Source organism: Urocampus carinirostris, chromosome 3 (genome assembly GCF_059441175.1).
Source record: "Urocampus carinirostris isolate Australia breed hairy pipefish chromosome 3, RoL_Ucar_1.0, whole genome shotgun sequence".
Taxonomy (NCBI): Eukaryota; Metazoa; Chordata; class Actinopteri; order Syngnathiformes; family Syngnathidae; genus Urocampus; species Urocampus carinirostris.
The window spans coordinates 21,716,513-21,845,124 of NC_142351.1; the positions used below are offsets into that span (position 1 = coordinate 21,716,513).

At 40.1% G+C, this 128,612-nt stretch overlaps 6 protein-coding genes and 1 pseudogene across 9 annotated transcripts; 5 read left to right on the plus strand and 2 right to left on the minus strand.

Moving 5' to 3' along the window:
* Positions 1 to 3,961: 3,961 nt before the first annotated feature.
* Positions 3,962 to 33,961, plus strand: kcnd1 (potassium voltage-gated channel, Shal-related subfamily, member 1). Of its 2 annotated transcripts, none has more exons than XM_088331027.1 (9): positions 3,962 to 4,142; positions 7,234 to 7,845; positions 10,715 to 10,960; positions 12,742 to 13,454; positions 26,099 to 26,261; positions 27,614 to 27,697; positions 27,792 to 27,887; positions 29,506 to 29,753; positions 31,241 to 33,961. In XM_088331027.1, exons 2-9 carry the CDS (start codon positions 7,690 to 7,692, stop codon positions 31,446 to 31,448), a joined length of 1,914 nt encoding a protein of 637 aa, XP_088187153.1. In that variant the 5' UTR covers positions 3,962 to 4,142; positions 7,234 to 7,689; the 3' UTR covers positions 31,449 to 33,961. The 2 variants fall into 2 exon arrangements, with proteins under 2 accessions (XP_088187153.1, XP_088187154.1); XM_088331028.1 differs by lacking the exon at positions 3,962 to 4,142 and adding an exon at positions 6,058 to 6,144.
* Positions 33,962 to 37,008: 3,047 nt separating this feature from the next.
* LOC148369105 (suppressor of tumorigenicity 14 protein homolog) lies at positions 37,009 to 65,492 on the plus strand. The gene is made up of 18 exons (XM_088331029.1): positions 37,009 to 37,335; positions 40,947 to 41,109; positions 42,161 to 42,291; positions 42,355 to 42,425; positions 43,497 to 43,684; positions 43,765 to 43,800; positions 45,883 to 46,111; positions 47,664 to 47,800; positions 47,872 to 47,969; positions 49,963 to 50,063; positions 52,229 to 52,362; positions 52,538 to 52,642; positions 54,925 to 55,041; positions 55,185 to 55,310; positions 57,530 to 57,713; positions 59,890 to 60,161; positions 60,232 to 60,368; positions 62,225 to 65,492. The coding sequence occupies exons 1-18, from the start codon at positions 37,294 to 37,296 to the stop codon at positions 62,384 to 62,386; spliced, it is 2,433 nt and encodes an 810-aa protein (XP_088187155.1). The 5' UTR covers positions 37,009 to 37,293; the 3' UTR covers positions 62,387 to 65,492.
* Positions 61,684 to 66,087, minus strand: rad51c (RAD51 paralog C). Its single transcript, XM_088331030.1, has 4 exons — positions 65,694 to 66,087; positions 65,002 to 65,233; positions 64,712 to 64,928; positions 61,684 to 63,793 (listed from the first exon to the last, which is right to left on the minus strand). Exons 1-4 carry the CDS (start codon positions 65,809 to 65,811, stop codon positions 63,323 to 63,325), a joined length of 1,038 nt encoding a protein of 345 aa, XP_088187156.1. The 5' UTR covers positions 65,812 to 66,087; the 3' UTR covers positions 61,684 to 63,322.
* On the plus strand, positions 65,728 to 72,090 carry abt1 (activator of basal transcription 1). Of its 2 annotated transcripts, none has more exons than XM_088331033.1 (5): positions 65,728 to 65,814; positions 66,741 to 67,122; positions 70,230 to 70,405; positions 70,472 to 70,663; positions 71,687 to 72,090. In XM_088331033.1, exons 2-5 carry the CDS (start codon positions 66,741 to 66,743, stop codon positions 71,879 to 71,881), a joined length of 945 nt encoding a protein of 314 aa, XP_088187159.1. In that variant the 5' UTR covers positions 65,728 to 65,814; the 3' UTR covers positions 71,882 to 72,090. The 2 variants fall into 2 exon arrangements, with proteins under 2 accessions (XP_088187159.1, XP_088187158.1); XM_088331032.1 differs by lacking the exon at positions 65,728 to 65,814 and adding an exon at positions 66,217 to 66,318.
* Positions 67,754 to 67,892, minus strand: LOC148369108 (5.8S ribosomal RNA; annotated as a pseudogene).
* A 2,566-nt stretch (positions 72,091 to 74,656) lies between the features above and the next one.
* Positions 74,657 to 97,692, plus strand: cdk16 (cyclin dependent kinase 16). Of its 2 annotated transcripts, none has more exons than XM_088331035.1 (17): positions 74,657 to 74,793; positions 78,473 to 78,679; positions 80,036 to 80,182; positions 80,702 to 80,820; positions 80,896 to 81,024; positions 82,741 to 82,797; positions 82,878 to 82,992; positions 84,217 to 84,311; positions 84,400 to 84,462; positions 84,535 to 84,658; positions 86,621 to 86,741; positions 86,825 to 86,922; positions 87,011 to 87,116; positions 88,183 to 88,225; positions 88,317 to 88,407; positions 88,977 to 89,042; positions 96,568 to 97,692. In XM_088331035.1, the coding sequence occupies exons 2-17, from the start codon at positions 78,562 to 78,564 to the stop codon at positions 96,666 to 96,668; spliced, it is 1,593 nt and encodes a 530-aa protein (XP_088187161.1). In that variant the 5' UTR covers positions 74,657 to 74,793; positions 78,473 to 78,561; the 3' UTR covers positions 96,669 to 97,692. The 2 variants fall into 2 exon arrangements, with proteins under 2 accessions (XP_088187161.1, XP_088187162.1); XM_088331036.1 differs by lacking the exon at positions 96,568 to 97,692 and adding an exon at positions 90,601 to 93,518.
* Positions 97,693 to 99,421: 1,729 nt separating this feature from the next.
* On the plus strand, positions 99,422 to 127,239 carry grm6a (glutamate receptor, metabotropic 6a). Its single transcript, XM_088331034.1, has 15 exons — positions 99,422 to 99,573; positions 103,277 to 103,796; positions 111,036 to 111,252; positions 116,149 to 116,284; positions 116,355 to 116,509; positions 116,600 to 116,740; positions 118,212 to 118,418; positions 118,529 to 118,668; positions 120,902 to 121,024; positions 121,086 to 121,350; positions 121,501 to 121,736; positions 123,534 to 123,695; positions 123,759 to 123,908; positions 126,811 to 126,951; positions 127,028 to 127,239. Exons 2-15 carry the CDS (start codon positions 103,320 to 103,322, stop codon positions 127,115 to 127,117), a joined length of 2,640 nt encoding a protein of 879 aa, XP_088187160.1. The 5' UTR covers positions 99,422 to 99,573; positions 103,277 to 103,319; the 3' UTR covers positions 127,118 to 127,239.
* Positions 127,240 to 128,612: the final 1,373 nt, after the last annotated feature.

Sequence of the window (128,612 nt, forward strand, 5' to 3'; positions counted from 1 at the left end):
TTGCTGTCGGTCTCCCCTCTTGAGGGATATGACCAAAGTAGATAGATAGATAGATAGATAGATAGATAGATAGATTATTTTCTTCTTTTTATATACTAATTACCTACTTATGAAGTGGTACAGTGAAATATTTGACAAAAGCTTCATTTTCAAACACTTTCGACGGACGGTGTGCTTTTTTATGAATACAATTGTAGTTCAAAAAGGGTTGAAAAACACTGCTATAGACACACAAATACAATGTAAATAGAAAAAAAAGAAAAGTCGTGAGAAAAAAGTGAGGCCACTGGCTGCAATCCAGGCCTGTAGCCCAAATTCTTTTGTGAATGCTACAACTAGTTAAGATAAATTAATTTGGTAAGAAGGTTTACCATTTTGTATTGATAGTGAATTCCGTTTAATATGCTGCAGGTTGATTTGCAAATGATTTGAAAATCATTGTATTTGGTTTGCTGCACGGTGAATGAGTGGTTATCGCGTCCGCGACACAGTTCTGAGGTAATGGGATAGAATCCTTCTGTGCGGAGTTTGATTGTTCTCCCCGTGCTTGCGTGGGTTTCCTCAGGGCGGATCGATCCAAGTATCAATATTACTGATACTACGCAAGTACTTGGTTTGGATCAATACTATTGTCCTTGGATCAATACTTCACTCCTCCACCAGTTTCGTTAAAGCACCGCTACTCGATGTAATGAGCTTAGCCTTTCTTTCTCTCGTACACTCTTTAAATGTATGTCTGAGTGTGACTGACAGGCACACTTTTAGCACCTCTCCCTGCCTGCTTGCCAGGCAGAACAGAATCTATGCGACCAACACTACCAGAAACTAAAAATGATAGAAACAAATAGGAAGTGCAGAGCAGTGTGGAACTTTTTTCCCCTCGCTACAAAAACGTACAATGCCAGGTGTCGTTTTTGTGTTAAAATAGTCTGTACCGTGGCAACACCAAAAACTTCCATAGACACCTGGAAAAAAGCTCACACTGCAGAGAGCAAAGCGCTGCAACAAAAATGTAAACGTGTTACTGTTCCTGAACAAAAACCTGTAAATCTGTTGACACTGTAGCAACAGAGCCGGTGAGAGACAATTGATACTTGCTCTGCACCACTGACTCAATTTTAAAATATTTTGCCATGGCTTACTTTAGTTGCATTGTCGACATTGTTATGAATCATTTGTATTTTCATTACATTGCCGCAATTTTGGATTGACTCTCTTGAGTCTTGACTCTGTCAAAAACCAGAACAGGATCAGGACCCAAAGCGTGACGTTCTCACACAAGCCTTTTATTTTACGGGAAATGGGGAGTCATGCACGTTAGGCAGCAGTCTGGCGTGAAATGATAGCAAGCCAGAGGCCGACGAGATAGATACCAATTGCCCGAGTAGATATCGGACAGATGGGGTCGATACCGGAAGGACGGACGGACAGGATAGATAATGAAACAGGATATCGAAATAAAACATGACAAACTAGACGGGAACGAAAACTGGAGAGAATGCTAAACAGGACAAAAATAGACGGAAACAAAACTGGAAACTGGTATTAAACAGGACAAAAATAAAAGGGAACAATTCCGAACAGGAAATACCAACAGGAAACAGGGCCAAGTCAAAACCCACGTCTTGCGGGGCAGTGTCGTGTCCAGCATGGTCGCCGAATGAGTTCATTCTTCCTGCCTCCTGCCTTCGTTCTGGTCCGGTCTCGTGACAGAATGAACCAGCCAAGATTTGAACTCAGCGGACGATCCCATCCGACTCCCGTGCCTGCCTGTCCGACTCCCGTGCCTGCCTGTCCGACTCCCGTGCCTGCCAGTCTGACTCCCGTGCCTGCCAGTCCTACTCCCGTGCCTGCCAGTCCGACTCCCGTGCCTGCCAGTCCGACTCCCCTGCCTGCCAGTCCGACTCTCCTGCCTGCCAGTCCGACTCCCCTGCCTGCCAGTCCGACTCCCCGGCCTGCCAGTCCGACTCCCCTGCCTGCCAGTCTGACTCCTTTGCCTGCCAGTCCGACTCCCTTGCCTGCCAGTCCGACTCCCTTGCTTGCCAGTCCGACTCCCTTGCTTGCCAGTCCGACTCCCTTGCTTGCCAGTCCGACTCCCTTGCTTGCCTGTCTGATTCGCCTGTCCTGTTTGCCTGTCTGATTCGCCTGTCCTGTTTGCCTATCTGATTCGCCTGTCTTGTTTGCCTGTCTGATTCGCCTGTCCTGTTTGCCTGTCTGATTCGCCTGTCTTGTTCGGCTGTCTGATTCGCCTGTCTTGTTCGCCTGTCTTGTTTGCCTGTCTTGTTCGCATGTCCTGCTCGCCTGTCCTGATTCGCCTGTCCTGATTCGCCTGTCCTATTTGCCTGTCTGATTCGCCTGTCCTGTTTGCCTGTCTGATTCGCCTGTCCTGTTTGCCTGTCTGATTCGCCTGTCCTGTTTCCCTGTCTGATTCGCCTGTCCTGTTTGCCTGTCTGATTCGCCTGTCCTGTTTTCCTGTCTGATTAGCCTGTCCTGTTTGCCTGTCTGAATATCTTGTCCTGTTCGTCTCTTTGATTCCCTTGCTTCCTGTCTGACTCCTGTTTACCTGTCTGACTCTTGCTTACCTGTCTGACTCCCCTGCTGATTGCCCGCTGGACTTCCCTGCTGATTGCTCGCCGGACTCCCCTGCTGATCGCCCGCCGGACTCCCCTGCTGATCGTCCGTCGGACTCCCCTGCTGATGCCCGTCGGACCCCCCCTGCCAAGCGCCGAGTACGATCGTCCAACGCCGATGGCGCCTGCCTCTCCCGGTTCCTGCGTGTTCGGAGGAGGGAGCGGGGTTGCCCCAATCGAGAGCGGCGACCCATTCTGACTCCGCTGCCGATCGCCTGTCCGACCCCCCCTGCCGAGCGCTGAGTCCGATCGTCTGACGCCGATGGCGCCTGCCTCTCCCCGTTCCTGCGTGTTCGGAGGAGGGGGCGGGGTTGCCCCAATCGAGAGCGTCGACCCTTTCCGGGGTGCGAGGTAATTATTTTCTTTTTGGGACCTCAGGAGCTGTCCCTTAAAGGGGGGGCTCTGTCGTGTCCAGCATGGTCGTCGTGGCGACTGGCTGGCCCGGCCCCCTGGGCACTGGCTGTAGTAGATCGGCTAATTTGCGTGTGTGCTTCTTAAGGGTGAGTTGTGGGTATTGCGGGTGCTGGTTCATTGCGTTTTCTGTTCTGCATTATTCTGTTCTGTCTGTCTTGATGAAACCTGTGTTTGCACGTTTTGAGTTAAAACCTGTTTTGTGAGTATTCTTAGTCTGAGTTCCTGTTTGCCTGTAAAGCCTGTTTTTGTTTGTTTTGCCCCTGAGTGTTGGACGACTTTTATTTTGCTTAATAAAAGTACTGATCGTTAGCACGAATGAGTTCATCCTTCCTGCCTCCTGCCTCCGTTCTGGTCCGGTCTCGTGACAGGCAGAGGTTCGTTGATGGGCTGACAATGGAAAAATGAGGGCACTGAGCTTAAATAGACAGAAAGCCAATCTGTCAATGAGCAGCTGGTGCCAGATGGGCGGGGCCAAATGGGCGCCATGGCAACCGTGACAGACTCTTTCTTTTTTGTTCCCAAACAGTTGTGATGCAAAATTTTTTGTAAACTTATAAAGTTTGTAATGCAGTTTTTAGAGTCCTTAGATCTTTGTGCTGTGTAAATTGGAAATATAATCTAACTCAAGTGGGTAAGGGTTCAATTATTCATTCTAATGAAATTTCTAAGCGAATGGTATCAGTATGGGATCGGTTTCATCGATATTACCCTGTGTTTACTTAGATCAGATCGATACCAAAATTTCCAGTATCGCTCACCCTTAGTGCATGCACGCTGAGAAGTGAAAGTGAGAAATGATCATTTCTAGAAAGAGAGCGACAGAGAAGAAAAGGGTTGAGCGAGACAGTGGAGGTGGAGCCACATTGTAAGTATGTGGTGTGTGTGTGTGTGTTGAACTGAGTCCGAGAGAGAGAGAATGACAGCAGATGTGCTTGTTGCGGCGGCGGCAAAGCACGACAATCGGAGAATGTAAAAGAAGAATCATCTTTCATCATATTTTCGTCATAACTCTTTTCACCCGGAAACTTCTGCTTCATTTTCCTCCTCCTCATCTTCATCGTACTCCTCCTCCTCTTCCTGGTGTCCGAAGCAGCAAAGGTAAGTAGGATGAGATGTGCTCCACATTCACTGCTTCCCAGAATAGAAGGGGATGGGATAGAATAGAAGTTGAGCAGGAGGATGGTGGACGGTATCGTGGAAACAAATTAAACTGAATAGAACACCTTCCTGTATGACATAATCCAAGTGGTATGAATTAGTCATGAACTTTGGTGTATCTACATTTATGGTTCTTTGTACGTGCACACACATGCATACCCACACATTATTAATATGAATATTTCATGAACACTCACACACACTTGCCTCCATAGTTCCCACAAGGCTGAAAATTACTTTTTTTTAAAGATCATTCAGTTGTAACACCCTCCTATTGACAAATGGTGAGTCAATATCAAGTCCTGTGTGTTTCTGACTTGTTTTACTGAGTTCATAAAAAACAAAGTCTGCAGATAGCTTTTTGGTCAGAATCTAGGGAATTTAGGGCAGCTAAGTCCGCAGCACAGTTCTGAGGTCATGGGATCGAACCTTCCTGTGTGGAGTTTGCATGTTCTCCCTGTGCTTGCGTGGGTTTCCTCCGGCGACTCCGGTTTCCTCCCACATTCCAAAAACATGCATGTCAGATTGATCGGCCGGTCCAAATTGTCCCTAGGTGTGAATGAGCAAGCAAATTGTCTGTCCCTATATGCCCTGCAACTGGCTGGCAACCAGTTCAGGGTGTCCCCTGCCCACTGCCCGGAGATAGCAGAGATGGGCTCCAGCTCCCCCGCGACCCTACTGAGGATAAGCAGTGCTGATAATGGATGGATGGATGGGAAAAAAGATGGATGCAAAAATAACGGAAGACGAGTGGTGGAATAGTTGGAAAACACAGTGCACATCCACTAGCTCCCGGATTATGAGGGACTTCAACTGGAACAAAGCCGTCAGATTTTTCATCACCTCCCAAACTAGATGTTTTTCCAATGTTTAACCACCATGCTGGAGCACATGTGGAGAGGTAAACATTGACTACATGCATTTATTTTGGCTTTGCCTAAGCAATACAAGATTACAAATGTAGATTTACAGAAATGTAGTTTGTTTTAAAGAAAATATTGGGATGTCATCTAAAACATTCAAGGTGCCTTTTTGGGCCATCTAACACAATAGATTTACAGAGAAAGGATGAGTACCTGGTAAAAGAAATACTGACAGCTAGCAAAAAAGTAATGACAAGATTATAGTAGAAACAAAATTTCCACTGTGGAGCAGTGGATGTGCACTGTGGAGGAAATATTTGTAATTTTGTATTAAGAATACAGGAGACCCAATTCATGGACAAATGGGAAAAATGGATAGATTATAGGGAAAATAAGGACACTGTCACGACCAGAACGGAATTAGGACCCAATTGCATAACGTTTACCACAAGTTTTATTGAAAGAAAGAGGAAGGGCTCTTGCAATCGGATTGTGATCCGAATACGTAAGTGGATCTTCCGTAGCGGGCAATGGCGGTGTCAGGGATGGAAAAACAGGACAGGAGAGCAAAAACGTGGTTGGGGTCAGAAACGGTTCATAAGCTGGGACAACAGAGCAGACGTAGTCGGGAACAAAAAGGGGTCGTACGCCGGGACGGGAGAGCAGACTTGGTCGGGATCAAAACAGGTCATAGTCGGAGACAAACGGGGAGATCAGGAACGGGCAGGTAGAAAAACGGGTGCAAAAATGGGACAGACGGGAGTCAGGGTCAAAAAGGCTTGCCTTGTATCAACATAGGTTCGCAGACGGACTGACAAAAGGAGAGTGACAGGACCGGGCTTAAAAAGGGACAGAGAGCCAATCAGATAGCCCGCAGCGACTGGCGCCAAATGAGCGGGCACAGGTGATTCAAATCGGTAATCATGACAGACACCAATTACTAACAATGAAGACTGGACTTTGAAGAATGACTTGAATATGGAAGATATTCCCCAACACTGCAATGTTGTTTGAAAAGCACAATAAAAATTAACTTACAAAAAAATAATGCTAAAATAAGACTAAAACTACTGACAAAGGTAACAACTATCTGTAAGTGAAACAATAGATTATTTTTCGCCTCCGATGATGTAATAGCGAGTGCAAGGTTGGATCCTTTTTAGTGGTGCTGAGTCTTTACAATTCACTGTGAGTCAATATAAGTCAGTAGTAATCAATCATCATTTTTGATGGGTCATGAGGGGCTTGCACAAATTATTCAACATTTGTTTAAGGATCAGCTTGTGTGAGCCAATAGGAAACGGTTCTATTCCATGCAAGTCAGTTTGTATGAATGTGTTTAAAGAGTTTATTGTTTTTATGGTAATATCTTTACTTTGTTGTGTGTTATTTCCATATGAGTATTAGTATGTAGCCGCGCTATTGCGTATCTTCTTGGGCAAATATGGACGTATGTCTGTTAAAAAAATGGTACTTTTATGAGTGATGTCTGAGTAATTTTGTGTCCTTACAAGTTGACCCTACACATGTTTCTTGTTCTACAGTCCCCTTTTTCTAAAGAGCATGTTTTCTTGCATCAACTTTGTTCTGCATCTGCTTTATACATGCTCATGTTGACATTCTTCTGTTTTATTCATGAAAATGTCTTTATGATCCTGTGCATGTTTATCTCTTCCACCTGCTTCTAGCTTCATGCGTCATTCTTTTCCTAGATTCAGCGTTCACTGTTGTTTTTATTGCATGTTTCACTTTTCTCTGTATGTTTTTGGCATCACACTTGGTCTTCTACAATATTCCGAGTGTGACAGTCTTCTGCATGTTTTTGTCATCAAGCTTCAGTCTTTGCCAGATTTCAGTATATCCGTTATAGTCGTTTATGTCGTTTATGTCTTCATGCTCCTGTTTGGCTGAGGTTAGAGTTTCAAGTCTCCCTCCCCAACACAGAGCACAAGTCAAAAGTGTGTTCATAAATTATGAATCAAACTTTCAGCTTGACTCGACTCTTCTGACTAGCTGCTCTCACGTGCATGTGCACGCACGCACACACACACTCACTGTAATCAGATTACTGTAGATTTTTTGAGAGCTTTTCTGCTGAGGCCTCGATCCTTTTTTTCCATGTCTCTGCTCCTTCTCACTATGTCCTTTTTTTCCCCTCCATCTGACAGAACATCCAAACATGGACGGGGAGCCTCTCAGCCAATGCGAGCGGTGAGCAGCAACAGGAAGTTAGGACAAGCGAGAAAGAGGGTGGTGGCGACGAGGATCTGCAGATGAAGCCGAGAAACACTTAGAGGAGTAGCAGGAGGGGATTGTGTTGAGCTTGCAAGTTCACCACCATCATCACAATTTAATAAGACTGCAGCGTGGCATCAAGCACGAGCGCGCACACACTAAAATTCGTTTGGCTCCAAACAACAACTTTTAAGTTGTTGTTCTTCTTCACACTGAGTGTTGACTATGCTTCCTGCAAATGTTTTCATGACATGAAACCCAGCAGTGATTGGTCCCCTTCCCTCCCTCTGCCCCTCCCCCTCTTCAACATGTCAAGCCACCGCCTCAACAGGAAGTCAGGGCAGGGTCAGTGACGTACCCCCTCATAGACTGTGTGGGTTTGATGCAAGATGGCGGCCGGCGTGGCAACATGGCTGCCGTTTGCGCGGGCGGCGGCTGTGGGCTGGCTACCGCTGGCCAAAAAGACCATGCCCAAACCTCCCATAGACAACTCATCCAGATCAGACGAAATCCTCTATGTCAATGTCAGCGGCGTCCGCTTTCAGGTTAGTGTCTAGCGAAGTGATATCTAGCCAAAAATATGACCGCAAATGTTCAAATAATAAACCTGCCTCGAAATCCAAAAGCTTTCTTTTAAAGGTGTGGTTGTATTGTTTCTGGTGTCCTTAAAAACAAGTTAAATATTTTCTCTATTAAGTATATTTGAACAAACCCTGAGTTCAAAGAGGCCTTATGCGTTTTTTCCACCGTGCCTAATTGCTTTTATCCTACTTTTAGCAAAGCTGTTTGGTGCAGAACACAAATGGGGGGAGTTGTGGTGATTGACACAATAGGTTTCCCCACGTTTTTTTTGTTTTTATTTGGGGGATTTCCTCATGTCCAGTGCCTTCTCACAGTTTCTTTATTTTCCTCATGTTGAGGTTTTTGAGTTTTGCCTCATTTAGGTTTTAGATCAGGGGATGGTGTAATAATAGTCAGTGGTTTGCAATAATCTTTGGTTTGTGCAGCCCTTTGAGACTCCTTGTGATTAAGGGCTATACAAATTAACATGACTTGACTTCATTCGAGCGTGTTCAAGAAATGTACGTACTCGTACGCGCAACATGACACAAATCAGGGATGGCGGATGCAAGTAAATAGCTCAAATTACGCCCAGCTTCTTTAACCCTAAACTGCAGGTGGGGGGAATCATTGTTATTTAATTGGTAGATTTTTCTCTTCATTTTAGTGTATATTGAAGATATATTGTTTGTCTAATAAAATGAGAAAAAACATGAGCAAAATTATATTTGGTAGCAGGTGGTAGATAATTATCTTAGATCAGGTTTCCAAACTCTGTCAGGAACCAGGAACGGAGACGGGAACCCAATTGCGTTAGTTTCTTAGTTTTATTTGAAAAGAGATGTAAGCTGGCACCCATGATCCAGTGATCGTTGATTGTGGGGAGCAGGTCGCTCGTGACGCGAAAGTGGCACTTCTCTTAGCGGGAGCTGAAGGTTCACAGCAATTGGACGGACGGCAGTCCCGTGACAGGTAGGCTGAATCAATACGTCTTAGCGGGCAGGTCGATGGCCAGGGCAGGAGAGTAGCTTGTAAACGCGGGGCAGAAACAGGTCGGAACCGAAGGCAGGAATCAAAACAGGAGAGTAGTCCTTGGTACTTGCTAATCTGGCGAAACACACAGGAACACGGGAGTACGATCGGACGTCCTTGTCTGGACGCTGACCGCTTAAGAAGTGAACGTCAGCAAATCAGAGAGCGCGCTCCGGCGCGCCAAACGATTGCCACAGGTGTCTTCACTTCGGCAATCATGACAAACTCAGTTTACTCAGGGGCCTTTTGAACTCGGGTCTGGCTGAGGTGATAAAAGGAGTCCAGTCTTCTCAAATATATTTTAATTATTTTATAAGAAATAAGATATTAATATAAAAAAACATTAAGAATCTGAAAACCAATCATTAATAACTATGATTATTCTCGTAGCACTTACAGTACGTTTAACTTTTGTGTAAAGTCACAGGCCTCACACTGCCCTCGGGCCAGGGGTTTGAAACCCCTGTCTTAGATAGTAGATGGCAGATTTTTCTCAGTTCAAGTATTTCCCACCAAAATTAAAACACAATGAAAAGAAAAATTACAATAACCTTCCATTTGCTAAATGTGACAAGTTTACATATTTATGTGTACATTTTCTCATTCTAAGAGAAAAACAAGGTAAAATACCTTAAAATGAGAAAAAAATACACCTAAAATGGGGTGAGATTTTCCTTTTTTAACCGCACGTTTCAAAAACATTTGTTTAGGGTTAATCAGAGACAAATATTGGCAACTTCCATTTAACGTTAAGTTAATCATAAGCGATTGATTATGAACAAATATTCATGCAGAAAGACCACATTTCAAAACAGGCCAAATAAATGAAATTTTCTCAGAATGTAAAGGAACATAGATATTTAGATAAGTGATAGATAGGACTATGAATGAGTAATGAGAGAAAATCAAGGCAAATTGATTCAATATTGATTAAAAAAAGTTTAAGTACAGACCTATTTATTTAAGTTCTTTATTGTCCATCCTAAAAATGAAAAATAAATGAATGAAAGAATGAATGTATATACAAATCAACAAATACACACACAAAGAAATAAAGAAATATATAAATACAATTGGATTTAGCAGCACGACGAATGAGTGGTTAGCGCGTCTGCGACACAGTTCTGAGGTCATGAGCTCGAACCTTCCTGTGTGGAGTTTGCATGTTCTCCCCGTGCTTGCGTGGGTTTACTCAGGGCACTCCGGTTTCCTCCCACATTCCAAAAACATGCATATCAGGTTAATTGGGCGGTTCAAATTGTCCCTAGGTGTGAATGAGCGAGTGAATTGTGTGTCTCTATGTGCCCCACGACTGACTGTTGTCCCCTGCCCACTGCCCGAGGACAGCAGGGATGGGCACCCCTGCGACCGTACTGAGGATAAGCGGTGCAAATAATGAATGGTTGAATGTGTGGATTTATACCACATGTCACTTTTTCATAGCAATACTTTGTAAATATTTTTGCCTATTTCTCTTTAAATCCTTTTTATCTCATTTTCTTCTTTTAAGTCTTTAAGCATGTCCCTACAGTATACACATGTAATAATCTCATTGAAAACATTGTACACTCTGTTGTTTACAATGACAATAAAGTCTATTCTATTCTATTCTATTCTATTCTATTCTATAAACATGGAGATAGCAACTTAGCCTGCTAGCCAGCTGGATAAATAAATGAAAATATATATACTGGATATATATATATATATATATATATATATATATATATATATATATATATATATATATATATATATATATATGACAATATCCTCATCTTCAAAACTCATAAAATATACTCACTGTGTTTCTCTATTTAGACATGGAAGAATACGCTGGACCGTTACCCCGACACGCTGCTAGGCTCCTCAGAAAAGGAGTTCTTCTACAACGACGATACTCAGGAGTACTTCTTTGACAGGGACCCCGAAATGTTCCGCCACATCCTCAATTTTTACCGCACCGGAAAGCTGCACTACCCGCGACATGAATGCATCCAGGCCTTTGACGAGGAGTTGGCCTTTTATGGAATTGTGCCCGAAATTATCGGCGACTGCTGCATGGAGGTAAGCAAACTGCGTACCTATTTGATTTACAAGAACAGATTCCATATCAGGCCGATACTTGGCCATGCTTCGATGTATTATGGTTGATTGAAACTCGTATCATCCATGGCTCTTGTAGCATTTAACGAAGAATTAAAGTCATATCTGGCTGACACAAGTCTGTCAAGATTCTTTAATTCACTCTATTGCGTGATCTTAACAAAATATTACTTTTATACACCGTAGTGATATTTGGGTGGTCAATAAATTAATTAAACAAATAGTAATCGTGGGGCGGCACGGCGGCTAGGTGGTTAGCGCGCAGCGACACGACGCAGAAGTTCAGAGTTCAAGTCCAACTACTGCAGCCTCCCCGTGTGGAGTTTGCATGTTCTCCCCGTGCCTGCGTGGGTTTTCTTTGGGCACTCCGGTTTCCTTCCACATTCCAAAAACATACATGTCAGGTTAATTGGCCGGTTTAAATCCTCCCTAGGTGCGAATGAGCGAGTGAATGGTTGTCTGTCTTTGTGTGCCCTGGGATTGGCTGGCAACCAGTTAAGGGTGTCCTCTGCCCACAGCCCAAAGATAGCTGGGATGGGCTCCAGCACCCCCGTGACCCTACTGAGGATAAGCGGCGCAGATAATGGATGGATGGATAATCAACCAATGATATTAAAGAGTCAAGTTTATTCTTTTCAAAACTAGTTTAATTTTTTGGGGAGCACTACATGTGTTTTTAGATCATTATTTGAGGAAAACCGGATGGAAAACCTTTATAGTTATTCTGAAAGGTGTCAACACACAACTTTAAGTGAATTTATTTTACCGTCTTTGAGTTGAATATACTTTAATCTAGCCACACACACACTCTTGGATATATGGAGTTATCTTTTAGTAATCATTGACAGAAGAAACTTGAATGGAATACAATCAAACCAAGAACAAGGTGGGTGGAGGCTTTCTTTGAGGTTGCTGGCCGGGTCCCACCGGTTTGGCCCATGGCTCGATCAGGCTTGGATGCTGTCTAAGCAAGATTCTCTGGTTGCTTGTTGGGCTTGGACTTGGTTAAAGCAATTTTAGTTGCTTTCGGGCCAGGATATGGTCTTGTGCTGCTTGTTTGGCTGGATCCTGGCTCGCTGGCTTCAGAGAACTCTTTTGGCCTCTTTTGAGATAGACCTGTTGCCTCTTTGCTGGCTCAAAAAGAACCACTGTGTGAAGTCTGCTGTGATGGGCTTCAGCTAACCCGTGACCCTGGTGAGGACAGGCAATTGGAAAATAAATGAATGAATATGAAACTTTTTGCTCAATATTGCAAAGTAGTTGATCCTTGGTATTATTATTAGTGGGTAGAGAAGATATGAGTACTCATAGTGGTCCGAAAAAAAATCACAATTGAACATACTTAATTTGAATTCCCGGGAATATTTAAACAAAAGTAGTGCTTTGCCACCATTTCCTGTCATGTGTGCGGTATTCTGGGGGCAGAGTGGTATTCTCTGCCGTCTTGAGGACATTGAACTTAACTGCTGTCTTCTGGGATCTCCGTTCCTATAAACTATTGAAGTGAAAAGATGTCAAAAGCAAGCTAAGGCATGTTCTCAGAATTGTGGTGCCTAAGGGACGATGCTTAAATGAGCCGAGAAGCTACATTTATACAAAAGTAAAAAATTATTACGTGGGACATCTCTGAGCCAAAGTTTAATTTTGAAGTAAGTTGAGGAGATTCACTTCATTGCTTCACTTCTACACTTTTCTTGCAGTGACATCAATTTGTCAATAACTTTCCGTCCTCTGGTCCCTAGGAATATCGAGACCGGAAAAAGGAGAACCAGGAGCGCCTGGCCGAGGACACAGAAGCTAACGAGGCAATGGATGCTCCGTTGCCCCCACACAGTACCCCCAGAGAGCGCCTGTGGCGAGCATTTGAGAACCCGCACACATCCACCATGGCGCTGGTCTTCTACTACGTGACGGGTTTCTTCATCGCCGTGTCGGTCATCGCCAATGTGGTAGAGACGGTACCGTGCCGGCCCCCGAAAGGGAGCGTTAGGGACCTCCCATGCGGCGAGAAGTACCAGCTGGCTTTCTTCTGCATGGACACGGCGTGTGTGCTCATCTTCACCTTTGAGTACCTGATGCGTCTGTTTGCTGCTCCCAGCCGATGCAAGTTCATGCGCTCGGTCATGTCAGTCATCGACGTGGTGGCCATCATGCCCTACTACATCGGCTTGGTCATGCCAGAGAATGAGGACGTGAGCGGGGCCTTCGTGACGCTGAGGGTCTTCCGAGTCTTCCGGATCTTCAAGTTTTCACGTCACTCACAGGGTCTGAGGATTCTGGGCTATACGCTCAAAAGTTGTGCCTCAGAGCTGGGTTTCCTACTCTTCTCGCTCACCATGGCCATCATTATCTTCGCTACCGTCATGTTCTACGCCGAGAAGGGGACCAAGGGCTCCACCTTTACATCCATCCCGGCCTCTTTCTGGTACACCATCGTCACCATGACGACATTGGGGTGAGTCTCTCCTCTTTTTTCCTCGTCGCCATGGCGACATGCAAGCGTTTGTCTCACATTAGCACCTTCTGCTGAATATACCACCCACGCCGTGCTGCTCGAGCTCAGCGACCAATCCTCATCCTGCTGCGACCCACACGTATACAATACATGTAACAATGGTCACGGTGTCTTACCAATGCGTGTTGTCGTAAAAGCCAAACACACATTTCCGCACTTCAGGTATTTGTGAGTCATAACAAGTAGTCATGAACCGTTACGAATCGTATTTCATCAAAGTGTCTTGTTGTAGTAACTTAAAACCTGTGGTTGTCTTTGTTTTATGATACCACAAGGAATAATATTATAGTCTTGGTGAATGACATAGTGAATTTAAATCGGAAAACAACAAATTTTCCTCTAATGATTTTGGATCTAGGATCAGTATTGTCACACAAACCCCGCTGCCCGTCATTGCCAAGGTCCGGGACATCCCTGAAGAGCGGCAAGGCGCTTTTCTCCAAAAAACAATGATAACCAGATGATGATGGTGCTGTATCTGAGTCAGATCATGAAGCTTCTCCTGCTACTGGTAACAATGGATACCAGTACCTTCGGTTTCATGTAGGTGGAGGAAACCCCTACCCAAAAAACCCGGCCAGGAGAGGGCCTGGCGCCGCCAGGCTTTACTTTCCCAAGACCAGTGTTGGGCACATTACTTTAAAAAAGTAATTAGTTATATTTACTCACTACTCACTACTTCTTCCAAAAAAGTAACTGAGTTAGGAACTGAATTACTCTATAGTTAAAGTAAATAGTTACCAGGAAAACTAACTCTTTCAATTACTTTAAAAGTAAGTTGAATTTACCATTTTAGAAGCTGTATTTGAGTCAGTAAAATAGAGAAGAAAAGAAAGGTAGTTGAATTCTAGGACCTTGTAATAAATGCACCTATCCAGCAACAGATTTATCCTACACTCGAAGTGCAACAAATAGAAAACAGTAAACAATATAAAGTGTGTTTGATAAATTAATGGAAAAAACTAAAATAAACAATGGACAAATGCAATAAAGAAAGAAAAGAGAGAGATAATAGAAGAAAAAAGAATAAACGGTTGAAGGGATTTGTGAACCCTGAAGTCTTTTGTATCTTGGTGCCATATATCTATGATGATGAAACTTTTCTGACAAAAAGTAGTGCTTTGCCACCATAACGTGGTGCTTCAGTGCCAAATAACCTTTTATTTTTTTCTGGTGTCATTTTTGGTTTCTAGGAACAACAACAAAGTGAGTTAAGGAGTTCAATTTAGACAAAAGTAATGCTTTGCGACTATCTTTGCCCTGAAAAAATGTTGAAGTAATTTAGGAGCTTTCATTCTCAAAAAAGGAGTACTTTGCCACATTTCTCAGTCAAATTCTGCGGGTCACGTTATCTAGTGATCAAGAATGGTGTTGTGAGTCAATGTGAGTGGAAGTATTTTTATTGCCTTTCAGAGTGTCCATCCATCCATTATCTGCACCACTTATCCTCAGCAGGTATCTGTGGGCATGGGTCAAGGGACACCCTGAACTGCTTGTCAGCAAGCCTTTCAGAGTGTGTATTTGATAATTAGTGAGTCGAATGTTTTTCTGTCAAAATGAGACAAAATGTGACTCAAATGGTGTTGTTTTATGTGCTTTTTATGTTTAGGATTTATTCATTTGGAATGTGTAGAATAAAATGGAGTCTTAAGAGCTGAAGCAAGAAACTAAGTGTCTGCTGTTGTGTGTCAAAAAACATGCAGGTCATGGTGTTTAGCATTGTTTTTCACAGGGTTTCTTTGACGTTTTTCAATAAGTCTCCTAAAAGGTGTTTTTAAAAAGGTTCCATAATACAGTTCAAAGCAACTCCTGGAAATTTACTTGTCAAGACGGAATCACAGAATTGTCTTATTCTCCAAGACTTATTTATGCCTTTTGTTTGCTAGCTTTGTTGTAACAGCAGCTCGACATCAGCTCACTATTTTTCTTATTATCATCTCACTTTTTTATTGCTTTGCTTCCCTGGCCACTGCCGCCACAACGAGAGACATGATGACAATTTATAGTTTTGCAGCATCAGCAGCAACAACAAAACTATGACTGTCCTCTGACAGTCAGGCAGATAGACGGAAAGACGGACAGACTTTCAACAAAACTCGTTGCTTTGCGTCCCCGGCCTCCACTGCTAAAACGGCAAACATGATGAAAATAGACGGTTTTGTAAATCAGCAGCAACAACAAAACTTTGACTATCCACAGACAGACAGACATGTTAGTGTTGCTGTGCACATAAGTATGTCATTGTTAAATGAAAGATACAAGCGTGACTACGGTTCTATGAGTTCCATACAACTGCTTCAAGCACAGAATTTCACCTTCACGAATGCGCAGTTCGAGAAATGCATACGAAAAATCAGTCACTCTCTCACACCTCTGTCATTAGGAATGTCTATAAAGTCCATTCTCAATCTCAATCTTCTTGTGTGAACACGAGGATTCCAAGTGACAAGATGCTCTGGCGGTCGCACGGGCCTCATAGGACTGTAGTTACATTCGTAACTTTTGTTCTATTTCGTCCTTTCAAGCACGGAAAGACAAATACCAGGGCCAGTAAGACAGGACTGTCCGTGGAAAAGGTGGGCAGACGTCCAAAAAAGGGCGTGAGCCGCACCTGCTGTGGGCGCGGGAGACAGCCCCCGGCAGGGCGACACTGCGGGGAAAGGTCAGGGAAGCGAGGACTCCTAGCCCCGTCCGGAATCAGTGACCCACCCAGCGGGGGCGACCTGCATGGCAGGAAAAAAAAACATCGGACCTGGGCAACTTAACTTGCAGAGGCAACACACCTGGCCATATCCCAGGGAGAGCCCCTTCCTCAAGGCCCCCATCAAGGGCAGCTGATCCCAAAAGCAAACAGTGTCTGTATTTGCTGCTTCGACAGCGCGGGGCCAGCCAAAATCAGACCCGGTAGCGCCAATGCTAACTGAAAGCTATGCCGGACAAAAGTCAAGTCATGTTTAAAGGCCACACCCGCCAACCCCAAGGGGCGCGAAGGCAAGCCGGAAAGCAAGCCGTCACGGCGTCAGTTAAACAAACCCTATGCAGCCTTCCATGAGAGTGAAAAAACACGCAACTCAGTCAAAAACCGTCACAAGTCTCATCGCAGTAGGCACGGCAAAAACGCCAATTATTTCAAGCAGAAGATAGCGATATGCATCCGCCAGACGAGAAGACGAAAAGGTGACACACCTGTGATAAGAATTCAATTCATAGACATTCCTAATTATACATTTGCGATGGTGTGACTAATTTTTGGTATGCATTTCTTGAACTGCGAAGGCGTGAAGGTGAAAATCCAAGCTTAAAGCACCTCCTTGGGCGTTTGGTAGGGATTGAATAGAACTTCGTTTTATCAGTGAGACAGTCATACTATTCCAGTTAATAGTGTGTACTACTGCAAACAACTTTTTCATTAACTATTACTGACTACATCTACTGTAATGAATGTCACTTTAACCAATGTTATTGTTTACCAGTGTATGTACTCATGGATAATACTGTTATATGAGCGTGTGCTACTCTGTGCTTATTTTTGGAAGTAAACAATACTGTTGCCATTTTCAGCTCGGTGGCCTTGGGGGTATGGCGCCCGCCCCGAGACTGGGAGATTGTGGTTCAAGCCTCGGCCAAGTCATACCTAAGACTTAAACATTGGTACCCGTTGCCTCCCTGCTTGGCGTTCAGCATTAGGGGTTGGAATTGGGGGGTTTGGTCACCTAATGACTCCCAACACCTCAGTTGGGTTGAGCGAGGGGGCTGGGAATCCCCTCCTCTGAATCAATCTCCCAAAAAGAGTCAGAAATGACTCTAGCCACCTCCCACTAGGGGGATATGGCTGTGGTCAATGTTCCCTCTAATTTTTCACGGGTCTGAGCGTTCACACAAAGTCGGTGAGCAACGCTTGAAACTACAGTGAGCAACCATAATCCCAAGTGTGGCAAGATAATTAATTATCAAACATGTCCAAAACTTGACATCAAGTTACATTTTGCTGAGTTTCTGGCAATGCTAAATTATTTTTCTCTTTTGAATGAATTGACTCATGTACTATTGCAAAGGTTGTACGGCCTACATACGTCGTTTGTTCTTACAATTCTTTCACAACATATCCATTTCTTTTTATTTCCTGATATATTTGGTTGCATATTTTGTTATTATTAACAACTTATTTAGTCGGTTGGCAATGTTGGCAACAAGATTCAGTTTTTATTTACACGGCTCCGCCCAATATCTATTTATCGAAATGAGAATTGGAAATTATTTGAATGACACACAAACTTTTCATCCTTTTTTCTGTTTTTTTCTACTTTTTTAAAAAATTCCTTTAAAAAAATCTCATTGTGTTTATTTTTTCCGAGCTGTTACTTTTTTCATTTTGTTCTCTATTTTTTCCTACATTTCTTTCTTTTCTTTTTTTCTGGCTTTTTTCTAAAATTGTCCTTCTTTTTTTCTCTTCCTTTTGTTTCTTTTTTTCTCAGCTTTTCCATTTTGGTATTTTTTAATTTTTTGTTTCCTTTCCCCCCTTCCTTTAAGTCATTTTGTGGATAATTTTACTTAATATTTGGTCATGTTGGGATTAAAGAATCAAAAACAACCTGAAGAGCCGTTTAGGACCCGAAAGAGCCTGTTCCTTTTAGTGAGCCGAGCCGAAGAAGCCAGTTCTTGACATACTCTACTAACTTTACTCAACTTTGTTCGACTTCAAAATACCGCATTTAGGACACAACGTCAGGGGGACCCGTGTATTTTTACCTTCATGCACTGTAACTTTGACTTAAGTCGCTTCTTAATAAGTAATTTTGAGCCCTCATTTTTGTGCGCTGGCTAGATTTTCTTGTGCGCCGAGAATGTGCGAGCAGTGTGCAATTGCACTGACTGTGATATATATATATATATATATATATATATATATATGTATATATATATATATATATATATATATATATATATATATAAACAATACTCTTAGTATGTTGTCGAGTACTTGTGCAGCTCGTGAGTGTTGTGCATACAAGTGTGTTACAGTGTACTTGTGTCTCAGTTGTGACAGCAGCTGCAAACTTGTGTGTGTAGCAGTAGGCTAAGTACACTTAAAGTATGTGCACTACTCTATCTGACAAGCATAGCATTATGAAAAGTATTTTTTTTCCATTCAGTAGCTATCTACTAAAGTCTATTGGACAAAATATGTTATTACAGAGTGTGGCACAATAAGATAACGTTAACATGAAGTACACTCAAATGCTAAAGAAAGAGTTCTATCTTCAGCAGATGGGATGAAAACATGGAACCAGCATCCTTCCTCTTGCAACTTTCATCATTGCATTATCAATTAAACATGGCTGCCCAAGAGGCGGGAGTATATCTCAAAGAGGACGAAAGACGAGCAGGATGAGGAAGGACTCCGGCAACCTTTGAGCAAAAACTCGATACTGAAGTCCGTACAAGGCAACACTGGAGCTTTGGCCACAAAAAGAACGAGTACATATTACCCTTCTCGTAGCACCAGAGTGAACTGTGGCTGTTGTCTAAAATGTCACTTGACCCAAGGCATAACTAGAAAGCCAACTGAAAACCTTTTTACTCTGCACTTAGCTAAACATTGATAAACCCATTTGCTGCATAACTTTTAAATAGGGAGGAACGTGTTTTATTTTTGTTCTGTGGTGAGTCTTTGGCCAACTCTCTGCAGGATGCTGTTAAAATGCTCCCATTTTGAAATATTTCACAATGCCCTTTCAGTGCAAGCATAGCTCACAAATAAGATCAAACTCTCCAATTTCCTGAGAATAGATTTTTATGGGATGCACACATATTATAGTTTCATTAATCTGTTATGCTGCACACAGAATAAATCAGGTGCAGACTTTAAATACTTGTGAATGCTTTCAAATACGTATTTTTCTTAAAATTCTTGATACAGGTTTCAATAATTGCTTAAAGGACACATACTTTGTGATATCAGGTCACTTACTTAACTGGTGTCATTTACAATCGTATATTTTACTTTCACATTAAGGATTTTCACCTGAACACAAGGATGCCTTGTTGATGAAATCAATGCCTCTCCCCGGCAAAGCACACTCTGCTGAACTTGCGGCGTGTTCAAATAATCAAAGTAAAAGCTCTGATGTCTGAATATGTGTTTTTCAGGTATTTTCCAGATGTTTAAGTACGTCTTCTAGATAAGGTTTTTGAAATGAACTTGACTTGATAAACGCTAAATGTATCAGTGTACTGTGAGCAGGGATGAAAAAAGCAAAGTTAAATATTCCACAGTTACCTGTATACTTACTCAAGATGGGAAGGAGTGCAGGTAGAGGTGCTGGAATCTTCAGAAACAGGTGGTTAATGGAAAACAACACGTTGGCACTGTTTTGTTTTAGTGAGGAATTGGCGTTTTAATATGAAAAACGTTGATTCAGCTTGTTGTTGCCTCTTATTGTTTCTAAACACCGGCGCTCATTCCCGGACCCGTATACCATCTTTTACATTTCCCTTTAAGAGAGTGAAGTGGGCATAGGTGGGTGGTCTGTTTAGATCTGTGGAGACCCACCCTTTTTATTGGATTGTTGAGGAGCAAGAAGCTAAGGAGGGAGATTTGAGTTTTGTATTCTGCAACTACAATGAGATAGCAAACTCAGCTGTTATCCCCTGTATAAATGAGGAGGGTTTTAGTGTTTTGAACATTCTGGGAGAGGAAGAACTCCAGTAACAGCTTTAAAGAGTCATTTGTGAGAAGGGTCAGAATAAACAAGTAACTGGCACCGCATGCCATGTTCATGTTCAAGAGAATGTACAATTTGTCATCCAAGACATGGCTTGTGTTAACGTTAACTTGATTTGAGAGTTGTAGAACCAAAACGGAAGGTAAAATTAAGCCGCCTACTTCTTGTTGGGTGCCTGTTGTGCACTAGAAGAATAAAGCAGGCCATCTGGTGCCAGACTAGTTGTGTGTAGAGGTGCAACATCGAACTGGAATTGCAGAAAAGAGGCTCTTTTGAATCTTTTTCGTTTTAATTTGTTTTGAAATGCTTTTCTAGCCTTAAATGATTTGAATATACATTCTTTCAGTATTTTTTTCTTGGTTTTTTTTGTTTTTGTTTTTTGTTTGAATGTTGTTTACGGTTATGTTTGTTAATGCTTGTAGGCGATGCTTGCTTGACGAAAGCACATTGTTCTTGACGTTTAATTCTTTTCTCTTTGTACATCCAGAAGAAAGCTTACAATGAATTCAAAGTCCACAACTTCACAACAAAATCAGTATGACAACCAGTGTTCCCTCTAAGCTGCACGCGTGCGCAATTGCGCACTGCTCGCACACTCTCAGCGCACAAGAAAATCTAGCCAGCGCACAAAAATGACGGCTCAAAATTACTAATTAAGAAGCGACTTAAGTCAAAGTTACAGTCCATGAAGGTAAAAATACACGGGTTCCCCTGACGTTGTGTCCTAAATGCGGTATTTTGAAGTCGAGTCGAAGTAGAACGAAGTTGAGTAAAGTTGGTAGAGAACCGGCTTCTCCGGCTCGGCTCACTAAAAGGAACCTCGGGTCCTAAACGTCTCTTCAGGTTGTTTTTGCTTCTTTAATCCCAACATGACCAAATATTATGTAAAATTATGCACAACATGACTTAAAGGAAGGAGGGAATAGAGCAAAAAAGAAAAAAATACCAAAATGAAAAAGTAGTGAAAAGCTGAGGAAAAAAAGAAACAAAGAAAAAAAAGAAGGAAGAAATTTAAAAAAAAAGCCAGAAAAAAAGAAAAGAAAGAAATGTAGGAAAAAAGTAAATAGAGAGCAAAAAAAGTAACAAAAAAGTAGAAAAAAATACGGAAAAAAGAAGAAAAAGTTTGTGTTGCTTTCAAATAATTTCCAATTATATCAAGTCAATCTTGTTGCCAACATTGTACTTCCACTAAAAAATTTGATTAAGTACAGTTCTGTATCTTACAACCGACTAAATAGGCCCCCAAAATGTTAATATTATGCAACAAAATATATAAGGAAATAAAAAGAAATGGATATCTTGTGAAAGAATTGTAAGAACAAACGACGTTTGTAGGCCGTACAACCTTTGCAATAGTACATAAGTCAATTCATTCAAAAAGAGAAAAATATTTTTGCATTGCTGGAAACTCAGCAAAATGTAACTTGATGTCAAGTTTTTGACATGATTGATAATTAATCATCTTGCCACACTTGGGATTATGGTTGCTCACTGTTGTTTCAAGTGTTGCTCACCGACTTTGTGTAAACGCTCAGACCCATGGAAAATTAGAGGGAACATTGATGACAACAGAAAGACAATGAAAGGCTGAAGGGAAAAAGCTGGAGCTTATGCTTGTTCCATCCCCTTAACTATTTTTACACTTTTCACAATAATATATTTAGTTTCTTTGTGTATTTAATGTGCCATAGAAACAAAATATATTTTCTTACTTTGTTTACTTCCTGGCACACTACTACGTCAGCATTTCTTGGCTTACCAGGGGTACCACCGAGCCACTGAACCGTTGACACTGAACAAGTGTTGCGTGAAAAGACCATAAGGCGTGAGGGCCAAGGAGGTCAACTGCAATATAGGATCTCAGAGTCAACCACGGATCCAGGATGAGAGTAGTCAACTGTGACGATATTACAACAGTCGTTACCACCTCAGACCTCGGGTCTAAGGTTACTTGGTACCAAGAGGAGCAGCCACTAACCTCACAACCCTTAATGAACATTTTAAATCAGAACATAATCTATTTTGTATGTCCATTATTGATGTATGAGCAACAAATCTGCATCACGCCACCCCCGCAGTAACAGATGCGTGTCAGTCTTTGAGAACTCGGTTGGATCAGAAACAAGTTGAGGTGGGGAAAAAAACCTTGGGGGCTGTTGCATGGGAGCTGAGAGTCATTTACCACAAAAGAGCCGACAGTCCACCAAGACCTGTAAGCCTAAGGACTTGCCAGTTGAGACGATTAAACACAGCACTTTAGAGTCAACAATGATGAGATCCTTGAAGTATACCGTAACTGCAGTAATTGATAAGGTAAACTAGACTGCTATCAAGCTGGTGACTCAACCATGGCATGTAATCCCAGATTCAAGTGTGACATGAGAACTAAGAGTCAAATCCCAAGTAAGTGCCCTGAGACCCAACACCCGGATGATGGCCCTGCAAAGTAAACTACAATATTATAAATTAGGGTAATTTAGGAAATAAAACCCAGGATTGCCTTGAATAGAACATTGACAAGAAAGTTTAGTCAAATACAAAGTGAGCCACTGTGACATGTGAATTTCATGGATAAAAAAGAACAATAAACGTGATGAGTGGAATCTGACTCCTATTCATAAAAAAGTGACAAATCGGGTTTACCACGGGTTTTATTTAAAATGAGAGTCTAGCCAATAAAAATTGTAGGCGTCACAGTGTATGTCGATAACAAACTGCAAAAAAGATGGATGGATTAACGGAATAAGAAAAATACATGAACTATCATATGATGTAGACTTTTTTCAATTATCCGTAGGTCAAGAAATTTGTATGCGTTTTACATAACATGAGGCTAACTTAGTGGAACATGATTGTCTGCCATTGTACTGCTAGAGGTATTACTCCTTGTGCTTTGTAGGACTAGTCTTTGGTTGCACTACACCAGGGCTTGGCAACCCAAAATGTTGAAAGAGCCACATAGGACAAACATATTAAAAATCAACGACACATATTTGGAGGCGCCAAAAATGTGAAACTTTGTATAAGCCTTATAAAGAAGGCAACACATACTCCATGAATATACTGAGTATCAGGAGTGGGATGATATGCTTCGGTCATGATTCGATTGTATTACAATACTAAGGGGACGATTCGATTTTTATTAAGATACTCGAGAATTGCGATTCTGCAAGCATTGCAGTTCGATATGAGTGATGATTGTGATTTAATTTTCTTTCCTATAAAGCAAGCCTTTTATGGGCACTGGGCTTAGGTCTCGTTGATTGCTTTCTACCTCTTTTCCACTTCTGTTGCTTTCATACATTTTAAGTACCGTACATGACGTCACAAAAATCAATTCTGCGGAGAAACGTTAATTTTAAAAATTGCAAAAATTGAATCACGATATATACATGAATTGATTTTTTGTCCTGCCCCTACTGTATATATACTCATTGGATAACATTAAGAGTTTTTGTGTCATGTTTGTACTCTTACAGAAACCATATTATTTTCCATAATCAAACATTTTTGAAAATGCATGTGGGAGCCACTTGCATGTGCCAAAGAGCCACATACGGCTCCAGAACTGCTTGTTGCTGACCCCCGCACTACACATTACAGCGACAACTAGAGTTCATATAGTACATAGTGTCCCTTTAAATACAAAAAAAAAACATTCTGCACAAGGATCAACCTTAAAACTTTTCTAAAAATCCAGTCAGTTGTTATTGACCCCATGAAACTGTTAATTATTGTCAAAAAAAAAACTTTTCAATAAAGGATTTTTTTTAAAGGAGGCAGAGGTGCCAGAACTCTGCCACGACATGGTCTGTATATATGACTAACTAACAACATTCTTATAGTATATAAAGAGTCAAATATCGAATAAGAATCAATAATGAAATGCAGTCCCCGGTGACAATGAAGCGCTTTAAGCTGATTCTTCTCAAGTACACAAAGGAGACTTCATCGCCACATACCACAACACAGTCCAGTCGACCTACATGAAAAATCGCCCACAGAGGACGCTGTCTCCATCACCCTGCACAACACCCTCACCCATCCGCAGCAGCTTAACACATATGCCAGATTGCTGTTTGTAGACGTTAGCTCGGCCTTCAACACTGTCATCCCAGACAAGCTGGTTCTCAAGCTACACACAGGGGGTCTGTCTATGCCTCTGGGTCAGGGACTTTCTCACCAACAGGCCCTAGGCGGCCCAAATTGGGAGGACTGCAATCATCCCCCCTGGCCCTCAGCACGGGCACGGCACAGTGGTGTGTGCTCAGCCCAACACTTTTCACTCCAATCACTCACGACTGTGCTGCCATCAATCCCACCAATACAGTCGCCACTTTCACGGACGACACTACAGTGGTGGGTCTCATCTCAGGCAACAGTGAGGCCCAATCCAGCTCCCACGGTGGTGTTCAGCCATCAACCTGGTGCTGAATACTAAAAAGACCGAGGTCATCGTGGACTACAGGAAGTCTAGAAAGACTGACCAAGGCCCCCCTTCTCCTGGATGCAGAAGTAGTGGAGCTGGTGGACGACTTTAAGTTCCTGGTTATATCAGACCTCCTGTGGTCTACCAACACTTGCTGCCAGGTAAAAAAGGCTCAGCATAGAATCTTCTCAGGAAACAAACAGGCTGGTCTCTCCTCTCGGCTGCTCCTTAACCTTTACAGAGCACAATCGAGAGCATCCTCAGCCTTAACGTGACCGTGTGGTATGACAGCTGCATGGCCCAGGAGAGGAAACAACTAGTGCAGGTGGTTAGTACTGCACCGGGCATAGTGGCCCGTCCCTTCCATGACTTGGAATACATATTTGCGGGCCGAGTCAAGAGGAGACCAAAGGCCATCGCCTTGGATCCCAGCCACCCGGGCCACAGACTGATTGTACCGCTGACATCAGGAAAGCGGTAAAGGAACATCCTGACGGAGTAAGAGACACTTTTACCCAGAGCTGTAACGTATTGAATGAGTGCCAACTTCAAAATAAAAACAGAGTGAAATGTGAAATCAATTCCTTGATCATCAACTTCGACGTGAGTGGTCAGAGAATCTCGAGTGTGTGAACTATTAAGAGCCGACACAAGGCAGCATGACAAGGCTTAGAAGTGGAGTCTGCTTTTCCAAGACGGCCTGCAGCCTGCAGCTGACATGAGGACTTTTTGCTTCCTCTGAGTGGAGTGAACCATAAATGAATTATCATTGGCTGTTCGTGCCGAGTCACGATTGGCCAATAAGCATCAAGGCTTGATGGTTCGCCACTAATGGAGAATTTTTATTTATTTATTTATTTTACCGGGTTAGATCTGGAGTCAGCGTGTTTACTTTCAGGTCCATTTCAAGACTTTCCATCTATTTCATTCATTTTTTACTATCACTACCACTTTGTGATAAACATTTTCTACCAGATGGTTGTCTCTTTAGGTTCATGAGGCGGTTTATCTGTTGGTTGTCATGGTGACCATTCAACTCTACATCTTTTTTTCTTTGTGGGTGTTGTTGCTGCTCTTCTAGAAGATTTCCTTCTCAGAGTTTCCCTCCATGACGAGCACAGATGACATAATCTGTAATGAAATATTTAAACAGTAGAACTGGGATGACCCAGCCCTTGAGGGACCTCCCACTCCTGCAAAATCTTTATCTGTTCTGACCAACCAGAAACCCTTTCTTCTCTGCCGGATGTTTTTGTGCTTGTGGCATAATTTTAACACAAGGATGATGTTACAGGAGTTAGCCGAAATGGCAATGTTGCATCATGTAACATAATACAACGAGCTGCATCAAGATGTCATGACATGGCAAAATTATGAAAATTTGTCAGATTTCATTGCCACAACCTAATGTCAACCATCATTTTCCACAGATATGGTGACATGGTTCCGAACACTATCGCGGGAAAGATTTTTGGCTCCATCTGTTCACTGAGCGGCGTGCTGGTCATTGCCCTCCCTGTACCCGTCATTGTGTCCAACTTCAGTCGTATCTACCACCAGAACCAGCGAGCGGACAAGATGCGAGCACAGCAGGTCAGGTCACCGCAAACCCATGTTATAAATATATGCAGAATTAACATAATAATAGATATGTGTACTTTTTCGAAAATGTCAAACTTGACCTACTTTTAAAATGATAAAATAGATTAATATAAATTGTCATCTTTATGTTTAAATACAACATTGTGATTATCATTATAATCGATTTAAGCAGCAAAATCTGTTTTAATTTATCTGAGGGGACAACCATTCCGTGACTTGACTAAAAAAGGTTATCACGGTTACCCAGACTTCAGGCAATGATCAATTAGGACTGAGCTCCCGAAAAAGTGATTCGTCGTGATTGGTTAACCTGAGAAATCATGATGTCATTTTAGTCAAAGGCAAGTGGTAAAGTGGCCACCGCCCTCTGATGGAAAGAAAAGCTGGATTTAGCTATCACAAACATATTCACCATAATCAATATGATATATTATTAAAACAACGTTTGACTTCCCATTTAAATTATTCAGTCTAAACCCTGCAGAAATTACCCTAATCTACCATTTTTGCTACACCCCACTACTTTTTCCATACTAATTACGCAAGTTAACTCACTAAATGCAGCTCTCTAACGATACTACTCTCGAGTCGTTGCATCGGTTAAGAGCACCAAGATGACGAAATACAGTACCAGTATTTGTTACCACATTGTACTAAAAACTATGCTTTCAGTAAAGTAATATGACTATACTCTACTGACAATGCTTGTCACTCAAACTATAGTGCATATTTTTTATACACCAATATACTACACTGACCTCACTTTACTACTGTAACTTTTGCACTTTAACAAGTACACTACATCAACAGTACTCTGTACTACTCTGATTATATGACTGACTTCACAACACAATGCTCATAGCAACTCTGATTTCATTTGACTACACTAAATGAATGTCACTACATAACTCTGTCTACTCTAGAGGATTAAGGTAAAAAACACTGTCACTTTAACTTTAACTGCACTACATTAATAACTATTATTCAATTAAATATATTTTCTAACTACATTACTCTAAAGCTAAATCACTGATTATGGTGTCATTGTCAGTACTCTTACATATACAGTAACTTAAATTGGGCTAATTTGATTGCACTACCCTCATACTCTACTGCCATCACCAGAAATAGTATTCTAATTCTACTTCAGATATAAATTTTATACACAACTCAGATGACCTGCCCTAAATATATGTACACAGTTCCAACTTCACAACATTAAAGTGCACCATTTGAATTCCTGAAGTTTTACCAACAAACCCACCCTATTGTGACTTTTCACTAACAATACCTTTACCAAACAACCGTAGCACAAATCTGTTAACATCGAATCTATGTTACAGAAAGTGCGGTTAGCACGAATCCGTATGTCAAAGAAAGGTACAACGAACGCCTTCCTGCAGTACAAAGAAGATCGAGCCCTTGGGGTGAGACATTCGTTACCTTTAAAATGTACAAACCGCAGCTTATTACAATTTTGCTCATGTGTTTTTGTGCGTTTTTGTGTCTGTGAATGAACAGGACCGGGATAGCAATAGTAGTGCTCTGTGTGTGAGGAACAAGTCGGCATTTGAACATCAACATCATCACCTTCTTCACTGTTTGGAGAAGACCACGGTCAGTGGATTATGCTTAGTTGGTGTCATCGATCATTAAAATAATCACATTGGGCAGTGGTGTGAACAGATAGACACTGGGTGGTGTAAGACCATCAACCCATCTGCCCTTTCTCCCAAAAAGGAATCATTTGAATAATTTTGCATTAAGTTTTTATAAATAATTAGTGTACTGGAGTTAATAATGACTGAGGATCTTTGAGAAAATCTTAAGAATGTCCATTTTTGGTTCAAATATAGGGATAAACATACTTGCCAACACTGCCGATTTACGCGTTAGACGTCCTGTTTCGCCCCTCAGAAACGCTTACTGCTTTAAAAGATAAATAAAGATGAATAAAGGAAAAAATCTTGACTTGAGACTAGTATTTAGTCTTTGGCTGCTTTATATTTATGCTAACTAAGTCTTTGTGCGTGGACAAATTGCTTCAACAATTGCATTTGATTTCTGTTTTAGTACAATTTTACCTCAACTGGTTTTAAACAATTGCATGTTTTTAATTAATCCACAGACTGAGTTTTACGCTTAACCATAGAGTGCGATAACATCTGCTTATTAATGTTAAAAGGTTGTCAATTATGGCTAAACATGAAAAAAAACACCAGGGAGCTTAACAATTTTTGGGTTGTATCAGAGTGGTTTAAAATCGCACCATGATGTCAATTTTGAAAAAAAAAATTATATTTGGGAGCAAGGTTAGTCAAAGAACTAAAGCAGGAAACCCAGAATTTTGTGGCACAATTGTCATGAACAGGAACAGGATCAGGACCCCAATGCGTGACGTTTCTCACACAAGCCTTTTATTTTACGCGAAATGAGGAGTCATGCACGTTAGGCACCAGTCTGGCGTGGAATGATAGGAAGCCAAAGGCCGACAAGATCGATACCAATTGCCCGAGCAGATATCGGACGGATTGGGTCGATACTGCACAGGACGGGACAGACAGGATTGATATCAAAACAGGATATCGAAATTAAACAGGACAAACTAGACGAAAACGAAACTGGAAACCGATATTAAACAACGGAACAGACGGGATTGATGTAAAAACAGGGTATCGAAATTAAACGGGACAAACTAGACGGAAACGAAACTGGAAACCGATATCAAACTGGACAGGAAATACCAAAACCCACGGGCAGAGGTTCATTGACGGACTGACAAAGGGAGAGTGAGAGCACTGAGCTTAAATAGACTGAAAGCCAATCTGTCAACAAGCCGCAGGTGGAGCCACACGGGCGGGGCCAACTGGGTGCCATGGCAACCGTGACACCAATTCCCGTCAGAATTCACAACTATTGAGCCGTGGTAAACCTGATGATTGAAAAAAACTTTAAGGATCATTTTACTCATAAAAATCTGGTATAGGGAAATACATAAGGGTGTAAAAGTGGCCATGGTGATGCCCACTAAACAAGAAATACAAGCACACTGAGCCACGAAGGCCTGGGATGCTTCTGTGTAGCGTGTGGGTGCTTGATTCATGGAAACAAAACTGCAGTCTCACAGTTTGGGGAGAAAATTCTTACATTTATAAAAGATAGGGAAATACTTTTAGGGGAATGGTTGAAACAAAGATTATCAGGTCAAACAATAATTGCCCTGCATCCCTGACAGAACCACGAGTTTACCGACGAGCTCAACTACAGTGAGCTGTGCATTACCGAGTCGGTGGGCTACCGGACCAGTCGCAGCACTTCAATGTCCAGCCAGCAGGGGGGGACAAATCACTCAAGCTGCTGCCCCCGCCGTGTCCGGAGGAGAGCGGCAATGCGGCTGGCCAATTCTACCGTGTCAGTGAGCCGAGGAAGTGTGCAGGAGCTCGACACGCTGCACGGCAAGGGGACGCCTGGACCACCACAGACGTAAACCAACGTGCATCAACACGAATGTTATGAATATAAAGGGCATTTTGGGGTGTGTCATTTGAGGTGATCTTAAAAAGTAAAAGTAGATTGCTTTCTATATTAAGTATGTGTTATAAATGACCAACAGAGTTCAAAGAGCCCTTATGTTTTATTTTCCACCGTGCCTACCTGCTTTTATTTTACTATACGGTTTTCATTGATTCTAGGATGAAAATAATGAATGTCAGAAAAGGACTATTTCAGACACAATCCAAATGATAAACCAAACCCACAAAATGATAAAAAAAAGACGGTTTATTTGAGCGTGTCTAAGAACAACAAAAAGGTGCATGCGAAGCACAAGCAGCTTGACAGAGGCTTCAATGAGGATTTCAGCCAGAAGATGGCGTCAGCAAGTAGACTGTTGCAGACACCACCTTTAACCTTTTCTGAACTATTTATCCACTTCCCAAATTACATTTTATTGCATCCCTCGCTCTAAAAAATATATAATAATTAAATAATTCCCGCGCAGCACGGCGGTGCAGTGGTTAGAGTGTGTGCGGCACAGTTCTGAGGTCATGAGATTGAACCTCCTGTGTGGAGTTTGCATGTTCTCCCCGTGCTTGCGTGGGTTTCCTCCGGGCACTCCTGTTTCCTCCCATATTCCAAAAACATGCATGTCAGGTTAATTGGCCGATCCAAATTGTTCCTAGGTGTGAATGAGCGAGTGAGTTGTCTGTCCCTGTGTGCCCTGCGACTAGCTGGCAACCAGTTCAGGGTGTTCCCTGCATGTTTTTTGGAATGTGGGAGGAAACCAGAGTGCCCGGAGGAAACCCACACAAGCACGGGGAGAACATGCAAACTCCACACAGGAAGGTTCGATCTCATGACCTCAGAACTGTGACGCATATTCGATAACCACTGCGCTTCCGTGCTGCCCCTTATTCAGATTAAAATTTCCCAAATCGATGTGTAATATTTGGCTACTAGATGTTGCTGTATTGTGTAGTTCAGGGATCACCAACGTTTTTGAAGCTAAGGGCTACTTTTTGGCATGAAGGGCTTCCATTTTGATATGGGTGGGTGGGTGTTGTATGGGTGTATCCCCTAGCCACTGCGGTCGTGCGCACACCATTTCCTGTGGTATGTCTTGGGCAAGTATCACCTGGTGGTGCCCATCCCTCTGCAGGCCAACACATGTTTTCACCTGGTCTCGAACAGGGGACATGTCGCTTGCTAGGCTAATGCGCTAACTACTAGTTAACCCATTTTGGCATACATTTCTAAAATAACAAGTTATGTCATTACTATGTTGTAACCAGGTTGTAACTATTAGAAGTTAAGTCAACCTCTAAAACATCTTTTCATCCAGAAATCATATTTACTGAGAAATCTTGCTTGGTCGGACTTTAATGCCCGCGGCCCCGGGTGGGATAAATCTTTTAGGCCAGGTCTTACCTCTAACTATTAAATACTCTTATTGAGTTCTGTTTGCGTTTCAGTCGTTCCAGCCTCAATGCTCAGATCAGCCTCAAGCTGAACTGTGGCGAGCAAGACTTCAGTGCCGCCATCATTAGCATTCCCACGCCGCCTGCCAACACGCCCGACGAGAGCTTGCCGCCCTCGCCCGCCGCCATCCCGGGGGGCATCCTACGAAACACACGCGCCACCGCTTACACTTCTGACTCCATCAAGATCTCCTCCTTGTAACTTCTGCTGGGGCTGCCACCTCTTGCCTGCCTGCCTGATGCCCAGCGCTACTGACAGTCTGCAGCTGCCCGATGGTTGTGGGTAGAATACTGTACATTAAAAAAGGCATTGTCCTCAGATAATGATGAAAGTGGACATCAAAATATGCAAAGTGGGAAGTCATCGCAAAGTTGGAAGGAATTAGTAATCAACGATGGGATGACATGTTTGTGGGTTGCGTGTTCGACATAAGCTCAACTAGAGCAAAAAAATCAGAGGTCAGGATTCTTCCATCGTGCAATAGAGCTATTTATTAGAAAAAAAATTACAAGGGGAACTACATCTTTTTCATCTGTAGCAATGTTGAGTTGGAAATGTTTATATATATTAGCTCACTTACCTGCTGGCTAGTACATTGCCCTCGCCGTTTCCGGATTTAAATCTTGGCTCTGGTCTTCCTGCTTGGTTTTCAGAATGACGCTGTGGTTAATGTTTTTTTCTTCCACATTCCTAAAACATTTTAGCTTAATTGAAAACCAAGAATTTGTCCCTGCGTGTGAACGTAAATACAAGTGCTTGTTTTGGTATATAAACAAGTAGACTGGGGACAATCTTTATAACAGGGGTGTTCAAACTACGACTGAAAACGATACTTTGATTTTTATTTTTTTAATTCTATGCAACTTTTATAATACCCAAAGAGGCAAATAAAGTATTTTCCACTTTTAAAGTAACATTTTACCCCAAAGATTTAGAGATGTTTGACACCACTTTTTCAAAACTCATATGAGTACTCAACTCTTCAGTACTGACTTGTACAAAGTGCCAATACCATATGTAGTTTTATGAACTTGCATAAATATTTCCCCCCAAACATACACTATTCATCTGAACTCGGTAAAATTCCTTTCAATTGTATGAAATTAATCCTATTTTCTTCAAAACACCCCAAATTTTGATGGGCTATCAGTGTATCAAGACATTTCAAGTAACAGTACGTTGAAAAATGGTCATGAATTGGCCTGGCACGAATCTGTCCTTCACATCTGTCCTTCCTGTATATTTTGGTTTTTATTTAAAAAAAAAAAAAAAACACATTTTGGTGTGCTTTGTAAATTACAGTAAAAATAAGATAAAAACAACAGCAAACAAGGTGCCCTTTTATTTCTTCATTTCTTTTGTGGTCCTTAAAAGGAAAAGTTTGAACACCTCCGCTTTAAAAAGAATTGTTTCTCTATAGTTTCCAGAAAATTTGGCTGGTAATCAATGAACGTTTACACCAAAAATGGGTCGGTTGCGAGTGTGATTTAATTGTATTTAATTGACACCTTTAAAATGCCATCATACAAACGTTTACGCAAGTTTGCTTTCGCAATGGAAGAAAGCTGATGCTAGACATGACCACCTGCAAGCCTGAAAATGAGTGCTGCTTGTGCACGTGGCCTCCTTGACATTCTTAGGTTTCCTTCCAGGCACTTGGAACCAAGCGTGTTTGAGTGTGTGACCAAGCACAAATTGTAACATATTTTGTAACATAAACGTTTACCTGCACCTGTCAATCGACCTTTCTATCTTCCCACAAAAAAAAGGAGAAAAAAATAAGCCTGGACAGTACCACCAGGTCCATGCATGAACCTCGGCTTTGGCCAGCATTAAAAAAAGAAAAGAAAAATATAATGTGGGGGTAAGTGTCCTTTCTGTTTTAGCATGTTGAATTTCTTTTGATTTTTGTTTTGATTCAACCACAGAGACGCAGCATAATTCAGGAATGATCCTGGGCAGGGATGCTGACAGACGTCACTACTATGCATGGATACCGTTGTAGGTATTTGATCTCTTTGATCTCAACACACTCTTTGTTCACTGGACTCCTTCTAAAAGGACCATATAAAAATAATGTTGGTGCTTTTAATTTGGTAGTAGAATAGTTGTACCTCAATCAGTTTTCTGACTGCTAGCTTGTTATGTATTCTGTGATTACGCTTTTCACAATATGTTGTACGACTACTGAAGGTTGCTATCCAGGACACATCTGCTCAAATACTGCTGATATATATAAAAAAAATTGCATCTCCAAAACATTTTTGAAGTCAGCTAAGGTGCATATTTTCACGAGTTTTTGCTATAATTTTTGTGCTACACTCGTGAAGTTCTCGAGGCGTTCTAGAAAATACCAATAACTTAATAACAAAAATTAGTGCCAAAACATTATCATCTTAGAAATCAAATAACAAGAGCATCCAATAATGCCATGACAACAACATTTATCATTACTACCAGTGCTTTTTTATATCATAATTTGTGCTTCACACAGCAAGTAATGCGATAATTTAAAGCCTTTACAACAATATTGAGTACCCTTTTGATATTGTAATGCTAACTCAAACTAACATTAGCATGAATAGTTTGATAAAAACAAGTTGACGAGGGGGTTCAGTGAACAAAACAACAATGACTAAATGATAAAGACATGATTAAAGCACAGACATGTATATTCAACATGACACAAATAAATAACATAATGAAAAAAACAACTGTCTCATTTTTTTTGTGTTACCTTTCAGTAATTATTTAACTTCTGCCAGCTCACAAACCGAGTTATGTATCACTTACTTATAATATAGTTTAATTAACATAAAAGAAAAGAAAAGAACTAAAGAAATGGGTTTTCATCTCCTGTTTCACATTTTCCCCGGCCAACAGTGACGTGCAGTCAGGAGAGGCAGACAAGGCTTTATTGAATGGTTTGATCTATTCAGTATTAAAGTTCTTTATCATTTAACGTCACAAATCATGGATTTTCTTTTTGAAAACTGTTGAATTTTCATTTTACGTTATAAACATTATTAATACAATTAGTATGTAACATATTGCTGTGCATCTGGCAAATGAGTGAGGCACGCAACTCGCTTGCCTCATGGCAGAGGGAGATAGTGAGACCAAAAATTATAATTTAGGCGCACACCTCAGGTTTAATGAATGGAATTAGTGATCGTATTAGCGAGCTAACAGCGGGTCAAACCATCCAATATTTTTTTCTCATTGCGAGGACTTTTTTTCATAATGGAAAATTAATTATTTCATTAAAAATGAGCGGTGTTGGGCACATTAATTTAAAATACAAATTAGTTATATTTACCCATTTCTTCTTCCAAAAAGTAATTGAGTTAGTAACTGAGCCACTCTATAGTTAAAGTAACTGGTACAAGGGAAAAGTAACTATTTCCTTTATTTTAAAAATAAGTTGTTGTCAAAGAATTTGACATTTTCTGAGCAGTATTTGAATCAGTTGAATTGAAAAGAACAGGTATTTGTGGTAAAGAACTTTGTAATATTTGTTGCACATCACTAGCAACAGATAAATCATACACTTGAAGTGCAACAAAAATAAACAATAAAGAATATAATAAAATACCAATCATATAAACAATATAAAGTGAGTTTAATGATTTAAATCTAACTGTAATGGTCTGTTGTAGAGATTGGAATTCTGACTCTTTTTAAGAGAACCAACTTTTTTGGGCTTCACTAAAAAGAGCAGGCTTTTTCGCCTACCACATTGTTTTGTTGTTTAATCCATATTTAATCCATATACTGTATTACCGCTTATTATGTATTATTATGAATATCTTAAAAAGGGGGAAAATAAAGCAAAATCATCACTTCAATATTCACACTTAAAAACACAGGAAACATTATTAAAATATTTAGAAATCTAAAAAGAAATAGATGAAATACAAGACAATTTGAACATTTTTCATACTTAAATAGTTCAATGTCAACAGCACAACACCCCTGAAAAAAAAAGTATTTTGAACAATTTTGGGAGAAAAAAGACGTTGGTGATCTGCAGCCAAAGAACTGCACCGCTTTTGACCGGCAGTAACGATAACGGCGGAAAAAATCATGAGTTATATTAACCCGTTATCTTAAAAGTAAATGGGTTATTTCTAACGCTTTTATTCCTGACACTAAAAACGAGCAGGCATCACTTTCATTTACATGTAATAGTAAGACAGTAAAACATGTTTTTCCATGATACAGTTAATATATTGCTTTCTTGCTTTCCCATCAAATTATGAAGAAGATGTCGGTTCATATATTTATAAATCTGACTGTGCCTCAGCAGATCGGAACAACACTGCAAGTCACTGAATCTTTCTGTAATTATTTAAATTCTCGAGACCTTTAGTTCATAGGTGTCAAAACCCACGGCCCGCGGGCCAAATCCCGCCCATGAAATCATTTTATATGCCTCTACTATAATGGCCCGGAGAATAACTCTCAAACTACAGGTCCCATAATGCAGCGCTTCAGCTGCCTTGCCGATGCAAGACTTTTTGGAAACATTACCGCATCAATCGAGTTAGCTGAAGCCTGACGAACGCAGCCGCTTTTAAAACCATCTACTGACAAACAACACGTCGGCCAGGAGAAAAACAAAACTGACAAGTGCATTAATATTGAGTCTTTAGTGTCAGGAAGCGGAGACGTGACGTCAGGGGACGAGCTTCTGTCTATCACGATGTAACGGAAGGCTAAACGGAGAAAAGCAGGGTGACATTTCGGTTGCGGTCCAATACGCGGATGCTAAACCCTCTCAAAGGCCAAGAGAAAAATTGATTCTGAAAACAAAAGCCTTTCATAACCGATGGGAGGCTGAATATATGTACTGACATTGCTGGTAAATATAAGTGTTAATGTGGCCTTAATTAATACAATTTAAAACAGCAATACGAGACAAAACATCAGGATCAGATGAAAAACCTGAAGCGTTAAAGAAGATTATGAACATCCAGCATATATTTTTCACCAAACAAAATCCCAAAGTAAAAAGGACAAATTAGATTTATATTTCCATTTTTTTTATGTTTTGAATTTGATCGTTTTGACAGATTTTTTTTTTATGGAGAGCAAAATATTTTAGGTTTTAAATTTTTAAGTTTGGGTTCAAATCCAGCTCCCGGCCTTACTGTGCGGAGTTTGTATGTTCTCCCCGTGCTTGCGTGGGTTTCCTCCGGGCACTCCGGTTTCCTCCCACATTCCAAAAACATGAATTTCAGGTGAATTGGCCGGTCCAAATTGTCCCTAGGTGTGAATGAGCGAATGAGTTGTCTGTCCCTGTGTGCCCTGCGATTGGCTGGTAACCAGTTCAGGATGTCCCCTGCCCACTGCCCGGAGATGGCTGGGATGGGCTCCAGCCCCCCCGCGACCCTACTGAGGATAAGCGGTGCAGCTGATGAGATGAGATGAGATGTTTAAGTTTGTTTAATTCTGAAATAATATTCCTGTCTTTTTTAATTTAAATTTATGTTTATAACAAAAGGTCAAGTTTTAGTTTATCCACCCGCGACCAACGCTGTGGTTTGATTTTTGGCACTCTGTGCAATTGACACCCCTACTTTAGTTTAATCAGCCTAAAGGGAAAAAAACGAAATACTGTAACCCGTTGTTCATCTTCATTTTCTCATTTTTACCTGCTGAAAAATTGTAGCCTAATCTATGAGAGCATTTTTAAGGCCAAGGCCACGCCCCTTACTATTTTACGGAAGCCACGCCTGGCACAGGTGAGGGAGCCTCGCAATGCATTGTGGTAGGAGATCCGCTCCTCGGTGTCTCACTTCTCGCATCCATGATTTTTTTTTTTTTATAAGAATGCGGTGGACGAAAATCCCGCGCGTTACATTGTGAAAGCTAACTAAGGCCATACTTTCACATTTTCGGAAACGGTGTGACTCTTTTGACACCCTTTTAGCGCGCACACGCGCACATTTTATGTTGGTTTGGGATGTAAGAGCGCGCGCATGAGATTGAGAAGAGTGAATCGACTGGATTGAGAAACTGCAACAAGAAGAGGGAGGTCATCATGGACCCCCTGGAATCGGGACAGAGGTTTAGCCTGAGAAAAGTGAGTAGAGTGACGTCACTACTGGGCCAACTGGTTTGACATGTGTACGCTGCACAGTTGACATGAATATAATTTAGTATAGTTTTACGACTGGTGCTTCTTGTGTATACAAATCGTGGTAATATACAAGCTGCGTTGGGCACGTTAATGACAAATAGTTATTAGTTACAGTTAATAGCAATCTTCCCTCTAATTTTCCACGGGTCTGAGCGTTCACACAATGTCGGTGAGCAGCGCTGGAAACAACAGTGAGCAACAGCAATCCCAAGTGTGGCAACTAAGTCATTATCAAACATGTCCAAAACTTGACATCACGTTACATTTTGCTGAGTTTTCGGCAATGCTAAATTATTTTTCTCTTTTGAGTGAATTGACTCATGTCCTATTGCAAAGGTTGTACGGCCTACAAACGTCGTTTGTTCTTACAATTCTTTCGCAAGATATCCATTTCTTTTTGTTCCCTGATATATTTTGTCGCATAATATTAACTTTTTTGGGCACTTATTTAGTCGGTTGTATGATACAGAACTATACTCAATCACATTTTTTAGTGGAAGTACAATGTTGGCAACAAGATTCACTTGATATAATTGGAAATTATTTGAATGCAACATAAACTTTTCCTTCTTTTTTCCGTGTTTTTTTTCCACTTTTTTAAAAATTCCTTTAAAAAAAAATCTAATTTGTTTATTTTTTCCAAGCTGTTACTTTTTCTTTTTGTTCTCTATTTACTGTTTTCCTACATTTCTTTCTTTTCTTTTTTTCTGTCTTTTTTTCTAAATTTTTCCTTTTTTCTCTTCCTTTTGTTTCTTTTTTTCTCAGCTTTTCACTACTTTTTCATTTTGGTATTTTTTTCTTTTTGTTCTATTCCCCCCTTCCTTTAAGTCATTTTGTGCATAATTTTTCATAATATTTGGTCATGTTGGGATTAAAGGAGCAAAAACAATCCGAAGAGCCGGTTCTTTTTAGTGAGGCGAGCCGAAGAAGCCGGTTCCCCGGCAAACTCTTCTAACTTTACTCAACTTCGTTCTCCTTCGACTCGACTTCAAAATACCGCATTTAGGACACAACGTCAGGGGAACCCATGTATTTTTACCTTCATGCACTGTAACTTTGACTTGAGTCACTTCTCAATCAGTAATTTTGAGCCCTCATTTTTGTGCGCTGGCTAGATTTTCTCGTGCGCTGAGAATGTGAGAGCAGTGCGCAATTGCGCATGCGCGTAGCTCAGAGGGAACACTGGTTACTAGTTACTTCATATAAAAAGTAATTGTGGTAACACTACCCCGCCCTTCTCCAGATAACTGACACCAAAAAGTAGCGTGTTCCTCCGAAAGTAACTATAGAGTTAAAAATTACAGTACACACTCACATAGAAGCTGACCCCCTCAAACTGCTTGAATAGCCACATAATGAAGTAGAAGAAAACATGTAAACCAAGGGTCTCCAAAGTGGTGCCCGTGGGCAGCAAACTGCCCACTGAGGACAGCTGAGGTGGCCGGGGACCTGGTCTGAAAATATCTCACCAGAGTATTTTGATTTTATTGTATTTTTTTCATGTGGTTGACAGAATCTATTCAACCCGAATTAACCTGGTAGTACAATAGTACCAACATAGTAATACCGGGATAAGATCCTATTTTAGAACATCATATCAAACTGGGTGTCTTTTGCTTAGTGACAAAAAAAAGGGTTGGGGACCCCTGATGTAAACCATTCTGTGGAAGCATTGATCCATTCCTATTTCTTGGCTTCTGCAATGTATTGGCTTTCAAATGAACACTTAGTCAAAACACCACGTATCTGCTTAGTTTCCGGGCTTTAAAGATTTCCTTCTCCATTTCCGGTTACTGTCCAAGACTTTTTCTTTTTTACTCCAGACATTGTGTATTGCAAAAATAATTTTACAAATAAAAAGACAAATATTCAGCACACGGTTACCATAAATATGCATTGATATCCTTTCAATTTTGTTGTTCCTGTATTACCCACGCCACCTTCCTCACACGCCGCCCACCATTTGCTACTGGGGACAACAAACCAAATATGCGCATATAAGCCATATGCGAGTAAATGTGGTAGTGAAAATCTCCATTAGGAAAAACCCTGCGTGCTTTTACTCTTGAACTTGCATGAGATGACACAACCACAAATGTATCCAATTGTACTCAGAAGAAAAATATAAACATGCCCACCTTCAGGTTGTGTGGTTGGCAAATAAGTGGTTGTATGTGATAGTGTAAGGGACATAAGTCTTTTCCCTATACAGTGGACACGGTGATTATTGATCTGCAAATAATAGTAATGACAGTTGAGTTAATAAAATTTATTAATGACACGTTACAGCAGGGGTGTCAAACTCAATTTACCTCGGGGGCCACAGGATAGAACAAACATTCCCTCGGGGGCCGGACTAGTAGATTAGAGAGAAAGAAAGAGAGAAAGAAATAAGACAAAGCGAAAGAGAGAAAAAGAGGGTGGGACAAAGAAAGAGAGAAAGGGAGAGAGAGAGAGAAAAAAAGAAAAAAGAGAGAGAGAACGTGAAACGTGAGAAACAAGAGATAAAGACAAATAATGAGAGAGGGGGAAAGAAAGAGAGAGAAAGAAAAATATCCAAAGAGAAATAGAAAGAGAGGAGAGAAAAAAGAAGGAGAGAAAGAGAGAATGGGAGAAGGAGAGAATGGGAAAGCAAGAGAGAGAGAAAGAGAGACAAGAGAGAGAGAGAAGGAAGAATGGAAGAGAGAGCAAAATAAGGTAAAAAGACAAAGAGAGAGAGAAAGAGACAAAGAGAAACAAAGAAAGAGACAAAGAGAGACACAGAAAGTGAAAGAGAGAGACAGCGAGAGAGAGAAAAAGGGAAGGGAAAAAGAGAGAGAGAGAGAGAGAGAGAGAAATACAAGTCCACCGTCTTTGTTCGAGGCACCTGGCTTTGGCAACATCAAGTGGACATATTTCAACCTACAGCTCGTTTTTCTCGTGCGCTTCACTGAGCGTTGTCTCGCGGGCCGGATTCAATCCCTTAGCGGGCCTGATCTGGCCCCCGGGCCGCATGTTTGACACCCCTGCGTTACAGTAATTGTTACAGAGAATAGTATTTGTGTTCCAGGAATGTGTTCCTACGCATTAGTCCCAACACTGTTTCTATACTAATATAATTTATACAATTTATCATACTATTGGTTGGAACTGTTTAATCTAGGCTTGAAACACACGTACAGTGTAGTCTACATCTTATGAACGACCTATATTTTGTTTTGACAATATCTGCATATTATGTTATTGCATTTTCCATTGCAGCCTGGTCATCATGGAAGGGGGATTACTTCATGTGCGGTACATTCTGAAAGTTTCCTCATGTTGAGGTTTTTGAGTTTTTCCTTGCCCTCATGTAGGTTTTAGAACAGGATGTGGTGTAATAATAGTCTGTGGTTTGCAATAATCTGTGGTTTGTGCAGCCCTTTGAGACACCTTGTGATTAAGGGCTATACAAATAAACATGACTTGACCTTACTTGACTACTTGTCGTTACAAAGAATAACAATGCATTAACAAAAAAAGTCTTTTGAACCGCAATTTTATCTGACTGCATCACCATGGCAACCTCCCAACAGGATCTTGACCTGGACGCAAACCTTCAGTTTCTGCCTGCCCCAGATGCCAAAAAGCTGGAAAAGAGGCCAAGGCGCCACAGGAAGCTTTTCATCGGACTCGGCCTTGTGGCGACTGCCGCCGCTCTTTCTCTGCTGACCGGAATGCTTGTGTGGCGCTTTCACCGTAAGCTACCTCTTATTGTCACTATTCCCAAAAAGAATGAGGCTAGGGTGAGGGGGATGGGAGAACATTACAGTATTAAAATTGCTGAATTGGCTCCCATTGCGTTTTTGTATCAATTTTAAGGTGGTTTTACTAGTTTTTAAATGTATTAAAAGTCTTGGGCCATTTTATGTGTCTGATTTGCTTTTATTATATCAGCCCTCTCAATCCCTGAGGTCCTCTGGCAGCGGCTTGTTGACAGTTTATCGGGTAAGTACCAAAACCTATGGTGAAGCAGCATTCAGCCACTTTGGTCCTCGCCTCTGGAACAGTCTGCCGGAGGACATCAGGTCTGCAAGGACCCTTGACATTTTTAAGAGTAGGCTTCATACCATCTTTTTTTAATATGGCTTTTATTTGATTTTTTTTATTTAGTTTGATTTGTTTTACTTCTGATCTCTTACCGTCTTATATTTTACTATCTATTTCACATTTTTATGTCTTAGTTCTGTATTTGTTTTTCAATAATTGCAGTCTCTCTTCATGTGGGACTGAGAGGCCTCTGCACTGGTAGGGTGTGGATTGATGGCTGAAAATCTCTTCCATCAGCTCCAATCCCCATCAGTGTGGATGAGCCTTCCTCAGGTCCCTTTCCTTACATGTTTAGTCTGTGCCTTGCCTTAATGGTATTTATTTTATTATTTTATTTTTATCTTTTGTCTTAATTTTGTTTTAACCCATGTCTTTGTGTTTGTGTATTTGGTGTTTTGGGTTATTGGGTGTCAGAAAAAGGAGGATTTGAAAAAAAAAAGGGGATTTATTTCTTATTGTACGCATAATGTTTTTATACAGCACTGGGATTTTAATTCATTGCCGGTAAAGTGCCTCACAAATAAAGCTTGATTTGCAATTTGATAATATTATAATAATAAGAAGAATAATTATTATTATAGTTATTTCAGCTGGGATTAACTTCAGCGCCCCCGTGTCAAGTGATTGAATGAATTTTCCACAAAAGACAAACCCAAGATTTATTATAAGCCTAACAATGCATTCATTTTTATGCCGCCAGTACATCGTGATGCGGCTGTGCCGCGTATCTATGTGGGTTCCATGTCCATAGCCAACCAACGCTTCCTTCCGGCCTATGAGGACCCTGAAAGCAAGGCCTTTGTCAAGATGGCTTCTCTTGTCAGCCATCAGGTGAGTGGCCATTAAGCATCATGAAGAGGTTAGCTTCAGCTAACACTAAGGTTTATTTCCCAGCTCAAAGTGATCTACAATGCGAACGCCACGCTGCGCAAATATTTTCAGCGCTCATCTGTGGATGCCTTCAGGTGAGTCACATGAAAATGTGTTTTCTGTTCAATGGACAGTGTATATTATTTGACCACTAGGTGTTGCTGTATGGTATAGTGCAGAATTCGGGAACTTTTTTTAACCCAAATATATGGATTTTTGTTTTTATTTTTTGTTTTTTAGAGAGAGCCGCACCATATATATTAAACAAAATTCAACAAAACCGCACAACCCGGACGAAAGCTCATTTTTTATTTCACTGTGTGAAGTTTAAGGATTTGATCAAATTTATGAAATAATAATATAGACAGCCTGTGTCCAATAAAAAAAAACATACCACTTCAAACTTGTCACCCTCCCGCTCTTACTTAAGACCTTTGAGGCTCATTTTAACTGTATTTTTTTTTTGTCAATAATGGTTTCAAAACCAGGTGTGAGCATTTCTTTTGTAAAATTGTCGCAAAATACTACAAAGGAAAAGTTTATGGATATGTTTCCATTCAGCGCAGAGGGCGCATGCGAGAGCGAGGGGAGAGAGCTTTGTGTGCAGCGATCCACCTAACCCTACCGCTCACCCAATCCTTTTGGTTGATTACAGTTTGTTCAGTGGGTTTTAATCATAAAGTGTCTTAACAGTGAACATAGATATCTTAATGATATTCCATATAAAGGATTCATTAGAGACGTACAGCAAAAACAGGGTATGTTAGTGTAACACAGTGACTGTAAACTGGATTTAATACTGTCCCATAAATATATACTGGACCGATCCTTTAATGGCCTGCGGTGCGCCGTCTTTGAATATAATAAAATAGAATCACTTTTGTGACATATTATCTCCGAGCCATATGTACTCATAAAAAGTGCCATATCTGGCTTACAGGCCATAAGTAGTGCACCCAAAGAGGATTTTTTAAAAGCACAAGGAATAACACAAAATTCAGAGACTCAAATCGGCTAAACCTCACCTTTTATCTTCTCATTTTTCCCCAGCTTTTTGCTAAGTTTTTGTTTTTCGGGTACCTGTAGCAGAAAGATGGCAGCTATGTCAGCACCTTCTAGGTGAGGTCCATGTTATGTAAAATAATAACAATCTTTGTCCTGCACAGCGATGGCGGTGGTGATTCCTTGACTGCGTACTACAGATCTGAGTTCGGCGTCCCCGCGCCCAAGCAGGCGTCCCTAGACATCGCCATCCAGTCACTACAAACTGCGAAGGAAAGTCATCAAAGTCGGCGGGGGAGGCTGCTACTCAGGCCCCAGCAAGCACTCGACTTGAACACCATCGTCACGCGAGGTCCGCTCTTACGCACTGCTGGAGACATACAACCTAAAAGCTGAGACGTCCACATTAAACATTATCCTCTTTTTGTGCAGTTATTGATCCACGAATGACATTATCATCCTTAGTGGGTAAGAATTTGTATGTATATCCATATACAGTGACTTCTTTACATACAAGCTGCTCTAGTTACGAGGAAGTGCTGAGACCGCTCACTGCCAGCATCAGCTTTTCCCAGTTAGCTCATGCCTTTCTCACCATACAGACCCTATCCCGAGCTCTTGTGTGCTTACGTATCATTAAAAGTTTCTAATGCTCCCTCACTCCTCCACCACCATGAATCCACCTGTGTTAGCAACTGCCTTCCATTGTAAATGCTTATGATAAACGTGCATTCTATTTTGTTAATATCATTTTTTTATCTTGTATGAAGCCTCCTCTTAAAAATGTCAAGGGTCCTTGCAGACTTGATGTCCTCCGGCAGACTGTTCCAGAGGCGAGGACCAAAGTGGCTGAACTCTGCTTCACCATAAGTTTTGGTCCTCACCCTAGAATGTGTTTTTAGTGATCAGGAAGTTCGGACCGATTAATTGGTTTTCAGTTATTTCAATCCATCCGTCTATTATCTGCGCAGCATATACTCACTAGGGTCGCGGGGTGCTGGAGCCCATCCCAGCTATCTTCAGTTAGCAGGGGACTGCCTGAACTGTTTGCCTGCCAGTCGCAGGGCACATGAAGACACACAATTCACTCGCTCATTCACACCTTGAGAGAATTTGGGCTGGCCAATTAACCTGCCATGCATGTTTTTGGAATGTGTGAGGAAACCAGAGTGCCTCGAGGCAACCCACGCTGACACGGGCAGAACATGCAAACTCTGCACAGCGAGGCCGCAGTAGCTGGAATTAAACCCTGTAGCTCCGCACCGTGGGCCTGCGCGCTAACCACCCTGCCCTGTTTTTAAGTTATTTCTTATGGGGTAAATTAGTTTGAGTAGAAACTTAGATACAGTTTGTCACAAAAGTGAGTACACCCATCCCATTTCTGAAGAGACTCAGTTATAAGATTTAATGGAACAACACTGAAGAAACATCGTATGGCACAATGAAAAAAGGGTCTGTGTAAAGCTTTTATAGCAGAGTAAATTTATTTTTCTCCCTAAAAAACTCAAAATATAGCCATCAATAACTTGACCCCTGGCAACACAAGTACACCCCAAATGCACTACACCCCTATTGGTCCAAACAAAGCACTGCTTGTCATTTTCCCTCCAAAATACCATGTGACTTGTTACTCTTGCTCGGTCTCAGGTATGAATAGGGAGCAAGTGTGTTCAGTGGCAGTAGCTCATCAGGTAAAAGCGCTCGTCTTGGGATTGACAGGTTCAATTCCTGGCCCTCCATGTTATATGTCTTTGGGCAAGACACTGAATCTCTAATGCCCCAATGAGCAGGTAGTTACCTTGCATGGCTGATGATCCTATTGGTTTGTTAGTTTGTGTAAAAGGGAAAGTGTAAAGCACATTGTAAAGCAATCGGAGGTCTTCAATGACTTGAAAAGCGCTATAGAAATGCAGACCATCATCAATTTGAAGTACACTCTGAAACTCCCAACATGGCACACCATGGCAAGCAACTCTCAGGGGACCTTAAAAAATAAAATAGTGGCACTATGTAAGTCTGCCCAGGGCTACAAGATGACCGCTAATACCCCGAAGTTGAGTTGCAGTACAATGGCCAAGATCATCCAGCGTATTAAAAAATCAGGATACACTCACATCAGGGCTTGTGTTGGATTTCCAAAGAAGCTGAGTGAACATGCACAGCGTCACATCCAAATGCTATCTAGTGCATAGATTGAAGAAGGTGGGCGTCAGCCTGGAAGTACTCAGTACTTCAGGGTGTTTTCACTTTTTTTGCAAAGGGGTTTAGTTATTGTCCGCTATGAGTTTTTTGACTTTTAAAATAAATTCACCCTGCTATTATAGCTGTACACAGACCTTTCATTGTGTCAAAGCAATGTTTCTTTCAGTGTTGTTCTACTAAACACTTGAATTAAATCTCTGCAGAAATATGAGGGGTGGACTCACTTTTCTGACCTACTGTATCAGCTTGACCTGGGAACAATTAATCGTATGTAGATGCGCCACTGTATACATAATTGAACTGACAAATTTGATGTAAATAACAAAATACAAACCTGCTGCTTTACAGTCAAAAAGTCCTATAACGTGCATGTTGGAGAGGGTGGAATCATTCACTCTCCTGGCTTCCCTGATTCTTCGTACCCGTCCAACGCTTACCTGCAATGGCGTTTGCGAGCTGACCCTGCCCACCGCGTGCGACTAGATTTCCAAAAGATGATCCTGGAGGAGGACTGCCAACGCGACTTTGTCAAGATTTATGATTCGCTTGCACCCATCGAGAAGAACGCCATGGCAGAGTGAGGCTTTGCATCGCAAATGTCAATGTCAAGGCCCACAAGCGAGATGTGGCCTTTGTTAAGGTTTTCTGTGCCCCCTGAAATAATTTCTATGTTATTGTATCATTCACTAAGAAATCATTGCATTTTTTTTCACTGTACAAAACGTTTGAATGGTTAATTGATTTTTGCACTTTATTGCTTTTCAATCCAATATTATAATAACGATAGAAAATGGCTATTATTTTTTTATCTCTCTTTGGTAAAAAATAAACCTTTGGCTACTGATGGTTCCTGAATAATAGCAGCTAGTGTCACTGAAGCCGCTGCTAGCATCAATCTTCTCAAAAAAATAAAAAAAATAAAAACATTTAAAATGAAGGTATACAATAAACAGCAAAAATAATTATTTTAAGTCGTAAGAACATATTTAGGTATAGTGTTTCACTGTTAGCTTTAGTATCTGTGCTGTCATCACTTTAGGGGTCACTAGGTGCAATCAGCACAATATAAACAACTATCAGCTGACATCACAGGCACTGTCACTATCTGGATTAGCATTAGCATTGACATTGCTCAATTTAAACATTGAAAAATTGAAAATTAATACAGTGTGAAAAAATTCCTCAAAAAACATTTTAAGTATTATTTTTCTTTAATTTTTAGCTATCGTAGGCCTGAACTGAGCACATATTTTGCTTTAGCAGTTAGCTGTTAGCGTTAATATTGCTTAATCAAATTCCTTTTTTTCTAAAGCACTATTCTGACAAAAAATTGACACTCAAAGTACTTAAAAACATTCAGAGTACAATAAGATAACAAAATCCCCTCCTTTATTCCAGCACAAGAACCCAAAACATGTAACACACACAGACACACACAATACTTAAAAATACAATAAAAACAAACAAAAAATCATTATCTGCACCGCTTATCCTCAGTAGGGTCGCGGAGAGCTGTAGATATAAAATAGGATTATGGTAAGGCACATACTAACCATGTGAAGAAAGGGACCTGAGGGAGGCTTATCCACGCTGATAGGGATGGCAGCAGATGGATTCAGAATTTTCAGCCATTGAACCCCACCCTACCAGTGTGACCTCCCACTCCCCAAACGGGGAAACACTAAAAAAATACAAATAAAAAAACAACTGCAGAAAAAAAACACATTAATGTGAAGTGAAAAGTCAAGAATGTTTCAGTAAAATGTCAGATGTTAAACAAGTCACACTAAATAAAAGTGATCAATTAAAACCCATATTAAAAGATTGGTCTCTAAACTCCTCTTAAAAATATCAAAAGTTCCCACACATCTAATGTCTTCCGGCAGACTGTTCCGTTGGCTTTGGTCCTCACCCAAGGAACAGCTATCTCTGGTTAAGAGGTCACTAGCTGTGACAAGCACGTTTGCAACTATCATTAGCAACTTATTTTATTTTCAAGAATCAATTAGTCCGGCCCTCGGCTTGTCATCAAATTCTTTATTTGGCCCTTCATCCATAAGCACTGATCTACATCTTCACCTGGTCCTATTTTTCTGCCTGAACACGGAGTGTTTGTATTTTGTTTCCAGACATTGCGGCATAGCTCACCGTCAACTGTCTTTTGTGTCATCGGGCAATGTCATGTTGTTGACGTTGGTCACCGACCAGGAGAAGAACTTTCCGGGCTTTGTAGCCAACTTTTCGCAGGTCTCTCAGGTGCCTCCTGGTGAGTACAAGATAGTATTTTCTTCTGTTCGGTATAATTGGAATTACATTTAACAGCCATGCCGTTATCAGAATGTGGAGGAACTCTGAGGGGTGACAAGGGAGTCTTTTACTCGCCGTATTTCCCTTCCAGCTATCCACCTCAGATTTCCTGTGTGTGGAACATCCAGGCCAGTATTTAATTTGTTTTCAGTTTCACTCATTTATTTATTCCTTTCAGACAATTACATTCCTTGTGAGCAAATGTAAATATAACACCAATCATAACAGAATGCCTGAAAGGGAAAGAAAGGCAGAACACTTATTAAATCCTACTCCTTACCTCATACACACAAAAGCCAAAGCAATTTTCTGCAACCCCCGTAACACTAACATTCACAGCATGTGCGAAACGAGCTGTACAGTTCAAAATCAATTCATAGACAAGAAATAATGATTGTAACAAAGGTTGTAACAAAGAAACAAAATCCCAACTGATACTACAAGTAACAGACGTATAATAAACATATATATATATATATATATGTGTGTGTGTGTGTGTGTGTAATTTCACCAGGAATTCAATTACAACATGGCAAGAGAACAGAAATACATTAGAGACACCATTAGAACCCTTGCTGTGCATATTGAGACCAGACCCATTGTTTGTACAGTAGTTTAAACCTGTGAATATTTTTCAATTGTTTAAGTTGTAGACTCTGTTCGAGAGTTTCACACCATGTACAGACAGGCTCGGGAGGCAGGTCCAACTCAGCCACCGGCTTTACGCGGGAAACGCGGAACGTCGGATGAAACCTCAGCCACAGACAGCAGCTAGGTTGACCATGCGCTCCACCTCGTAGGGTATTCACAAACTGAGGCACCAGCTTCTTGTCCTCCACCTGGATCAGGAGGTCCTTGGTCGATAACCAGACCCGCTGCCCAGGCTAGTAGCGCAGTGCGGGAGCACAGCGGCGGTCTGCTTGCTGATAGGAGCGTACAGATGGACAAAGAGGGACGCACTTCCCTGTCGCCAGACGCTCCGGCATCACCACAGATGGACACACACAGATGGCATTGCCACTTCCGTCTCCTGGTAGTCAATGAACTAGGGCTGGAATCCAATGGCTGACAAGAAAGGAGAAACCCCCGTCAACGAGCTCGGGATACTCCACCCAGGGGAGAAAGGTGCATCAGGTGGAGGGATGACGTGCAGCCACACAGCAGAGGGCATTTCCAAAGGTCTGCTTCATCCTCTCTGTTTGCCTGAGTAGTATTCTGAAAATAGGCTCATGGAGGGTCCAAGGGCTGCGCAAAAACGCTCGCCAGACTTTTGATGTGAACTTCGGTCCCGTGTCTAAAACAGTGTCTATCAAGATCCCGTGAAGTTGGAACACGTGTCAAACCAGGAGGTCCCCTGTCTCTGCGGCCGAAGGGAGTTTCTGGTGGGGGACAAAGTCGACCGACCAGGAGAACCGGTAGATAATGGTCAGTTTGGCGTTGTTACCCTCCGAAGGCGAAAGTCCTGTCACAAAGTCCGAGGCGATATGGGACCAGGGCCACCAGTGGACAGGTCTAGACCAAAAACGGAACTGCTGCTCCTCCTAACGATGGCGCCTCTTCTGGAGGGCTGACAGAAGTTACCAGTTGCGTACGTTGTAATTTACTTCTGCAGGAGACAGGCGTCTGCTGAAGTTAGCGAAAGGGGTGGTAGTTTTAATTCACAATTTTTACTGAGTTTTAACCAGTTCTCCATACAAAAATAAAATAAAAATCCCCCCCCCAAACAAACCAAAAGACAGACAGGCAAAAGAACAGTTCATCATGTGGTAAAAAATAAAGAAAAGAAGAAACCATACACTTAAAAAGGGTTGTGGTGTTATGCACTTACAGGTTGTGGATATGTTCTCTGCCTCTTCCCATGTTCCCATGACCCCTTTGATTCTGGGTGCAGCTCTGATCAGTGTGTACATATGTACATACATACATCTATATATATATATATATATATATATATATATATATACCCCGCGACCCTACCGAGGATAAGTGGTGCAGCTGATGAGATGTGATATATGTGCGTGTATTTATCTGTATTTAAGATAATTTTTTAGAAACATGTCTGCCAAATAAATCGTGTTTGAATTGGTTTACATGAAAATCTTAATTGTGATTTTTCTCCAGGTGTCAAAGGGCAAGTTAGTCAAAGTCAAATTCAGCAAGTTCTACGTTGGAAATGACTCCAACGACTGTTCACAGGATTATGTGGAAGTCAACAACCGCAGGTTTTTTGCTTTTTGTCATTGTCCAGTCTATATAGTATATATAATATCCAGTATACATGTCACATATAACCTCTAAATCAGTCTTTCTTCCTTTTTTGAGCCAAGGCACACGTTTTTTCATTTCAAAAATCTAAAAAGACACCTTTCTTTGAAAATGTTTAAAAATAATTCCCTGCAAGAGTTATGTGTTTTTTAAAAGCTTAAATGATCATTTTGTTTTCATTTACAGTATTCTGTTTTCTTATAATTTGCTGTCATGGTGGCAGATGAGGTTAAACAGGTTCTTTATTTTGGTTTATGTAATTTAGGATTTTACAATATTTTAAAGCCTTTTTGGAGTTTGACATTATTTTTATCCCGTTTTTTTTTAAATAATAACAAAAGCAATACTTTACATTAGAAAAAATGATTTGCCAGAGAAACAATGTTTTTTTTTAAACAATGTTATAACTTTTACTGTTTTTTTTTGTTCAAATAGTTTCATTTTCTCTTAACTCCAGTAAATCAAGCAAGACAGAGGACTTACATTGAACAAGTTGGAAACATTGGGGTTTCCATTGAAATATATTATGCACATATGCCATTACCTACCCAAACAACACACTCAGCCACACATTCACTACATCCAGAAAATGTACAAGAAACAAGAAATGGGGGTTAGAGGTTAAGTAATAACATGTCAATTCAATAAGTAATAACAGTGATCCTCAATTTCATAATGATAATAGTAATGACAAGAAAAATAAGAAAAAATATATCTATATTAATAATGAAATAAGAAAAAAAGGGGATACTGATCTTTTTGATCAAACTGCTGGGTATCTATGTGTGATAAAAAGGGTTGTCAGGTCTGGTAGAAGCCCTGTAGGTAACTTTTAAAAGGGAATCGGATTTTCTCAAGCAATATCTTCTTCTGTGGTATGTTGGAGGGGATGTATGCGTCCATTTAAAGAGGATGAGTCTCCTCGCATGTAGGTTTAAATGGTAATTATAGTTTGCGATGGTTCAGAATGGTGTGGCGGTGGCGGGTTTCTGAAAAGGGCAATGAGTGTATTTGGGTCAATTGATAAATTGAACACCTTACTCAATCATTTACAAAATTGAAAACCAAAAACCATTAAGTTGGGGACAGGAAAAAACATATGTAGGTAATTGGCCTGTGACTGTTTACATTTGTTGTAAGAGTTTTTGCTAGTTTTGCGTAGGTGAGACGGCTTTTGTGCTGGATATTACATTGCAGGAGTCGGTGTCTTGCACAAGTAGATGAAGAGTGTACAAGATTTTGTATGTGGTCCCACTGCTTATGAGAAATTTTGATTTGAGGCTTTAAAGAATTGAGTGAGGTTGGTTTGAATTTAAAAATACAAATGTAAAATTTCAGGATTAGGGATGAATCTCTTGTATCTAGTAGTGATAATAAGGAGTTCAACAGGATCTATGGAGGTTGGTTTGGGAAGTGAGAAAATTGGTTTGGGATAAAATACAGAGTCTGAAAGTAATAAAATATTTGAGAGCAAAGGGGGTCTGAACTTTTCTGAGAGGATAGTAAATGAGGGAAATACACCATCAATACAGTATACATATTGTCAAGGGTATTCAGGCCACAGTTTGACCATGATTCCAAAGTCCAATCAGAAAGGATAGTAGGAATGAGTAATTTCTGTAGGCAGAGGCTAGATTAAACCCAGAGTGAAAATGGCGACGCATTTGTGCCCTTTTCATGCTGTCTGGGTAAAATTATCTGCAAGATTTGTACTTTTTTTGTCTTTATTTCAATAATTTCCGGTGCAATCTCAAAACGATTCATCAATTAAATAGGGTATTAAATATATTCCCTGTTTTACCTCATATACAGAAAATTAGTATATAAAAAGAAAAAAAAGTTATTTGCTGCCACCTACTGATATGGATGAATGTTACGGTTACTCAGCCGTTCAGTGGAAGGGAGCAAAAATACAGAACAATGGCTGGCCTTATTGCAAAAATACAATTAAACAATATCCTGGGTTTCCCGGCACACCAGTGTGCCCCACCAGACAGATTGAAAAACAGTTCTAAAGCAACATATTAGCATAATATTTAACGGTTCAAGCACATCTAATGAGGCACATGCACACTAGAGTGAATAAATCATGCAACTTTAAGTCATCCTATATGCATCGCAGGCTATGCGGTGCCAAAGCGGAAAGAACAACAGTGGCCAGCAGAAGCAACCTGATGACTGTCAAGTTCAACTCGGACTGGTCGTATGTGGACCAGGGTTTCTTGGCCGTCTATGAGGCCGTCGACGTCACTGACTGTTAAGTCTTTTTGCTGTCATGCAAAATAGTGCATTCATAAAATTATATTTATTGATTACGTTGATTTGTATAATGAACCTTTTTTGTCAAATTGAGCCATTCATGTTAAAATCAGGCATTTGATTTGACTTGTATTTACTTCTGATAATTTTGTTGTGTTTCCTTTTGGAGCAGCTTGCCCTGGAAGGTTTCTCTGCACCAATGACTTATGCGTGGATTCCCATTTACGCTGTGACGGTGTGGATGACTGTGGAGATGCCAGTGATGAAGAAGACTGCAGTAGGTTCCCGTTTAAGTACTCAGATTTAAAAATCACTATGGAAAAAAGTATACAGTGCCGTGAAAACATATTTGCCCACTTCCTGAATTCTGTTTATCACTCACAAAGGTTTTAGATCATCAAACTAATTTTAATATCACAAAGAGAAAACCCAAGGTGAAACAAAATGCAGTTTTGAAATGTTGATTCCGTTTATCAAGCCACAAAAAAATCCAGGCCTATCTGGCCCCATGCAAAAAAAGGTATCGCTCCCAAAGGTGTTCCGACTCGCTATTAGGTTCAGGGGGCAATTACTTTTTCACATAGGGACGGATATGTTTTGATTTTTTTTTTGTGCCATAATAGATGGAATCAACTTTTCAAAACTGCAATTTGTATTTCCTTGGCCTGTCTCTGCATGATATTAAGATTGGTTTGATGATCTGAAAGCTTTGAGAGTGATATGCAAAAAACACAGAAACCAGGAAGGGGGCAAACACTTTTTCACGGCACTGTATCAATGACAACTGATTCCAATCATGTTAACTTTACGCAGCTAATCAAAATTCAAAATTGATAATTAAAAGGTGCAAACTAATTAACGTGACTCTGATCTCGGATTTTCATTTATCTTTGATTTTGTCCAAGAGATCAGAGAATTACTTCACTCTGCTGCCTTTCTCTTTGCTTTTAAGGCCTATTTTTGAGGCATTATTCTACAGTTACTAACTAAATAGACAAGATTGTAACTAAAGTGAGCAAAGGTATAAGAACAAACAAGGCTGAATCTTGTCATTTTAAAAAGGCAATTCTTTACCTTTACAAGCAACTGATAATGCAATACCCTAACCTCTCCTAACAAACTTGGCACATTGAGAGAAAATTTTGCGTACTTTACGTGTACATGTACTTTTTTCACTATTTTGTTGAGTAAAAAAGAGTGCTTTTTTAAATTTGTGGAATGTAAACAATATAAATTGGTTCATAACTCTAACCCCCTACCATTTTAACCCCCAACCGACTCTAACCCCTGACACTTACCCATCCCTCACTCCAACCACAACTCTGCAACCCGAACCCTGTAACCATGAAGCCTAACGCATTTTCCGTTAAATTATTTAATCAAAAGGGGCTTATCACCAAACTTTAATAGATAATAAAACGGAGGAAGCTGGAAAAGTATACAAAGTTTCAAATCTCTAGCGCATTCCTCTCTGAGTTTTTTTTTACTGTTTTTGTGGATCAGGCGCTTCTGATCCTTGATGATCATCACTTATACCTAAGACTAAACTCCAACCAAAACCCTAACCAAAACCAAATTTGTAACATTTTCTGTGAAAGGGGTAAGATTTGTTTTACTAATATGTCGGGATTCCTAAAAAAAACTTAGGACTTTTTGGACAGATGCCAGAGAGGCAAAAGCACTATCCATGGGTTTATGGGGGTGCTCAAGCACACCCAAATTCTACCTAAGCAACCCCAAAAATTCTAACACTTTTGAAATTCTTATCAATAAAGGACATATGATGAAAAACGCTAGCTTAAAAAAAAGGAAAGCATAGCAAAAATGTGAACAACACAGCGTCAGAAATTCTCCTTTGTCTTAAAACGGTTCAGTCCATTTGACAACACCGCTAGAACAGAGTTAACACACACACGGAAAAGCATCATTTGAACAGTGGACTGAGTTAAAAACATCCCACCCAGAATAAAAAAGATGTATTCTGATAATTATGTATCTTCTACTCATCGGTTTAACACATTATCATCACACTTTGATGGATATTCTATAAACGATTTACTCTTTAAAAAAGTTATGGATTGATACCGATTTTGATCTTGTTGGTAATAAAAAAGTTTGTGTTTGAGAACACTTAGGTAGATTATTTATTTAGTGTTTATTAATTATTTAATTGATTGAATTTATATTTTTAATGACTGAAATATTTTTGTAGTCTGTAAAAGTCTTTGGTCGGTGTAGCCCTTTGAGACTTCTTGTGATTAAGGGCTATACAAATAAACATGACTTGAGTTGTTGGTGGAAAGGGAAAGAGATAAGACACCAAAACTCTGAACCTAAAATCACCTCTGGCTCTTGCACCACTCAGTGTTTGGTCCTGATTCTTGCTATCAATACTTGACCCACCCTCATGCATTATGATGTGTATGAAAGCAACCCCTATTTGCGTGTGTCATTGCATTTAAAAAAATAAACCCTACCCAAAAATATAGTCTGGGACATAATCATTGATTATGTGGTATTCCTTTTCTGAAATTTGACTGACTTTGTCTACTTTGTCAGGCAGCTGCAAGCCCAACGTATTCCGCTGTAAGAACGGTCAGTGTCTCTCGCAGACGAGGGTGTGTGATGGCAAAGAGGACTGCACTGATCGATCTGACGAGTTCAAATGTGAAAAATGTGCGAAGGAACCTGCTTCTGCTAGTCGTTTGTGACAAATACACTTTTCTATGGAAATTAAACAGTCAAAAATAAAGATAAACACCAGACAGGACAGAACATAATTGTGTCCACCGCTAACATGTGCTTGTGATGTCCCACAGCGGTCGCCTTGACGACATGTCCTGACTCCACCTTTCGATGCAGAAACGGACAGTGTCTGGACAAAGTCAACCCTGAATGTGATGGCGAGGAAGACTGCGAGGACACATCAGATGAGGAAGCCTGCCGTACGTCAATTTTACACGTGCGCACAACATTAAAACCAGTTTTAATGTTGTCTTTTCAATGCAAATAAGTCCACAATAATTTGAAGTAGTTAACCTTTGTGATTTATCTTGATTGCAAGTCAGTTTGACTCCGAACCCAACGACATGGTATTAATCTTTATTTCATCCATCCTTTTTTTTTGCCACTTTCCTCATTTGGGTAATTGGCAAGCTGGAGCCTATCCCAGTCTTTGGGGTGTTGTAAGCATTCCTTTAATAGATTAAATCATAGTTTTCTCAATTTATTACCCTGTATATAATTCAATGCATCCCTAATGTAGAATTTTACACTCTAATATAGTTAATGGGGCCCCATGACTCTGATGAGGATAAGTGGTGCAGAAAATGGATGGATAGTTGCAGCCTGCAGCATATTCAATGGTCTATATATACTGTACTAAATTTACTTTATATTTAAATTTTCAAAGTACAAATATTTATAAGATATTCAAATGTAACCTAATTGAGTAATAGCCAGAACATCTGCAACGTACTACATAATAAACCTGGCGCATTTGGAGAACAGATTCACCTTGCTATCTATTTACCTGGCAAGTGACTAATTGATGATTGACAATTACTGTATTTTCACAACCATAAGGACCACTGAACTAAAAAAAGGGAACAGTCTCGGGGTCATTTGCCAATGCTGTATTTAACACACACATAAGGCGCACCTTATAATGAGGTACAGCGTTATATACAATTAGCGTGCCCAGAATGCTTCCTTCAATGTTTTCATAGTGTCCTCAATCATGTCTGTCTTAACAAAACACACACAAACAAGCATACAGATGTGCTTTATTAATAATTAGAGCGGGTGCAATACTATGTCCACATTAAAACAAAAACACGCACTCACACAAGAATACCAGTGTGCATATTTAATAATAGAGCGGGATCAAAACTGTTGGACTTTATTTAAGTCGTAATTTATCTTTCAATCATCAATAGGCGTGGGCATGGCCATGATAAAACAAGCACCAAAATAAAGTGAAGACATTTTTGTCTACCGTTATTCATAGCAAACAAATGCACTGATGTTTTCATGGACAGACTGAGGAGGTCATTTCTCCCTCATGCCATGAAGCTCTTTAACTCCACCCGGGGGAGTAAAAGCCCACATTAAACCCTAACCCCACATTTGCATATTACCCTATTTTTATTACAGTGTCGATTTTTGGAACACTATTTAAATGCTCTTTATTAACACGTTATATTGGGCATTTTTGTATCCTATATCTCTAATTTTATTTTTTAACACAAGGATACTGCTGGAAATGTGAATATCCCTACAGGGATGAATCAAGTATCTATCTATCATGGTCTGATTCAAAATAGAACATCAGTGCCAAATGACCATGAAACATGCCTAATTCACTTTCTTGACTTTTCTGACGCTTAAAGATTGCGTCAGGTGTACTTACGGCTTGAGAAGGGCACGCATTGCGGCACAGTTTGATGGTGTTATGTAGAACAAACTACAATGTTCGCTGTTCTTTAATGTATAATCAATGTCCATACTTCCCCCTTAACATTCCCATTGTGTCTTCTACTCCATCTACACACACACACACACCCAGGGCACTATAAGGTGCACGACACATTTTGAAGAAAATCGTATACTTTTATGTGCGCCTTACAGCTGTGAAAATCTGGTCATTTCCACAGCTCAACAGTAAATATTCACAAATATCCATTGTCTTCGATGAAAAAAATTACTGTATCTTTACATTGAAAAATTATTAAACATTTTGCTGATATTGGAATGAACACTTGTCACATTTTTCTTCAATACTCTAAGTGAGTAGGTGTTATTTAACAAAAAAAGAAATGTCCCATTCTCTTTAGGTCACAGGAAAAAAGAGAACAGATATTTGTTTTTACCAGTACTTTTAAAAATAATGATTACCTTTTGAGAGTATTTTCTGACATGTTGTGGTTCACAAAATAATGTAATGTATAAATAAACTAAGGTAAAATTTTAAATATGTTTGGTTTTAAAATTCAGGGATTTAAATGATAACATTTTGTTTCATTCATTTCACCAGTTAATCGAAAAATTAATAGAGGACAATCACGCGTCAAAATTATTTTCCTACTTGTCACAGCCGAAAACTTAATGAAGAACAATAAATAATTTCGTGGGTTTTTTGTTTTCGTTCTTTTTTTCCCCCCAGAGTGCGGTCTGCGGCCTTACCGAAGCTCTCGCATTGTGGGTGGTGAGTCTTCACAAGAAGGCGAGTGGCCCTGGCAGGTCAGCCTCCAGTTGCTGGGCCAGGGTCATGCATGTGCTGCTGCTGTGCTTAGCAGCCGCTGGCTGCTGACGGCTGCTCACTGCGTCCAAGACAGAGATTCAGTCAAGTACGAAAAACTTCAACTCATGTCTCAAGTTTAGGATTTAGTTGGATGTTAGAGTCCTTAAATTTGAAGAACACACTTTCACCTAAGTGACATCTTTTTAAAATTGTCAGATATTCTGTTTTCGAAATAATCTAAATAAGTATTCAGTGCTGCAGAGACTTAACAGCAGTTGATTTTATAGACTAGTTAATCATATTTAACCAGCTCGGTGGCCTTGGGGGTATGGCGCCCGCCCCGAGACTGGGAGGTTGTGGTTCAAGCCTCGGCCGAGTCATACCTAAGACTTAAACATTGGTCCAGGTTGCCTCCCTGCTTGGCATTCAGCATTAGGGGTTGGAATTGGGGGGTTTGGTCACCTAATGACTCCCAACACCTCAGTTGGGTTGAGCGAGGGGGCTGGGAATCCCCTCCTCTGTATTAATCTCCCAAAAAGAGCCAGAAATGACTCTAGCCACCTCCCACTAGGGGGATATGGCTGCGGTATATATAATAATATATATATAATATATATAATGCTTGAACGATCTAAACTGTCTTTAAAAATTGAGTCTTTACTGACTTCTAATATTCTTTAGTCTTTACAGACTCGTTTTAATAGTCTAACTTAGCAGTACACTTGTTGCACCAATTAAACTATACTCGTGAGTAGTTTAGCATAGGTCCATAAACCGATTGAGACAATTTATGGACCAAAGGTCTTGAGAAACTTGTAAAATTGTTGATTCTTCACCTGTCTAAATCGTTTTTTTATTTTTATTTGTAAGAGTCTTTACACCAATTGAACTTTAAAAAAGTAGCTTACAAAATACAGTAGTTGGACTATCTAATGAGTTTTTGTGGAACAGTTTAAAAAGTCTAGCTTGGCAGAAAACTTGGGCCATTTGAGTTTATAGACTAGTAGCATGAATGGTTTAATGAGGATTTAAATTTGTTTGTCATTTTATGTCATTATTTTTTTTATTTTATTTTGCTGTAACTTAAAAGATTGGATATGATGATTTTAGTGACAATAAATCACCTTAAACAAAGTGCACGAATTAAGACGTGTACCTGTGCCTTTAATAGGTCCTCACCACAAAGTTTATTTTTCAACCAAAATATGAAAGCCACCATTTTGGGAAAAAACAGCTTTGCCACAGTGATTAAATATAAATGCCAACCAGATGATGAAGGTGCTGTAGCGGCGTCTGATCAGGAGACATAACCTGCTACTGGTAATCATGGAAACCAGTACTATCCGTTTCATGTGGGGGAGCTAACCTCTACCTCCAAAAAAAAGCCTGGCTTTACTGGCACAAAACACACAAGGAAGTGGAGCCCCTATTACCACTAGTGGTTAAGGAGTGTGTGTTAACAAACAACAGTAGTTTGACTTTAAAGAGACTTAAGAGATGGAGTCTATGAAAGACAACTCTGACGTTTACAGGTGTTATTACTGAGTAGTTGTACAAATATTATTGTTACAGAAACAGTCAATATGGTAAATGGTCTGCATTTATATAGCGCTTTTCAAGTCAATGAAGACCTCCCAAAGCGCTTTACAATGTGCTTCACACGTACCCATTCACACAGGCTGGGGGCATCGTTGGTGTCATGCTCTTTCTGGACATCTTCCCTAATGTTTACTCTTCTGTGTAAGGTAATGCTAATTGTAATTCACCCTGGTCAATCCTGGAAGGGGGATTACCACATGTGAGGTCCTTTCTCAAGGTTTCTCTTTTTTCCTCACACTGAGGTTTTTGAGTTGTTCCTTGCCCGCATGCTGGTTTAAGATCAGGTAATTGTGCAATTTTGTAATTGTAATCCTGTGCAGTCCTTCGAGACATTCTTGTGATTAAGGGCTATATAAATAAATGTGACTTGACTTGACACACCAATTGTTTAACTTGAAAGACTTGCTATATCTAAAACAGCCCATTTTCTCATTTCTCAAGATATATTTTGTCTGAGTCACTACAGACAATGAGAACTTTTCAAAAAGGTTTCTCAAAACGAGTCAAGAATTCTTCCTGTGAAGCCTTTGTTTGACGGTAGCTTTCTAAGAAGACTTCGCGGACATATCAGAGTCTGTACAGTCAGTTTATACATCTTTAAAGTTGGAGGGATATTTTCAAACAAGTTAAAAAACTCGTTGAATTTGAATAGATACATTTTAAAGAAATGTCTCCTGCCACAGGCACTCAAAGGCCGAACAATGGGAGGCACTCCTGGGCCAGCATATGCTGAGCCGCACAAACGAGTGGACGGTAAGGAGGAAGGTAATGCGGATCGTGGCCCACCACAACTACAACCAAGTCACCTTCAACAATGACGTGGCGCTGATGGAGCTGGAATCCGACGTGCCACTTAACCAGCACATCTGGCCCATCTGTTTGCCCTCACCCGCGCACCAATTTCCAGCCGGTCAGGAGGCCTGGATAACTGGCTGGGGTGCCAGCAGAGAGGGAGGTGGGCAGCAAATTGGTGAGCTTGAAAGATATTAGTCAGGTAGTGCTTTGATCCTAGTGTCACTTTAAAGGTACTGCGGGGAACGTCCTGCAGAAAGCCAAAGTTCGCATTATCAACAGTTTGGTGTGCAACAATGCCATGAACGGCGAAGTGACTGATGGAATGATGTGTGCTGGCGTTCTCCAAGGTGGCGTGGATGCTTGCCAGGTAATGAGACAATATTCTACTTTAAACAATAGCTGGACTTTGGAAAGATTTACTTGTAAAACTTGGCAGTAATTCTCTTGAGAGCTAGTTAACAAACCTAATTTGAAAGAGACTTAAGGGACTTGAGGAAGATTCTTAAGTGCAGTGTTTCGCAATTTTTTTGAGCTAAGAAACAACTTTTCATTTAATCAATTTGGAAGCACACTGCCCTTGATAAAATGGTAAAACATGTTTTACATTTAATACATTAACATGATTAATTAAAGACAATGTATTTAAGTGGAGTAGCTAATTAGCAACATGATAATGCAAAAAACAATACAACATTGTCGAATATGGCCAAAGGCAGATCATAGTGGAAATTAGCTCATTTTAGGTTATGTTCTTCTTTTTGGACAGAGCCCTTTGAGACTCCTTGTGATTAAGGGCTATACAAATAAACATGACTTGACTAAACACAGTTATAAGGCACACTTGTTAGGAAACACTGCTCTAGAACATAGTTGGTCACTCTTAGCTGTGGGCTTATTGTTTAAGACGAATTGGACTTCTGAGTTTCAACAGACACCTTGAAAAGTCATGAGAGGATTGAGAAACAAAAAACATTTTTTTATGTACTGCTGTTTACCAACAGTTGGACTTTACCTGGCATAGGTGTCAAACTCTAGTCCTTAAGGACGCACAAATACATATTTTGGAGGAGATGTATCTAGGCTAGTTATCTCATTGAAACTCTTGTCTATAAAAATGACAATTCCTCACCATAAACACAATCAAAGTACAGTAGTGTTTTGCTGCAATCACACATCAGTGAGAATCCCAACACATTTTTTGCGCCAATCAGTCCACCTCCACTCCTTAGCTAATGAAATTCTTGGGCGAGGCATAGTTTTTGTGTACAAAGAATCTTACTTCTTGGTGATAATTATCCCCAAAATATATATATTTTTTTATCAAATAAATCACCATTGCGTCATATAAAACAATATACCGTTAATCATCTAATGCTAATAGTTATTTGTGAAAGGTTTAGCTAAATGTGGGTGGTCAATAAATTTTTTTAACAAATAATAAATTTACCAATTAAATTGAAGAGGCGAGTTTATCCTTTTTCTAAAGTCGTCTGGCCTTTTCGGAGCACCACATACGTTTTTTTTTAGTTATTCTGATGGGGTGGCTACACACAACTTAAAGTGAATTATTTTTACCGTTTTTGATAGTTCAATATACAGTAATCAAGACACACCCCCTTATGGGGAGTCTCAAGGCAACCTTTGCTTCACACATGCGTGATAACGCCAACCCTCACGCCCAGTAGCAGCTCGATGATTACATCAATGTAATTGATTCCCATTTTTAACATTGTTTGACCATTTTCTGACATTGCAACGGGTACATTTGTATAAGTCAGGTCATGTCTGTCCGTAAGAACAATTGTTGTCCCAAAGTCAACTCTTCAAAGGGCTTGGACTCACTGGATATGTCTCCTTTAAACTTTACACTCTTAAAACAACTACCAAAAATTTAGAGAACCATATCATCTGCAAACATTGCAGAAATCTGCTAAAGGAGGCAAACATCTAAATCACGCAGGATTTAGGCCATCGCTTTGCAGAACTGTCATTCAAGACTAGTTAATCTCTACAAAGTTGAAAACATTCAGGACTATTGGACCACTGTTTTAAGTGTCTGCCCCCTAACACATGAGAATTGTCAGCAGGCTTTACAGAATGATCCGATTCAGCTGTGACTGAATAGGGAAACTTTTCTAACATAAATGGACTGTCTTTCAGGGACTGGATTTTGTCACATTTATGTTTGAAACAGCCCACTTTCCTTTCATCTTTGACATACAGGGCGACTCAGGGGGGCCGCTGTCAGTCATCAGCCCAAGTGGGCGGGTCTTCTTGGCTGGTGTGATAAGCTGGGGCGACGGCTGCGCTCGGAGAAACAAGCCAGGAGTCTACACACGCGTGACTCAATATCGCAACTGGATCAAGGAGCACAGCGGCATTTAGCAACAAACTACCGCAAGGACTTAGTGTTTTAAGTTAAGGTGCACACATTACTTGTGAGAACTATTGAGGGGTCATTTACCAGAACAACTTTTGATCATGCTACAAAACCCAACAATACAAGGTGTTTAAAAAAGAATTTGATATCCTATGAGATGTATGTATCACAGAAAGTACATGATTAGGGACAACGACATTAAAAGGTATTCATTTTGAAGATCATAAAATGTATTCTTCCAAATAAGAATGAGAAATTCAAAAGCTAGTGGGTTATGTGAACAATTTCCCAAACGTTCAATATGTGCACCGCCTGACACATGGCATACGTCAAGTCGGTAATCTAGCTCCTGCCAAACACACTGGGTAACAGTCTCCAGAGCTGTATTGATTCTCTGATTCAGTTCTTCTATGTTTGCAGGTGAATATGGCGCCCATTACAGCAACATAATGTCTTAACACCAGCACACGCGATTCATCTGGATTACCGACATGATGTATGCAGTGTCTCGGGTGGTGCGCATATTGGACATATGGGGAATCGTTCCCATAATACACATGCTCTTGAACTTCTCATTCAGATTTTGAAGAATATGATTTCCAACATTACTGGGAAAGCAGGGGATTTTACTGTCTTGTTGGATGCTTTTATACAGCACTTTGAGTGGCAATTATTTGGCTGATAAGTGGTTTATAAATAAATTTAATTTTGTTCAATTTGATTTAATTCGATTTGCCTTGATAATGTACTTTATGTAATGTTTACATCTCAAATGATGTTGTTTGGTTTTGTCAGACTATTTGGACTCTCTTAAAACATGTTAAAAACAGAGTTTGTGTTTTAAGGCTTATGGAGATTTTTATTGGAGGCGAAAGTCTTGTTTACATTGTTCCCTAGGTAGTTCTCATCTGAAATACTAGTTTTTCGTACGAATGAGCTGCTTAGTTGTCAAGTGTTCGGGGGCGTTTACTGGGCGGCTGCTCCGATCGGTCGTCGTCTCTGAAACCGTCTGTTGTAATTTGATAATTAACCGTCGCTTCCTCATGATGGGGGGACTTAAAAATGGTCGCTTGTCTTTGCGACCCCGCCCACCGCAGGAGGAGTCTCAGGGTAGGCGTGTGGCCCCAGCTCTCCCCCAATGCAGGGACAAGCTGAGATTGTCCACCCTGCAGCCTCGTTGTCATCTGGTTGCTCAGGACCACCGCCACATCATTCTTGGTCGCCATGGAGATAAGCTGCTGAGCCAGGCCATTGAGCAAGCGGGTACGCTTAGTTAGCAACCCATCAAAGTGAAGGCGGAAGGGAAAGGCCACGCTGTCAATCACCAGAAGGCGGACCTTGGGATGTTGTGACAGGAATTCAGGCAGCAGGTATATTTGGGCAAGGAGCTCCACGTGGTCATGGCAGCGCACCTGAGGCACAACAAGGAAGCAAACGGATGATGACATCAATCGGTTTGTTTTTGAAATCACTCCCTATTTAATCTCTAGTGCAACTACACTTCTATTTGTCGCCACATACTTTACACTTTTATACATTAATTCAGGGGTTGGGCAACGCTTTCACTCAAAAAGCCAAAAAAGCAAAAAAAAATAATAATAATAATAATAATTTTGGGGGGGGAGAGCCACACCATATGTTCAAAGACGAAATTCTACAAAACCACCTCAAGGCTAATTCAAATTTGTTAGGCATTTTATATCACTCACAGTGATGATTTGAAGAAAATCCATGAAGGTATAATAATGCTAGGGTCGGTGTCCATATAAAAAAATATACCACTTAAAATGTGTCTCCTACAGTTATTTAAAACCGTTGAGACTCGTTTTGAGTAAGTTATGTCGTAAATAAGGGTTTCAAATTGAGGTATGAGCAAAGTTCTTCTGTAAAAATGTCACCAAATACCACAAATGAGAAGGATACATGTGACTTTTTGACGCAGAGGGCGCTGGGCAAGAGAGAAGGGTGTGCGCTATGTGTGCAGAGATCTCCCCACCCATATCGCTCATCCAAATTAAATTGCTCTGGGTGCTTGGTTGGTGTTGGTTTTTGGGTGTTGTCAGTTCTGTGAGTTTTCATCATAATGTGCCTTAACAGTGAATACTGTATACATTGTTTATTGAGCTTCCATATACAGAATTCCAATGAGACATACAGCCAAAACGGGGGCTGTTTGTGTAACACCCTGACTGTAAACTGTTGTTAGTACTTTGTCCTATATATTCTGGACTGAACCATCCTTGTATCGCTTTGGTGCCATATCTAGCTTGCGAGTCGTACGTTTCCAACCCCTGCATTAATTCCTGCCACAGAAGCAAAGATACTATTACCAGGAAGATGTTGGACAGTATATTTTGTACGGTGAAAGCAGAAGCCGTGTCGCGTTGCTCAGAATCCTCAGCCAGTAAGGTGCAATGGCGGACGGCTGCCGCAGCAATGTCCACCACCCTTTGGACCATGAAGCTTCCTTCTGTGTCAATGAAGACCACCTGACCCCCCAAACCTCCAAAACAAGAAGGTACTTGAACGTCCACAGCCAGCTGCAGACTGCAGACCATATTGATCTCCATTAGGGTTACGAAGTGCCTTGAAAATAACTATGAAGTGCTTGTCTCCTCACCAAAGTTGAGTTTTTCCCACTCCCGGTGCTCCACAAATCTCTGTAGTTTTCCCGACAGGAAGACCTCCTCCGAGTGCTGCATCTAACCGCGAGCAGAATGTCACAATGCAGTTTAGCTCTTCTTCCTTTTGCAGAAGGTCGAGCGCCGTCAAAGAAGATCCTGTATCAGCTCCTTTCTCATTCCTTATGGTCTGGAACACCTCCAGTGCCTCTTCTTGATTTAGACCTGCCTCTAGGCCAGATATCATCAGGTTTTAGTTGTTTTTAGATGCCATCACACGTACTCATTCTGGTACAGAGAAGCTTTACACTCTGATCTAGTCGCCAGTTTATGTATTTGTCCCGGTATGTGTAGGTGCGCGTGAGTGTAGCCCCGATCATTTTTTTCCAAATGTTTTTCCATTGTTGTACAGTCTGTTTCTTCAGTCTATGGCGAGTTAAAGTCAAGATTTGTCATTCCATTTTAAATAAAACACAATGTAGAAAAAACATTTTTTTTCCCGATGTGTAGTTTGTCTAAAGTTGCATATCGTGCCCAATCCTCAACAGTTTGTTTTGTTTAGTCTACTCAGAAGATTGATTATTTGCATTTTGGTACAGATGTGCAACAAATAGTCAATGAGCAAATAATTTGTAAATTCGTTAAAAATTGAAGCCGCTCAAATCGGGGAAGAATGTAACAGTATAAATACCTCTACTAAGCTCCAATGCAGTGACTTGCATGACGTCATCGATCATCTGAAACCCAGCGTTGAGAATTTTCATTTTGATCTGCGGACTCAGGCGTAGCGTGGACACCGGTCTCTGCATCCTGTGCGCCTCGTTTTTTTTAGCTTATTGTGTTCATAAAGAGTTGCCTCGATCTACGTCCATGGAACCCTCGATACAAATTAAAAAAAGATCCATTCTATTTTCGAATTTGTTCTTGAAAAAATATAGCTCGTGTCGTAGACGAAAGACTAAAATGCCATTCGACTTTCTCGCCGCGCGCGCGGCGGGAATTCCCTTACTTTAACACATCTGATTTCAAATTAAAGTGACCGCCCGGTTTGCATTATGTTCATATTCCATGTTATGACGTTTGACAAATGCCCCACAAACCCGAATAATGATGGATTGAAAATAAAAAATATTAACATTTCGTAACAAAACCAAATCTTTTAGTGACACGCTTTAAACGAATTCTGATATTTTACAGAAAAGCAACGCCACCTGTGCTTTTACTATGAAATGGGACCGGAAGTCTCTAGAGTTCACTATGTCGTCATTACATTGCGACTCCGATCGCACGTGAAGCCTGCAGGGAGTAGACTTACGGTAAATTTGTAATATATTTACTATTTTAGACGCAAAAAACAGGTAACGCATAAGTTTTAGTACACACTTAACACATAACTCAACCTTATCAATAATAAGTAAATGTGACCTTATTTTTTCTCATTGTGGTCAATGTTTACAAGAAGACATTTCTCTACACGGGGTTCCACGCGTCATCGAATACATGTAAAATAATTACAGTACTATTATTTTAAATGAATAACTGTAATTTTTAGCCAATTTACACTTATTTTTTGACGTTGCTACAAAATGACACATGTGGTATTTAAAGGTCTTTTATGTCTTGCTTTTGCTTATTACTATTATATTTCGTATCTATACTATTGTTCTTTTCCTTTTAATTGTTTTTTTTCATGTTGTAAATAACCTAAAAATCAAATATTTTAATTTATTTGAAACAGATGAGCAAAGGAGAGAAAGAGGAGCCGGATGAGTTAGAAGTGGAAGAAGGGAATAAGACGACAGCTCTAGGGGACGAAGAGGAAGTAATGACCCCAACTGAAAAAGAGCAGGAGGAAAATTGCCTTCCATCAACTGGTGAGGTGGAGAAAAACAACTCAACCAACGAAGGGGAGAATGAAGAGGATGAGAAGCTGTTAACTAATAGCAAAGTAAAGAAGAAGAGAATACATCTTAAAGGGTTAGGAAGTTCTTCCACAGAAAAAAAGTGTGTCCCAGGGATTCTGTACGTAGGTCACATCCCTCCTAGGTTCCGGCCCAAACATTTGAGAAATATTATGTCTGGTTATGGTGAAATTGGACGAATCTTCCTGCAACCTGAAGGTAAGGTTTAACAATATATTGTATTCGCCACAACTTTATTTGGGGGGTGTCTGGAATATTTCATAAAGACATTCCCTAACTTTTTTTTTTTTAATTGGGCACAGAAAATGTTGTGTAAGTTTTGGACAGTGTTGGCATGTGTCGCTCAGCCTATTGGCAATGATCGCAGCAAAGCTCTAAGGCTAGTACCTTAGCTTGGCCTTTTGGCTGAGAGTAAGAGTCCCGGCTCCTAGGCTTTGTAGCGTTTTATGAACTGACCGATAACGGATAATGGATAATTAATAAAGAAAATAGAAGAATAACCCTTAACCCCCCCCCCCCCTTTTTTTTTTCACAATCATGCAAAAATGTTACAAATACTCTACGCTCCGGGGGACTCAAGAAATATACAGTGGGACCTCGGTTATCGCGGTTAATGGAGACCAAAACCACCTGCGATAAGTGAAAATCCGGCGCACCTTCCCCAACAAAAACAAAAAAAACAACATTTTTTAATTTATTTTTTAATTATTATTTTTTAAACCCGGTTAAAAGTGAAAATCAGCGAAGTAGCGACGCCCCTTCAAAAAAAAAAAAAAAATCTCATCTCATTATCTGCACCGCTTATCCTTATTAGGGTCGCGGGGGGACTGGAGCCCATCCCAGCCATCTCCGGGCAGGGGACACCCTAAACTGGTTGCCAGCCAATTGCAGCTGAAAATCACATTAGTTCTCGCAGGTAGCTGCGGTCTTCATTGACGCACGAGCCGAGTGATCCACCGCTAAGAGTCGTACAGCTGGGCGATTTTACGTCCGCCTGGGACGATCGGAGACAAATTCACGACAGGGTTTTTACTTGTGCCGCTTCCACGAGCGAGCCCCTGACCCCCGGCGCGGTTTCTTTCGGGCGCGATACGCACGACACGAACACAGTTATGGGGGTCCCGCGCACGTCTGCCGCCTTTCGCCCGCCGCGCGAGGACGACCGCCTATCGTCGCGCTGCGCTACTGGGGTCGTCGGGTGAGCGGGCTCCCCCCAGTTACGGGGGTGGCCCGATCACGCCCGCCTCCTTTTCTCGCGTCGCGCAGTGTGACGCCGCGTCCGCCGAACTCGCTCTATATATTCATTCAGTTTTAATCATCACAGTTTATTGGTAATACAAATCAGTAATAACTTGAAGATTTTTCAGTTCACAACAATATTTTACATTATACAAAATAATATCGCTGAAATAATTATATTAATCTAGATTATTTTGTTAATTTTCTTTTGTCGAATCGTTCGTTATCACTTTCTGCATTATGTTTTGACTTATTACTGACACTGAAGAAATTACCAATTTTGTGTTGATTTTCACCTAATACTGTTTTGTTGGAGGCATACTCATACCTGTCAACCTCCACGGCTCCATTCCCTTACAAACTGTCGTATTTTCCCTTACAAAATACAAAAAAATCTTACACCGATTTTTTTTTTTACGTGTTTATTTATGTAGTTTAATATGTTATATTGTACATGTGTTTCCTTATATATATTGTTAATGAACATTTTGTTGGGAGACACTGAGTTGCTAGACATGAATGAGGTTTATTATAAAAAAATGAAGTCGCTTGGACGTTCATTGTAGAAGAAAAAAAATACATGTAAATATAATTAAGTAGAATAATACATTTTCTTATTCAAATTATTAATTCATTTTCTGCATTAAAATATTGTTGGTAATATACTGATTAAAGGGATGACCTCAAACCTGTCTTTTTTTCATTTTCTCCTTTTATACTTCCTTTTTTTCTTAATTTCTTTATACAACATAATAATTTGTAATATAATGCATCAAAGCGTTTGAGAATCGTCTCTCTTTGATGAGTTGAGCTGAAAAAGAGACGGACTTTCACTACACAACTGGAACTGGTTTGACTTAATTGATTTGCCGTTTTCGTGATCGAGTCTGTGTATACCGGGTGGTATCTATCATTGACAAATTTGCGTTTTTCTTGTTCGTCGCACACGTCTTAAAATCATAATAAACGTACTTTATGCGGCAAAAACGTACAGGTTGACAGGTATGCATACTTAACCTTCCCTCGCCGACAACCAGCACAACAATGACGTAATCTCGAAGCAAGGAGATCTCGTTTGCCGAGATCGGCGTGCAGACGAAAACTCGAACCGCGAGACCAAAACAACAATGGCGGATTTGCCTGACAAAAAGTTTGGAGTGCGGTATATCTTTGTTAAAAAAAGAAAAGTAATCGGGTAATAATGACAATTTTGTGTCAAAAAAGTTGCGTACCGGGGACGCACGTTGATTTGACACTATGCGTCTCCAGCAAAAATGATGCGTGTGTGGCAGTGTTTGGTTCTACCGCATGGTCCCCCGCCCCCTATCCACCGCGACGGTCCGTCCCCGACTCCCACATGGTCTTGCTCACGGCCGCTGTTGTCCCACCCTTAGTCCAGGCATGGCAGCGGCCAGGTCAGGGGCCAGTCCCCCCATTGTGCCATTGCGCTCTGGCTGCCCTGGCAAACCAAACCTCAGCCGCCGGGTATGCAATGCCTTTTCCGCTCTTACGGTTCGGGGCATTAAAGTCCCCTCTTCCTGTGTCCGTGTGCCAGAATAAATGAAATGATCTGCATTTATATAGCGCTTTTCAAGTCAATGACTTCCCAAAGCGCTTTACTGTGTGCTTCACATTTCCCAATAGCGGCCTTGTATTGCAGCCATGTAAGACGCTAACCTGCTTATTGGGGGTATTAGGGGTTCAGTGTCTTACCCAAGGACACTTCGACATGTATCACGGACAAGCCGGGATTCGAACTGGGATCAAGGGATCCCAGACGAGCGCTCTACCTCCTGAGCTACTGCCGCCCCAAGAGCGAGATTGGTTTTAAATTTCATTGCATGCGGTCTTGAAAAGGTCCTCAAAATCTTAAATTTTAATGGAAAAATGGAAATGTACTATTTCCTCACATGTTTAAGAATTTAGGAATACCTTTAATGTTTTCTCTGCTCATTGATCAACAGATCTTTTATTTTTTGTATGATTAATTCCAATTGCGCACTACCTTTGTTTTGCTGCAGTGTGACATTGTCCTGGCCCTCATCTGAGATGTTGTTCTGTTACAGATGGGCAGGTGAAAGCAAAGAGGAAGCGTGAAGGCTCCAGGAAGAGTGAATTTACAGAAGGTTGGGTTGAGTTCCGTGACAAGCGTGTAGCTAAGCGAGTGGCGGCCTCTCTCCACAACACGCCCATGGCGACCCGCAAACGTCAGACATTGGTGTCCGACCTCTGGAGCCTCAAGGTTGGGTGGGCGCTTGCTATTCAATATGGCTAATCGTTAGCTAACAGGAAGTCTTTGACTTGGCAGTACCTGCACAGGTTCCAGTGGACGCACTTGAGTGAGCGTTTGGCCTACGAGCAGATGGTTCTCCGTCAACGCCTTCGTACAGAAGTGTCGCAGGCCAAACGTGAAACCAACTTTTATTTGAACAACGTGGAGAAGAGTGTTCACATAGACAAACAGAGCAAGAAGCGGAAGTCGGCGAATGCAGGGCAGCATGTGAGTTAACCTGCACAAAGACACATCAAGGGAAAAATGATAGTCAACTTTTTTTCCAATTTTTCAATGTATTGATCTTGCTTGCAATGTATGTTTTTGCTCTTTTTACACTTTCTTGCATCATCCTTTCTTTTTTACAATGTTTTGTCAGCTTGCCTTTTTTTATTTTTATTGTTGTTTTCCATAGTCTGTAGTTTGACTTTTTTTGCTTTTTAATTAGGCTCTGCACAAAAAAACATCAGCCACTTTATAAAAGAAAACAACAAAATATTTGTAACATATAACATAAACACACGCCCTGGGGGAATAGGATGAAACTTTTAAATGCCTAGCCCTATATTGTTTTTTTCCCTTGCAGGGAAGACATGTTCAAAATCAAAACAGAGAAACAGAACCTCACCCGGAAAAAAAGGAAAATTGGATAACAAAGAAATTGTAATTACTTAAAATAGAATCATGAGCGACTCTTATTACATACCAAAACCAAAGAAACTCTTAATATGTTTATCTTTTGCATATTTATTTTTAAGGTCACAACTAAATAGTTTTGTCTTTGGTCCTGTCTAAAATGGGCAAGTATTGGTACCAGATATCGATGTCAATACTAGCCTTTTTAAGGTATCGGCACTCACAATACTGGCTGATTCCAATCGGCATTTCTCTGGTGGTTTAATATTATGTGGTATTTAAATGTATTTATACCAAAGTATCTTTTTTTGAAGAGCAAAGGAAATAATATGTACTATTGGTAATAGTGTGTAATATCTGAATTTATGTCTATACAATAATTTAGAATCTATCTTTTTTTATCTGAAAAGATTTATAAAAAATCCCTTGCTTTGTCCGTTGTTGTTTTTTCTGTTGCTGCTCATTCTTTGATAAGAACATTTTTGCTGTATTATTGCGGTTCTTTGTCCATCTTTGCGGTTTTTGTTTTCCTGTTTCATACTTAATGTTTACTACTCTCTACCTGAAAGCCAGCCCTCGACATGCTACTTATTCATACCATTATGTCATTGTCAGGTGCAGGAGCCAACATGGAACTTCAAGCAACACCAAACAGAGGAAGAAATCCAAACAAAGAAAAGGAATCAGAATAAACGGACAATGATGGACTCAAGCAGCCAAAAGAAAATGGACAAGGAGCACCTACACCAGCTCAAAAGCCAATCAAACATCTCCTTGCTATCCAAGATATTTAACTCCCAGCAATCTTAGCAGCTACAGGAAGAATGATGAAACAAAATCTAAAGTGCCAACAATCATCCCAAACCCGCAAAATTACACAATGGTGTCTAGTATAAAAATAATAACCTGCTTGAAAAATTGAGCTAACATGAACCTAATGTCATTTGCATACTACTTGCATTGTCACGTCTGTTATTGATCAAGCCAAAAGTAAACTTCTATTACCACTCAGTCCCATACCTGTCGACCAATACGTTTCCGCCATATTTTATGTTATTTGATCTTTTCAAATTATGTACGCCAATTTGTGTACAGGATTTATTTTAAACTTGCCTTTTGTTAGATTGATCTTGTCTAATCTGATGTCTTTGTATCAGTGGGGAGAAATACTAGAAAACATGTTAAACATGTTTTTCGTTTATTTAGTAAAAGAAACTTGTTAACACAAATGACCTGTTTTATACTGTATAGTCTGTATTACTTAAAGTAAATATGTGTATTACCATTTAAGGGTAATTGTGATTATTAAAGTAGCTGTAGTGAATTTGGAACTTTGTTACTCCCTGTTGCCATCCCCTGGCTTATGTCATTGCAGCCTCGTTCAACTCATTCAAGATGCGCATGCGAGTTTGTGTGTTCCTTGGATGGGCTCTAATAATCTCAATCTTGGGGTTTGTGTTCACGTTTAGACTCTACTTGAGGCAGGCCTTGTCTTACTTTCACCATTTTCATGCTACACTGACAAATATAAATATTAACTGCGGGTGAGGAGCATAATGTCACTCTCCCAAACCCTATTCCTTGAACCTAATGTGTTCTGCCCTGAACAGCTCTGCTAGAAGTAAAACTCAAATGGTTGTATATCCCCCATGTGAAAGCCAAAGTTGTGGAAAACTGATACTTTTACTTTTTCTCAATGGTCTTTTCGTGGTTTTTTTTATTTTGAAATTGGTAAAATCTTTTTTTGTAGTCAAGTGTTCTATCTATCTACCCTGGTCATATCCCCTGAGAGGGGTGACTGACAAAACACATACAAAAACGAAGACAATAAAAAAAGGGGAAAAGGGTTTTAACAAACTTAATTGACACAAACACATCACACTCCAACAACGTGGCCCAATTTAGAGATTACAAACATTGCTTATTCAAACATCCTTTCTAATGTTTCAATAAAAGAAATAATTGTGGCAGGATAACAAGGTTACCATGACAAATGAACAAGTAAGCAGGGGGAGACAAAATCACAGGCAGAGAGAAACTTGATCCGGAAATGGGACCCGCTGGAAAATAAAAACAACCAATATTGTACAAGAACAGATCTTTCTTGGCTTGAACAATCCTCACTGACACCTCCAACAGCAACCAAACACACCCACAACTCCACCACATCACACTCCAACAACATGTTGGAAAATAAGAAAAAAAATGTGTACAGGGCAATACTATTGTGCAGGGGCACAGCTCTGTCTTCTCAAGTGGGATTTCTTCCCACCCTCCCAAGCAGCATCCTCCAGTCCTCTGCCCGGGATGCTCAGATGAGTCCTCTCCCTTCTTGCTTCTACCTTCCACAACCACCCGAATAGCCAGGCCGTTGCTGCCGGGATCCTCACAGTGGAGCTCCGGTTCCCTCCTCCGGGTGGGTGCAGACGAAGGAGCAAAAAACACACACAAAAATGTTTGGACCATGGCCAACCCAAATGCCCAAACACCCAAACAAGTTAAGCACCTCGGGACCCAATTTGGTTATGCTTTTGTCCCTCCAAATGAAACGGGACACAAGAAAGCGGCCATGTCACTTGGGTCAGGGTGACACAACACACTCTTGTTCAACATTAGGGGCCTGACAGCTTTCACTGGTTTACCCCTGCCGCATCATACAGGTGCCCTGCCCATCCCTTAGAACGCGTCTAAACATCCCACTATCCTTTTACAACACCTCTCCACTCATTCTTATCACCAACAAGAGCTCTAGCTTCCACTACATCTAGACCTTTCCTGCAGTGCATTCAAAACACCATCCATCCACGTCAATCGCGGCCTTCCTCTTGGTCTCCTTCCATTTACTTCTGCTCTGTAGATCCTCTTAGCCTAGATGGTAGTGTGCCGGCTTTGAGACTGGGAGGTCGCTGGTTCGCGCCTCGACCGACACATACCTAATTGGTATAATGGCGGCGCCCTCTGGCTGCGGCTGCACCGACTCGCTACAACGGGTCAGGTGTATCGACATTTCGTTCTGTGTACATTGTTACAAAGAATGACAATACAAAGGAAATTATTATAATTATTATAATTATTCAACATTCGCTCCTGATCCATCCTCTCCATGTGTCCAATCCAACCACGTATTCTCTTATCCACACGCTTGCTCAGTTCCACTCCTACTCCAGTTCTGTTTCTCACTATTTCATTTCTCAATATATCCTAACCTACTCCTCAAACACTTCATCTCAAAAACATTTGATTTTATTCTCAAATCTGCTTTCAGGCTCCAAGTCTTTGCACGATACAACACAGTCGGCACAATCACACTCTCATACAGTCCCCTCTTAACATCCATACTCATACTCTAGTTGCTCATCACTCTCCTCAGAGCACCCAAAACCTTGCTTCCTTGATTCACTCTGTGCAATACCTCACACTTAAGATGGGATGAATGTGTGATGATTTTACTTTTGAGAACGGTGTTAAAGTCATCTATAAATGTCTGACATCTTTCCATTGATCTGCAAATATTTAACTGCTAGGATTATTCGAACAGTATGCGAGAACGGGGCAAAACCCACGCGCGTGCACAAGAACCGGGGTGGGAGCGCGTGCGTGACGTCACTGATGTGCGAAGAAGCAACATGGCGGCAGATTACTGGGAGCAAGGAAAATCCTCAACACTGTCACACTGAACCGAGCCAAAGAGAAGTTGGGCGACGCCGGGACTGGCCCTCCCGGTGAGTAACCGAAGTCACGCTTACAGTACCGAGAGAAAGAAAAAACGCTCAAGCCGAGAGGCAACGTGAAACCGAAATACACACCGCTCCGCCTCCATTTAGAAAAGTCGAGGTGCAGCAAATAGACGACCCCACACTGTTCAGTTTGACGGGCGCAATCGAAACCATAACATAGTCACGTCCCTCGGTTAGCTCTCACCAGGGTTTGACAACTACACGCTGGGTTGTGGTTAAAATCACTAATTATACATTAGCTTGCTCGCTAGCCCTTCTCTGGCGTAGTAAGAATCTATATCAGTCATAACGCCCCTCTTGTATTCTGTACAATACAGTGCATCTCGTAAAGAAGCGTTCTCTAGGGGCCAAGATTATAGAATATACCCCCAAGAGGCATTGCGCCGTTGAGCCGATGCAGAAAAATATCAATATCCGGTGTGTATGCCGTTTAAACCTCGAGTTGTCCTCATTTAAAGGACCGTTTTCTAAATACTGCGTACCGGTATATGGAATGTGAATTAAAGCAACATACCACTGTTGGGACTAATCAAGGAAAAAGTCATAACATGTTTGAAAATATATATATTTTTTCTGGTCAATATTGACCCGAGGACAACAGTAGGGTTAAACTAAGCAGAACTTAATGCTGATGAGGATGATATTTTTTGGTATTCTGTTTATATAGAAAACAAAGCAGGATTCCAGTGGATCATTGAATTATTTTAAAAAGGCATCGATTCCATCCATCCATCCATTATATGCACCGCTTATCCTCACCAGGGTCGCGGGGGTGCTGGATCCCATCTCAGCTCTCCTCAGGCAGTGGGCAGGGGACACCCTGAACTGGTTGCCAGCCAGTTGCAGGGCACGCTGAGACTGACAACTCACTCGCTCATTCACACCTAGGGACAATTTGGACCGGCCAATAAATCTGACATGCACGATTTTGGAATGTGGAAGGAAACCGGAGTGCCCAGAGGAAACCCACGCAAGCTCGGGGAGAACATGCAAACCCCGTACAGAAAGACTGGTAGCTGGATTTGATACCATGACCTTAGAACTGTGCTGCGGACGCGCTAACCACTCAACCGCCGTGCTGCCCGCATTGAATTCATTATTCTAAAAATAAGGTCCTGATTGTCATTAAAATATCTTAAATCCAATCATTAAAAGTCTTAAACTGTGAAAACATTAATAAGATTTATATTTGTTCGAATTTGAAATATTAGATAACATCAATTTTTTTTTAGTAATTCACTGATTTACGTTCTTGGCAACATTGCGTGACCACAATAACGTTATCAGAAGTATCAAAGTAGTATCAAAAAGGTGATGTGGGTTTAGTCGGGCCTTTCAGAGCGGATGCATAGGTCTACCCACAATACACATAGCAACTTGAGACAGAGAAGATTACATAGGACTATGGTAATGTGTAAATTTAATGAGGAGTGGCTGTCCGAACGCTTTTCGCCATGGCTAAAAGCTGTGCCAGGTAATGTGCATGATGTATGGTGTGCAAAAAATATTTGTGTTTTTTTTGTTTTCTTTTGTTTCAATTGTGCGTGTGTTTTTTGGTGGACTTGGTCTTAAATTTGATTTCGAAAGGCATTATAAAGTCTTCAAAAGTCTTGAATTTAACTTAGGCTGTAGGAACCCTGCAAAGCTTAAGATGATGTGATGCATTTGTTCAATATGTTCTCTTATGTTTTAGGTTTCGTTCGCTCTTGTTAATTAACCATGCGGTAATAAGTTCATGTGTTACAACTTGAAAAAGGTAATGGGAGATCATACCTGAATTCTAAAACATACAAAATATGATAAATTGGTCCATGTTCTTTGCATAAACTCTTTACATAACTCATTGGTATATTCCAATTATTTTCCGAAATAATGCATTATGAAGACAGTCTGTCTTGTCTTTGATTTCTTGATCTCTGACGTAATATGAAGAACACCGGCACCCTAGCAAGCATGTCACCATATTGGTTTACATGTTAATAAGTCGAAAAGGTTTTGAGTCTTTTAAGCAAAGTTTTGGTAGTTTATGTAGAGCATGCCCAGGCGTTGTGTCACACGTGGCTAGCAGCCAAAATGGGGCGAACTGGCAAAAATGGCACACAGAAAGTGTGCTAACACAGCTGGGACACAGCAGGCTAGCCGGCTGCTAAAATTGGCAAACCGGGACCGATCAGTGGAAAAACGGGAGGCTGGCCTACCCAAAACATGCTGTAAGCAGCCAGGATAACTGGGAGTCTACAACAAAAACATGATTACTTCAAAAACAAACGCAGTCGTTAATATATCAAATGATCACGGCAGGCTAGCCAGATACTTTAGAGGGCAAATCGGGACCGATCCGCGGAAATAAACGGAGGCTGACCAATCAAAAATTTGCAGTAAGTAGCTTGTATGACTGGTAGCCAACAACAAAAAATAACTAGGTCAACAAACAAGAACCCAGCCGTAAATATTCACAGCAGGCTAGCCCGATACTATAAAGGCTGAATTGGGACCAATCAGAGGAAAAACTGGTCGGCTGGCTGACCAAAAACATGGAGTACGCAGACAGTATAACTAGGATCCAACAACGCAAAAAACAACAAACAAACCCGCCCGGGGAAAAAAACAATTAACACAGCACGCTAGTCTGCTACCCGGCTGCTAACCCCCAAAACAAGTCTTCTGCAATATATATTTTTTTTATATAATGCAGCCAGGACGATAAGGCGCACATAATTTACACTGTAGCAAGGGTTTTGTTTGCACATAAATAAATAAGTACCATATTTTTGTGCAATGGTTGATCAGTTGTAACATATCGCTGTTCACCATTGGAAAAAATTAGATGCAACGGGAATGAAAACCGGATCACGGCAGGGACAGCGTAATATCCTATTCAATAAACTTATAGGGATATAAACAATATAAAATAACGTATTACGTTTCATGTCATCATCCTACTAATTTTAGTCACAGTACCATGTTGTTGGTGTTATTGGAAGACTATTGTTAGACATTAAACCGGTCTTTGGTAGAAATGGTTAAGGATCACTGAAATTCAGTATTGTATCGCCGACTTGCAAAGTCTTTACAAAGCGCACGGAATTCTGGACTGAGTGAAGAGGAACGCATTGTGGGAAGTAATTTGGTCGTCCTGAAAGATATAAATAAACGCACTTATTTAACGTTTGTCACTTACAATGCTTAGTTTCAAGTAAGAATAAGTGATTTTTCTTTTACCGATTTTTAATTAGTTTTTGTTTTCTCATGTATCTAACATTTGTATCTGATGTCGTGACTAAACAGTGTTATGATAAGATAAGACCTATTGCCTTGTCCAATATCACTATGTCCATAGTAGGATTTGGTGCTATTACTGTCGCTGTCTGGGTTTGATCCCCTTGCCATCAGTGTTATGCAATTGTGATAAGTGATACATTTCGACTTGTTTTTTTGGGTGCGCCTTATAATCCAAAAAATACAGTACTTTCAAATGTTTGACGGTTCTTTGTACTGGCTTTACAACGTCATCACCTGCTCGTTGCATCCATTGTTGACGTATTTTGTTCGATAAAGCTGGTATTAAATTAGGAGGCTGATATGGATCTTTAGTTAAAATTTTCACTATGTCTGGGCTTCTGCACCTGTTACCACATAAAATTGTCATATTTGTTGTGCGCAGGTGTGTCGTCCACGCTGGCGGCCCCGCCTCACTCAGCTTCACGGCCCCACTCAGCTTCACGGCCCCACTCAGCTTCACGGCCCCCCCTAATGGAGAGGATGAGGAAGATCAAAAGGCAGCTTTCTCTCACCCTGGGAAGGGGAGCAGGTGGGGGAGGTGAGCGGACGGTGGCTGATCACCAGGAAATCACATCCCACAGTGACTCAGGTAATTATCCCTTTTAACATGCAGGACACTAATCATTACAAGAATTAAAAAAAAAAAACATATTTGGAGGTATATTAATGTCTTGCTGTATCGCGGTTTACCTATCCCAGTCTTTGCTACTTAATGAATTTTCATCGTAACATTGTGTTCTGCATTCTGATTGGCTAAACAGTTGCCCTGCCCTTTTTTCCGACTGTCCGCCTGCGCGGACTCTAGAGTCCTAGTTGGTTACATACGTAAAACCGCTTGACGAACCTATGTTTTTTATGCACACATTTTTTTCAATTTCAAGTTTCTTTAAAAGCCACCATGAACAAAACACTCTTAAATGACGAAAGTACAAAAAAAGGAAGATACTTTCTATTGCCAACAAAGTTAGACTTACATCCTGCGAAACGACCTCTGGAGCTGCTTGCTGCTCTTTGCCGCTCCGTAGCAGCTCCCTGGTGCTTTTCCAAAAATGTTGATAATGGAAAATATATATGTTTTCTGTTTTTAAGACAAACTGGACACATTGTAATGTCATGTCAAGTCATGAGTATTTGTATAGCCCTTAATCACAAGGAGTCTCGAAGGGCTGCACTACAGACTATTTATACACTATCCCCTGATCTTAAACCTACATGAGGGCAAAGAAAAACTCAAAAACCTCAACGTGAGGAAAATGAAGAAACCTTGGGAAGGGACCACACATGAGGTAGTCCCCCTTCCAGGATGACCAGGCTGCAACGGATGTTGCAATAACAAATAATACACAGATATTGTCAACATGAAATATAGGTCATTGATAAGCTGTAGAATAGAAGTGTTTTAAGCCTAGATTTAAACAGTTCTTTTGAGGTTGCAGATCGAAATTCAGCGTGCAGAGTGGCTCTCTTCTTGGCTCCTGGGATCACTAGGTGACCAGCATGTTTTCCATTGACCATAGATAGACACCGTATGTGTTGCCTTCCTTGTAAGCCCTATATAGATTTTGCAATTTTGCCGCTCCAGACATTTTTTTTGTCCAATATGGCCTTTTCAAAATGTTTGGTTGTCAGCCTCTGCTTCAGGAAAGTAAATGCAGTTTTCCATAACTTGCATTTAATGGCATGTGAAGTAAAAACATCTTGGCTTGAAATCAAAAGAGGATTTCTTTAAATTATAGACAGTACAGAAGTTTTTTATGTATAAAAAAAGTTCATAAATCAAGTTGGGATTGTTCCTTGTTTCAATTTATAATAAAATATATGAATAAAAGTTTCAACTTTGCGGTACGTTTTTGGAACGTTACCCCGGGAAAAACGAGGGATTATATTGTACTTGCACTTTATAACAATTTCTTACTTTTCTTTTTTTGTTTTTTTACCCTCTCAGAGGCTGGCACACTCCGTCCTACATCAGGGGGAGTTAAAGTCAGAGGCTCATCTTCATCAGTTCAGTCCCTCTTCCAGTCGTACAGCCGCCGACCTCGAGGTTTAGGACGCAGTCTGAGCTCATACTTGAACCACAGCAGCAGACTCGGTAGGACTTGCGCATGCAGAGTTGGAGCTGGACAAAATTGAACCAAATTAAAATTCTCAATACCTCCTACAAAAATAATCAGTCTTCCTTTTCTGTATATTTTTTTTTAACTTTGCATTTTTTCCTTCATTTCGCTATATGAAAAAAAAATATTAATAAATCACTACCATGGATAAATCACCTCGTCCAGCCTCATAAATAGATTTTTTAAAACTTCTGCTGCTAGATGTAATTGCACTTATTTTCATTCCGCTATTGTTACAATGCACTTTTCTTCATTGCATTATTATCATTATAACTTGGGCCAGTTTTTCTAAGAACTGTGTTGTAATATTTTTTGGGGCCTATTCACCCTAATAGCTTTTTATCTCATTTCTCTTCAAAGTTTCTATATTACATGTTTTACCCTGGAGTGTGTAATCTCGTTGCATACAATTTTTCACAACGTTGATATCAATGACAATAAAGATAACTAACTCTCAATCTCAATCTCTTTTCTGTCATCACACGTCCACGCAGAGATTGTCCATGAAGATGTAAAAATGAGCTCTGATGGGGAAAATGAGCCTACATCCTCCTCAGACGATGTCCAGAGTCCAGTCCGAGTTCGATTGAGACCCAAGAAGATATCCACTGAGGTAATTAACATATATGCACATTTGTAAATGATTACACTCTGTATTTCTGAGCACTTTTGTGTGTGCGTTTCTTAGGACATCAACAAGCGTTTGTCATTGCCTGCAGATATACGTCTTCCAGACGGCTACTTGGAAAAGTGCAACGTGATTGGTCCAGCTTTGTTTGAGCAGCCAATTAGCAGGCGGTTGCGTAGGGTCTCTCTGGTATGATTACATTGAGTTATGTGACTACAGACCAATGTTCCTTTAATTTTTTATGGGTCTGAGTGTTCACACAAAGTTTGTGGGCATAGCTTAGAACCACAGTTTGCAACATCAATCCTGCATGTGGCAACCAAATCACTGTCAAACACCAAAACACAAGATAAAATAAACATAATGATGTGTTTCCGGCAACACTATTTTTGGGTAATGCGCTTTTGGACAGGCTATACGGCCAAAATACTACTACTTTTACCTGATAATTCTATTATTTCCTCAACTCAACTTTATCTATAAAGCGCTTTAAAATAGCCATCGCTGAAGACAAAGTTCCGTACACAAATGGAACGTAAGTAACAAAAAAACCTTAAATAGCTTTTAAAACAATAAAAACACTTCAAAAGTATAGAAATAATAAAGCAGGAACAAAGTTTTATACTGAGTTGAAAGCCAAGGAATAAAACATTTGCAAAGTGAGTTTTTGTAAGAAGAAATTACTATGCAACCTACAATTTAAGAAAAATCTTATCTATTTTATGTAGTGTAACTTATGTTAACTGTCATCTTATAGTGGTTCAAATCTGCATCAGCCAAACTCAGGCGACACAACCGAAAAAAGTCAACTTTTTTTGTAACCAAGGTCAAGCAGAAATAAAATTCTGTAACACACTTTTACCTAAAGGCAGAAACTCACCAAAAGTTCATGCGTCCTCTGTTCCCTAGAAAATAAGTCTTTATTGTAATTGATTGCAATGAGCACTATTGATTGTCACTTAGTGTGAATATGATTAACAAACATTGTTTACAATGATATTAGATATGGCAATGCATGATAATCATGTAATAAAAGATTTAAAATTTAAAAAAAAAAGAACGAAGATAAGAATAAACAAATAACAGGACAGATGGGTAGTGGTTGTTTACTGGCCTAAATTCTATGTACAGTACATTAGAAAATAGTGCATTGACATTAGCAGTGACATTGTGCAAAAATAAGAGTTAATTTATGTAGATGAATATACATTTTCTCTTTATCATTATCTCCAGTACTGCAGCAATGACATCTCCACGCTTCCCTTTTGTTGGGTTTCAATGATCATTTCAATCAAATTGATCCAAAAAATATGGGGTCATTAATCAAATCTGCTATTAATATTCTCATTTTGGACTATTAATCACACCAGATTATAAATCGCAGCTAGTGCATATTTAAAGGAAAAAACATTCTGTACATACTAAAGACGCGCCTGACTGTAAGCCGTATGTGCCCACATTGAAACATTAGCTATTTACAAAGAAAAACGGTACACAGAAAGAGTTTTTACAATATACGGTACCTCAACTTCTGCCTGCTAGCAGGCTGCTGACCTATAGGTAAACGAATACATATCTGTACGATTTTACCAGTCACGGAAATACGTCATGCCACATATCATTTATATATCACAATATGATGACCATATCAAGATATATTCATCACAGACAGATCACAATCAGTCTGAAACAAGTTATCCGAAAGCTTAGGGAAAAAGTCGCGGCTTATGGTTCAAATTTTAGGGTACATTGATTTCAAATGGTCTTTCTTCAGTCTGTTTCTCATGAGAACACATGTCTATCTCCCTTCCTCTACTGTATTTTCTTGTTGGCGCACATTTTGGAGGTACTGTTGCTGAAGATCATTTATGGTTGTTGTTGTTATTTCTGTCCTTTTGCGTGCAGTCAGAGATTGGTTTCGGCAAATTGGAGACTTACATCAAACTAGACAAACTGGGAGAGGTAAGCACTACTACATGTCTTTCAATTTTTAGAATGTCTTATTGTCTGGTCATCTCAATCATTGATGTGTGTGTCTCCAGGGAACCTATGCGACTGTGTATAAAGGCCGAAGTAAGCTGACAGACAATTTGGTGGCTTTGAAGGAAATTCGTCTGGAGCATGAAGAAGGAGCTCCATGTACAGCTATCAGAGAAGGTGCATACCGGTTTTGTGTAAACTGCACACTTTAAAATACTTTTTTTTTTGTAAACGTCCAATTTTGGATATAAATAGTCAGTGGGACAACGTTCTGTCATGCATTGTAAAAAAAAAATTAATTATTCAATAAAATACATTAATACCGTTTAAATATACATTGGGTTATAAGCAGGTTATTTACTAAAATAAAATTCCACAGCGTGGCAGCAACATTGGTCTTCAATGTTAATTTAATGATGGTGTGCTATAATTTTTTTCATTTATTCCAGTTAGTCACTTTTAAAAAGTTTATTTTGAAATGCTATTGAAGCTTAAAGGTGGGATGTGTTGTTTGAAGAGTCCTTAAAAAGTTGAAAGTACAATATTTTCTGTATTAGGTATTTGTTATCAATGTACAAGGTTAAAGAGCCATAGTGTTTTCCCATCTAGCCCATCTGCTTTTATCTTGCCTTTATTGGAGCTGTTCGGGTCTCACAACAAAATAGGAAATAGCAAAGGTAGGGAGGGGGTGGAGAGTGATTTCATGTTCGTGCTCGCAGTTTACTGCTAGTGTAGCATTAAAATTGTGAAAATAGGGAAAATACTGTTAATTTCAGTAAAAACGCCAAACCTCCAAAAAGATGAAAAAGGAAAAGAATATTCGAGCGCGTCTAAAATATGCACACGCTTGTGTTTGCCACAAAAGCAGCTTTACAGAGGCTGCACTGATTTGAGCCAGAAGATGGCTTCAGCAAGTTGACAATTTTCAAATTCCAGACAGTACCTATAAAAAGTCCCACTTAATCAAGTTAAATAACAGTAAGGCTTAGCGACCCGTGTGATGCATTTTATAAAATGTGTATTGTTTAATAGACACTCAAAATAAGTAGAGAAGACATCAAGGATTTTTTAACTTGCATGGAAAACATGAGAGGAGTGTAGAAAAAAACCCTTACAATGCCGAAAACCCAATCAGTTCTAAAAGCCATCCCCTGAGCCCTTACATTTTGTTAGACCTCCTAGGGTACAAAAAGCAAAACAGTCCTAAGGGGTGCGGGAATCAAATAACAGCGACATTAATGGCCAATAGTGTCAATGATGCAAACCGTGGTGCATTATAGTCAAAATAACTAACATCAATGAGGTATAATAAACTAAATAATGAACTGGCATCTTACACAATCTCTTTTGCAGTTATTCAATATTAAAAAACAAATAAACTCATGTGATTGTCTGTAACAGTGTCTCTGCTGAAGGATTTGAAACATGCCAACATTGTGACGCTTCACGACATCATCCACACACAGAAGTCCCTCACGCTGGTCTTCGAGTACTTGGTGAGACATTAACACATTTTTGTATAAATATATATATAATCGTTTAAGCAGGTATACATTACATTGAGAACATTTCTTGTGTTTTTAGGACAAAGATTTGAAACAGTACCTGGATGACTGCGGCAATGTAATCCACATGCACAATGTCCAAGTGCGTCTCTCTAGTCCTTTTTTATTGTTTACAGTTTGGTACGGTACTCTGACTTATTATTTTTGTTCTCAGCTTTTCCTCTTTCAGTTACTGCGAGGTTTAGCCTACTGTCACTGCAGAAAAGTTCTTCATCGAGACCTCAAACCACAAAACCTGCTGATCAACGAGCGGGGAGAACTGAAATTGGCAGACTTTGGTTAGAACTTGGGTCTTTGTACTTCTTTGATTTTCCGAAGGGCTTATTGTGTTGTTTTAATAGCCAATTAATATACATACTTATATTTTGTATAAAGGATTCTAGTATTTTTTTGTTTTATATTGGCTCACTCTATTATCCTTTTTTTTTAATGGAAGACCAATCCTCCCCTTGTGGAGAGAAATAATTGTGTAGATAGATTAAAAACCTACAAATATATGCCATAGAAATGAACACAGAGATAAATTACATAATATGTCAAAATAAGGCACAATGCTTTGTTTCGTTTATGCATTTTATCATTTATTTTTGTGTTTATTTTTGTCATGTATTTTGTCTTCGCTCACCTTTTGGTTGATGAGTGATGAGAGAATCAGCTATTGGTGAACAGCTTAGGAAACTGGGCATTTTCCTCATTTGAATAACATTTTGTTGTGATTAAATACACACTAAAATACTTTAAAAAAAAATGCTGAAATAAATTAATACACTGATTTATTCACAAATAAATTAATTAATGAGATGGCCCATTAAACCACATTGTTTGATTTTATAATAATTTATTTTCTAATGAGAGTGGAAAAGAAGTATTTGGGCACATACAAGCAAGCAAAATTTCTGGTTGTCAAAAAGGTTTAACTTCTAACAAGGCTCCACTTGATACCTGTATTAACTCATTATTGGTTTAAAAGACACCTGTCCATAGCCTCAGTCAGTCACATTCCAAACTCCACTATGGCAGAGACCAGAGAGCTGTCGAAGGACACCAGAGACACAATTCTAGACCTGCACTAGGCTGGGAAGACTGAAAATGCAAAAGGTATAAAGCTTGGTGAAAATAAATCAGCTGTGGGAGCAATTATTGGAAAATGGAAAGCATACAAGACCACTGATAAACTCCCCCAATCTGGGGCTCCATGCAGAACCTATTCCGTGGCGTCAAAATGATAACAAGAACGGTGTGGTTTTGAGGGGACCTAGTGAATGATCTACAGACAGCTGGGACCACAATAACAAAGGCTATTATCAGTAACACGGCCAGGAACTCAAATCCTGCACTGCCAGACGTAATCCCCCATTAGAAGTTGGTACACGTCCAGGCTCGTCTGTGGTTCACTAAAGAGCATTTGGATGATCCAGAAGAGGACCGAGAGAATGTTATGGTCAGATGAAACTTAAATACAACTTTTTGTTAGAAACACATGTTTGCGTGTTTCGAGTAGAAAGAAATACTGAATTGCATCTGAATCACACCATATCCACTGTGAAGCATGGGGCTGGAAACATTCTTTGGGGCTGTCATTCTTCAAAAAAAAACAGGATGAGTTGAAAGATTTTTAGTAAAAAATCTCCATCAGCAAGGTCATTGAAGATGAGACGTAGCAGGGTCTCTTAGTATGACAATGATCCCAAACACAGCCAGGGCAAAAAAGGCGTACCCTTGTAAGAAGCCTTTCGAGGTCCTTGAGTAGCCTAGCCAGTCTCCAGATCTCAACCCTGTAGAAAATCTGTGGAGGAAGTTGAAAGTCCGTGTTGCCGAACAACAACCCCAAACATCACTGCTGTAGAGGAGATCATCACGGACGAGTGGACCAAACTACCAGCAACAGTGTGTGAAAAGCTTGTGAAGAGTTGCAGAAAACGTTTGGCCTCTGTTATTGTCAACAAAGGGTAGTTATTGAGATCTACATTTAGTACCGACCAGATACTTATTTTTCAACATGATTTTTACATAAATTATTGAAAGAATCAAACCATGTGATTTTTTTTTTCTCCCACACTCGATCTCATGGTTGAGGTTTACCCATGTTGATGATTACAAGCCACTAATATTTTCAAGATGGGAGACATTGCACAATTACTTTTATTTTTTTTATCCATACAGTTGTTTATTTGATGCTCAATTTGTTTTGTTTATGGTTGTGTTTGTGTTTCAATTGCCCGCATTATTTTGTGTTGCAGGTTTGGCCCGGGCCAAGTCGATCCCAACCAAGACGTACTCCAATGAGGTGGTAACCCTGTGGTACCGCCCACCCGACATCCTTCTCGGCAGCACTGACTACTCAACACACATTGACATGTGGTTTGTAACTATGACTATCTAGCGTTTGTCTTTTCTTAGGCGGGCTGTTGTCTCACCTTTTGTGTGCGTTTTTGTTTACGTAGGGGGGTAGGATGTATCTTGTATGAAATGACTACAGGTCGGCCATTATTTCCTGGCTCAACAGTGGAGGAAGAGCTTCACTTCATCTTCAAGTTATTAGGTGAGAAGAAAGTTTCTGATGCAGTTGATCAGGTACAACACAAACACTTTTGACACTATCTGGTTTGTTTTGTTTTTTAATTTGAAAGGAACGCCAACTGAAGAAAGCTGGCCAGGAATTGGTTCCAACGAAGAATTTGTGGCAGCAAATTATCCTCAATACCCTCCAGAGGACCTGGGCGATCACACACCCCGGTAATACTTTACTACCAGTGTCTGAAACTCGTGACAAAATGTTACCGGACACCAGTCCGGCATGAAGTTGCCTGCCCCATTTTTCACAACTTGAAACACAATAAGACGACTAATCGCAAAAAAACAAAACCATTGTTGCAAAGTATTACGGGTTGATAATCAGAATATTTAACGGAACAACACTTTAAAATTAAGTTGATTATAAATCTACTTATAACATTCATTGCGTGTACATGACATCACTGTTTTCCATCTGGCATCATTATGTACCTGTTTTCACTCATCTTCATTCATGCAATATTTGCGTTGCGTCGTCTGCTACAAGCCATTGAACTCCTCTTTCCAGGTTGCTTTTAATGTACGTTTACGTTTTGTAGCGTCATAAATTTTGTTGGCTTCTTTTGAATATTTCTTCTGCGGTTGAGGTTTTGGCTTTATTCTTAACCACTTATCCATTTTTCTTGTGTTCTCTGCGTCTACTTTGGAAAATGATATGCAAATGCATGACCTTATAACGCTGTGGTAAGCCCGGAAGCAAGAAGTTATTAGATGCAGTCTTCTGATCGGCTGCCGAGTATGCAAATTTCTAAACGAACCAAAGTTCCGAAATTCCAAACTGAACGAGGATTTAAAAATCGGAATAAAGCAAACTTTTTTTTTTCCCCCCTTGAAAAAGTTGTCGGCCACCCGGGCGGAGATGTTTTGTAAGTTGTACGCCCGACCTAAAAGATGCACGCCCCTGGCGTCCGGGCAGACATTATTTCAGACACTGTTACTACTATATGATGCTCGACCATATTTCTGAATTATTCTACAACATAGAGTAACACGAGCAAGCATTTGAACCCCAACCCTCCCCCCCACACCCAATCCTTTTTAATAAACGAAATTAAGGTACAACACACTTTCCATTTAAAAGTCATGGCCCAATTGAATAAAGATGGAGAAATGTACCACTTAAGTACAATTAGGTACAAATATTCTGACTACGGTATGGATTGTGTGTTGGCAGAATCACAAATGAGAACAATATTGCTACACAGCATCACAAGTGATTTGTTTTCAGGCTCAACAGCAATGGTGTCCTCCTGTTGTCAAAGTTCTTGCAGGTCTGTGAACACCTCATGCACACACTGATTATCAATAGTGTGTGTTGTTACAGACAGAGTAACGGTGTTGTGTTGTTATGCTTTTGTGTAGTTTGAAGGAAAGAAAAGGACTTCAGCAGCAGAGGCCATGAAGCATTGTTACTTCAGTAACCTCGGAAAGAAAGTGTGTGCACTTCCTGACAGTAAGTATTGCTATACCATAGGTTCCCAAGTAGGTGAACAATGCATGCAAATTATATGAAAAAAAATGGCATTTTGATTTTTTGGGATTTTCTTTTTTTTTAACCCTTCTGTATGTTTAGTTTTTTGTCTATTTTTTTTTTCTTGCATTGGCCCACAAAGCAATGGCTCTATATTGATACTACCACCAGTGCATACCATACTACTGATCATCTTATCCCTTGGGATAACTAGCACCCGCTGGGATATCCAATCTTGTTTTTTAATGGTTTTGTCCCTTTTCTGTCTTGTACTCAATTGTCTACTCCTCCCTTCTCTTTTTAGACAAAGACGTTAAAAATGGCCTCTCCATTTATATTTTAGCTGTGGCAGATTGCTATTTTTTGCTGGCAGCCAAATCATAGTACAAGAAATATGCAGCAGTTATTAGAACAAGCAAGATTTTTTAAAATTCCCGGTAAAACATCAAACCTGTAATAAGCGTATACCTACTGGTAAAAAAAATAGAAGTAATAATAATAGTAATACAATTTGGAAAAGGGTATTTTTTCACTCTTGATGTTTATTGCAGCAACGTCCATCTTTTCTCTGCCGGAGATTCAACTGGTACGAGAAACTAAGAGATCAACAGATCAAGGTATTGGTCACATATATTTAATGTTGTTACTCTTAATCGATTATGTACACAACTCAATTCCACCTTAAACGGACAGTGTCTACTATTTGACTACTAAATGTTGGTGTGTAGTGCAACCAAAAAACTGTGCTAAAAAGTACATGGAAGAATGCAAACATTGCCTGGACTTTTTTGGTTTCTTTTATTTATTTTTAAAAGTAAATATAGCGGCAAAATGGCGGACATTAATGCGAGTTACCCCTCTTGACCTCATGTATTTGAAAAACAAATTCATGTTTATGAGATAGTTCATGTAGTTTTGTCTATTTTTAAAATCTGTATTTTCTGCACTATAAGGTGCACCCTCATCATATTCCTCTGCGAACCATTTGTTTCACCTGTGTGTCTAATATATATATATATATATATATATGGTACATAAAATCAACACTACAGTAAGAAAACTCGACCTCAAAGCTTCAAAACAAAATCAGATTTCCAGTCTATAAGGTGCACTGGATTATAAGGCGCACTTTCGAACTCCTGGCAATTTTTTTTTTTTTTTTTTTTTTTTAGGTACACCTTGTAGTTTGGAAAATACAGTATATTATGATATATCCTGTAATAAATTGAGGTTTTTTTATATGATACACACATATCAGGACCAAATTTAAGTTGGCGGGCTTAAAAATCTCACCTTTAGGAAAAATTCACCGTTCTGAAATTCAAAAGGGGTGACCTATGTGAATTGTATAAATCTAAGGAGAAGATGTTTGAATGTGGGTTAAGGGAGTATTGCGAGATTTCCCAGAGTGAATCGGGCATTGAGGTGGTGCGTTTGAGTTCAAATCTGTGTAGTTCATGCGGGCAGGCGTATTATATTTATTTCTGTGGAACGCACATTTGATTTTCTCATCATCACACAATTTTTATTCACGGTACCAGAGACTAATGTTAGAGGATGGTGAAAACGGAAAGTTGTCCTGAATGATAATAGTGCTGTATCCGAGTCAGATCAGGATGCTCTTTCTGCTACTGTTAACTATGGAAACCAGTGCTATCTCTGTTTCATGCGGGTGAGAAAACCGTTTTGAGTTTTTCCCTTGCTCTCATGTAGGTTTTAAATCAGGGGATGGTGTAATAATAGTCTGTACAGATGTTTCAGACTTCTTGTAATTTAGGGCTATACAAATAAACATGATGACTTGACTGAATGATATAAATAAATGCGAAAAAGCACGACGGAATCCACTCTTTGTTGTATCTTATGATGAATCAAACTTTGAAGGACATGAAACGAATACATGAAAAATGTTATGTTGGTATCGTGTACATAGTTGATAAATTATTCAAATCATAGCTACATGTGTTAGTTTCAATGTTTAGTTTGAGTTAAGAAAAAGTCAAACATAATTTCATACTGATTTTTAATTTGAAAAATTAGGGTTGTGCGTTATACACACATAAATACGGTATTTTCTCTTCTAATTTTTTTAAGCCTTGACCCATTTTCATGCCTGAGTTGGGCAACATTTTCGAAATTTTAAAAAAATTGTTATGTGTTTTCCTTTTTAATCAGTAAACAGTCTAAGCAGAAGGCGGAGTCTCCTCTTGTAAGATGGCAGTGATGCAAAGACTTGCATGCTGACGCCATCGTGAATGAAAGACCACTCGGGAGACACGACATTGTTTTCGTGGCAACAGGTCTTCCATTTTTACCAACATCCCGTCTGCTATGAGGTCAGTGGAAAGTTCCGACTGCCTCATCGGTGACCTCTTAGCTGTTGGGAGCGGAAACGTTTGCACTGGAAGAGTAACGGAAGTAGTGCTTTCTTCCGGAAAGCCATGTTTGCGCGTGCGGCTGTGGAGCAATGTTTGTGTTTAGAACTGTAAATAATCACATGATACACTTGCCTGTCCCGTTCATTAGGGACGCCTCCAAAAGCTGTCTTTGGTACATTGTTTTTTTATTTTTTTTATTTGCAGAACTGAAAACTTGATTCACACTGCCAGCAACAAAAGGTTAACATTTTGACTGTGATTTTTGTTTTTTTGCGCTTGTATGACTCCTGAAATTTTGTCACCAACATATTTTGCCATTGGGCTACATTTAAGTGTCGTTGTGTCAGAACAAATAAATGACAATACGTAATATTTGACCACTAGATGGCACTCTATTGTCCAATGCAAACGAAAACCAGTGCCGGAGAGCACAGCATAGCATCTAGTTGGCAGACAAACATGTGGGTGACCATAAGGATTTCACTATGTACAAGAAATACAAATTTATCAACCTATAATTTTTTTTTAATTAAAAAAATTACATTTGTATGAAGTTCTGTTAGCCTAGTATTCAATTTTTTTACTAAATGAAAGTTTTTTTTTACCACTAGGAGATGCTACATATTACACACTGTCCTTTTAAAAACAGGGACCCATTATATTATTTTACCTTAATAATGAAAAGAAAATATAATACCACTAAAATACAGTTACAGTAATGCTATAATACTACCACAGAAATGCTACAAAAACTACTACAGTAATGCAACAAAAACTGCTCCTACAGAAAATACTACAAAAATATTACCTGGTAACATTACAAAAAAATAAATAAATACTACAAAAATACTACTTCAATGCTATAAAAACAAATATCAAATTAAGTGCTGAAAAAACACACTTATATAATCTAGCCTTAATTCGGGAAAAAAAAGAATACTATAGAAAATCCACTAAAATACCGTATTACTATAATGTAAAAATACTACTTTAAAAATACTACAAAAAACTCCTAAGTAATGCAGCAAAAATACTACTACAGAAATATTCCCTGCTACGTTTACAAAAAAACTATGTAAATACGACAGTTATGCTCCAAAAATACAATACAAGGAAACTTTTAGCCATCCAAGATTCAAGCCGATTGGCCATTCAATTAAAAAAAAAAAAAAAAAACTACAAATGCTTCCCGCACCACGGAGGAATGTTTCAGACAGTCAAGATTCACGCCAATTGGCCAGCACCTCTTGACTTAACATGTCCAAAGCCAATCGGCCAATTCTCATCATAGCGTCTTTAATACTGTATAGTGACCAGACACCTGCTATGTTTTCCTCTGCATCTTGCTGAAAGTAATTTCTATACTGCAAAACTAAATGCCTGAAATTCAATTTTTTTGCTTATATTGAGTGTTTCAAAACCAATTCAATAAAACTTTTAATTAAAAAACAAGTATAAAACGAAATACAACATATAGATATCTGCATGTAGAATTATTCCTAAATGCAAATGAGAAAATTTGGATAAGTCTACAGGCCCCTGGACAAAGTTCTAAACCTTTGTCGTGCCGCCAAAGCGGTGCACCTGCCGAACCCTTTGTTCTCTCTCTCTCATTCTCTCTTTCTCATTTAGCAGGGCTTTAATCAAGGTGCGGCAAAAAACATAAACTGAGGTACATAATGTAAAAAAAAAAAAAAAGATCAAATGAAATAATAAAAATTTATTTTACCTTTTTGCCTTGCGTTTCTTAAAAAATGATCAAACGATGCCAGTTTTTGATTATCTGCGAGAGGTAGACGTAACGATAGCCTGACTTGTCAACACTTTTCCCGGGTGATTCCTTTCCACAAAATCTGTTACTCCATGGAATCTTGCCAATACGTAGTTGATTTGGGCCGGTTGAACGATGGCTGCCTCCCCCTCACCGCTTTCTGGCTGGAACTCCTCCTTCTCCTCGTCTTTGAACTCTGAACTGTGACGGTGACACGTAAAGATTGCTGGTAGCACGCGCAGTGCGTTCCCAGGCAAAATTTAAGCGATAGCCACTTTGTTAACATTCGGGAAACTCTGGAAGCGGCTAATAGCAGCGCGTACTTTAATGTAACTAAATATTTTCCTGTTCAGGTACTCTGTAACCTGAGACTTTCGTATGTAGAGGCATTCATCAGTAGAGGTACCACTGTACTGGGTTTTGATTTTCTCGCTCCCTCTCTCCCCCTTTCTCACTCTCACACTCTCAAGTCGGCAAGTTCGGATTATCACTTTTAGCGGGTAGTTTTGGTCACTATTAACCTAAAAACCTGAGGTATAGCTGTGTATAATTGGGTTTTTAGAGACCTTACAAGTAAATGTCGCAATTGACATTGTAACCAAACTCTTGTGGTGTGAACAAGTTTTCATTTCAAGTTTGCTAGACATTCAAGTTTCTAGATCAGGTCTGGGCAAATTTTCTTATTCAAGAACCCCATGTTAAAAATGTATACATTTGTTTATTTTAATGAGACCACATCAATTCTCTTGTCCCATTTGCTTAGCTATGCATCATTTCATTGTAATAAAGTCATAAATGATGACATTGAAATAGTTAAGTGTATATGTATACTTAATATTTTGTCAGCAATAAATACATAATGAGAATGAAAAGAATAAATACTGTAGTTTTCAGTAAGAATTTAATGTTTAAAACAAGTATTTTTGGACTGTTGATTTATGTCAATGCTTCGGAAGAATTGTTGGGTACTGTATATATTTTGCCCATCCCTCTTCCAGATTACTGCCGGGCGTCCCTAATAAACCGACCGGACATTGCTCATCTCTGATTGGTCAGCTAACGAACCGGCGGGCAGTTCAATCCACTCACAGAATGTCCGACACTAACACTAGATTGCCGTGTTCAGTTTGCTGTTTCATGAATACGGTTATTATACGGTTATTTATACGGACCCGGCGCTCGAGAAAATGGGCTGTGTTTCATCGGTGCTGATCAAAAAAAGAACGGTTTGGCTCATGCTGGACAAGATTTCAGTTGACAAAATGTGAAGGCAACACGGGCTGAGCCAACTTGATCATGTGACTGTTGAATGTAGTATTGTTGGCTGAGTTTACATTTTATTTGGTTATTGAGTAAAGCAGAGGACTGCTTTTTTTGGCAAAGGTTTTTTTTTTTTTCGTTTGCACAAGAAGGGAACCCCCTTTTTTGCAGTCTCCTGTTATGTTTTTCTCCTATTTGATTTGTAAACATTTTTATTTAATGTTTTCAGAGCCGATTCTTTTTTTTTTCCCACGTCTTCAGTAAACGACACCAAAGCTCTCTGCAATATAGCGCAATGCATGATGGGACTTGTCCTTCCAGCGTCTTCTCGTGTTGTACCCGCAATATTTACACCACCAAATATTAAAGTTTTTATTTATTCTCAACGCTGTGGCTCATTGTTTTTTTTGTTTTCAGGAGCTCATGTATCATCTAACATTGGACCGTTGTTAAAAGGACTGTGTGTATGATTTTGCGCCTCCTAATTTTTAGGAAAAAAAAACGTTTTTTAATTTGGATAAGCAAAAATAAATGAACCTTCATATAAAAGTGCTTTTTAAAAAACGTTTTCTTGTTTTGACACAGTGGACTATAATATCTTACTAGAACTGTTGGAAAAATGGATTGGTCTCTCAGGAACCGTCCTCTTATGGTTCAGATCCTACTTCTCAGGATGCACTGTGTTAAATATGGTGAAATGATATCTTAGCCCTTTAGTGTTACCCTTGGTGTTCCGCAGAGTTTAGTATTTGGTCCCCTTCTTTTCAGCATTTACATGCTTCTGTTAGGTGATATTATTCGCAAGTATGATATTAGTTTCCATTGTTACTTCCCGTCTCGATTAATGTAATGCACTACTCTCCGGTCTCCCGAAGTCCAAAATCAAGAGCCTTCAGCTGGTACAAAATGCTGCAGCGAGGCTTTTAACTAAGACAAGAAAGTTTGATCACATTACCCTGATTTAGGCTAACCTGTTAGCTTAAGATGTGATTTTAAGGTTCTCTTGGTAATATATAAAATCATGCATGGACTTGCTCCCTCATATCTTTCAGATTTAATTTCCCCCTATGTTCCGTTCCGGATCCTTCGCTCTGAAAACGCTGGTCTACTAGTGATCCCAAGAGCCAAGAAGAGATCCGCAGGTTCGAGAGCGTTCTCCATCCGGGCCCCGGTGCTGTGGAATGCTCTTCCCCCTGAGAATCGATCTGGAACCTCAGTGGAAATGTTCAAATCCAAGCTTAAAACACACTTCTACTCTATAGTATATCTCATCTCATCTCATTAGCTGCACCGCTTATCCTCAGTAGGGTCGCGGGGGTGCTGGAGCCCATCCCAGCAATCATCGGGCAGTGGGCAGGGGACACACTGAACTGGTTGCCAGCCAATCGCAGGGCACACGGGGACAGACAACTCACTCGCTCATTCACACCTAGGGACAATTTGGACCGGCCAATTCACCTGAAATGCATGTTTTTGGAATGTGGGAGGAAACCGGAGTGCCCGGAGGAAACCCACGCAAGCACGGGGAGAACATACAAACTCCGCACAGGAAGTCTGGAGCTGGATTTGAACCCACGCAGGAGGTTCCCAAGACTGAACTGTGCCGCACATGCGCTAACCACTGCGCCGCCGTGCTGCCTCTATAGTATATGAATAACCTATCTGCAGCCCTTTGAGATTCTTTGTGATTAAGGGCTATACAAATAGACTTGACTTGTTTTCTTTTTTCCATTCTTTTCATTTTCCCTTTTTCCTTTCATGTTTTCCTTTTGTCTTTTTGTTCTTTTTATCATTCTTTTTTCCTGTTATGTCTTTTTTTCTTTTCTATTCCTCCTTTTTTCTTTTTCTTTTTTCTTTCTGTGCAAAAATAAAATAAACATTGTGCGGATTGGTCATTTTCAGTCTCCAGGCTTTGGAATCTTGTTTTTGCTTGCTCTACACAGTACGGTGACATTGAGTGGTCAAATATTACACACTAAGGAATTCAATGAAAAAAATGTATCGTCTGCTGTGTTCATTCAAATGAATGGCTGCTGGGAATCGCAAAATGAGAAGGAAAAGGAGCCTTCGCTCAGAAAATGCTAGTTTACTCATGATGCCAAGAGCCAAGAAAAAATCTGAGGTTTCAAGAGCGTTCTCCGTTTGAGCCCCGGTGCTTAGCTCTCTTAGATATTATTTGCAGCCTTCATGTAAGTGTTCGAATGGACTCTTAAAACACACTTCATATTATGTAGCTTATGAGTGATGTTGACCTCATATATTGGATGAGTTTGGTTTGGTCGAGCCATTGTAGCAGCACTTAGACCTGATGTTTGCCATCATCTAGAACCTGCTGCATCGGTCAAGATTTTAGTGCAGGTAGCGGTCAACTAGACATTTTATTACCTATAATAAATGTTGATGTCTGTTTATTGTCAGTTAATGTCATTGCAGCAGCCATTGCAGGCTGCACATCCTGAAAGGGGGATTACCTCGTTTGCGGCCCTTTCCCAAGGTTTCTTCATTTTTCTCATCCTGGGGTTTTTAGGTTTCAGACAGGGTTGAGAAAGTTACTTTAAAAATACGGTCTGATCTAGTTACCTGTTGAAAAATGTCATCAGTAACTTAATCCAAAGACTATTATATTGCAGTCATGTAACTTGTTAGCGGAAGGCTGTGACCCTAGTGGCGACCAAGTCGGTATCAAGAGTGAGTTGTTGTTGTCCAACATGTAGTGTGTTTGTGCATGCATAGCCTGGCGGTGCCCATCCTTTTCCAGACAATTTCCTTTGGGGCGAGAACACATAGCACTGGGTTCCATGCTCACCAGTAGCAGGGGAAGCCTCCTGATCTGACTGACGGATACTTCAGTGGTATGGTCTCGTTGCAACATCATCAGGACTGATCAAGATGATTCTCCAGGGCAAGAGTAGAGGAAGACCGAAAAAGAACTGGGTAGACAACATTAAAGAATGGACTGGTGCCAACTTTACTATGACCCAAGAGCAGACCAGGAACCGTCAACATTGGAGAAAGCTGTCGTCATTGGTGCCCAGAGGACCCATATGGTTAAGGGATCCGTAAACTGTGAATGTTACTTAATTACTTTCAATTACTTTTATAGTATTTCAATACCAACTATGCTAATTAAAGACAAAATAAACTAAATATAAATAAAATTACAAAATTGTCTTTCAGATAAATTAACAATGCAACTTTGAAAAAGAAATGGAGGAAACAAATGTCAGGTAGTTGCTTGTATTCTCCACAAAAATGCTCCGATTTTAACCACGTAGTATATAGTGCATTGAGCAAAAATACAACTTTCTCTTTCCCAAGGCAGTTTTAATTTACATTTGGAGCACATTGAGAACACAATAATGTTTTGAACACACCAAGTGTTCACTTTTCCAACAAACTGGGTTGTTTTGTTATCTCTCTGTCTCACTTCTGTTAGTAATAGTAATCATGATGACACATTTTATCAGTGGATTATGTAAATGTGTGACACGTGAATGAGTGCATGAAGTGAATGAATGGATGCTTAAAAGGATGCTATGGAAGAGGGAATATGCCCCCCAGACATTTATTTGCATTAATCAGTTCATTTTATGTTTTTTGATTTATATATTCGTTCATACTTGTTTGTTGATGTTGTCTCGTTAGGTGCACTTTAATTATATGGCACTTGCAAGGTTTTTGATCATCTAGTCATGTTTTGTTCTCAGGCACCTGGGGAAGCTGCAGGGGGACCTGAGAGTGAGCGTGTGTGTGTGTGTGTGACTGAGACTGCAGACACAAAGAGAAGCGCAAATGGACATTGTGAATGTAAACAAAACTAATGCAGATGAAGAAAATAAAAAGAGAGTTGCAAACGATGCACACTGGAATTTATCCTTGTCCCCTGAAGTGTGCAACAGGAATATACTTTTAGATAAGTTTGTAATGCTTAAGTCATCCTTGTTTTTACAGAATTTACCTGTAATGTGACTACGTCCTTTTTCTAGAACTAAAACGGATAATAATTACATTTTTGTGTATCCTAATTAAGTAACGCGGTTACATCAGGGTTCCCACAGATCCTTGAAAAGTCTTAAAAGGCATTGAATTCATTATTCTAAAAATTAGGCCTTGATTGTCAGTAAAATGTCTTAAATCCAGATTTTAAAAATCTGAACACATGAGTTTTGTATTTGTTTGAACTAAAAAGATTTAGTAACATTTATCACTTGTCTTTTTAAAGAATTCACCGATTTACTTTACGGTGATGTGGTTTCAATCAGACTTGGTCTTAAATTTGATTTCAAAAGGCATTAAACGTCTTAAAAAGTCTTGAATTTAACTTGCCTTAAGCTGTAGGAACCCGGTATATGTATTTTGTTACTCCCCAAGCCTGGCTTCAGATCAGGGGATTTTGTAATAGTAGTCTGTGCAGCCCTTGAGATTTGTTATTAAAGGTACAGTGTGTAATATTTAGTGCCTCGTAGTGGTACCCAAAAACTTTCACTCAGTAAAAAAATTGATTTGAATACGAGGCAAAAACACCTGAATTATCATACCAATGTTAATTTTTATTTAAAAAAAGAAATCAGATTGCAAAATTAGTATTTATTTTACACAGTGGAATCCCTACTTAGAAGCCGCCACCCTGTTTGTCTGGCATCTTGCTGCTATGCTGTGCTCTTGGCACTGGTTTATGTTCCCATAAGAAAATTGAGTGCCATTATGTGGTCAAATATTACACACTAGGGCTTTAAGGGTTTTTATAAATACAGTGGAACCTCGGTTTTCGAACGCCTCTCAGTTGGAACAAATCTGTTCTCGACCAAAAATTTAGAGAAATTCTTGCTTCGCTTTTCGTTCAAAAAATCGGAGTTTGAACGCCGGTACGCTAGGGGCAATGCTGAGCGGCGTACAGGTGTAGCTTGCCCCCACCCCTCGTGAAGAACTGTTGACACATGAGCGCGCACTCCTTTTTGCTTTCGTTTTTAATATCGGTGAACGGAGTGTTTTAACCCCTAATTATGCCTCGGAAGAAGGTCGCTTCAAGCAGCAAAGTTGCTACAGGTGAAAAAAGAAGAGTAGTGCGTACAACTATTGCATTTAAGAAAGAAATAATGGCAAAATATGAAGAAGATGTGCGAGTTTCCCTTCTTTCGAGGGAATAGAGCATGGCTTCTGCAGACCACCACAAAGGTAAGAAATCCTATTCATAATTCTTTTCTTTATCTTTTAACCGCTCACCACTTGTTGTGGAGACCCGGGTGCTAAATGATGTGTAAACGACACGTTTTTTTTATTTTTACACGTTCATGTTAGCGTAATCTTTCGTACGGAAGATTATGCTAACGCGGACGTACGATTAGCCTGGGTTAGCTTCATGTTTACTTACATGGTAAACGTTCAGGGTGTTGTAACGGATTAAAACGATTTTACATTACTTTTAATGGGAAAAACGATTTTCGGTGATCGACCAAATCGTTTTTCGAGCAGGGTTCTGGAACGGATTATGGTCGAGAACCGAGGTTCCTCTGTACACCAGACCAGTTGGTGGACGATATGATCTTCACCACTAGAGGTCAGTGTCAGCCAATCACAGTACTCCTGTAAACACAGTTCCACACACACTAACGCGCTGTTCCTATTCGTCTGTTTGGAGGTAGATCATTTCTCCATCCAGCAGGTGAAATTGACTTGAGCAGGACCTCCATCAGGGCAGTCAGGACGTGATCCCCCCGCCCGGGAGGACACACTTCCTGTGTGAGTACAGTTTTTTTGTTTTTTAATCAATTCCAAAAGCATTCTTTTATTTGGTTATTCGTTATCATTATTAATACCAAAGTATTTGCACTTTCCCCCCCGTTGATGATGTCCAGTTTTGCTTCTCTTATAAAGATCAAATTGAGACAATAATCCCGGTTGCACCGTTGCAGCACGTGTGACGGGGGAGGCGTTCCATTTCATATTCAACCTAAAAGGCACTTTTTCGTTGCAAAGTAAAATGTTTAAATGTTCTTATATATGCAAAAGGTAAAATACTGCACCCTCGGTTTATTGGGAACTGGTATATGTGCAATAGAACTCAGTTTGGGAGAAATCGAACTGACTGGTTCTCAAATGGAAGAATTCTCCGTTTCTAATCTGGTATTACTGGAAGGCGAATCTCCTGCTTATACTCTTGAAAAGTGTTTTTTGCTGTGATGTTTTATGGTATCCGTGCTATCTGGGAACATGTGCAGTAATAGAAGTCGTATTCTTGTACAGCAGACCAATTCCCGATTACTCTCAACAGTTCACAAATCCTCTATAAAAATATATACATGAACTCTTTACCAAGCATTTTTCAGAAAATATAACCTACAATCCCAACAGAATTCGAAGATTCTCACTACTTTTCAGGGGTGACTAGAATATTGTGTTTTAAAACGACATACACTTGTTAGTAACCAATTGAGAGATTGGGTTTTGCTCTTTCAGTCGAAAAAAGTCTGGCTCTACCTTATTCTGTTCTTTATTTTTAATTTGAAAATGCTTTGTATGACATAAATAAACAATCTCTAGCAAAATATAAAATGTTTGTGCAATAGTGCATTTTCTGCAAAACACCAATAGCTCAACAGTCCTTCCCTTTTATAAAACATAAGAAAATAAAGATTTAATGACATATCTCAAATAAACAATTACAAATAGAAACTAATGAGTAGTTTTTGGTTTGAACAAATTTATTGACACTAATAACAGAAAACAATCTTGATAATCTCAACAGCAATCAAGCACATTCACAATATTATATTTCAATATGACGTTTAACAGCAAACACAATGTGAGGTTTGAACAACCCTTTTCGAAAATCTTAATAGTAGCATGGATATTTGTGCGTCCTCGTGCGTGCGTGTTTACTAAATCTAATACAGTGGTACCACTACTTAAGAATTCAATTTGTAGCTTGGTAACCTGAAAACGTAAGTAGAGACGCATTTTGAATTTAAATGCGCTAATCCGATCCAAGCTTCACAAAGGTACAATATTTTTTTTTTAATAAATCATAAACGAGCATCAGAACATGAGACAAATATATGTTAAAATTACATTACCACACAATAAACATAAAACGAGAGGCACATAATGTAAAAAACGAATAAAGGAAATAATGAAAATATGTATTTACCTTTTTGCCCCACGTTTCTTGAAAAACTGATCCAATAAGTGTCTGCTTTTGCCAGCTTTTGACAATTCGGCGGAAATGCGCAATTCAGACGTTGCGATAGCCCAACTTTTCTTCCAAGTGATTCCTTCCCATAAATTACAAAACTTCATGAAATTTTGATAAAATATATTTGATTTTGGCTGATTGAATGATGTTGAAAAGGCTTTAAATGATGCATGTAGTCTCGTGAACGTAATTGATCCTACAAAAAAAACTAACCATTATCTTCCAATAGAATCAGATAAATAAAGCATTATTTTCTGATGGCTCTTTCAGTAACCATGCATTTTCAACAGGCACAAAAGACAATTTCCTTGATATAAAAATCCACATTCCTTTAACATTAAATGAAAGAAGCCTTATTATCTAAGCCCCACCAGGAGCAAAAAGTTTTCATTTGAGCAAAAGTGGACTAAATTTACTCCAAATAAAATAATAATAGCAGTTTTATATCATTCAGCCATACTGATTTTTTTTTTAATATATAATTATATTGAAAAACAAATAAGTGCAAACAGTTTACAGTCAAAGTGTCCCACCAACATACCCCATATTATCTGTAAGTCAGTAAATAATCCTTTTTATAGAAGCCTATTAAACAAGCTATGTTAACTTCTGAGAAACTTTATGATAAAAACCAACAAAACAAACTGTAAACAGCGCCACCACGCCACCCGGAGCAATTTGAGTGGGTATAGCGGAATTGTTGGGCAGAGTTCTAAACACAGCATAGCGCACTCCCTTCTCCCCTTCACCTAGCGCTGTCTGCCCCTTAGGTTATTATGTCTCTTTGCAGTATTTTGTAACACCTTTATAAAAGAACTTTGCTCGCACCTTGTTTTGAAACATTATTTAGGACAAAAATTATGGTCAAAATCTCTTAAGTAACTTTGGGAAGGAGACACATTTTAAGTGGTTTATTTATATTGATATGAAACACGGGCTCTGGCAAGGTCAACCAGTGAAATAATATGCGCCGAAGAATTGGCTTGTTTTTTGGAGCGTGGATTTGGCGTTTTGTTTAATTCTGTCTTAAAGTATACCGCGTGGCTTTTTCAAAAAAAAAAAAAAAATCTAAATATATTAGCTTTCATGACTCTTTAGGTCAAAAAGGTTCCTGACCCCTGCAGTATAGCGACATCTAGTGGTCAAAGATTAAACAATCGGCCGGAAGCGTAATCACATGCTAAAATCAAGGCAGCACAAGTTAAAATCTGAGAACCCAGAACACATATTTCAGAGGGAAGGCCCGCGGGCCACATCCTGCCCATGACAAAGTTTTCTACGGCCCCTTATTATTTTGTATTTGTATTTCATTTATTTTTGCTTTTCAGTCATGTTGCAACAAACATCTCACCACAGAACGAACAAATCACATGAAAAGAAAAAAGGATGAGAATTTGAAGCCAAAAGTTTATAAGAGACCCGTCCCCAAAATAACTTTGGACGCTTCTTCAATCAATCATATAAGTTGCCAGTGTCATGAATGTCTCCTTTTTGGTTGATCGGCATGACTTTGGTCTTATTGGAACTGATGCGCAGATCTTTTACGCACACAAATACTGCATTTCCCATAATGCACCGGTAATGCACACGTGCTTACACAGGTGAGATAGACTTACAGACAGAACATGGCTTCAATGTACACCCGCCTTTCAATATGTTTTTACTAGGTTCATTCTGCAATGTGTTACATGGCAGATTGTCATATTCAAAATAATTTTTCTGAGATTTAGATAGATAGATAGATAGATACTTTGTTCATCCCCGAAGGGAAATTCACATTTCCAGCAGCATCCCTGAGCTGAGAACAATCGAGAACAATCGAAAATAACACGGGAGCTGCTGGAGTGGCTGCCATTCGTGACGGCGCCGGAAGAAAAGATTCAATTTGAATCATGTACAAACAAACAAACAATTGAATCATGTACAAACAAACAAACAAACAAAATATTCATGTTTCAATAAGTGGAGTGTTTATGGTTGGATGGAAGTGTGTTGCTGAAGAAATTTACAAAAACATCTTGACTTAACAGACTATTGCTTTATTTATCAGATCATATTGGAATATATTTGTTTGGCTATTAGAGGTTTAACTTTGCTTTATGTGTCATTACATTTTTTTTTGATGAACATTCCATCTGTCTGTCCCTCGGGTTGTAGCAAAACATTTATTTGGCCCTCCGCTCATTTGACTTTGACCTAGAACTTGCAAAAAATCTTGGATTGACCCATTTCTGTTTTGAATGTTCCCAGGCACCACAAGACACAGGATGAAGATAGTCAGGTGAACGTCAGAATGACATCGTTCATCGTTCTACTCCTCCTGCTGGATCTCACGAACCAAACGTGGGCCTCCCATCAACATTTCCATCCCCATTCCATCAAGATCCCGGGCGACATCACTCTGGGCGGCCTGTTCCCCATTCACGCCCGAGGACCCCACGGTTCGCCCTGTGGTGAGCTGAAGAAGGAAAAAGGCATCCACCGCATGGAGGCCATGTTGTACGCCCTGGACCAGATCAACGGCGACCCCTCACTGCTGCCGAACATCACGCTGGGCGCTCGCATACTGGACACGTGCTCCCGGGACACGTATGCCCTGGAGCAGTCGCTGACTTTTGTGCAGGCCATAATCCAAAAAGATACGTCCGACATCCGTTGTTCTGACGGGCAGCCGCCCATCATCCGGAAGCCCGAGCGAGTGGTGGCGGTTATTGGCGCCTCGGCGAGCTCCGTGTCCATTATGGTGGCCAACATCCTCCGTCTTTTTGAGGTAGCCCATGCAGTGGAAGTTTTTGTCTTTTTGCCATATTTCAAAGGTGCTCAACGGAATTCGAAAAGTTGCTACTCTCTTGTTCCATCTCCTGGCTTTAAGTCACGATTGCGGTCTTATTTATGATGCAAGTCAAGCACTTTTCAGACACGTTTGAATAAACTCTTTATTGATGTTTTGGGGGGTTTGGGTTGCCGTTTGTTCTTGAAACAGGCCTTTTCTTATTTTACCATTTTCATGATACACAAACAAAAAACGGCAATGAAGAGCATAAAGTCACTCTCCAACCTCCCTCCCTCACACCCTTTCCTTCTACCTAATGTGTTGCGTGGCCTGAAAAATGTTGCTAAAAGTAAGAGAAAAGCAGAGAAGTAATGTGAAAAATAATTGTAAAGGCTCTTTGAACTCAGTTGGGCATTGCTAACACATTCTTAATAGAGAAAATATTCTACTCTCAATGTTTTAAGGACACCCCAGACACCCAACTTCAAAGACAGGGATGTCAAAGTCAAACAAATGGAAGGGCCCAGAAAAATTAAGCTACAAGCTGAGTGCTGGATTAATCAAATATTAAAAAATTGTAAAATGACCCGTATACTCTCGTGCAGGGGTCTCCAATGTGGTGCCTGCGGGCACCGGGCAACCCCCTAAGGATAGCTGAGTAGCCTGAGAACCAGTTCTGAAAAAAGCTCACCAGGGATGGGTCATTGTGATTTTCCAGAAGTATTATTTTTTTAGTTCTTGACTGAGTCTTTTTAACCCCACTTCCAACAATTAACTGTGAAATAACGCCAATACATTACAATAATAACATGATAAATTGTTATTTTACAAATGCTTATCAAACCAGTAATCCTTTCAGATAGGTAGTAACAAAAACTAGCTTTCAGCTACAAAGTGTTTGGACTCCCCTGCTCTCGTAATCCTGATTGATCCTACTGAAAAGCTAACAAATATTTTACAATATGATCAGATAAATAAAGCAATATTTTATGGATCTTTGGGTAATCTTTAATTTTTAACATCCTCAAAGACAAATTTCCTCGATATAAAAATCCTTGACACATGAACATTCAATGATAGAAGCCGGTTTTATTGAGGCACTATCAAGAGCAAAGCGCAAGAAAAAGTAACATACAGTCAAAACAAATACACAATGATTACTGGTGCTTGATACAATAATATATCAAGATCATCACAGGGGCAGAGAAAACCTTCTAAGGGTCTGGATGTGGCCCATGGGCCTTCACTTTGGCACCTGTTTTATGGTATTGGGTGCCCTTATTTGGGTCACAACATAATGTGACATGCTATTTAATCAGATAACTTTGGGTAAATTGGCACCAGACAGTTTTTCATGGCAGGGTGGAGTGTACACTCACTGGTCACTTTATTAGGTACACAATGCTAGTAACAGGTTGGACCGCCTTTTGCCTTCAGAACTGCCTCGATTCTTCGTGGCATGGATTCAACAAGGTGCTGGAAGCATTCCTCAGAGAGTTCGATCCATATTAACATGTTGGCATCACACAGTTGGAGCAGATTTGTCAGCTGCAGATGATGCCAATCTCCAGTTCCACCACATCCCAAAGATGCTCTGTAGCAGGGGTGGCGAACAAGTTTGACACAAAGAGCCGAAATTTTTAACTGGGAGAGTCAAAGAGCCACACCACGCACTGACCGGCATTATACGTAACCTTTGCAGTCAGTTATGTGTCCGGAGCAGCATAAAAACAACAAATCTGCCAAATTAATTTCAAAATATTATTTAAAATGTGTTATTAGATCTGATGGATTCAAGTGTGTATTAAGAGGGAAAAAAACTAAACATGAAATGAGGTAAAGAGCCACCGTAGATAGAAAACACGATGAGGCAAAGAGCCGCATTCTTGTTGGCCAAGAGCCGCATGAGGCTCTAGAGCCGCGTGTTCGCCACCCCTGCTCTATAGGATGGAGATCTGGTGACTGGGAAGGGCATTTGAGTATAGTGAACTCATTGTCATGTTCAAGAAACCAGTCTAAGTTTATTCCAGCTTCATGGCATGGCGCATTGTCCTGCTGAAAATAACCATCAGAAGTTGGGTGTATTGTGGTCAATTGGTAACAAGGGGCCCAAAGAGAGCCAAGAAATCATTGCCCACACTATTACTCAACCACCCTCAGCCCTGAACCGTTGATACAAGGCAGGTTGGATCCATGCGTTCAGGTTGATGACGCCAAATTCTGTCCCTACTGTCCAAATGTCGCAGCAGAAATCGAGACTCATCTGACCAGGCAACATTTTTCCAATCTTCTATTGTCCAATTTTGATGAGGTTGTGCAAACTGTAGCCTCAGTTTCCTGTTCTTAGCTGAAAAGAGTGGCACCCGGCGTGGTCTTCTGCTATTGTAGCCCATCTGCCTCAAAGTTCGAAGTACTGTGCGTTCAGAGATGCTCTTCTGCCTAAAAGGTGGTTATATGAGTCACTGTTGCCTTTCTATCAGCCTCGAACCAGTCTTGCCCTTCTCCTCTAACCTCTAGCATCAACAAGGCATTTCCGCCCCCGTAACTTCCGCTAGTTTTTCTTTTTCAGACCATTCTCTGTAAACTCAAGAGATGATTGTGCATGAAAACCTTAGTAGATCAGCAGGTTACTGAGATACTCAGACCAGCCCTTCTGGCACCAATAACAATGCCACGTTTAAAGTCACTCAAATCACCTTTCTTCCCCATACCGAAGCTCGGTTTGAACTGCATGAGATTGTCTTGACCGTGTCTACATGCCTAAATGCACTGAGTTGCCGCCATATGATTGGCTGTTTGGAAATTAAGTGTTACCAAGTAATTAGACAGGTGTACCTAATAAAGTGGCCGATGTGTGTAGTCATTAGTTAATGTAAAAAGTTAGGTCTGTGCGAAACAGTCTTCTATTTTTGAGCAAAACGGCAGACTACCAGTCTGCACATGCTGGATTAATTTCAAAGCAATTAGTGTCTGCCTCATTGCTCGTTTTAATGTTTTTAATAACTGAATGAGTGTGAATGAGTGTGTGCAGGTTGCAGCAAAGACCAGTGCAGTGAAGGTCGGTAGGCTACTAGATGATGCTGGAGAATTTAATTGGAAATACAGAATAACGTAAACTAGGTCACCATGGTAACCGTTTCATGACATTCCACTAACTTTAAATGTTGCCTTTGTATTTAGTTGTTGAGAGCCTTTTGTGAAAAAGTGATTATGTTAACAATATTCACTAATCTGCTAACATGCAGACACACACAGCGTACCCTAATGTGATTGTTACTCCCTTGATTGAAGCATGACACACATTTGGGCTGTTGCACAACTGTAATCCTTTTGACTGCTGTGTGTCCTTGTTTTTGTCTATTCATTCACACAGAATGTAACCATAAGTTTATCAATTCACACGCATCATGGGTGTCAGACTCATTTTAGCTCATGGGGGCTGGACTTGTAAATTATTTGAATAAAATTTAATTAAGTTATGATAGGAAGTTAAGATTTGATAACAAAATGATTATAGAGGCCAAGATTTAATGAACTTTCCCAAAACAAAACAACAAATAGCATAGAAAGACTCATTTAAATTATAGATTTAATAATTGGAACATATTTCAGACACCCAGGTGCTATGTGTTTCATTAATATTCTTTGTATTGCCCTAAACAGCGCATCCGTGACTTTTACTTAAGTAAAATAACATTGTGATGGGTTTCCTCCATGTTCTCTGATTGACTATTGATACTCAGCAAATACAGATACGATGGGTGCTTTGCAAGTGGCGCCTGGCTTTGGCGACATCCAGTGGACATATTTAAAACTGCAAATCATTGTTTCTTTTGTACTTCTCTCAGCGGGCCACATAAGATGATGTAGTGGGCCACGTTTTGCCCGCTGGCCATAATGAGTTTGACAAATAATATAGTCTATTCAAACATCTGCCCATCTATTTTCACAGAGAAAGTCCACTTTTGTTTTAGCATTCGCACACAATGTACATATCTTCTGTGGAATGTTTGGTGGTTGATGTGATTTGCCGGTGTTGTGCCTTATTTCTTCTCCCCTGAATAATCGGACTCCGGTTCGCAAGAACCCACACTATGCTTCTTAGACATGCGCTTTCGACAGAACGAGTGTCGCGATCGTAATCTGTACAATGTGTTTATTAAGGAAGATTCTATTTATGTGATTAAAACAAAAACAAAAATGATCGTAGTCTATAAAATAAGATTATTAAGACTTATTAATCGGAACGTTACCAACACCTGAGGCGACCCAATGTAGCTAATTGCTATATATACGACTAGTTGTACTAAAGTAGGCCATACTAGGTGTATTATAAAAGCCTTTTTGTAATTCAGGTTTATTGTTCATAGTTGTTCACAAATCGCTGTAACCGGAGCACCATTGTGAATGAGACCCTGGTTTTACTGGATTTTACTCTGTAAACAAACGTTTGAATTTAATTTAAAATCATACTCTCCTATCTACTGTTTGCAAAGTAAGACACACGATAAACCTATTGTGTTGTGTGGCTATGGGAGACTACAGAGGAATACCACACTTTTGGATGTGTTTCTGAATAGTTCCTCTACAGATAAAGTTACGGTTTTATTAATAGTATTATGAGAAAAGTCTGAAATATTTCAAAATCATTTTGTTGACATTGAGATCGCAGGATGGTAGCCTATAACAATGTTTTTTAACCAGGGTGCCAAGGCACACTAGTGTGCTGTAAGACCATGTCTTTGCAAAAAAGCATGCCACAGTTCAGTATCATTCATTTTTTTCCAGTTGTCGTCCAAATAACTTTAACATTCATCCACCTGGCAGCAAAATCGTATTATTTTTTAAACCTTTTATATATTAATTATCTGCTCATTAGGTAGTAGGCTACAAGGAAAAGTTTTTAAATAACTGCATACTGCAAAGAATAGTGGATGGAGAACCCTCATTATGTCTTTTATTTACTTAATATATAACTAATTATACAAGTTATACATGTTAGTGTGTAAATATGTGAAAAGGTGGCATGAATAAAACTAGAAAATATACTACAAGTTTTGAACAAACTTGTCTGCTGGTCTTACTTTGGAACACAAAACTTTACTCTGCAATTAATGTGGAATGAGGCTAAGAGAAAGACATTAATCCATCCACAAAGGAACAAGCAAATTACATCGGCTACAGTTATTGGGGTTACGATTGTCATTGATATCAACTTTGTAAAACAAAGTATGCAACAAGATTAGACATGGCACCACAGGGTAAAGACTTTGAAGAGAAAAAAAAGAGAAAAGACTATCCGGATAAATAGGCAAAAAAATAATAATCACGAGGTCGTGCTTTGCTTGGAAAACTGGCCCGAGTTATAATAATGCAATGGAAAAGAATAGTACATTGTAACAAGAGTGCAATGAAAATAAGTCCGGTAACATTTAGCAGCAGCAGTTTTAAAAACCCAGTATAATTCACAAGGTACAGTATATATATTTTTACAGTTTCGTGCAATAGTATGTATTTTTTCACTCTTTTGTTATCGTGACTGAATATTGGAGTTTTCCGCAACACAAGGCAGTCGCAAGACAAAGGAGTGTAAGAAAATCAATATGTAAGATTCCAAGATGTCTTTATTTTGCTATTGCACATGGAATTTATCCTGGGTCATGAAAAACGCTGATGGAGATGACATACAGGTAGGTGCAAATGGAAAGGACAGGACAGTGCAAGATACAGTATGACCATGTGAAATGAAGTACAAAACCAACAGTACAGAAAACAGTAAAAATGGTTCTCCGGTTACTGCGATCAGTGAACAACTATGTACAATAAGCATGCATTACACCAAATAAAGCCTACTTGTGAACAACTAATCGTGATCGTGAATATTATTTTCACACACATAACCTTCCATGACCGACGGTAGTAAATCTTAGTAAACGGTTGGTGAGGCCAGTAGACAACAACAACAATAAAGCGATACTATTCAACACCTTTGGCAATGACTAGTTAAACTAATATTATACAGCTATCGGATGAGGTGGCTCACATTTGGAAAGCACAAAGATCGGTATTTAAAGAAACTGAGTAAGCATTAGCAGGCCTAGCTACCGACCCATAACGTCTTCGTCCTGCCATATCTCAGATCTAACAAAATTGTCCAGTCTGCCTGACTTCAGTCCACACTTTCTGTATCACTTAATTGTAAATGGAGTCTCCCCATACACCGGTGCTGATCTAGACACTTATACAAGTCTGGATGAATACCATTTCTTATTGGTGTGTGCCGAAAAATGCACTCCGGACTTGAAATTTTCCCCTCTTGAGCAAACGTTAATGAAATTACTTTGCATCTAAATTTTGGGGGAATGTAATAGAACACTAAAGCATGGGGCATTTGCACCTTGTATAGGAATAACTTTTGAGCATGTTGAAAGTATGGCGAAATGACGCTTAATCTAATGAACGTTCGTCTTCTGTTTTATCCATTGATAATTTGACGGTTCATTTCAGCGTAACAACCCTAATAGTAGAGCACATAACAGTTTTCAATGAATGTGATGTTCGGAAGATTACTGTTTTGAACCGTTAGTTAATTGCAAAAAAAGGCAGCTCGCTAACATAGTAAGAAAGGACACTAACATTAGTTGGTTAGCACTAGCTATATTTAGTGTCTATGAAATGACTCCTACATACTTTCCCAAAAATTGCTCGGAAATACATCAAACGTACCTTGTAAAAAAATTGTTCACTGAAAATCCTGAAATACTTTGAGGCCTGTCATCAGTTACTCCGTCTGATTGCAGATAAAATTACTGTCTTCTGTCTTCATCAAAAATGCCAAATCAGGCTTAGAACCTTGCTGGTTCGCATAGCCTACCGCATAGCAATAAATCACCATCACAAAGAATCGTGTTATATTCTTCTGCCGTCTTTATTGATATTTGTTTCAACTCAAGTGCTGTCCGTCATGGCTCTCATTCTGCCGGGAAAGGCAACTCGACGTCATGTGCAAAAGGTCAAATGTGTTAAGATACATCGGGTCACCTGTTGGTGACGTTGCATTAATGTGTCTAGATAAACTTATTACACAGACTATGATGACTCTTTTGTTTTAATCCCCCCCATCAATATTCCTTGTTCTGTCAGAAGTGCAGCGCTGATAAACATAGAGTGCTTTCACGCGAAGGGGAGCCAGATTTTTCAAGGGAGTCGGAATTAAGCACAACACATGTTTCTCAGATCCCACAGGTGAGCTACGCTTCAACCGCTCCAGAACTGAGCGACAACAACCGCTACGACTTTTTCTCCCGGGTTGTTCCGCCCGACTCGTACCAAGCCCAGGCCATGCTGGACATCGTCAAAGCTTTGGGATGGAACTACGTCTCCACGTTGGCCTCTGAGGGCAACTATGGCGAGAGCGGAGTGGACGCTTTTGTGCAAATCTCAAGGGAGGCTGGTAAGCTTGCACTTTGAACACTTCCTGTCCTGTTGTGAACATTTCGATACAGGTCATGGATTACCCCAGGTACCACACAACAATATTGAGTTAAAGAGGCCTAGGCCTCACCCACAGAGTTTCTGTAGAGTAAGCAGATTGTGTAAACCACTCTGCTTGAATCCTTTCACTGATATCATTTTATTTACAATAATCAATAACAAACATTTTCAATAGACAAGACAAATATCCGAACACGGTAACCATAAACCAAATAAGCATTTTCACTTTGTAAAGTTCCACATGTATTCATCGAGTGCATTTTTATTCTATTATCGATTTTTCAATAAAATACCCAAAAGTGGATATCATCCATTACTCTTACAACTATCAACTCCAATCCAGCACATGTGGATAAACGAGAAAAAAGCACACGGTGTGTATCAAAAACGTGAATACGAACTGGCTACTTAGTGAACTCTCTGGGTCTTTTTTTTCTTTTCGTTTTTTTTTTTTCAATAAATCTCTTGAAACTTGGAAATATGCACTCAATCTTTACATTCAAACGGGCAGAAATATTGCTACAGTCATGACAATACTTATTGTGTAAATCATTAGCATATAAACAACAGATTAACCTGTAAAATATGAGATTGTGTGTTGGAATGAGGCTGTGTAAACCACTCTGCTTGAATCCTTTCACTGGAAACAGATACCACACAAAGGTTCCTACCCCCATGGCAACACACTGTAGCAATACTGTATATTCTCTGTGATTTTCCATCAATAGATAAAACAATAGAAATTGTGTTCAGTACTTTTCAAATTAAAAGAAAGTTCTCTCACTCATATATGAGGGTATCACAATTTCACCACATCAGTGTTGTTGACCCTTTTTGAGCCAAGGCAAAAATGGTCAATCCAGTATTCAGTTTCCTTTTCTAACTTTAAAGATAGCTTAGAAAGACACTGTGTTTTGAGGGGGGGGGGGATTTTTTAAGGGTTATTTTTCTATCTTCTTTATTCATTATCCGTTGTCGGTCAGTTCATAATACGCTACAAAGCCTAGGAGCCGGGACTCTTACACTCAGCCTAAAGACCAAGCTAAGGTCCTAGCCTTAAAGCCTCTAGATGTTGTCATATTTTTAGTACAGTACAACCAAAAACTGATGCTACAAAGCATAAGGGGTGAATAAAAACTACGGAAACTCAAGGTGACCAAACCGCAAAATTCTTTTTGGGCAAACCTTTCACACGGTTTTTGTTTATTGTGGCGTACCAGTAGCAGCAAGATTGTTGAGAATCATGTCAGCTCCCTTTAGGTCAGGGGTGTTGAATATATGGCTCCAGGGTCAGCTCAGGCCTTCAGACAGATTTAATCTAAGAGAAACACAAAAGAAAAATAAGCAACAATGACCTGTAGTTTTAGATACGTCCACTGGATGTCATCGAATCAACTTGCCACTCCAAACCACCCACTGTAACTTTATATAGATACAACCATTTATGAGCAATACCATTTGAGGAAACACCCATCCCGATGTCGTTTGACTTATAAAAAGAAGTCACATACGCTCTGTTTAAGACTATACGATTGGATGTCTCCCAACATTTGCTACCAAACTATACTGAATAAAGTATCTATCTATCTATCTATCTATCTATCTACTTTTCATCCTCAGTTATTGAAAACGATCAGTAATCAACTGGATTACAAAATAAAAAATAAATAAAAAAATAGCATCTGGGTCTTTGCAGAAGTTCAAAGAAGCTTTAGCTCTTTTTTATAATAGATATAAAATCAAATAACAAAATTCCCAAATTCAGGTCAACATTTTCATTTAAAAATAATGTACGAGCAGTAAAAGATGTTTAGATTTTGATATCAATCCTTTTACATTTTTTTGCACTTAAATTAGGGTTTGTGTGCTATTTTGTTCACTTTCCAGTTTACATGAGTTTCTATGGGTTACATAAATGTAGTAGAATTAATACATTTCAATGGTTGTGTTCTTTTTTTTTTTTTACAACCGCACAGTTAATAAACAATAAAATACATACATCTGAGTGAAGTAAACGTATAACTGTGATAATCGCTTTGAAATAAAATCTTACACCCCTGAATTCTTATTGTAATTTGTGAGCCTCCGAAAAATCCCCAGCCCTACGACTAAGTCACTTTTTATGCCGTTTACTAACTAGACTGGCCCCCGTGAGCGAGGTGTTTCTACCATGTGGCCCTTGCGCTAACATTAGTTTGACACCCGTGCTCAAGGTAAACCTCATCTGATCAAAAATACATAAAAACAAATTCTTGACCTACGAGTTTTTACAAAAGTGCATGTTCATTTGGTAGTTGATGTTTTTTTTGCTTCCTGATTAAATCAGTTGTTCTTCTTTGCTTCTTGATTAAATCACTAGCTCTTTTTTTTTGATGAACTCATTTTACCACTAAGAGGCGCTAAATAATCCACAATGTCTCCTATTTGACCCAAAGAACTATAAAACCAAAACTATTTAGGTTTTTTTTTGAGTTAGAGACATTCCATATATTTTAAGACAAAATTCAACAAAACTGCCAAACTTGCTCTCCAAACAAAAATTCTTCTACTCATTTTATTTCGCTGTGTGTCATTTGATGATTTGATCAAATCTATGAAGCCTGTGTTCCGTATTAATATAAATATACCACTTAAAATGTGTCTCCCTCCCGGATCCCTCAGTAACTTAAGAGTGCTAGGGTTGATTTTGATCATCATTTTTGTCGTAAACAATGGTTTCAAAACTAGTTGCAAGCAAGTTATTTTGTAATACTGCAAACAATAGGGATATCACCATATTTACCTTTGGCGCAGACCGCACTGAGCAAAAGAGCGAAGGGATTGCTTGCACTGTGTGCAGAGATCCGTCCACCTCTAACGCTTACCCGATCAAGTTGCTTGAGTGGTTTGCTGGCATTTTCGGGTGTTTACAGTTTGTTCTTTTGGTTTCATTATTAAGTATCTCAACAGTGAACATACATAGTATAATTAGCTTCAATTCAAAGGATTTCTTAGCGACCTACTATGTTGCTGTGACACCCCGACTGTAAACTGTAGTTTAGAATGTGCGCTTTATATACTGCACTGAATGTCATGTTTATTCGGTGTTGTTTCAGCTTTGTATGTACCAAAATCCGGTTTTAACCACCTGACTTTAAAAAAACACAGTGAAATTCGCTAAAGTAAAATGTTATTTCCAAGCCAGATGTACTCATGAAAAGAGCCATATGTGGCTTGCGAGCCATATGTTCTCGACCCCTGGTATAGCCTAACTTGACAAACTAGATCTGTTCTCATTTTTACAAGGTCAGGCCGCGGTAAGTAGTTCAAAAAATGAATATGGAAAATAATTCTGGTGTAAAAATTTTTTAAAGTTTTAAAACGTATTTTTCTTTCACAATTTGTGACATTTTACTTGTTTTTTTCTTTTTAAATTGAAAACTCATACAAATGATACTCAAAATGAGCAAAATGATCAAGCAGTGCAACAAAAAATGTTTTACTTCCTTTTGAGTTTTTTTAACCTTGAGAAAAATGGATTGAAATTAGTCCAAAATCTCACCACAGAATAAGCCTCATATTGTTATTGTCATATGTTATGTACATAATAATAATAATAATAATGCATTTTATTTAAAAGCGCCTTTCAGGCCACCCAAGGACACTGTACAGACAATGAAAAAATACAATTTAAAAAGTTGTAAGCGAAATAATAAATAAAAACAAGACATAAAATCATAAAAACAGGAAATGGAGAAGCTATGTGTTGTAGGCAGTCCTGAACAGGTGTGTTTTTAAACGGGACTTAAAAGTGGAGAGAGGTGTGCAGTTTTGGAGGTCCGGAAGTAGATTGTTCCAAAGCTTGGGAGCAGCGCGACTGAAGGCTCTGGCTCCCATGGTGCTCAGGTGGGCAGGGGGCACTGACAGTCGGAGGGAGGACGAGGATCTGAGGGAGCGAGTGGGGACGTGCACCTGGAGAAGGTCGGACAGGTAAGGAGGAGCCAGGTTGTGAATGGCCATATATGTATATAGGATCAGTTTGTAGCTGATGCGATGCTGAACAGGAAGCCAGTGTAGCTGTTGGAGAACGGGGGTGATGTGCTGCTGGGAAGATGTTTTTGTGATGATGCGAGCAGAGGCGTTTTGAACCAGCTGAATTTTATGGAGGGACTTTTGAGGAAGGCCGAAGAGGAGAGCATTGCAGTAGTCAAGGCGGGATGTGACAAGACTGTGGACAAGAATAGCAGTGGTGCGGGGGGTGAGGTAAGGGCGGAGTCTGGTAATATTGCGGAGGTGGAAATAAGCAGTGCGGGTGATGGTGTTGATATGTGAGTGGAAGGTAAGCATGCTATCCAGGATACATTTATATTTTCACTGCACAAGCTCAATTGTTTTCATCAATGGCAATTAGTCATTCAAACAATTTCTCTGTACCACTTTATAAGCAGATTATTCCCCCGAGTAAATATCAAAGTGGTGCTACCTATAGGGATGAAGGTTACAGTTACTCAATTGATCACTAGAAGCTGGCACAGATATAAGTCGCGGAATGCTTTTTTGCAATTAATTATCAATTTGTTTTTATTACCGGTAATTAGATGTGAATGAATGGATAAATGAATGAATAGCCTATATTATCATTATACAAGCATAACAAAATTGGTAGTTTTCCACTACAAGTAAAACAAATTAAAAAGGTAAAGATGTGCAAAAGGATTAACAAAAAGTGTCACGGAAATGGACAATGTCTTGCGGCACACCAGACAAAGACTGACTTCAACTAGTGTTCTCCAGCCCACTGGTTGAAAAGAATTTCTCATTGTGCAAGTGTATTTAAAATTCTGCCATGATTCTCGTGATTGTACTTTTGTTGCAGGCGGTGTGTGTATCGCCCAGTCAGTAAAAATTCCTCGAGAGCCGACAGACGGCGAGTTTGACAAGATCATCAATCGTTTGATGGAGACCAGCAATGCGAGGGGCGTCATCATCTTTGCCAACGAGGACGACATCAAGTAAATGTTAAGACAACTCATCCCGTCTTAAGGGGGCTCCCTAAACCACTTCATCCTGTGACTGTGACAGACAGGTCCTGGAGGCTTCCAGGCGTGCCAACCTAACAGGGCACTTCCTGTTTGTGGGTTCTGACAGCTGGGGGGCCAAGAGCTCACCAATCATGGATTTGGAAGATGTCGCAGAAGGGGCTGTCACAATCTTGCCCAAACGAGCATCTATAGATCGTGAGGATACATGTACTGTTTGGTTTGGGTTTTTCTCGTGTACTGTTCATGCAGTCGAGTGTGTTTGTGTGTTCTGAATGTGTTTTTCAGGCTTCGATCAATACTTCATGTCTCGCTCTCTGGAGAATAACCGCAGGAATATTTGGTTCAATGAGTTCTGGGAAGACGACTTCCGTTGTAAACTTACTCGACCTGGAGTTGAAGTGGACCTCAGCAAGAAAAAATGCACAGGTGGCCTCAGGAACCATTTGTATTTCTTTGATTTTGAGATTAACTTTACATTGCATTCACTCTAAAGGGGGGCTAACAGGGGTTTGCTGTTGAGTTTTTCTTTCTTAATAGTTTTTAAAAACATATATAAACATATTTCTACTCAGAATTCTTTGGGTAGATGAATCCAATAGATGTAGCTGTTTTACCTTATGACTTTTGGTCCAGTCTTTTTTTGAAAAATTGTTTCAAATCTGATATATTGGAGTGTTTCCTTGTATGAATGTGTAGTGTAGTTAGTTTATTCAACCAATAATCTTCACATAAAAATCATCGGAAATCGTCTCGTTGTCTTGTCTCAGTGAGAATTTTAAAATTTAACGACATTCAACATTCCGAATATAAAACGAAAAACAGAAATTACAATTTACAATTATTAAAAATTCGGACAGCACTCGGGTAAAAACTGTTTGTAAACCTTTTAGTACCCTTGAATGACTTCAAGCGTCTACCGCTCCGTAACAGATGGCCTGTTTAAAGTCACCAAAGCCATAGTATATTACTCTGCTTGAGTTATGAGTGCTTCAAAAGCAATATGATGAAACCATCCATTAATGAGCAATTATATTAAAAATTATAACATGTAGACGTATGCATAATTATTTATTCATAACTGCTTATTTGATGGTGCCATTAGCAGATACGAATCTCCATTTTTTGGTCTTTTTTATTTATTTATTTTTGCATGAGTGGAATGTTTACGATTTAAAAAAGGCAAAAATGGAAAACAAAACAGTGCCCCAAAAATTAAATTAGTCTTTGTTTAAAAAAAAGCACCGATGATATTAGAAAAATTGGACCTACATTACCTTTTTTCATGATGTATTGCCAAGGGATGGGTCTTGAGACTACCGGCAGATACAAAAAAATCAAATCAAACATTTTTTCCCTCCTGGTCCGGCCCCTCCGCCGTTTTTGTTTTAAATGCAATGCGGCCCGCTACTCGAAAACTTTGCCCACCCTTGTACTTATGTATGTTTTTGAAGCCTAAAAGTGGGTTGGATCAGACGGTGAAAACGTATGTATTTAAAAGGTAAAAAAAATCTGGAAAATAAAGAGCTGATGCATTGTTTTATTTTATTTTTCTTTAAAGAAAAAGTAATTTCTTGTAAATCACTCCATAAGATATTCTCAGAAAAAAAGACAGAAAATGTCTCAAAAAACAGGAAAATATTTGACTACATTGAAGATTGTAAATTAAGTAAAACACTCACCTTCCAAAATTAAAAAAATCTTTTTGGAAAACATTTCATTTTTTTCCGAGTGAGTCGGCGCAACCATCCAGGAATTTTGCTAGAAAAAAAGCATTTCTAGTGTGAAGTATCCGAAAGTTGTCGCACTAATAACAGCAAAGAGCATATTAATGCATATAAGGATTTCAAGATGGCTATTAAACTGTTTTCCCAATGTGTTCTTGTCTTTGGCTCAGCAGGCCAGGAAAAAATCGGCCAGGACTCTTCATATGAGCAAGAAGGCAAAGTTCAGTTTGTGATTGACGCCGTATACGCCGTTGCCCACGCCTTGCACAGCATGCAGCAACAGCTCTGCAGCGACCAATCAGATGGTGGCGTGTGCGGGGCCATGGACCCCGTGGAGGGACGCGAGCTGCTCGATTATATCCGAGACGTCAACTTCAACGGTCAGAATATAGTGCCGCTCGCCCGCTCGCTTGACGTATAATTAAAAAAGTGGGGTTTTGTACGAATTTACAGAGCAAAGTTGCGAAAGGTTTGTGCTTATTCCCAACAGGAAGTGCAGGCACCAGCGTCCTGTTCAACGAGAACGGAGATGCTCCTGGCCGTTACGACATCTTCCAGTTCCAGATGACCAATCACAGCAATCCTGGCTACCACGTCATCGGCCAGTGGACCAACAACTTGCGTCTCAACGTAGGGTTTCTGTCTGTCCCACTGCCTACATAGATGTTGGAAAGGACCACGTTAGTCCTTGTGTTTGTTTTGTTTGAGTAAAACTATCTAAATTTGTCTTGTTGTTATGTCTTAAGAAAAATCTAAGTTCAAATAGACTAATAGGCAAACAAACATACCGTACTGCGCTCAGCAAGGATGCTTAAATGTTCATAATGTTTTCTTCTGTCACAGTCCTTTTTTTTGTAAATATAGTAAACGTTTAGGCTGGAGCCTAGAGAACAAACCTGCGGTTCTCTCCTCAAAAAGAGATGGAGAAGCTTTTCAATTACTTTTAGATGGATATTAAATTTAAATCAGCGTGCCCTGTGAAGAAACTAACGAAGGATAGTAGAAGTTCGCCTTGGAAAGTACAGAAGAGCTCCAGTAGCAGGCAGCAACATTGCGATGCTCCTAGTGACGGATCTCAAAGGGTGGGAGCTGCAGCACTGGCCAGGGTAGAACAACAATGGCGGCCCAAGGCTTACACCTCCTAGGATGCCATCAGGAATCAGGTAAAAGAGAGCTGGAGATAAAGCGGCTGCTCTGGCAGGAAAAGACAAGCTGCGACTGCAGAGGAACAGACCTCGCGGCAAAAGAATCCCTCTTGGTGTCCAGCATATTTTTCACATGCCCACTAACGTGAGCCACTCTATCAAAGAGCCAACGAGACGTCCACCTCAAGTAGGCCATTTTGATGCCATTCGACGAAGATGACGTGGAAGTATCCGTCATGATGGTTCACACGTTTAACCCAACAAACACAAGGACTAATGTGGTCCTTTACAGATGTAATTGTATGAGTTTTCCAGTTATATCCTTTTCACTATTCTGATTATCACATCATTATTACTTTATCGTGTTAATTTTTTAGATAGATAGATAGATTGATACTTTATTCATCCCCGTAGGGAAATTCACACTTCCAGCAGTCTACCTCGTTGTTTATTAACAGATTAACAGCTAGTTGTAATTAGTGTATCTTATCATTTATTGATTGACGTTTTTATTTTATTTTCGACTGATCATCATATACAAACTTATAATGGATTTGAAAAAACTGCCTTTGTCATGATCACCGATGTGACTCAGCCAACCGCCGCGGGTGCTGATTGGCTCCCTGTCACTATTTGAACGCTGTCCTGTCAATCCCCTGTTGTCAGTCCGTCTGCAAATCTCCGTGCATATTAGGCTAGCATTTTTTTACCCTGACTCTTGCCTGTCCTGTTTTTGCTCCCGTTTGTCTCCGGCCACGACCTGTTTGTATCCTGACCACGTCTGTTCTCCTGTCCCGGCTTACGTCTACTCTCCCGTTCTGGCTTACGACCCGTTTCCGACACGATCACGTCTTGCTCTCCCAGTCCCGCCTACCGAGCAGTTCAGCCCCAATAGTTGTACGCACTACTCTTCTTTTTTCACCTGTAACAACTTTGCTGCTTGCACCAACCTTCTTCGGAGGCATAATTAGGGGCTAAAACATTCCGTTCACCGATATCTAAAGCGAAAGCAAAAAGAAGTCCGCGCGCACGTCATAACTGTTCTTCACGAGGGGTGGGGGCAATCTACACCCGTACGCCGCTCAGCATCGCACCCTAGCATACCGGCGTTCGAACTCCGATTTTTTTGAACGAAAAGCGAAGCAAGAATTTCTCGAAATTTTTGGTCGAGAACCAATTTGTTCGAACTGAGAGGCTTTCGAAAACCGAGGTTCCACTGTACAAGAGCGACTTGGTTCCCGCGCCCGGCGAACACCGGATCGTGTGTTTCTTTCAATAAAACTTGTGGTAAACGTCACGCAAGTGGGTCCTGTTTCCGTTCTGGTCTTGACAGCCTTAATCAATAAAGAGGGCTAACAGGAACAAACCGGAGTTTAGCTTGATCCTGCCCCCTTGGCAATCAAAACACTTTTTACAATAATCTTGTCATGTAATCAGTTTTTTAAAAACAAGGCATTTTGTGTAACAATTATCACATCTCGGCATCACAAAAGAGAAATTATCAGATATAAAACAGAAAAAGAAAATATAATTCAGCATAATCATGTGTGGTACAATATGTCAATTTCATTAAATGGATATAATGGATTTATTTTTCTTTTTTTCTCTTTTCTCGTTATTGACTCTTTCAATCTTTTTGCCTGACACGTCCCCCTCATTTTTGATTGTGTCTCAATTTGGTGTTTGATGAATTTGGTTATTCTTATGTGTTATTTTAGCTGGAGGAGATGCAGTGGTCTGGAGGAGACAAGTCAGTTCCAGACTCCATTTGCAGTTTCCCTTGTAAACCTGGAGAGAGGAAAAAGATGGTCAAGGGGGTCCCTTGTTGTTGGCATTGTGAGGTAATATCATCCACAGCATATCTGGTTTCAAAAATAGGGACTAAATTCGAGTTTGATACAGCTCTGTGACGGCTACCAGTACCAAGTGGACCAGTTTACCTGTGAGACATGTCCATCGGACATGCGGCCTGTGCCAAACAGGACGGCCTGCCGTCCAACGCCCATCATCAAATTGGAGTGGAAATCGCCATGGGCCCTTGTGCCTGCCTCCCTTTCCATGCTCGGTATCCTGGCCACCAGCATGGTCGTCATCACCTTTGTCCGCTTTAACGATACGCCCATTGTGAGAGCTTCTGGACGAGAGCTCAGCTATGTTTTACTGACAGGTTAGCTAATATTTGCTACGTAGAATCATAGTATATATACAATTTTTGGTCTGATGCACCTGACGTACAAGTACAAATTCAAAAGTGCTACACACAGAAGCTTTCTACGATGTCTGAATGCATGGTTTGACCGACTTTCTTTTCTCTTAGGGATCTTTTTGATCTACTTGATCACATTCCTGATGATCGCTGAGCCCGGCGTGGTGGTGTGCGCCTTCCGGCGCCTCCTGCTGGGTCTGGGCATGGCCATCACATACTCTGCCATGTTGACCAAAACCAACCGCATCTATCGCATCTTCGAACAGGGCAAGCGCTCGGTGACGCCGCCCAAGTTCATCAGCCCCACCTCGCAGCTGCTCATCACCTTCATCCTGGTATCTGTTCAGGTGAAAAGAACTTCTCACCGTTTTTAAATTGTGTCGCATATTCTGTCATATATTTGCCATGGGTAAGTTTGCCCTGCGGCTGCTGTTGTTACCTAGTGTAACTTATGGAAAAAGCAAACAATGCCCTGCCAGATGATTAACTACTTGATCAGTCAGCCCATTAGTTATTTGATTTTGGAGAATGGTGATTTGACTTGTTGGTTAAACAATTGTGTTAATAATGGGTCAATTTGTGGATTTTTACCGTTTATTGAGTGAAAATCACATTGGTTGATTCAGTTATCTGTTATTGTATCTATTAGTTGGTTGGTACATTATTTTGGGGTTGCTACCCATTTTTTAATTGGTTGCTAGTTAGTTGTGTAAGGCCTCTCAGATATTTGATAAAGACTTGAGCTGACCTGCTCTGTAAATGACCTTATTTGGAAATTATCGTAATCATATTTGTTTCTTGCTTGAACAGTATTTTGATTATATTAGTAAGATTACCGTGAGTTTATTTAAGAATATGTTTGTATGTGATTCTTAATGTGAAGGTTAAAAACAACCTGCGGCGCGCGAACCGCAGAGGCAGTCTCTCATTCAGTTTGTTATGGTTTATGGTCTCTCATGGTGTTTGGAATTTTTATTTGATGAACGAACAGAATGTAATAAAACAAACTGAAAACCATTAATCAAGACTCGACCCGCTATCGTGGGGATGCTACATGCTTGGTTTCTGTGACTTGTCCTTGCTTTGGTGTGTGTTATTATCTAAAAGCACTCTTGAACACCAGTCTGAGCCAGTTAAGGCCATTGAGTCACACGTAGTCACATCCAGGCCAGTGTCGCTGCTCCTGCGCGGGTGGGCGGCCAAAACAGTATAAGCCTAGGCCCTGTCTTCAATAACACTCTCATCTTCCACGTCACGCTGAAGGAGCCTCCACTGTTTTTTATTCAATCTTTCCGGCATCCAATAAATAGTTAAAAGTGAGTATGCAGTCTCCTGGTAGTTATTTTCTGACATAGTGAGCATCTAAGTTAGATAAAAGAACTGGGCTGATGTACAGGCGAACCTTTCAGTTGATCAATCGATTGGCTGTTTAGGTTGAATTTTTGGTTTGGTTGGTCTGGTAGGTCTGATTTGTTTGTTGTTCAATTATGAGTCAAAATAATGTTGTTGATGTTGTTTAGTATCTTAGCAAATTAATGTGGGCGTAGAAATTGTGTTTTTTGGGCTGGTATGCTGATCGACTGTTTGACTAGTTGTTCAGTTGATTTATTTGTTGATGGGAGGTGGTTGTTCAGTTGGTTATTAGTTAGTCTGTCAATGGTTGGTTGTTGGACACACCTATCTGCTTTTACCTTTTAGCGAAACTGTTTGGGGTGGAACACATTAGGTCGGAGGAATGGGGGGTGGAGGTACTAAAGGGTGACGTCTTGCTCCTCCACATGTTTTTTTCTTTGTATTTTATAGTTTAGCATAAAAATGGTGAATGTAAGAAGTGAAATGCTTCAAGTTGAGTTGACCAAAACCCAAGTTAGATGAAAAAAATGAGTTTATTGAAGAGCCTCTAAGAATTGCACGTCCTTGCACACGCATCATGAACAAGCCAACAGTGGCTGCAATGATGACACAATCCAGGACATGGAGGCCGTGAGTAAAATAGTTCCACATTCCGTCCAGCTCCTTTTATGGGTTGATAGACTGTTTTTATTGACTCAAACCACCTGTACTTTACTTGGTTCTTAACTATGACCAGGATGACTGGCAATCTACACGGACATATGACTCTTTTTTGTGCATGTTTCTGTTAGGTGTTAGGTGTGTTTGTTTGGTTCGCCGTGGTGCCTCCTCACACTATAGTCGACTACGAGGAGCTCCGCCCCCCAAACCCCGACTTTGCTAGAGGAATCCTCAAGTGTGACATGTCTGACCTGTCAATCATCTGCTGCCTGGCGTACAGTATCATTCTCATGGTAATATCTCAAACCCAACACGCTCGCAAAAGCTAGTGTATGACCTCTGCGTTTTCTTGCAAGGTCACATGCACTGTGTACGCCGTGAAAAGCCGCGGAGTACCTGAGACTTTTAACGAGGCAAAGCCCATCGGCTTCACCATGTACACCACCTGCATCGTCTGGCTGGCCTTCGTACCCATCTTCTTTGGTACGGCCCAATCCACAGAAAAGGTGAGAATCTCACACCAGAATACGTTTAGGATTTAATATTGTCTTACAGTGGGGAGCCATGTATTTGCACCTAGGCCTTCAGTAGTCCTACGTTTAAATCAACCCTCAATAAATATTTTATGGTTATAAAACATTTACTGCAGCTACAGCTAGCTACGACACATATCTCATCTCATTAGCTGCACCGCTTATCCTCAGTAGAATCGCGGGGGTGCTGGAGCCCATCCCAGCAATCATCGGGCAGTGAGCAGGGGACACCCTGAACTGGTTGCCAGCCAATCGCAGGGCACACAGGGACAGACAACTCGCTCGCTCATTCACACCTAGGGACAATTTGGACCGGCCAATCCACCTGAAATGCATGTCTTTGGAATGTGGGAGGAAACCGGAGTGCCCGGAGGAAACCCACGCAAGCACGGGGAAAACATACAAACGCCGCACTGGAATTCCGGTAGCTGGATTTGAACCCACACAGGAGGTTCCCAGCTACGACACATATAAAAAGCATAAATAATAACTTCACAAAATTGTAATATTATTTTAGAAATGTACCACATTTTACATTTACGAAAATTATTTTTATAATGGACAAGCTGGAGAGACTATGTCTCTTGGTTGGCCTGGGAACGCCTCGGGATCCCGTTGGATGAGCTGGAGTAGGTGGCTGGGGATAGGGACGTCTGGGCTTCCCTTTTAGGGCTGCTGACCCCGGATAAGCAGAAGACAATGGAAGGATGGATGGATGGATTTTTCATTTGAATATAAAATCAATCCTCTTTTCTTTCCTCAAGAAGATTGTAATTGCTCAGTTGTACAGATTATCCGTGTGTTTCAGTTCCATCAAGAAGTTATTTTCTATCGCTGGAAGTTGAGCTTGTCCTGTCGTTTTATGGTCTAAGCTTTTGCTTGATCTAGGGCTGAAAATGTACGTTGGACAGAAGTAGGGGACACAGGGATATTTTTCGTAACCTTTTTTGTTGTGGAGCGCGGTTACCGCCCCCTAGCCAATCATAGTTTGTGAGAACGCTGATGTTTCCCGTCACCTGCTAGAACGCCATAGTTTCTGATTGGTTAACGCAACAGCTTTATCAACTCTTATTTTATGATACCGGGCTTGCTGAGCTGATTGTGAAGACTAGAGATACATTTTTGACCCTGGTTTCTTTTAAAAGTTTAAAGTAAAATATTGTTTTCTATAAAGTATGTGTTAACAATGCCCCACTGAGTTTAAAGAGCTCTTACAATTTCTTTCCACTATACCTATCTACTTTAATCTAACTTCTAGCAAAGCTGTTTCGGATGGAACACTTTATGTAGAGGCAAGATCGGGCCTAAAAAAACCCAGCCCAACCCAAACTTAAAGAAAATAAGATGAAAAAAGAAAAGTTTTTTTAAGCGCCTCTAAGAAGTGCAAGTACTTGCACGCGCAACATAAAATCCTCTGCGCACCTAGCGCCAACTGTGTGCAAAGACACTGGCATTGTCATTTTGCTTCCTGTGTCAGGTTTGCTGGGGCACTTTCTGAAGGAAAATGGCGGGTGGTCAGTGGCGCTGAGTGTCAAACATGTTTGAAAATGTTGGCGCTCAGTCGCCAAGTTCTTTAAGTACTGGAGAAAACTGCAACTTGACACATGAGCTCTAAATACGAAACACTGCTGTGACGTCTTTGAACGAAGTTTACTTTTATCATCGAGGAAGCGAATGGTCTGTTTAAGGGATGGGATTTCGGACTTGTTTCGGATTTCTATTGTTTTATTCAGTTAACTACTCGGCTCACTAAAAAGAGTCGACTCTTTTGGCTCCTTAGGTTGTTTTTGTTGTTCAATCCATAGATTACCATTCATTATGTATTATTATGAATGGCTTAAAAGACGGAAATAAAGCAAAATTAACACTTAAACACTAACACTGAAAAACAGAGGAAACAAAAATTAAAATTTTTATAAATCTACAAAGAAAATCTTTTTTACACTCAAATTTAAAGTCAACAGCACAGAATCCCTGAAAAATTCAATTTTGACCACAAGTCTTTTGACAACAACCCTCTCAAATGTAGGGCGCAGATTTTATTCGCGAAGCACCCTCATTTGCCTTTTTTTTTCGGCGCATTAGTAAATAATGTATTCGCAATTGCTATCTAACTACATGTTAGTCACTATTTTAAATGGTGTTATTATCTGAAAATATGTGATGTAATCGGCGGCACGGCAGCTGAGTAGTTAGCGCGTCTGCGGCACAGTTCTCAGGTCATGGGATCAAATCCAGCTACCGGCCTTTCTTTGCAGAGTTTGCATGTTCTTCCCATGCTTGCGTGGGTTTTCTCCGGGCACTCCGGTTTCCTCCCTTATTCCAAAAACATGCATGTCAGGTTAATTGGCTGGTCCAAATTGTCCCTAGGTGTGAATTAGCGAGTGAGTGAGTGAGTGAGTGAGTGAGTGAGTGAGTGAGTGAGTGAGTGAGTGAGTGAGTGAGTGAGTGAGTGAGTGAGTGAGTGAGTGAGTTGTTCGTCTCTATGTGCCCTGCAACTGACAACCAGTTCAGGATGTCCCCTGCCTACTGACCGAGGACAGCTGAGATGGGCTCCAGCACCCTACTGAGGATAAGCTGTGCAGATATAGAAATCATTTTGGAAGAGATGTTTAAAACCGTACTGCTGAAAACCACGTCAGAGGAGTGGGGGCACAGTGCCGTTGGTCTTCTGCAGCCGGCTGGTGTGGGGTGTGCACGAGGCTTAAGGAGCTCGGCAGAGGCAGCAATGATGACACAAACCAGGAGATGGTGGCAGCGAGTAGAAAAGTTCTAAATTCCGTACAGCTCCTTAGATAAAAATTCAGATGATTAATTTACTGACTTTCTATTTGATTTGTTTCCCCCACTAAAAAAAAATGCCTCCACCTTGCAGATGTTCATTCAGACTGCGACGTTAACCGTGTCCATGACCCTCAGTGCGTCCGTTTCCCTCGGGATGCTTTACATTCCCAAAGTGTACGTCATCCTCTTCCAGCCTGAGCAGAACATTCAGAAGAGAAAGAGGAGCTTCAAGGTAAACGAGAAAGCAATGAGGTGAAACTCTCACGTAGTCATGGCTTCTCCGATTCTTGATGCTCCCGTTCTGGCAGGGTGTCGTCCAGGCTGCTCAGATGTCTCACAAATCCATCGCGGAGACTCAAAATGGAAAGAGCAAGTTTGAGCCTGACAGAACGCAGTGACGACGGATGATATTGTTCAAGCATTTGTTCAGATGTATTTCAGTTTGGTTTGCCACACGAATATTGGATTGTTCTCATACACTTTAGGTCAAATACAGATAAATAAACCAATTGAAAACTCATTAGACATAGACGTGTCAGTTTATGTCGTCCCCTGCAGGAAGAAATGAGTAAGTGCGTGATAGTGTGTTTCTGAAGTAGAACGTCGCCTCAAAAAGGGAAGAATATTTAAATGGAAGAAAAAATTATTTTAGCACTTTCCACCTGCTAAGGCCCTCACTTTTCATTAGATTATTCATTTACTTAAGGATAACGCAGTATTGGTTAAAAAACAAACCATTTTACTTCTTTACAGTGTGTGACAACAGTGAATGAATTTGGGTTTTAAATGGGGAATTTTCAAATCACAGTTAGGGCTTTAAATGGGGTTTGGATTACAAATTGGGAAATCGGGCAAGAATTTTAATTAGGGTTTTAAACTCAAAGTAAAAATGGGCTGAAGGTTTCAGAATAAGTTTAATATGTCATAGTAGTGTTCAAAACTAGGTTCGGAAAGAAAATCAATGTCGGGTATGAAGATTTGGTTAGGATGTAGATGTAGGGTTTTAGACCGGGGCTATAAATGAAAACTGAAAATTTTAACAAGCATTACTGTTTAAGATTACGGCTTTCAATGACAGGCCCTTAAAGACAGATTGCCAAGAGCTTTTTGGAGCGTATTTAAGGCTCAACCTCCTTTTATGTAGTGTTATTACGTGGTAATGGGCTTTTTTCCCCCTGCTGCAGCATTAATTCATTTCGAAGTATCTACCGCACATTCCTTCATTTCAATCATATAAGATTGGCTATTAATCATTAATTACTTAAAAAAAAACAAGGCTGAATATGATTTATAAACTAGTATTGTCACGACCAGAGCGGCATCAGGACCCAAATGCGTAGCATTAACCACAAGTTTATTGCTAGAAGGATGAATACAATACAGTATTATACCGCCTTCTAGCAGACTTAATAAATGGCAAAATTTAGAGCAGGTGTGTCAAACAGGCTGCCCGCGGGCTAGATCAGGCCCGTTAAGGGATTGAATCCGGCCCGCGAGACAACCCTGAGGGAAGCACAAGAGAAAAATGAGCTGCAGGTTGAAATATGTTGCCAAAAGCCAGGTGCCTCTCAAAAACGCTGTACTTGTATTTCTCTCCCTCTCTCTGGCTCTCTCTCGCCTCTCTCTTACTTTCTCTCTCTCTCTCTCTCTTTCTCTCTTAATTTTCTCTCCCTCTCTCTGTGTGGCTCTCTCTCCCTTTTCGCTTTTTCTCTCTCGCCCTTGCTTTCTCTCTCGCATTCTCTTGCCCTCGCTTTCTCTCTCTCTCACTCGCGCTTTCTCTCTCTCACTCTATCTCGCTCGCTCTCGCTTTTCTCTCTCTGTTTTTCTCTCTCACTTTTCTCTCTCTCTCTTGCTCTCACTTTTCGCTCTTTCTTTCTTTCTCCCTATCTCTTG

Excerpts from the sequence above, each read along its gene's own strand:
- kcnd1 (XM_088331027.1), top strand. The coding sequence starts at position 7,690 with ATGGCGGCCGGCGTGGCAACATGGCTGCCGTTTGCGCGGGCGGCGGCT. Across the intron at positions 26,262-27,613 it reads ACAAGATGCGAGCACAGCAG|AAAGTGCGGTTAGCACGAAT; the intron begins GTCAGGTCACCG and ends TCTATGTTACAG. Across the intron at positions 29,754-31,240 it reads ACGCCTGGACCACCACAGAC|TCGTTCCAGCCTCAATGCTC; the intron begins GTAAACCAACGT and ends TTTGCGTTTCAG.
- LOC148369105 (XM_088331029.1), top strand. The coding sequence starts at position 37,294 with ATGGACCCCCTGGAATCGGGACAGAGGTTTAGCCTGAGAAAA. Across the intron at positions 42,292-42,354 it reads CTTCTCTTGTCAGCCATCAG|CTCAAAGTGATCTACAATGC; the intron begins GTGAGTGGCCAT and ends TTTATTTCCCAG. Across the intron at positions 47,801-47,871 it reads GGTCTCTCAGGTGCCTCCTG|AATGTGGAGGAACTCTGAGG; the intron begins GTGAGTACAAGA and ends TGCCGTTATCAG.
- rad51c (XM_088331030.1), bottom strand. The coding sequence starts at position 65,811 with ATGCAGAGACCGGTGTCCACGCTACGCCTGAGTCCGCAGATCAAAATG. Across the intron at positions 65,234-65,693 it reads TGCATTGGAGCTTAGTAGAG|AGGCAGGTCTAAATCAAGAA; the intron begins GTATTTATACTG and ends TATCTGGCCTAG. Across the intron at positions 64,929-65,001 it reads GTGGGAAAAACTCAACTTTG|TCTGCAGCTGGCTGTGGACG; the intron begins GTGAGGAGACAA and ends TATGGTCTGCAG.
- abt1 (XM_088331032.1), top strand. The coding sequence starts at position 66,232 with ATGGGACCGGAAGTCTCTAGAGTTCACTATGTCGTCATTACATTGCGA. Across the intron at positions 66,319-66,740 it reads CTGCAGGGAGTAGACTTACG|ATGAGCAAAGGAGAGAAAGA; the intron begins GTAAATTTGTAA and ends TATTTGAAACAG. Across the intron at positions 70,406-70,471 it reads CCGACCTCTGGAGCCTCAAG|TACCTGCACAGGTTCCAGTG; the intron begins GTTGGGTGGGCG and ends TTGACTTGGCAG.
- cdk16 (XM_088331035.1), top strand. The coding sequence starts at position 78,562 with ATGGAGAGGATGAGGAAGATCAAAAGGCAGCTTTCTCTCACCCTGGGA. Across the intron at positions 88,226-88,316 it reads TGTTGTCAAAGTTCTTGCAG|TTTGAAGGAAAGAAAAGGAC; the intron begins GTCTGTGAACAC and ends GCTTTTGTGTAG. Across the intron at positions 88,408-88,976 it reads AGTGTGTGCACTTCCTGACA|CAACGTCCATCTTTTCTCTG; the intron begins GTAAGTATTGCT and ends TGTTTATTGCAG.
- grm6a (XM_088331034.1), top strand. The coding sequence starts at position 103,320 with ATGACATCGTTCATCGTTCTACTCCTCCTGCTGGATCTCACGAACCAA. Across the intron at positions 123,909-126,810 it reads CGGCCCAATCCACAGAAAAG|ATGTTCATTCAGACTGCGAC; the intron begins GTGAGAATCTCA and ends TCCACCTTGCAG. Across the intron at positions 126,952-127,027 it reads AGAGAAAGAGGAGCTTCAAG|GGTGTCGTCCAGGCTGCTCA; the intron begins GTAAACGAGAAA and ends CCGTTCTGGCAG.